The sequence below is a fragment of the Telmatherina bonti genome (assembly GCF_933228915.1).
Source record: "Telmatherina bonti genome assembly, chromosome: 18".
Lineage (NCBI taxonomy): Eukaryota > Metazoa > Chordata > Actinopteri > Atheriniformes > Telmatherinidae > Telmatherina > Telmatherina bonti.
Genome location: NC_136616.1, coordinates 12,939,515 through 13,083,693, shown reverse-complemented (window position 1 = coordinate 13,083,693; position 144,179 = coordinate 12,939,515). Strand labels below are relative to the sequence as shown.

Here is a 144,179-nt window from a genome sequence, read left to right as displayed (position 1 = left end):
TGCTGACTGAAAAAGAGGGCATACTCCATATACCCGCGTATACCCTGGACTACACCACTGGATACACATGGTAATATGTCACCAAGCAGAGGAGCCTGGTAAGGAAACACCATCACAGGAGCATGTTGCCATGGTTCAGCTCTTTTAAATGTCATCTAGTCGTCCTCAAATGTTTTCACACCCTTTCCTTATAGAAAAAGATGATTTTCCAACAGTCACAGAATAACTGCAAACTTGTTAGATTACAATTTGGTGATATAAGACATTGTTTTGTTATTTAATTGAGTTGAAGGAAACAAACAAACAAATCGGTCCTGGACAAATTAGAGCATTTATCTGATGAACAAAGGAACAAAAGGCCTGTCAACAGGTGTAGAAGTCTGACTGGGAGGAACAGAAAACACCTGACTGATATAACATTCATTCATTGTCCAAACCACTTAATCCAATTCAGGGTCGCAGGGAAGCTGGAGCCTATCCCAGCAGTCTTAGGCCGAATAGCGGGCTACATCCTGGACAGCTTGCCAGTCCATCGCAGGGCCACACAGAGAAAAACAACCACTCTGATATAACATATATTGTCATATTTGTTTGCTTTTAAAAAAGTATTTCTATTAAACCAGAATTTTTTCTTCTTCTTCAATGGGAAGGTATGAATACATTTGAGTATGAGTGTAGCAGTTAGAGACGCCGTAAAGTGGATACAACCATGCTGATCCTCCCACTGCCACCAGTCACTCAAGTCATCCTACAACTTTGCTGTAAATGTTCTAAATATGCAACAGGTACGATGACTTTTCTGGTGACCAGAAGCAGCCATGAGAAAATGATCCAGGAGATGCTGAGCTGGTCAAAATATAAAAGGTTATTTGTGATTAAAACCAAGTGAAAATGGTGTTTAACATGATGACACGAGCAATTTTCCCACAGGAGAGTTTAACTGGAGCAAAAATGACTTTCCTCAGACTCGACCTGATGACACAAAAATCAATTTCCACACCTTTACTCATCCCTTACTGCAGGCTGTCACTTAGCCACCTAAAGTCTCTGCAGAATGAGGCAATGTAGCCAGGTTTCGTTTTTTTCCCCCCCGATCCCAGCAGTCAACCTATCGATCTGTTCAAATCTCTGCAGATAAGATCAACCTGCGCTGATGATCACTGTCTGAAGACTTGGACGCAAAGCCTAGAGGTTGTCCAATTACAAATGGAATTTAAGAGATCACTAAGTCTGGTTACAAGACAGCGCTTCAAGCTCAGTATCAATAACTACAATGTAAATGGTGTCCATCAAACTGAACAGATTCTCTTCAAGTCTTAACCTTTAATCAGGAGCCGGACCAGGAGATTAAATATGTAGCTGCTCGCAAGGCAGCTTCAGCAGCTACAAGGAGCATAAAACACTTCAGTTTGTAGCAAATATCACCTTAACTTTTTACATAATTCCTAACAAAAGATACATCTATAAACTGCCATTAGATATAGTGTATTTTCTTGTTTTTCCCCCCAACATCAGAATCAAAATAGAATTTTATGTGTGAGTGTGTGTATATATATTTTATTTGCTTTGGGAAAAATAAAACACATAAAAATAAATGAAACTCCTGCTGAAAACAACCAGCAGTGTTTGCAACACACTGGCTTTTTTTTTTTTTTTTTTTTTTTAAAAGGACGTTTCTGGCAAAGAGGACCACATGGTTCAATACTGACATCTAGTGGCAGAAGATGCAACTGCACGCTGCACCAATTTCACTGAGACTGCATTTTACAAGACCTTGAATGCAACCCACCCTTCAAATGAAATAAGCCGTTCATTCAAACATAAAAAGAGACTTTTATTATTTTAAGAGCACGCATGACGGTCATGAGCGCAGCATCATAACGCCATCTTTTATACAAATAGTTACTTGATATTAACATGATAAAAACTGTACAACTTGTGAAAATACACACATGCATAGTTGCAAACTTTAATGATGTATGAAAAGCTAGAAAACTTGTGGGCTGGCTCATAATCCATCAGTAAAAGTAAGCATTTACCACCTAAAATATTTTCCTTTCTGTGCTGAGCTTACAAAATACTAATGAATTAAGATTTTTCTTCTTATAAAAACATAAAAACAATAAAAGCCAACGCTTCTGCAACACTAAAAAGATTAAATGCCCATGTTAAAGAGGTCTTACGAACATGAATTTATTTCCATTTTACTTGTAAAACAAACTAAACTACACATAAATATTAAACATATTTACAAGCTAAGTATTTACAAACTTTGTTGGATGGAAGACGCCATTTTACCATTTTCAGCGCTGATGTCTTCACTGAGAGGCTAAAGCTTTTTCCAAAATGTCCTCGTCTACCAACGGCACCGACGTCACTTCAAAAAACACCCTGGAAAATATTTAACGTTGCATTAACACCCAACAGCTTTGAACCGCGAGTGTGTTTCATTTGCAGACATCCCGACTGGTTTGACACTGGACTTACTTATGACAGTATTTGTTTCTCACGGCCTTCAGCTTGTCTTCGGCGGGAGCTAAAAGCATCTGATAGAGGCGTCTGACGGCGGGCGCCAAGTCTGATGTCTGATAGCCGGTGTGGAACTGCAGGATGGGAGTCTGCAGAGGAAACAAGGGACAAAAATGGGAATTAGCTGCTCATATGGAGACCTTCAGAAATGCAACAAAAATACAGAACTTGGGATTTATAAATTTGCAGGAGTAGGAAATGGAATAAAAAAAAATTTTTTTAAAGTTGAATATTGGTATTTTTTGCTTCACAATTTTGAAATAATTTTTTTTCTTCAAAAATTGATTTATTTTTTAAATAAAATAAAAGTAATCCATTATAAAATTTGTCATTTTTATTGATTTTATTGAACTTTTTACTCATCTTCTTGGGCATCATAGCAGCAGAATGATGGTCTGGCTACTGTGTTGTTTCTTAATTTAATTCAAGGAAAATGACGAGAAAAAAAAAGAAGTTTTGTACATTTTTTTTTTTTATTAATCTACAAAAATCTGCAAGATCGAAGAATAGTGAGAATCACAATTTAAATCGAATCGGCACCCAAAAATAATCTGAATCAAATCGGGACAAATGCCAATCGTCACAGAACTAATTTACAACGCCCACAAAACCTGATGGTTAAGCAGCAACAAACATCTCCAGAAGCTGCCTGATCAATCACACGAGGAGCTTTGACAAGCTGTGTAAACAGGATTTTTAAACCACATCTGCAGAAATGTTTACAAACATCAGCAGGTGTTTCAGGATTCTTCTACCAGAGTTTTAGGGCACATTCACGTCAGCCTTTGTGATTTGAATCCGAGTCCGTTTGCTCGGAAAGTCGGCTTCATTTGGGGAAATGTGAACGCACCAAACGAATTCTGATTCGGATCAAAGAAGTGGACTCAGTCCGCCTACAAACGCAGGTTTTGGTCTGTTTTAAGCGGACCAAATACAGGGCGTGGACTACAAAAGAAAGTAGCTTCCTGCATTTAGGGAAGCATTGCACTGTGGGTAAATACATAGCGACGTCGTTAAGAGTCCTCTGCATCGTCTGTTGTTCATACTGCTTCTATTGTTGCAGTGTATTTCTGCAGGATACTTGCATAAGACAATAAAAACCCAAAACAGCGAGAGTTTCATCTCCATGTTTAGCTTGCAACAGTTTTCTTCTTCATGCAGGTCTTGTCCTCTATTTTTGCTAGAGGTTATTATATTATTGTAAAGGTATGGCTTGATTGACCAAAGTGGAGCATGAACATGATCTTGGTCCACATGGATACACCCCCCTACAACTGACCCAAGTCCCCTATCGTTCCGTGTCTAGCGGACTATCCTGACGTCAATGCACTTTTAATATTATGCTTACAATGTGTAAAAACTGCTTCTGTGACCTTCATGAAGGTTCTTTGTTTTGCAACACATGTCAGGGTTGCCAACAGCATTCAGAGTTATTTAAAGCAGCATTTTCTAAGTAGACCGAAACTACAGATCAATACCTGAATATCAGTCATAAAAGGGATGTTTCAAACATGTTTAAGAGATGTTTTTGTGTAAAATACATGGATCTCTATTGTGGTTCTTAACCCTTTAAAACTGCTGGTGCCAGAAAATGACTTAACTCTAAGTAATTACACTAATGAATGTAATTCCAACACTTTCTGAAAGCTTAGAAATGCAGCTTCGCACTATTTAGCACATAAAGTATCTTAATGACCCGAATTAAACTATATAGACTTGTACTGGAATGACAGTCGGTGACAGACTTGTTTAAATCTATCTTGTAAGATATTAATCTAAACAGGTATTGGTACGTAAGTGCCACTTCTCCATCTGCCAGTTCATGGACAGGACCAGACACTTTGAATCAGTTTGAACTGGTACATGAGCTACCTGGTGGACCCATTCTTTACACTGGAGACACACTTTCAACATGGCAACGGCCAAAAGAAACTTGATCGCTGTTTGGACTTTGAAGCGGCGCTTCACCTGAGATGCACGTTGACGCAACACCAAACAGAACCGTGTTATCCATGGAAGTGGACCAGCGTTAGAATAAAGCGGACCAAACCAACACTCCCAATCATATGTGGAGTAACACAAGATGAGTCAAGTTCAAGTTTCCATTCAAACCATAGACTGTATATAAATATGGGCGGAGCCTCCGTGACGTCACCCGTAGGTTTCTGAAGAGCTGAATTGAAGCTTGGTGGGTGGTTCCTACCATCGCCATATTGGCAGGGGGATGCGTGTCGTCTCGCCTGGAAAATACAAATATGGGCAAAGAGGTGGAGCTGAGAGGGGGGCTGTGAGCCTCATGGTGGATGATTGACATCGAGCGAGCTCCGAGCTGCCGATAGCTCAGCGCTAACCTGGAGATAACAGGAGTTAACCAAGTAACGGATGTAAGCGGGCTAAAGCTAAGTCACGTTGTTAACCGGCTAAAAACCGCGGTTTTTCTACGTTCTTCTGACTTGAAGCAGGAGATTGGTGCCTGTCAATCAAAAAGGACACACCCCTAAATGTGCTGAATTTTGAGATTAAATTACTTTTAAACCTATGAGTTGGAAAAAAATTCACTCCCCCCACAGTTGTCATGAAGGTAAACCTGACCTATTAAACCTAAAATGGATTTTTGAACCAGGCTGTAAACATGTTTATTTCTGCTGTGAAGTTGGTCTTTTTAACATGGGAGTCTATGGGGATTTGCTCTGTTCTGCAGCCCCTAGTGGATGAAGGGGGAACTGCAGTTTTATGCACTTCTGCATAGGCTTCACTTTTAACCGCTTGAGGCCCCGTCCATCCTTCATATACTGTCTATGGTTCAAACAAGATGAATTTAGTTTTTACTGTCCAACATGGTCGAATTCGTAACCGTGTGTCTGGTGGTGTCTTCGGAAAAGCGAAAGGCAACCATGGTTAAAACTGCATTTATTTTATTTTTGTAGAGGAAACACGGAGAACACGGACCACTTCGCCAAAAAGTTTGAAGGTTCTGACATTCCAGGCTGTGACTCTAAAAGCACCATAAGAGCACCAAACGTTTGATTTGATGAGCGATAAACGGCCCCATTGTGTTTTCAGCTTCAGTTTTAAGCCTGCTGCCCGACACTTGAACAGCCTTTGTTGTAGAGGTGACAGAAGGCTACAGCACAGCTGACATCATTGTCACACTTGAGTTCCCTCATGTCTTCTTGATGGAGGGGCTGAGAGCACTCCCACCAGGATAGAAATAGCTCATCTCTAAGGGTCAGAACTCAGAAAAGAGTCACTGCACATCAGTAAAGCTGTTCTAAGGGGAGAAGTGACAGTAAAATGACCCGTACGGAGCACAAACTTTCCATAGAAATCATTTGGTAGAGTCGGTGGAGACTAGCGACAGCAGCACAGTGAGGAAGTCTCCTTATCCGTCTAGCAGCAGAGCTCTGTGTGGCGAGGTAACCTACCCATCCTCCCAGGTCTTTGGTGACCAGAGCAAGTAGCAGACAGGCGGAGGCCAACAGCGAGCCTCTTACAGGCATCAGATCCATCTCCATGAGACTCAGCTCGCAGTAGTAACGAGCCAGAGTCAGCGTGTCCATACTGGCACTCACACACTGCAGAGACAACCAAAGGAAATACTGGAATGAGCAGTCTTCACACACACTGCTGCTGAAGAGGTGCAATTAGCTGTAAACCGTCTATGTCACACACACACACACACACACACACCTTGGCATAGCGTCTGAGGAACCGATAGGGGATGGGGATGTTGATGTCAAAAGACAGCGTCTGCAGGATGCTGGCCTCCATGGAGATGAGCTCCTCTCGCGTGTACGCATCGTCGCAAATATAAAGGAAATCTTCAACACAAGGAGGGCTGCGCTCCTGGGGGGGGGGCGACCACACAAAGAGAGAAATATTAGAGAAAGATCGGAACTGTGTGTCTAAAAGCAGAGTGTAGTTTAGTCCTTAAGGTTGCTCATCCTCACCTCAAATTTGGAGGCAATGAGCATGGTGGTGGATCCGACAAGCTGCAGCATCTCCCGGTGGATGGGCGCTTTTGACAGGTAGTGATCCGTCATCTTCACAGCCAGGTAGAGGGTCTCGTGGTACAGCTCAAAGTTCTCCTACACAAACAGGCAATCGTGTGGGGCGTAAACACAGACGGCGCTCAGAAATTCTGAGCAGAAACAAGCAGAACTTCGCCTCGTTTGCAGGCGAGCAGCCAAATCCCCAGGAGGTTTAATTAGCCGATGTTCTTAAAAAATAAACCACCTGAAATGTTATGACGGCACTCACCTGCACCTCCACCAGCCAGTCCACCAGGATCGCCCTCATCTCTGGGTTCAGGCTGGGCTGCTGGGGCATGTAGTCGGAAAGGAGGAACTTTTCCTGCAGGAAACGGAGGCCAGATTACATCACACCACCTTCACATCCTGCATTCGTCAGCGAGGTAGGGCTGGACGATTAGTCGGATTATAATCTCAACTACAATCTGGGTTTTCAACGATCATAAAAATAAAAGGGTGTGATTATTTTTCTTTCTGCAGTTTCCTCTCCTGCTGTCTTCAGTTGCTAATCGAGCGTCTCTGGAATTGCAGCGTTGTACTGTAAACTCCTCCCACAGCCGCTTTGCTTTCATTCAGACACTGTTGCCAACATGGCGACTTTCTCGCTAAATCTGGAGACTTTTTTTGTTTTTTAAAAGCAACAAATCTTGCAACTTTTACTGGAGTTATTGGAGACTTTTCTGGTGTTCTGGCGACTGACTTGAAGGCACATATTGTTCTGCAGTTACTGTAAGGAAGGAGCAGTGGGAGCCTCTCCCGTCCTAAAGCACTCCCAGGCGGCCAGTCTCAGTCGGCTCCGGCTGCAGGTCAATGTAGAATAACTGCAGTAGGTTGTGGAAGTTCACCTAAACATAGTTTATACCATTGTCAGTGAGAACTGACTGCATTATTTTCATATACATAGTTCGGCGAGTTAAATCACTGTAATATCCCTCCGTTACCGGGTGTTACCATAGCAACGAGTTAATCAGCTGGTTCAGATCTTAACAAGTAAATGAGAGAAATGCGCTGCAGCCTGACAGCAGTTCTTTGGCATAAAACATAAAATAGTTCCTATACAAGCAGTAAAAGCGGATTAAACGACTGAACCGTGCATTAGACGGTTATAACACGCGACACGGAGTCTAGAACACCACGACGTGCAGCGTTGTTTAAAAATACTGGATCATTGTGTTAAATAATCGAGATCTCAATTTCAGTCAGAATAATCGTGAATATAATTTTTGTCATAATCAAGCAGCCCTACAGCGAGGTGCTGAAAGCTACAGAAGCCGTTAAACGACAGTTCGATGATGAGAACTTCTCAGTTCGACTCACCTCTCTCTGTTTGAGATAGTCAAAGATCTCCTTCGCATACTCTGGACACATGTAAAGGTCCTCAGAGTTTGCAGCGTCGATGTCAAACTCCTTTGGGATCTACGAGGACGAGGCGGGGGAGTGAAAAGAGAAATTACTCCTCACTCTTTCCAACATTTACAGTTTTTATTTGTCTTTATTCCTCACTGGTTGTCTCCGAAGATGTGCTGGCAGTTCCCGTCCAGCAGGGGGCGACGCATCCTCCAGCTTTCCCACTGGAGCTGCAACATCCTCCTGCGGCTCCTCTTCCTTCACCTCCTCCTCTGAATCGCTCCTTTCCTTCTCAGTCGCCGTCCCCTCTGAGCTCACAGACGACGACCTGCAGGAGGAGAGTCAGCGAGTTAAGACCACACAAAATCTGAGGATATGAAAGTGTCTGAAGTGATTTACTTTTTCAGGTTGGCTTGATTCTTTGCCGGCACCGAGGTGGAGGTAGTTTTCCTCACAGTCTTCGTCCCTGATTTCTTCTTCCTCCCTGGAAGGCTGAGCTGAACCTTATGAGCCTAAGAAGATTTTTAAAAGACATTGTGCTGATAAAATGTGTTGTAATATCTCCCAGGCTGCATGTGGAAAAACCCCACTCATCCTTATCTTCCTGTTTACAGAGACTAAGGGCTTAACCTGATCAGATTTACTGTTTCAGAGTTCAAGACTGGTCGAAAACTCTGAGCTCCTTGATGAAGCGCTGCTTAAGCACACTGGTTGTTAAAGGTGAGCAGAAGCTGCCATCTAGCTGTGTGATCACAGCGATGCAAACTCCCAGGATGCCAGAAATGACCCGTCACAGTCCTGCATGCAGCCGCAGAGTCACGGCTACACCAAGGTTTCAGGATAAACGCATTCAGAGGTGGATTCATTTTGTGAAGAAGAAGAGCTGAGGATCCCCACCAGTGTCATTTTCACCAGCTAGTTTTAAGACTGTTTTTTTTTTTTTTTTTTTAAAAGTTTGTGGGTCCTTCCCAAGCAAAATGGGCGTCAGACGAAAAATCGGAGCCGTATCCGTCACAAGAGCTTGTTAAATTCTCCGTATGGTTTTAAAAAAAAAAAAAAAAAAAAAAAGGAGCTTAAAATACTTTTTGATCCAGATTAGTGCTACTCAAGCAGCAACCTCAGGTGGTTAAAAGTGAAGCCTATGAGGAAGTGCATAAAACTGCAGTTCCCCCTTCATCCACTAGGTGCTGCAAAACAGAGCGAATCTCCATAGACTCCCATGTTAAAAAGACCAACTTCACAGCAGAAATAAACATGTTTACAGCCTGGTTCAAAATTCTCTTTTAGGTTTAATATGTCAGGTTTACCTTCATGACAAATGTTGGGGAGTGAATTTTTTTCAAACTCGCCTGTTTACAAGTAATTTTATCTCAAAATTCAGCATATTTAGGGGCGTGTCCTTTAGATTGACAGGTACCTGATCTCCCGCTTAAAAGTCAGAAGAACGAAGAACAGCCGCATTTTTTTAGCCGGTTACCAACGTGACTTAGCTTTAGCACGCTTACATCTGTTAGCTGGTTAACTCCTGTTATCTCCGAGTTAGCTCGGTTAGCTCTTAGCTACAGAAAGCTCGGAGCTCGCTCGATGTCAATCACCCACCATGACGCCCCTCTCAGCTCCACCTCTTTGCCCATATTTGTAGTTCCCGGGCGAGACGACACGCATACCTCTGCCAAGATGGCGATGGTAGGAACCGCCCACCGAGCTTCAATTCAGCTCTTCAGAAACCTACGGGTCACGTCACGGAGGCTACGTCCATCCCTTTATATACTGTCTATGGTGCCATATCATTTCTATTCTACAATCTCTTAACAGACACGTTTCTGCAAAATGACTTCCATTTGGGACTCAGTGTCTTGCCCAAGGACACTTTAGCATGTAGTCAGGGGATGCCTGGAATCAAACCACGAACCTCTAGGTTGGGATACAACTGCTCTTGATCCTGAGCCACAAAGAGGTCATTGAGATGTTAGCATGCGTGACATACACACAGCATCGACTGCCAACGCTGACGGATCGAGCAGACTCCTGCTGTCCTGGACGGCTGCTCCATGCGGTCGTTGCAACTGTCGACGGTGTCCGCCCAGGTTTTCTTGATATCATAAAGACCCACTGCGGAGTATTTAAAACAAAAGCTTTACAGCTGGTTGAACAGCCAATGAAAATACAGAGACCACAGCTGCTCGACGCAGCCAACGCGGGTGCGAGTACCAGTCTGCGGGTGTTGCTGCAGGTCCCCCCACCACCTTTCATCACCCCATCATGACATATTCAACAAGGCCGAAGGAGAAGAGCTGAGGAAAAGACAATACTAGGCCCTTTTTGTTGACCTGTTCCCAGAAAGAACACCAGCAGCGTTGTGACTGCTGGACCGATTTACTTTTCTGTGCTGAGAAAGAGCCACGGCACTTTGAGTTGCACAATGTAACAATGTCGATAATGTAGTCCAACAGCCTTAAAATCTCCAGGGTGGGACTTTAAATTTACGGAATTTGGCTTGGTTATGACAAGCTGCTCTGTTTCCTCACAGCGCTGATCGTTTCAGTTGATCTGAGATCAGTTATCAGCAGGTCATCAGCAGACACAGCGTTTCAGAGCAGAGCAGGGTTCATCTTTCCAAATCCATTAAATTTACTTGCCTTTTTCTCTTCTTTTCATAACTATTTATGTTTGGCAGCGGCTCAATGAAACATTTTAGTCATATTAGACGCGTTCTGGCGATACATGAAGCCGGTGGATCAATGAGAGGCGGTGGCATCAGTTTCTAAACACCACTGCAGCATAAACATCACGATTTGACTTCATCAGTGATCGAACTTGGCTATTTTCAATCCAAGGCAGATCAGAGCCATGAAGCAGCATACACACCCAAAGAGCCGGATTTCAGGAACACTGCCAGAGAAAACTGAGTGTGTATTCACAGCAGGATAGTCCGGGGGACTCGGTTCATCTGGACGGGAAGTTCAGACAAATTCTGCACTTGTCACAAAAAAAGACACACACCGCTGAGCGTTTGAGGACAGTCTTACAGCATCATGTTGCAGTTTCTCTTCCAAGGTTACTGCACAACTTCATCGAGAAGCACCAGAAATCCAGAAACACGGTCACAAAAATCAACCAATCACACGGGAGTACTTCCACGTAGCTGAGCTGCAAGCAGGAGGTGCACATCCGGTAAGGAAGATAACTTCAGATCTGAACTTTCGGCTGAAGTTGACAGCAGCTCTAAAGGTGATCCGGTGTTTATTAAAGCACTTAGAGAAGGTCAACAACTGCTGAAAGCTGGCGATTTTGTCAGAACGTGCTGCAAAAAAAATATCTGTGTCATACATCAATCAAAAAAGTTGTCTGTTATTTTCCTAAAACCTTAAATCTATTTTTAATATATAGAAGAAAAAAATCCTTGTAAAGTCCGGTAATTGCAGCACTTATTCAAGTAGCAAAGATAGTAAAGGGAAACAGATTCATGCTAATGATGATGAATATTGATCAATTAGTAGGTTTAGCAACACAAATCCTAATAATTTCCTTTCCTGTTAGAGAAATTAACTTAAGAAATAAAAGTCAGCTTCTTGGTTTAATTGCAGTCCAACTCTCAGTCAGACTCAGACAAGAACTTTAATTCATTTCCAACAACCAAAGCAAGTCAGAATTATCCGACCTCATGGTGATTTAGAAAAGCTGGTTTTTACCACAGCAGTGTATTTATTACTGCTTTGCTTCATTTTTTTCCGACAAAACTGAAGTGCATGAATACAAATGCTGCCTCTCTTTATTAAACTGATGTGAGAAAAAGCTTTTTTTTTTTTTTTGCCTTGGACACTAAAAGATTAAAGTAAACAGAACTGAGGCCAAATCATTAACATGGATACCAATTTAATTTCTGGGTAAAGTACTCTCAGACTCAACTATACCTAGTATCTACTGCGTACATGAAACCAGTCACATGTTAAAATCAATGGCTGCAAAACAATCTGAGAATGAAGTTGGTTTTATGATAACAATGATTCTCACATTGCAGATTAACAGCTTCCTAAATAAGAAAGTCTGGCTTAACATACCTGATAAAGTATCATTAACCATTATAAAAAGGTTTATTTTCTATTTTATTTTCCCAAAAATGACCAATGTGAAACGGCATCTGTAATAATCATATCTAAAAGTCCCCAACTTGAGACAACTGAGGCTCAAAGTGTCCAGCAAATAGATGTCATCTTGCTTTTTGCAAATAAAGGTTTTGTTCATGTGGATGTGATCCTGGGTTTTAAAGCTGTTCCCAACAGGACTTACATTGGTGATGTCAATAAAAGCAGTCCTCTTCTTTGGAGCTCCACGAGGAGGAGAAGAGGACCTTTTCACCTGCAAGCCTTCCTCCTAAAAAACACACATAAACATGAAAAAGGACACTAAAAACAAGCGGCCACAAACCACGTGCTTATGTTGTGTAAGTGCAGGGAAAAAAAGCTGATTGCATTGATGTAAAGTAACATTAAGTTTAGGTGCAATCATCTCTGCTGCAACCTTTAGAAACATTTTATAGTTTGTTACCTGGTTTTCCGTGGCTGCTGCATTCAGTTTGGGTATTTTGCTGCCGGTGGATGCTGTTGGTTTCTTTCCCCTCGTTAAAGGCATGTCTGTCTGTCTCCCTGCACAAAACAAGTCAAGCCGCTGCAACGCGCCCTGTTTCAAATAAAAAATTAAACAAAATCACAAACGCACACAAAAGATGGCGCAAAATGTTTAGGAAATGAAACTGCGGGAAAGGCTTGCCGGGGTTTTAATAAACGCAACTGCTTGTGGAAAAACTGAACCAGAGTCGCTGCAGTTAACGTTGCACCGGGTGGGGTTTCCTCTCGTTAATCCGTGCACGAAATACAACCTGCAAATGACCTTTTATCTTACCTTGGCGTACGTGTGCGTCGTATAGTGTGCAGTTTTTTGATTTAGAGAAAGAAAAAGGCGCCGGTTTCCAACGTAAACACTCCTGCTTTGATGATCCGGCTTTATGGAAAAGACCGCAGACAAAAGTGTTTCAGCTGAGGATCTGAATCTCCTGCTCCTATTTCCTATTGGCTACAATTTGAGCCCCGCGGACCAATCAAAAAGTCGCACAGGATGCCGTTTGCTGAGGGAGCGTTCGTTTTATTCCGTAACATCGCCCGGATTGTTGTGAGAAATAATCACATAGGAAAGCAAAAACATTAATGTTTAGATTAATATTTAGAAAATGTCATATATTTCATTTTGGTTTTTCAGCTGGGAATACAAGTTGGCACCATTTCAAAGTTTGGATGCGTTTCATGAAATCTGACCGGCAGCTCATTTATGTTGTAAATCCAACGAACCCTGACGGAGGAGCAACAGTTAAGATTTTCAAATTCCCTGGCAACCAATAGAAACGTAAGGATTGGAAAACGCATTGGCGTCTTCCTCTGATGTTATGTTGTGAGACACGTGCAAGCTTGTGTACCTCTGCATACACATTTAACTAGACTCACATGCAGTGGGGCACCACTGAGTCTCAGAAATTAAAACTAATAATATTAATATTAGTCTGTGTGTGTCAGTCTGAGACAGATTGACAGTAAAGGTTATGCATCCAAGCACTGACCATTGTAACCAGCAACCATCACAAAACCAAATGAATACAAATAACTTCTTTAAAATGCATCAATGGTATTAATTATTATAATTTCTTAGTAATAATTATATTATTGGTTAATATTGTTTACTGAATCAAACCATCATCTACATACCAGTGGCCTTTACTTTTTTCACACGGCTAATTTATTAATTATTTTATCGGGTAACATCTTTAGACAAGCTCAGGGCCAGATTAAAAGTACACAGGCCCTCGGGCCCAGAGTATTCCAGGGGGCCCCTTCCTCACCACAACATTGTGAAAATTGTGAATGATACTCTGTGAAATGACATTTCTAATATCTCTCAGCCAATGGTACCAATAGCAACACTAGACACTGTGGTGTAACTATCTGGCTTTTATGTACATTTTGTTTAATGTCCAAACTGCTGGTATTTGCTCTACCTGGGCCCCCCATGAGCCCCAAGTGGGCATGGGCCCTTGGGCCTGTGCCCATAATGTGCATTGGATATTCTGGCCTCGGACAAGCTCCAGGATGAATTTATCTCGAGTGGAAAGTGACATTAGAGCAGAGGTGTATCCAGGTACCATAAACTAAAAGTTCTGCCATGTTTTTGCATCTACCTGTGCATTTAGAACAGGTGTTTTCACTAACAGGCAAATTTACATAAAGTGGAGCTGAGCTAATTCAATTTTGCTGGTTTAGTGACTGGTTGGAGCAGCGGCCATACAGAACTTTTACTTTATGGCACCTGGATTGTACACCTCTGCATTAGAGTGAAAACCAACAAGAAACTGATAAAGTGTGTGACGAAGTATTTTTGAGGTTGTTTGATTTCCACATTGAGGAAGACAACTTTAGTGGTGCTGTATTACAGTGCTGTATTATTTTCACTGTTTGGTAATCAAAAGTTAAATAAAAACACCTCTGTGTAAATATCCTATGTTAAAACATGGACACCTGCAGCTCATCTTGCAACGCATCTGTGAACAAAATGTTTTTATTTAGAAATTCAGTGGATGCTGCTTATATTCAGATGTGCTTATAGTAGTCACTCCAAGTCAACCACATTTCTGTGAAATCGAACTGTCCACTTAGGAAGCAACACTGACTGACAATCAATTTCACATGCTGTTGTGCAAATGGAAGAGGTGGAAATTATAGAAAATTGGCAAGACACACCCAATAAAGGAGTGGTTCTGCAGGTGGTGACCACAGTTCTGATGCTTTCTGGCTGATGTTTTGGTCACTTTGGAATGCTGGTGGTACTTTCACTCTAGTGGTAGCATGAGACGGAGTCTACAACCCACACAAGTAGCTCAGGTAGTGCAGCTCATCCAGGATGACACATCAATGCGAGCTGTGGCAAGAAGGTTTGCTGTGTTTGTCAGCGTAGTGTCCAGAGCATGGAGGTGCTACCAGGAGACAGACCAGTACATCAGACCTGGAGGAGGCCGTGGCAGGATAACAACCCACCAGCAGGACCTCTATCTCCTTCTTTGTGCAAGGAGGAACAGGAGGAGCACTGCCAGAGCCCTGCAAAATGAGCTCCAGCAGGCCACAAATGTGCATGTGTCTGCTCAAACAGTCAGAAACAGACTCCATGAGGGTGATATGAGGACCCGATGTTCACAGGTGGGGGTTGTGCTGACACAATGTTAGGATGTTAGGCATTTGCCAGAGAACACCAAGATTGGCAAATTTGCCACTGGCACCCTGTGCTCTTCACAGATGAAAGCAAGTTCACACTAAGCACATGTGACAGAGTCTGGAGACGCCGTGGAGAACGTTCTGCCTGCAACATCCTCCAGCATGACTGGTTTGGCAGTGGGTCAGTAATGGTGTGGGGTGGCAGAACTTTGGAGGGCCACACATGTGTCCATGTGCTCGCCAGAGGTAGCCTGACTGCCAATAGGTACCAAGATGAGATCCTTAGACCCCTTGTGGGACCAAATGCTGGTGCGGTTGGCCCTGTTTTCCTGTGTCAGCAGTTCCTGCAACACGAAGGCATTGGTGTTATGGACTGACCCTTCCGTTCCCCAGACCTGAATCCAATTGCGCACATCTGGAACATCATGTCTTGCTCCATCCATCAGTGCCAAGTAGCACCACAGACTGTCCAGGAGTTGGCAGATGCTATAGTCCATGTATGGGAGGAGATCCCTCAGGAGACGATCCGTCGCCTCATCAGGAGCATGCCCAGGCATTGTAGGGAGGTCATACAGGCATGTAACTCAGGCATAATGCAAATGCTCACAAGAATAGTAAAAAAATGAAATGCTTACTTATCCTTTTTTTTTCAAGAAGAAAAAAAAAATCAACTGAATGTTTTGTAAAATGTACCTGTAAACATCTAGTGAGGTGCAAAGTTGTGACTCACTACCTTAAAGTGAAAAAAAAATGTTCAAGTTAAGTTTCTTTATTGTCACCATTTGTAGAGAACATACAGAGGCCTACTGGATTACTGATATACAGGGTAAACAAACAGCTTTATCATGTGTAATAAAAACAATCAAATGAGACATAGTAACAAAGTTTAAAAAATGAATAAAAAATGAAGTGATAAGTAAGACAACCAAACAAAGTTAAGGGTGATGGTAGACACATAACGCTGTGTGGAAGACACAGGCAATGTCACAAAGGCATCAAGTCTCAGGTCAGTCTAAGGTCAGTCTCAAGCGCAGATCTTGTTGGGTGTGTGTGGCGGACGGGCAGTGTGTGCAGGCACAGGGGGGCCCCATCTAAAACAGTCATATCTCATTTTCTTCATGCAAATGTGGTATTGTGGATTTTTAGGTCACACTATGATCATGGGCCATCTTGCAACACTGCTGTTCTTCGATGTGGAAAGTTGTATATAAACTGTTTTCTGATAGAAAACAACAAATTTCTTTGGCTCTGAGTTGTTTCATTCAACAAACGCCCCCCCCCCCCCCCCCCCCCCCTCCTCCTCTGTTGGCCTCATTCTGAGTAGCTGCCCATCAGGAATCTCCCCTGAAACTGAGAGCTGTGAGCTCTGTCTACTGCGGGTAAGTCAATGATCCCTTTAAATCATCAGGAAAGCAGTCTGATTTCGGCTCTATGTAAGAGCGTCAGCCACGTTTGGCAGATATGAAATTTCATGAAGCTATGTTGAGCAATTAGCCAACTGACAACAAGATAAGTATTTCCTGTACTGGACAGGAAAGAGCACAAGCGGGCCCACTGGGGGTTGCAAAAATGAGTAACTGCAGCAACAGTTTGGCAAATAGATGACCATAAAACTCTTGATGACATATGTGCACCCAAGGGCAGGGTAGGGATGGACATTAGGAGAAGCTGGTAGCTAAAGTCCACCCAACTGCCAGGTGTTTGTGTTGTGATTCTTGTCAGGAATTGAGGCCATAAAGTGTTTCTTGATCCTATTAAGAGTGTGGTCCTGTGGACTAGGGTCCTTTCCAAGGTCTACCCTGCGTCTAAACCTTATATTGGATGGAATAGGCTCCAAACAAGCATGACAAACTTATATTATCACCACGTCCACCCTCTTAAATGCATAATTTTCTCTTAGTGGGCACATTAAAATGACTAAACATTCTTTGTTTTTTTCTTCATCCCAGTGCATCACACACAACGAAACACATTTAAAAGAATATCAAAGTGAAATCTAAGCATTTGCCTGGCATGTACTTTATTTCAACGGGATGTTCTAAAGCAGCTTCATGTCCTGCAGTTCACACAGTGCACTCTGGCATCACATAAAGTCTACAGAGAGATATCATCGCACATCAATCCTTTTCTTTTATCTCCCCTCCCTGTAGGGCTCATCCAAGCCAAAAAGCTTTCATATAAAAAGAGCCTTTTCCAGATTCTTTGTGTCTCTATCAGAGCTTTGGGAGAAATACTTTCAGCGTTTTTTCAGATTGGTTGAAGCTGAAAAAAAATCCAAACGGGTGGAGTTTAGATTTACATTTGAGGTCACGAAGGTCGTATTTAATGGAGATTTACCCAAAAGGATCAAATGTCATGATTGCCTAAATAACCAGTTCTGGAATGTAAAAATTGATCATCTAAACCTGTCAGAGGATTGTTTTCTTTCATGCGTTTTTCATCTCATTGCTACAGTCTAAAGGGAATTATTGTGCCGTTTACTTACCTACCTTACCTACTTCACTGTTAATGAGTTTCTGTTATCTGTGACTTTTGTATAGAAAACCTAATTTATAATGTTGACCATTTCAGGAATCTTAAGATTTCCACAGGTCCAGCTTGCTAAATGTAAGAGAGTAAGCACAAAGGGATAATCCTTGAGTTCTTAGTAAACCAAGCCAGAATGTAAAGCTGAATTTTATGAGACTGTGAAGTATTATCATTGGAAGACCTAGTTAAATATCTTCAAAACTGGGATGAAATGGGGAAAGGATATGGCTTTTGGTGGAATTTCTAAACACCACATCAATTGTTTTTCGGCTCAGAAGATACACATCTTTTTAGATTAAAAAAAGTGTTGTCAAATTAATACCCTAAGTACTGAGAGATAACGCAGAGACGAAACAACTCCTGCAGGTAACTAAAAGGCTTTGCTTTGCTTTTCCTCCGGTTCACTATAGTGTAACTTCTAAATACACTGTATCTGCATGATGTCTGTTTATTTGCTAGTTTAACACAACTGAAGGTAATTGTCATAAAAGCCTATTCTATTGCGTAGCAGTTTTATCACCGGAGCTCTGTAGGTTACAACTTAGGGCATATTCACATCAACCTTTTTGATTTGCATCCCATTCCACTTGCTCAGAAAGTCCACTTTGTTTGGGGAAACGTGAATATGCCAAATGAATTCTGATTTGGATTAAAGAAGTGGACTCAGTCCGCTTTATGTGGACCAAATACGTAAAGACGCGGACTACAAAGTCACAAAAAGTCACTTCCTGCATTTGATGTAGTATTGCATTGCAGGTAAATAGCGATTGCGTTAAGAGTCCTCTGCCTTGTCTGTTTTTCATACTGCGGCCATTATTGCAGTGTATTTCTGCATTATACATGCATAAGACAAAAAAAAAAAAAAAAAAAAAAAAGAAAACAGCGATAGTTTCGTCTCTATGTTAAGCTTGCAAGTGGAGGAAACAGAGTTTTCCTCTTCACACATGTCTTGTCCTCTCTTTAGCTAAATACTAGTGCAGCGCCACCTTTAGTGGGAATGAGGATATATTATTCTAATGGTTTGGCTTGTATGACCAAAGTGCAGTGTGAATCTCAGTTCGCATGAATTAACCCCCTTACAACAGAGCCGAGTCCCCAATCAGACAGAGTCGAGCGGACTATCCTGATGTGAATGCATTTTTACAGTCAGCATCAGTCGCCAAGTGAGAAATTAAAGTAGCTCTACGTAACCAACTGAGCTAAAAACAAATGTGGTTCTGATTTGTTTTGATGGCACATTGACATATATCTCGTACATTAGGCCATTGTTGTCCTTCAGCATCGTGAGGCTGAAAAACCACTTTATAACTTTTGCTTTAGGAGACATTCACATCAACGTTTTTGATTCAAATCCGAGTTAAAAAGGCTCGAAAAGTCCACTTTGTTTGGGGAAATGTGAATGTGGCAAACAAATTCTGATTCAGACCAAAGAATCAGACTCGGTCCGCCTACAAACGCAGGTCTCCGCCCGTTTTAATACAGGAAGCGGTCTAAAAAAAAGAGTCACTTCCTCGATTTGATGTAGCATTGCATATGTGGATAAATACATAGTGATTGCGTTGAGTCCTCGGCCTCGTCTGTTGTTCATACTGCGGTCCATTGCTGCACTGTATTTCTGCAGTATACTTACATAGGACAACACAAAAAACCTAAGACAGTCATAGTTTTGTCTCCATGTTTAACTCGTAATTAAACATGGAGACATCGTTTTCTTCTTCATGTGGGTCTTGTTCTCTCTTTTGCAAAATATTAGTGCAGCTCCACCTTTGGTGAGAATGGGGGTATAATATTGCAAAGGTTTGGAGCATTTAATCAAATTGCAGCTTGAACAAGATCGATCTCGGTCTGAATGGGTACACCCAACTACAACTGAGTCGAGTTCCCAATCGGACTGAGTCTAGCGGACTATTCTGATTTGAATACATCCATAAGGCCGAGCTAACTACACTGTGAAAAACAGCTCTGTCGTAAGTTTAATTGTTTATATACTTACATGTGTATTAGACTAGAGGATTCCAGCAGGGGGCGCACTAGAGAATTCTGACTGGATAGAGTTGCCGAATTTGTAGAGTGTAAACAAAATGATAAACATGGCAACAATACAGGAGAATGAACTTTTAGTTTATGAGATCTCAGTCGGTCACAGCTGTATCGTAGGTGGATGGAAGACTCTTAAGTCACGCACAGCATGTCTTGTCTTTAAAGAGGCAAAAAGCAAAATCGTTTCATCCCAAGGTTTGCTGTTTTTCAGTGCCTGTAGACCAAAACAAAGTATGTTATTCAATTCAATTCAATTCAATTCAATTCAATTCAATTCAATATAGCATATTTAACACAACCCCAGTTGACCAAAGTGCTGAAAAAAGTTAAAATAAATGTTAAAAAATGCTAATAATATGAATAAGTACAGTCTTTGGTAACCTGTGAGATAAAATGCTATTATGGCACACATCTCCTTCGACCTCCTCCCTGATTCGCTTTGTCTGTAATAAACGTGCAAACACACTGAGAAACAACACATCAAGCTGCAGCCTCCTTAGTACTGGCAAAGTTCTCCACTTTGGAAATAAAGGGCCAATGCTATTTCAGTTCTGTCCATTTCTTTTCCAACAACTTCTTTGCCGTTGATTATTGTTTGTTTTGAGGTAATGTCAAATCCTGGTGTCCCGAAGGTCAACATTTCATTTGGATTTAGAGATCAACACGGAGACATGTGTGATGTGTGATGTGTGACGCCATACTATACTCCAGATAAAATTACACCCCCAGAACTTCACATAACCATTTTTTTTCATTCCTGCAATCCAGAAATGACCAATTTCTGCTTATTCTCTCTTGTAAACTTCCTATCAATCTCACCATTGCTGCCTTACATCAACTCAAACTGTTTCTACACTGCCCCCTACTGTTCACATATGTAATGTGGAACTCGTTGCGCTAATTCCTCCGGACGTACACTAATGTTGCTTCAAGCAAACGAACACAAAATATGTGTGGCTTTAAAGGTAAAACTAGGTTTTCCAGCTGCATAAATTACAAGAAAAATATTCTTATAGGACACATCTTATATCTGATCTTAAACAGAAAAATATTAAACTTTTGATAGCGTAATAGGCTCATAAGTCTCTTAAAGAGGTAGTGCTATGTTGTTGTTCATGATGTACATTTTTTGACTAAAGTAAATCTTCGATTACTTTCTCCGATGGTGTTTAACTCAACAGGTTGAACAGCCTTCTTGTGTATACAGGGTACACACCCAGCTTCAAAACCCAGCCTGGCGTCACATCCATCAATCAGGCATATATTATCGCTATTGCTTTACATTAAAGTATAAAAACAAGTGTTTAAAAAATGGAGAACTCCATGGAATTGTGTGCCGATCAGCATTTTCAAAGGTTTACATTGTATTCCTGGGAACTTTAAAATCAAGAAAATCCAGTTGTAAGAATCAGGTTAGGCCTGTACAACTTCCTCTTTTTGTCAGTGACGTAGATTCTACATTCCCACACACACATGTACACACCCCCACACACTCTCAAATGCAGGAAGTGAGTAATACTTGTGCTTGTATGTCAAGCCTTTTCCATGTTACTGCTTTGCACTGGGGACCTTAAAGCTGTCGTTTCGGTGAGTTGGTCTACATGTCGGCTGTTTTCGGCCAAATTTAGCTTCCTATGCTTGCTTTCATATTTTGTGGTGCATTTATATAACGTTTAGTTTTAATCTCTTCCAACTGGTCCTAAAATTTCATATGCAGCTTGCCAGCTGTGGTTGTAAATCAGAAGTTGGCCTTTTGATCTGCCATACTGCATAAATCATGCATCGCAAGGTTATCTGCCTCCTTGGCTGGAAGAGCTTTATATTTTTTTCATCTTAACTATTTTTGTAAAGCTATCATGTCTCTTTTTGAGAAAATAAAGGTTTGTGATTTTGTTTTAAAATAAAATCCCCAGCAGAAGCAGAAGCCTTCATCTTTGGATCTCTGTACATCCTCACATAGAGCGCCTGGAAATGGGAGAAACCAAGCACCCATAAAAGGTCAAATAAGACGTCTGTATATCAAAATTGCAGTATTAGCTTGCCTTTTTACAGACAACAGATGCAGAATATTTGTGTGCTTGTGGAAGTTTTGGGTCAGCTGCGTCAGTGTGATTAAATTGGCAACTGCATTCGATATCAGCACGCTTTTTTTGGGGTTGTGTAAAGTAACAAGAAGCATCCTCGCCTCTCAAAACGCTCCTCGGCCTCTTGGTCTTTCCAAGTCATATCGCCAAGAGAAAACATTCTTTGTTTTAGCTACAATTTGTTCCACATCTGTGCTTCATTCTTTATCTTGTCCTCTCTGAGCCCTGTCCATTTTTAGTGCAGGCTGAGATGGATCGAATGCGTAATGGAATATTTGTGTGGCGCACCACTGAAATGAAACATAAGTACACTTAATTCACTGAATATTTCTGAGATTAAAGAGTTCGTTAGTTTACATGATGACGAGAAGAGGACGATAAAGGTCATCTTTTCATCCACATATAACTGTATAAACAGGCTAAATGTTGAATGCTAGCGGCAGGAAGCAAAGATAAGGAAGCTGTTATCTGTTTTTTTTTCATATTTTGTTCAATTTCATCTAACCTGCTGGTCTGTCATATCAAATGTTATATTTATGTTCAGATTTGAGGGCTTTTGCGGGTGTCTCTTCATTGATGTGCAAGGTGATCTAAAAAAAATTTAAGAGGGACGGTTTATCAAATTTTGGAAATGTGCTTTTTTCCCCAAACATTAGATGCAGAAATCAATACTTCATGTTTTTGCAGCCAAGAAATACACTTTATAAGTGATCCATCAGACATCTTGGTCTGCGCCGACTATGAAGGACCCAGGAGAGCAATGAGTTTCCATGTTGTTTTACATCTGATAAAGGCTCAGTGTTTCATTAAATATAAAAACCTACAATCTTGTTTGGATTTAGGTACTTTGTGGAAGTAAAAGTGCTGATAAAACTCTGTTATAGTATGTTTTACCCAAGTATCACACATAATTAAGTAAAAGTTGAAGTCCTCAGTGGAGGAAAATGGCCCTTTATCATTCTACAGTTTCTACTTCTAAGGACTGGTATCCATTTGTCAAACTCCCCTGTAGCTGTCCACGGTTTTCCTTTGTACTGAAATGGATTCAGATTTTCATGTAATATTAGCTTTAATCCATTTCTGTTTTGCCAACTCAACATTAAAATGTTCATAGAAAATTCCACCAGCATCACAGATGATGAGACTTAGCAAGGCGGCAGGTTGTTGTCGCTGAAGACAGCTCGGTTGTTTGAGCTGATCTGATACTGGCTTGAACTTCCTGACTGCCTCACAGCTCATTTGTTGACAGGCTGCGGTTTAGGCCTCCATCTTACTTTCCATCTTCAGCTGCAGAGGGGAAGTTTCTGCTCGGTTTCCTCTCTGTACTGCTGTTCTTTCTACACTCTAGCAAGAACAGTGAATGCACTTCACTTCTTTTTGGAGTTTCTTACAGTATTCTTTTAATTTGTCGCTTATCAGCCACTGGTCTAATCAGAAACAGGCCAGGAATGTAGAAGTATTTATAGAGCGGATACTGAAGAGGAATGCTGCACCATTTAAGGAGAATATCTGTAACCTGTCTGGTTTTAACCGAACTTTTGGCAAACGATATTCTAATAAAAACAACTAAGCGAGCTAATTATCGGAGAAAACATAACCTTTCTGCAAAAAATGGGAAAAGGCAGCAGACGGGGCAATATCTTTCACTTAAACCTTGCTTATTGCTTCTATCCTCACAGGTTTCAACACAGACTGCAAGTGCAGATCCAAGGATGCCAGAGCCTGTTCTACAAAACCTCGGAAAGAGAAGCCCCCTAAACACAAAGGTTGTGGAGAAATTTGCCCAAAATATGGGAGAGGACATAATCCAGTCGCTCCTAAACCAAATGGAGGAAGGTGACTCTGAGATGCCCGTTTCTGATCAAGACATATTAGCTGAGGAGTTAGCATCAGCGGTAATTGAAAATGCGCTGAGAGAAGCTTGCATGGCTCGAAACATGAAAAATGGCGTGAAGACTGGTCATGAATGGGCTGAAAAGGTGTCTTTTGTGGATAAATCTGGAGAGGAAAACTTGTTGGACACAGACATGGATCAAACTAAGGACAGCCAGACTTCCTATCATCCACCACTTTCCCAGTCAGGGCTTCCTGTTGTGGGATCCCTCGACTACCCCGACGCTCCTCCGACCACCCCTCTCCTCCCTGAGCTTGAGAGAAGCAGACACAGCTTTGCCCGAAAGCTAAAGGGTGGACTGGCAAAGGTTTTCCTGCCCTCCCCTCCTCCACCAACTCCAAAAGACAAAGACGACGACTCAGACGGCGCCATTACTGATCCTCAGACGGAACTGATGGAGCATCTGATGCATTCACTGTCCGTAAATGATTTGGCAAGAGACTCTTCAGATGCAGATCCTCTGCATGGGGCCAGCATGGAGATGTTTGCAGAGGCTTTGTCGTGTGACATAATGAACTGGGTCTTAATGGTTAAAAACAGAGAGCAGACAGCAGATGAAACTGATGTTCATCAGCTCGCCCACCAACTGGCTGAAACCATCATCATCTCTTCCCTGGATAAAGCTAAAATGCTGGTCTGAAATGTGGAACCATATGTGATGATTTCCAGCATGATATTTTTCCATAAATGCTCATAAAATTTCTTCTTTATAAACTTTTTCCACAATAAAGCCCACAGATAAAGAGATGAGTTGTGGAATTTAGGATATCTTGTCCATTTTTTATGTTATTTGGAACTGTTTTGGTCTTGGAAGCAGTTGATGTTAAATGATTTATCAGTTAATGGTTTCCATCCAGTGTGGATGTTCCTGTTGCTGTCATCCTGGAATCCTGCATCAGTAGAGGCAGATATCCTATAGATGGCAGCACAGGAGAAATGTTGCTTGTTTGATTTCCTTCTGGGAAATGTGACCACAGTTTGAGTTATTTAATTTTCCCCTTCAAGTAAAAAAAAAACAAAAACAAAAAAAAAACCAACTTTATTTGCAATTATCATATATAAATAATTAATATTATTATTAGTAAGTTATTACATGGATCACACTTAACTCTTTGTTAGTAATAAAATCCTACTTTGGATAATTCAAGCAACTTGAAATGAATTGTAAAACAAACTTGAATGAATTGCTTCTATTTGCAATAAGTAATGAAATTAAGCCGATCAAAGTTATTTTATTCATTTAATACCGCTCCTCAGTCAGACCAACTTCAATCATTTAGTGCCAATTGTGCAGATTTTAAATGTATATTAAGGAGGATTAAAATCCTTTGCTATCTTATTAATCTGAGTGATGTGATTTACTGCCTTTGTTATGTTCACATTTATACAAGGCTGTTTGGATATTTTGTTCTCTCTGAATGATAACAAAGCTCAGATGCATTCTTAACTAAAGGTGGTATTTGTTTTATTCCACATGCAAAATAAAACAACTGACTGTATGTTTGTTATTAGTCTCAATATTTCAAATCAAAGTTTATTTGTACAGCACCTTTCATACAAGAAGCAGTTCAAAGTGCTTTACATATATCAAAACAACAAGTAAAACAAATAGACTCATCATCATTCATCATGATCATTCATTCATCATGTTGTCTGAGAAAGCTTCTAAAATAGTATTCTGTCTCTTTATTTCTTACTGCATTTAAATACATTCATTCTAGAAACAAAAACATAATTTGAAACTGTACAAACGAAATACTTTGTTTCATGCTGGTATCATTCATGTAAGTAAAAGGTCAATATTGGGTTATTTTTGGATACATCAATGGTTTAGCTTAAAGCTATGGTTGGTAATCTTGCTCCGAGACATTTTTAAAAAAAATCTGTGTTAAGTGGTTCCTCGTCTTGATAGTAGTCTAAACATTTTGTAATCATGAACATTAAGAAATATAGTTTGACCCCTCGGTCTACTGTAAATCTGTAAAAACTCTGACCAATCGAAACATTTGGACCGAATTGAAGTTGTTCATTTCTTATATTTTGTAAGCTCCTTCTCCCGACTCCCCTCATCCCCCTCCAGCAGTGCATACCTGATAGCCACACCCTGCATATAAACAGCGTGTTTGGATGAAAATGCAAAGTAGTGAAGAAGAAACTCGGAAGGCAAACATGACTGAGAAAATGCAGGAAGGATTTCCCCGACCTGGCTCAGTTTATTTGCCTTGGATCATGCAAGGAGCAAAACCAGAGGAGGACCCAAGACAGGTTCCTCTTTTCATATCTTGCTAGCTCCCCAACATTACCTACCCCAGGTTTAAAACCATTTAAATAAAAATGAAATTTCGATTTCATTTGACTTCCACTGCAGTTCGCCCAAAGTGATTCAGATTCTTTGCTTGAAACAAACTAAATTATTTGAATAATTCTGGCTCAAAACTTGAAACTAAGCCAACCTGATGAAGGAAGTTATGAACTTATTTCTATTACTTGTTACCAAAGGAAATAATTAATTTGTTTTGGTTCAACTGTTCCGTTTTTATAGTGAACAGCTGCAACAGATGATGAAAGTGTATCAAACATTATGTTTTTGGAAAGCTGGTTGGTTTGCTTACAATCAGACATATAATCTTAATAGAGTATGATTCATTCATCCTCTTGGCCGGCTGAGTACTGCCAGGTTGGATGAACTTGTGCTCAGCCTCAAAGACAACTCATTTAAACACACACTTGCATGTTGAAGTCAGACTTGGAGGAAGAGGGAGCCACAAGTCTCCACCAAAACATGATCCTGTGATCCTGAAAATAAGCAAAAACCACTAAATGCATATAGAAGCCAAACTTACTGAAAGAAAATCTTTGCTGAGCTCTCAGAAAGTGGTTTTATGTAGAGTTATTCTTGTTTTGATTTTTCATCTTTTGGTCTGTCACTCATCTGAGAGGACCTGTTCAAGTATGCATTTAAGAAATTTGGCATTCTGAGCACAGACCTTTCTTTGTCCTTTTCTTTTTGCATTTGTTCTTCAATGTACAAAAACAGATGTGCAAATAATAAAAAGTACTTATTCCACCCTAATGCAGATGGATTGGGTGGGTGACAAAACAAGTGTGTGTACAAATAGGAGTGTGTCTTGCCACAGGCAGCTTAAGGTGGGTGGGACAGAAGCAAATTAACAAGGAGTTTGAACACAAACGAACTGCAACATTATGTTTAGAAACTTCCAAAGAACTGAGCAATGATTTGGCTGGTTGGAATGAAACATGTTCCAGAAAAACAGAATTAAAGTGTAAATACCCTCTAGGTTTTGCATTACTATACCAACTTCCAAACTTTGGGGAAAAAAAAAAAGCCAGAAACTGCAGGTTTGGGTCATAGACTGTATATAAAAAGATGGACGGAGGCTTTGTGATGTCACCCATTCTGAAGAGCTGAATTGAAGCTCGGTGGGCAGTTCCTACCATCGCCATCTTGGCAGGGGTGTGTGTGTCATTTTGCCCGGAAAATACAAATATGGGCAAAGAAGTAGAAGTAGAGCTGAGAGGGGGGCTGTGAGCGTAATGGTGGATGATTGACCTCTAGCGAACTCCGACCTGCCTGTAGCTAAGAGCTATTTGAGCTAATCCTAAGTATACAGGAGCTAACAGGAGCTAACTAGCTATCGGAGGTGAGCAGACTAAAGCTAAGTCACGTTGTTAATTGGCTAAAAACCATGGCTTTACTACTTCCTCCTTCTTGCATTGGGTACCTGTCAATCAAAAGGACACGCCCCTATATATACTGAATTTTGAGATGAAATTACTTCTGAACAGAGGTGTTAAAAAAAATTAATTTACCCCACAGTGGTCAAGAAGTTAAACCTGACCTATTAAACCTAAAATGGATTTTTGAACCAGGCTGTAAACATGTTTATTTCTGCTGTGAAGTTGGTCTTTTTAACATGGGAGTCTATGGGGATTTGCGCTGTTTTGGAGCCCCTAGTGGATGAAGGGGGAACTGCAGTTTTATGCACGTCTGCATAGGCTTCACTTTTATCTCCTGGAGTTTGCCGCTTGCGTCTGTAGCATTCACAGTGTGGATGGTGTACAAAGCATGCAGACAGGCTAGCTTACTTCCACTAGGTGACTGACAGGAAACTAACTTATTGACTCCTGTCAAAATAACACGTCTGCTCATCAAAATAAAAGTCCAACAGATATCATGTCTTGAGAAACAACACAGTATCAGACTGAGCTTTTAGCACTTTTACGCTGGCTGGTGGTAGCTTCCAGCTGCTAGAAGTGTTACCTCTACATCATGAAAAACAAAACCAGCTTTACCTGTAGACGGCGTTTTGAGTAAGTTTTGATCTAGCTGCTACCTCCTTTGTACAAACAACTGTTTGTTTGCATTCTTAACGTCTCTGGTTTCGATGCCGATGGCTACAGCCGCCACACATTTGCAACATCTTAACACATAATAACTTTGGCTGCCTTAAAAAGAGAAACCTGCTTTTGTGCCTCCTATTAGACAGACTCAGTGTTGCATTTCCAGGCCACTATGTTCCTTAAAATGACCATGAAACTTTACAACCACATTTATGGCCCCAAGAGGATGAAAACAACTGATGCTGGTGATCCCTGTCTCATTCTCTGGCACCCCATCTGGTTTTAAGAGATTTGTCTCAACAACTGTTAGGAGGCGCAGCTATAAAATGCCAGACTGGCTCTGATGGTGGCATTTTGCTTCTGGAAACCAATAAACAAAGAAAGTCTATATTGATGGACATAATCCAAAAACATAAGGCCTCTGGAGGGTGTCAGCACTGCACAATACTGTCCTATAACCTTTGGTAGGCACAGTGTACGGCGAGCTGTTGTTCAGTCAACATTTGCATACGGCGCTGCAGTAAGGATGGCTATGATAATTGCTAATTGGTGAACATATTTAAATATGTAACTTCACTGAGGTTTTTTTGGGTTATTTGCTCATTGTTTGCAGATGTTATTACATACTGTTTAGTCGAAGTCAAGAGATTTGCTGTCATGCTCACTTGTAAACAAGTAAAATAGACATGAAATGGTTTTGATGTATCTGTGGCAGTCATTATTTTCATTAAACATGATCAAATTATTGTGATGGACGTGCAACCTGTCCAGGATGTACCATGCCTCTCGCCTGATGACTGTTGCGATAGGCTCCAGCTTCCCAGCTACCCTTAACTGGACTAAGTGGTATAAAAAAAAATGAATGAATGGATGAATGATCAAATCACAAGTTTATTTATAGGAAAAAAAAATTTACTTGAGGGGGAAATCGAAACCTGATGTCATGGTATGGTTTTAATCAAAGCATTTCTATAAATGCTGTTAATGTTAATCATCACAATTGATGCTGTTGGGTGGGTTTGGAGCATTGATATAGGAATAGCCATTGTATCAAGTCATTTAGCCTTTTCAATGCCGTATCCATGGTGTTTGCCTTCATAGCTGCTGGAGAAAGATAACACACAGGGGTGTATTCCATGAAATTCGCTCAAGTAAGTAAGATTCACAAGGAAAATGTCCGACTGACACCAGGTCCATTTCCTACGTAACCCTGAAACAGATTCAAGAAAAACTTCCATATTCTCACTTACTTTTGGGTCCACCTTAATCATTTTGTTATCAAGCAAAAAGCCTTTGTTTTTCTTAAAATAACAACACAAATCATCCTGTTATAACAAGAAAACAGTCCACATTGTCTGTCAAGTTGTTATCTAGAGATAACAATTAAAAAGCAATTGTAGTTATACATGGCAATTCTGAAGAACATGTTACCATGTTACCATTACTCTTCTATTTGTGTTCCATTAAGGTCTAAATTACATGCAACACGTTAAAATGGAAAAAGGAAGGTGAACACAAACTCTCAAACACTCATATGACAACATATTAGCCAAGACTAATGTGGAAAAATGAACATAATATTTCTTGTAAAGAATTCCTTCATTTTACATATAGCCCACATGTGGTTATATGACCATGGTATTATGATAGTTTTTCATACAGTGTTGCCTGATGTCTCAAGCATCAAGTACTGGTTTCTAGCTTTGGACTTTAGGAACTGATATTTCCCTAGACTCTCTGCGTAATTTAGCAATTTGACTCACCATAAATGCTGAAACCCTTTTCTTTTGAATCTTTCACTGAGAAAGATATTTCTTAACTGATTGCTTTTCTGAAAAAGGTTTGTCACTACCTGTCCTTGTCTGAAAAAAAAACTCAATTTTGGTTGAGGTTCCTTATATACCACATCCTGACACCCTCACCTTTCTCCATTCAGTCCACTGATTGTGCAGTTTTCAACAATGAATTACTTGTGTATTTTTTAAAAAGTTTCTGACTCTATCTCTACTTTTTTATTAGACTGCTGGCATGAAATTCTAGCTGTGTTTAAAGCTTGTCAGTGGAAACACTGAAAATAATTTCTTTGGACTGGAATTTCTTAAACAAAGGTTTAAAAAGAACAAATTGCATATTAGGTTTTCATTGGATTTCAGATCACTGTTCTGGAGGTGAGGTTTGTATGTGTCCAAACATGTCAACATGACTCTTTTCACACCCACGTACAGCTGGCAAACAAATCCATCATCTCACACTTTTAGCTTCAGACAGTTTGGATATATCACAAGACCCCCTTCATGTGACATTGGAGCGGTAGGTGGGAGGAGATCTCTGAAGTTAAATCTAGCAGCTACACTTTTTACTAAGAATTACATTTTCAGGATTTCAGAGGGTCTTATATTTACCATTGCATTGCAGATTTAACTCTAAGTTTCTAAAATATTCTGACAGCAGACGTTAAAGAATTTGGGTATAAATGTTAATTTGAGCCACATGCACGCAAACAGAGCACAACACATAACGCAGCGACTGGGCCGCAGGATGCGATAGTCCCTCAGCTCCGATACATAATATGTCATGGAATGCTCATTCTGAACTTTCAGCTCCCAGTGCTGATCATCATCATGCTTTCTTACCACGAGACGCTGACTGACTGACATTGCAAGAAGCTTACACACTGACGAGGCACATTGATAGGCTGCAGGGCCGGTTGGACATCTGTGGTGTCAGAGGAGACACATCTGGAGAAAAGCTTGTTGTGTTGTCAGGAGGCTGCAGCAAGGGGAGCGGAGGGAGGAGATGGAAAAAGAGCAAAGCAGCATGAAGATGCAGAAGATGGATAACAGGAGGGTTGTCACACATTAAAGCAAAAAGTACAGGGTCCATGATGGCATACAAGTAAGATTATATTTATATATAGATACATATATATATATATATAACACTGATATATCATTTACTTGAAATCAAACAGTACTTTTTGCTACAAAGGGCTTGTATGAAAGGCACAAAGTGATCCTTGGATGTTCAATTTCTCAATACTCAGTCAGGATAAAAATATTCTCTGCATCATTGAGGTTTTGACAGGTTGCCTTCTCACTTTACTCTTAATGGCCACTGCAGGCTGGAGGCCAGTTTTCACCAGCCATCCACTCAATCTTGTCTGACTGCTTTTTAATCTCCCGCCAGCATCACGCAGCTAAGGGATGGGAATGCAAAGCTTTTTGTGTGTGTTTGAATACACTCCTCTCAGAAGGTCTTGGGTGAAAACGTGGAACCGAACCTGGATCATTTTTATGATACACATTTCATATAGTGTTGGGTCACGCAATAACTGAGGTTTAAACTTATTTTTCTGAAGTATTCTGATCTCATGGTAGCATTTATCCATAACAAACCATGATTCCAGCACTCAGCAGGACATTATTACTCGACATTTTAACATTTCACATAAATATTTTGGGAGAAACCTTTCACTGTAAACTTGAAATGAGCTTTTGCCAGACAGGAACATGCACTTGTTCCCATATGATGAATTAACCAAAGCAAATAGCTGTAAAAGGAATATATCTAGAAATAGCATCTACACTTATTATGATTGCTAAGTTCAGAGCCAGTTCAGGTAGAAGAGAAGTGTTTCAAGACTGCTGAGAACAGCAGTCACTCTATTTTATGAGTGTATCCATTGGCTACTGGCTCTAAGTGTGTAAATCAGAGCGCAGCCGGATCAGCACACCCATGGTGAGGAGAATGCAGGCTCAACTTTATTTTTGACACTGTTTAAGCTATGAAGCACATTGGTTTCAGCCGGTTACTGATAGTAACAGTGATTAAATGTAGCTTTCTTTTAAAAGAATCTAGAGAAGTCAGTTTGGCTTGTAGATGTGTAATAAGTGCCAGTAAAATGCCACCATTCCATTGTCAAGCCTGTTTATATTCTCTTCAGTCCATCTGGATTTTTAAAATATTTTGCCCATTTGCATGAACTTAACACAGCAACTGTAGAAACAGATGTATCAATTTAAAGAGATTATAACATGGTGACTATGATAAAAAAAGATAACCTTATGGTTGACCAGATCATCTGTGCCTAAATCTAACTAAGTGGTTTAAGTGCCTAAACCAACCAAACAGCATTTAAAATCATCCAAACGTAGGTTTTGCTTGCAATTTATCCAACCAGAACAATGAGTTGCACTAACTATATACATATTTACAACATTATGCAGCCATGACACACTGGGTCCCTCCTTTTCATCTCTCTGCTCCTTTTCCTCTCTGCTCCCTTTCCTCCATGAAAAACTATATGAAAAGTGTTGACATCATTAACATATATACGCGCTCTTGGTCCACATGGATAAACCCCCTTACAACATCCATCCATCTGTCCATCCACCCATCTTTCCATCCGTCCATCCATTCATCTATCCACCCATCTGTCCATCCATCCATCCATCCATCCATCTGTCCATCCACCTATCTCTCCATCCGTCCATCCATCCATCCATTCATCTATCCACCCATCTGTCCATCCATCCATCCATCCGTCCATCCATCTGTCCATCCACCTATCTGTCCATCCGTCCATCCATCCATCCATTCATCTATCCACCCATCTGTCCATCCATCCATCCATCCATCCATCTGTCCATCCACCCATCTGTCCATCCGTCCATCCATCCATCCATTCATCTATCCACCTATCTGTCCATCCATCCATCCATCAGTCCATCCATCAATCCATCTGTCCATCCACCCATCTGTCCATCCATCCATCCATTCATCTATCCACCCATCTGTCCATCCATCCATCCGTTCATCCATCTGTCCATCCACCCATCTGTCCATCTGTCCATCCATCCATCCACCCATCTGTCCATCCATCCATCCATCTGTCTATCCATCCGTCCATCATCTGTCCATCCATCCATCCATCCTTCTGTCCATCCATCCATCTATCCATCCATCCGTCCATCCATCTGTCTATCCATCCATCCATCTGTCCATCCATCCACCAATCTGTTCATCCATCCATCCATCCATTTTCTTGACCTCTTAGTCCTATTCCGCCTCATGGGGAAACTGGAGCCTTTCCCAGCAACCATTTCATAAGAGGCACATTAGCAACATATTTACTGAAAATTTACAGACTTAACAAATCTAACCAGTGTTCCCATTATAAGTTGTCACATAGACTTTGTATTTGCAGAGATACTTGTTCAATCATGGGTGTAATTTTCTAAAAGAGGCCTGAAAAGAGGCATGGCGCGCTAAAGGACAAAGGATTTTATGCAAAATGTTGCTGCAATTCATCAAACAGGAATGAAGACGTTGCTAAAAATGTCAAGAGATTTCAGAGAACTGCCAAAATCCTTCTGTGATTATCTGGAAAAAGATCAACATTGAACTGTGAACAATATCTATTTTCTCAAAGTCCACTGCTACGGTTTGACCTTTATGTTTAAAGTAACCTGATGGTCATTTCCTTAACTTTAAACTTGAGAAGTGAAAATTGACTCCGTGCAGATCTTGGCACCATGCAAGCAGTTTTCCACTGTTCACCCGTACCGTTATGGGTAACCTTTTCCAGCTGTGAAACTTTCCAGTTCTCGAATCCATTGTAACCTGTTTGAATCCAAATGGCCAGCAGGCTTTGCTTCGAGTTTGCAAGATATATTTTACACAGGGTATCAAACAAATCCACAGGACGTCCCATCTGGAACTGCCGTTGACTTGGAGGGTGTTCCCGGATGATGCTGTCTGTGGTGAACTTCTTTCTGGCAGCACATTTGTTCTGGCAGCGTTCACCCAGGCCTGGAAAAACACTTGAAGTGATCTAACAATGACCTGGAACATTTTTTATTAAAAACAAATTTCTAAATCATCTCATCAATGGTATCAGCAACATGCATCATTTGACTTTCACGTCACTGTGGGACACTTGCAGAGATTCGAGTGCAGGTGCTGTATATTTGCCCCTCCTGTAAAGCTTGTAAGACATTTGGCTCTTTGTAGCCTTGAATTACAACCCAGCCAAAGACCGGTCCCACAGCAGAGGCAGAACAGACCCTCAAGGAGTCCCACCTAAAACAACATGACTGCCATTATAATGGAAAGTTGTTGACTCTTCTTCCACCTCTCTTTTGGAATGCCAATGCTCTGGTTTTACTTGTCTTTGTTTTTCTCTATTCCTTCCAGTCCCTCCTTGCCACAAAGATTTGCAAAGCTCACCGGGACATCAATGGTTCCCAGTAGGAGTGGATAGCTTTCACATCAGGTGATAAAACCTGTGGACCTTGATTTGGGACCATTTTTTTTCTTGATCACTTCCATAAAAGCCTTCACAAATCAAAATAACATTTAAGTTTGTAGACTCGCCCTCAAGCTCAGCAAATGGTCACAAATTGTTGTGCTGCAGTTTTACAAACATAAATGTGCCATCTACCTCCACAACAGAGTGATGAAGTTCCACCGTGTGGTTAAACTGGGGGAAGGGACGTTAAAGACCATGAAAGACATGTGAAAAAGCTCTTTTTTATGCTGATTTAAGAAGGGTGGAGACTATGGGTTATATGCGTGTTTCCTGTTTCTGGCTGCGGGTGCACTCATGACTACATTGTCTTCTGAGACCTGAGTAAAGCTTTGTCATGCTTTTGTAAGCTGAAGTTCAAATATTAGATTGTTGCTGTGGTGATAAACTGAAGGGCGTTGGGTAAACGTTTGCTTTCAAACATTGTGAAGCTCTGTAATCATCCAAAGACATCATCCCAAACACTGGAGGTGGGTGCTCAGAGAGGCACAAACTCTAGCAAAGCTTCTGCTTGCTGTGGCAAATATTTGTTCTAATTTCAAATGAATGTATCTAAATGTTTTTTAAGTTTGATCTAAAATTACAGAAAACTGTAGAGAAAAAAATGAGGAGGACAGGGGGTTTCAGGGGTTATGAAAGTGGCTTGGTTGTTGGTGCCACTGCAGGATCAGACAGAGCAACCAAACCTGTCAAACTAATAAATCAAGTAATATATGCATCAATTGACTGATCAGATTATGGAAAAATACAATCTCTCCACATCGGTGGGACGAGGCTGAATGTTTTGAAAGGTCTATAACCGGGGGTGCTCAAAGTTGGTCCTCAAAGGCCGCTGTCCTGCAGGTTTTTGATGTGTCCCTGCTCCAACACACTTGGCTTCTATTAAATATATCCAACAGCCAATGAAGTTCTGCACAATGACTGATTAGTTTGAGTCAGGTGTGTTGGAGCAGGGATACATGGGAAACCTGTAGGACAGTGGCCCTTGAGGACCAAAGCTGGACACTGCTGATATAAACTGTTTCCTCGACATGTGGCCTGACGGGTGGTGTTAAAAAGTGAGAAAGTATTGATGTGGTTGCAGGTTTTATTTTGTGTTTACTTTATTTAATCCTAAATTTGTCATTATTTTTTAAAATATACACATATTGCAGAGCAAACATGCAACAAAATAATAAAGGCAAAATAATAATGCGTTAAGTTAAATAAAATAGAAATGAAATGAAGAACAAATATTTATCTCCTGAGATTGATACACAACCGTCTCAGTGAATGGTCCCAATAGTCTGAAAAAGAGGAAATATTCAGTGAGCCGCAATTATCTGGACAAAAATGTCATGTTGATGTCAGACAAGGATGAACTGACTGGATACAGAAAGGTAACAGTAACCCACGTAACCACCTGGTGTGGACTGATGATCTACAGCAGCAGAAGACCACCCCAAGCACCACTTCTGTCAGTAAGAACAGGAAATTCACACACACACACACACACACCAGAACTGGACAATAAAAGATGGAAAAATGTTGTTGGTGTAATGAGTCTCCAGTTCAGCTGCAACATTCAGATGGCTGAAGCAACATGAAAGCATGAATCCATCCTGCCTTGCAACACTTCAGCCTGCTGGTGACATTATGCTGGTAGAGGATTTTTTTTCTTGTCCCATTTTGGACCCCCAACATGACATCATTTACCCACCACCTAAGTATTGTTACTGACCATGTCCATCCCATTATGATCCCAGAGTAGCCTCTTCTGACAGACACTTCAAGCAGAATAACCCATCATGTCACCAAGCTCACATCATCTCCACCATGACGATGAGTTCACTGCACTCCAACGGCCTCCAGTAAACAGATCCCAGTTCAGTAGAGCTGGGATCTGGTGGGATGTGGTGGAACGGGAATTCTCATCATGATGTGCAGCAACTGTGTGATGCTTCATGTCAACATGGAGCAAATCTCTGAGGAATGTTTCCATTACCTTGCAGTGTCCACCCCAGTTCTTATTGGTTGCTCATCAACTTTACTCAGACAGGAACCAAGATAAACACCTGCTTTTTTGCTTATCATTATTATAATTATTTGTTTTAACTATCACATTTTAAAAAAAAATTATTGTTGTTTTAGTTGAAATATTTTAGTTGCGAAGTTTTCTGCGAAGCACTTGAAGTTGCTCTAAAGAGGAAAATTCAATAAAATACAAATGTGTGTTTTCTGAATTAATAACAGATGGTGACGAGAAATAACAGGAATAAGAGCAATGGGGTTTGAAACTAAACCTTTACTGCCATAAAAACAGAATCCCTCTTCAGTCGGTAGATTCCAGCAACATGAACAAGTGCTGCTTTTTTGCTGTTTATTCTGCATTATGAGAACATTTAATGCCTCTTTACTCTGCCAGGAAGGACGGTGTCTTTGTAATACCAGTCAGTTCTTTCTTAAAGTTTGCATCTTGTTCTTCACACTGCAGAAGGGATGGAAGCCATTATTTAAAGGTTTCCAGACTCCCTATAAATACCTGCATTTCACACTGGTTAATCACCCGTCTCTTATTAATAATATCCTTTTTTTGCCACCCTACAAACTTTTGTCTCATCTTGGCTCCCTTTTTTAAAAAAAAAAAATCTCTTTAACGCGTCATAGACGGAGTTTTTTCTGGAGGCAAACGAGTGAAAGTGGCGGGAAAATGATGCCGGGAGACAGCGCCCTCTGCCGGACCAGTCTGAGGCGCAGCGAGGCGCACATGACTCCAACATAAAGACAAGAAACACTTCATGCTTAAGTAAAAAAAAAAAAAAAAAAAGAAAGAAAAACTTTAAAAAGCACCTGAAAACACAGATTAATCTGGAATCTGACAGATCTCCAGACGTGTTTGATGAATGTTCCTGGACGTGATAAAAAAAAAACAAAAAAAAAAAAACGAGACACTCGCCTGTTTCCTGACTGTAAATATGGAAACTTTAGCTCCAACTTCAATAAAAACTTTATTCTCTTGTTGTTTATCTGCTCTGGCAGTGTGTGGCATGAGCGTCCCGCGCTGAAAACAGAGGCGAAGCGTGTGTATGCGCGCGCACGTGAAGGCGCATTCCTCCACACAGCTCCAGGGTGATGAAGAGGTTAAGCCTGCCCCCTCTTCTGCTGCGCTCTCCCGGTTTCCAGCCCACCAGTCCAGCTGCCTCCTCCAGTCCCACTTCACACAGCAGCTGAGCTCTGAGCAGACATGGACGCATCCGAACTTTAAAACCTTTTCGGCTGGTCTCCTCCTCTCCTCCCCCCTTTCGCCTCGCCTCTCCTGCCGCATGTGAAAGCTCACCTCGCAGACAGACGCATGGAAATCTAACTTCTTTTTTTTTTTTTTAAATCTTGTTTAGTTCAGTTGTTCAAATCTGCGGGCGTTGTTGTTGTTGTTTTTCTGCTTGTTTCCCAGCCCCCCTATTTTTTTTTAAATCCTCTACTCATGCGCCGGGAATGCCATGGCCACTCCGAGCGCACAGCAGCCGCAGCAGCACCAGGATTATTTCAGATCGGTGAGCAGCGAGTCCACCGCCTACATGATGGTTCCAGCTGGGGGTCCCAGCAGGTCGGGGCGCAAGGAAGCGCCCTCCAAGATGTGGCTGGCGATGGTGGTGATTGTGGTGGTGGTGCTGCAGATTGCTTCCACCACTGGCCTCTTTGTCTACCTGAACATGTCCATATCCCAGGTAGGAGCTGCTTCCCATTACTTTTATTCAAGTAGCGCGCGTGTTTGTTTGAGGGACTTGTGATGCACAGAGAGATGCAGAATAAAAGAGAATAGAAGTACTTTAGTTCAGAACTTATCAAACGCGTCATTATTATAGTTTGTCTCTGATTCTGCTATTGCGCCACAGAAACAACCACAAATTCGCCAAATTGTGCGCAATATAAGACTTCCCGTTTAAGCAAATCCCTCTAAAGTATCCCTTTTAATGAAGCAAGTCACAAAAGTGTGACTGAAGTCTTGTGGAGTGTGTTTTATTACTGGGAGGAGGTTTGGAAACGTTCCCTCTCAGCGGTTTGGCTGCAGGCGCTAGGAAGACGCGTTTTTGCCTGACTGGACTTGTCAAAAATAACAAAAAGAAAAGGAAGAGAAGGAAATCACGAGGAGAACTTGTTAACTTGTCCTCCCAGCCGCGTTTCTTTAACAAGAGGAGCCAAACTGTGTGCGTAAAACGGAGCACGTTGCAGAGGCTGCGGCGCAGTACGATCCAGATGTGCACAAGTGACATATGCAGGTTATTACCCAAGCTGGACTGTCCTTCTGGGGTTAAATGCATTCTGTTTACGTTTGGATGAAACATCTTTGGTTCATATGTCCGCAGTGCGTGTGTGGCTCTCAGCTGGACTAATTATACCCACTTTGGGAATTTAAAAAAAAGAAAAAAAATGTTTTCGTTCAGATATTTATATGCAGGTCAAGGTTGCAGCAGGATTTTTACAGGTCATGTCTGATGCTTGCTCTGGAAGTCCTAACAGCTTTGCCTTTTGCCTTTGCTGGAGTCAGATGTGAGATTCACTGAGTCCCAGCAGGACAAAGTTACTCCTGAAGCCCCCTGCGGGGTGTTCCTGCAGACTGCCTGCAGACAGAAAGTAGGAGTGATAAGCTCAGCAGGCGTTCTGACAGGCCTTCTCAGCTCCATCATCTGAAAAAGAAAGTATAGTAAGTATAGTATAGTAAAATATAGTATCTTTATTCATTTAACAGACATTGAGCCATGAAGCAGAAGCAGTGGGTAAAAACTGACTTTCTGTTCATTATTCAGCTCATTAAGTCACATTTGCAGCAGTTTAATCTTTTTCAGCCTGACATTATCAGTCTCACATCACAGCGGAGGAATTTAGGCTTCCTTCAAATGTTGCTTCGTTTCATTTTCTACGTTTATATGGAAGTTTTAATTCCTGTTTAATTCCGAATAAAAGTTAATTCTGCTTTAAACTGATGAAAAACGACCATGTAAACACTTAATTCCCAATGCTATTTTTTTATTCGGAATTAAACTTAATTCCGATGTAAGTGTCTGGTTTATTCGCACTTTAATTCCAAACTATTTAATTCCTCTGACATGTAAACCTTCATTCCGCTCTAAGTTCATTCCGGTCGTTCTGAGCATGCTCGTTACCTCGTCCTGTCCCGATGACGTGCGTTGTTTTACCTCCCGTGTTCGCTGGTCTATCTTTCTTCTCCTTCTCTGCAGAAAGTGAAGTAGTATGCTGGTGTTGAGCTGCTACTTCACATTTATAATAAAAATAGCAATGAAACTGGTTTTATTATGTAGTTTTTACAAGTTATGACTGAAAAGACGAGAAGCAGGGAGCCAACTTTGTTTATTTATGATATGTCATACGTCACTGTCCAATAAGAACCCTTCCCAACACGATTCCAATTCCTCTAAAGAGGAATAAACTGAGGACGTGTTTCATGTAAACCTACATTCGGAATGATTATTTTCATGTAAACCTGTTGATTCCGAATTAATTCCAAATGAAAAAACATCATGTAACCGCAGTGATTGAGACGTGCAGGACTCGTTTCTGCACAACCCGGAGTTCCCACTGCTGCTCCTCAGTCGGGTTCACATCTGGATCATTGCAACACCTTGTTGCCTTCTCTGCTGCTGCGTTTGGGACGGTTTTCTGTTGCACCCTTCCAGCTCCAGCTGAGCTTTTGCTCATTTGGATGCAACTTTCTGAAAGGTTGCAGGAGGAAGCAAAAACAACCAACAACATGGCAACATGGCTGAAGTTTGCAAACAAGCCCTCCTTGTTCAGCCTGGACTGTCACGAACCTTCACATTGAACATGCTTAAACAAGGCCTGTGGAGTCGGAGACACAGCTTTTCGGCTTTTTGCAGCGTCTTCTGAGCGCTGCGTGTCTCACTTTGGATTCAGCTTGTCTTCTTCTGGGAAACTCGGCAGCAGGAATGTCACCATTACAGATCTTCTAGGAAAAAACAGCAAATCATGACTTCGCGGTGATTATGCGAGAATTAATTTCACACCTATGACGGTGTAAAATCCCACTCTGTGCAGGTCTTTAGGTTTTCTTTCTTTCTCTTGATGCGAACAGAAATGACCCAAACTGTCCCATTGCAGCAAAATCCTCTCTGCTTCGTAAACAGAAAATAAATCCTACTTATTAGCTCTGGATTTCCCTCAGACGTAAAAGGCTGCAGGACCTCTACCTGGACCTGAGAGGGTTCTTTCTCTAAACTACACATAAAAAAATGTTTCTGAAAAATCCTTCTAACCTGAGTAGAGAATTCAGAAACACACGAAGACGCTGCATCACACTGTAGGTCCGACCCGAGTCGCAGACTGTTGTATAAGACCACCTCATGTCATTTCAGTGTTACGTTGGATTAACGTTAATGACGCTTAACCCCGTTCAAAGCAGGTGATTCTCCTGCAGGTGCTGAAATATGTTTGTGTTTCTTCTATTCTCTGCAACTTTTACTGCCGTGGTTTACAGGCTGGTGAGCCGTCCTCCACTGCAACGCGCTTGTAATCTTTTCCAGACAAGTCAAAGATGACTAAACCTGTTTGTTTTGTCACCCCTGGGCCTGTCGCAGTTAGCAATAAGGCAATTAATCACAAGATAAGAAAAAATGCACCAATAAGTTTGCCGGATGCAATAATTTTCATTTGTCTTTCTTTTCTCTCTCGCTCACTGTCCCCCAAAGGCCAGATTTGTTTTATGACAATATTAACTAAACACGACAACACAACAAAGCACTAAAAACACAATCATCAACTGTTTTTCCAAGTAGGAAAGAAAAGACCGTAACAAAGAGGCTAGCTCCATCTTCTCGACAGTCCCGACACTGGGGTGTCTAACCGATAGATTAAACACCAACAGGACAGTGCAACATGGTGCGCACTCAGACAGTGTGGTTGGTATAGCCATACCGCCCTTTAACAATAATCGCTTCAATAATCAATCATTTCTCTGCGGGGGGGGGGGGGGGGGGGGGGGGGTCTCGAGGCGTTTCCATGCCAGCCGAGAGATATAATCCCTCCAGCGTGTCCTGGGTCTTCCCCGGGGTCTCCTCCCAGAGGGACGTGCCTGGAACACCTCACCAGGGAGGTCCAGGAGGCATCCTGACCAGATGCCCGAGCCACCTCAGCTGGTTCCTCTCCATGCGGAGGAGCAGCGGCTCTACTCTGATCTCCTCCTGGATGACTGAGCTCCTCACCCTATCTCTAAGGGAGAGTCCGGCCACCCTGCGGAGGAAACTCATTTCAGCCGCCTGTATACAAGATCTCGTTCTTTCGGTCACGACCCACAGCTCATGACCATAGGTGAGGGTAGGAACGTAGATCGACTGGTAAATTGAGAGCTTTGCCTTCTGGCTCAGCTCCTTCTTCACCACGACAGACCGGCGTAGAGTCCGCATTACTGCAGACGCCGCACCGATCCTGTCGATGTCTGTCGATCTCGCGCTCCATCCTTCCCTCACTCGTGAACAAGACTCCGAGATATTTAAACTCCTCCACTTGAGGCAGAACCTCACTCCCGACCCGGAGAGGGCAATACACCCTATTCCGGCTACGAGAACCATGGACCCCCCCGAAGAGTTGGCAGATGTGGCTGGGGAGAGGGAAGTCTTGGCTTCCCTGCTTAGGCTGCTGCCCCCGCAACCTGACCCCGGATAAGCGGTATGAAGATGAAGATGAATCAATAATTTCTTAGACAATTAATCGCATGGTAAAATTTCTTACCATAACAGGCCTAGCCTCGTCTCCAGCAGGAGGTGCCATACATGCTTTCTGACACTCTTCATGGGAGGTGTGTATAAATCAGGGATCACCAAACCTGGATTTGGTATAAATCAACAGGGATAAAAGAAGTGAAGCACAATCCCGATTTTGCATGAATTCCAGCGAGAGGCCCGTTAACAGCGTGACGGCGCTCCGTGTACCTGCAAGAGAGTAAACGGCTGACAAATGTGTCACGCTTTAGAGAAGTGGCTTCACACCTGCGCTGCAGCTCGAAACTTTTCTCCGAATTATCGGGACAGGCTGGATGAGAAATATCGCTTGTTGTCAAATAAAACAGACTTTGTGTGTGTGTGAAGGCTGAAAATAGTCCAGATTAGGGCCATGTGTGGGAAAGCAGAATGTCCAGCGAGGAAGTGTTAATGCTGCTTTGTTCTCCTCTCTTTGCCGTTTCGGTCGTTACTGCAAATTGGAAACTGATATCAAGGCGAAATCAGCCATCACAAGGCAGAACTTCGCTGTTTTTATAAGTATATCCATTTCTGACACCGTTCATCTGCTGTGGGTTGTGTTTTATTTTAGACGTTTTATGTCCATCAAATTGTTATCTTTGGCTTCATGTAGACGCTGCTAAAGAAATGCGAACAAATGGGTTTTATGTAACAAAATCCCTAAAGACACAATCCAGGATCAGTTCTGTGGCTTCTTGGAAGAAAATACAGGGAAATGAGGGTTGCGCAGTGCATGTATGGAAACGTTGCAGTGGATAGTTAAACTTTCCAAACAAACACAAACTTTTCATCCACCTTTACTGGTAGCGTTCATTGAGAACGTGTGAAACAACTGCCGCTTTAAGCATCACGGGTTCGGGGTGGCAGGCAGAAATCTTCGTGTCTTAACAGGATTAAAACTGGGACTTTTTGGTAAGACAACTTCGAAAAGCACATGGAAACACCAGTTATAATATCTTTTATTTTTTTCCATCACTTCAAATCTCCTTTATGGTGGAAACTTTGACATTTATATCTGTTTGTGTCAAAGTTCAGACATACAGCTGTGAATGATAAAAACTTAAAGGTTTGTCTGTTAAGTTTGTAAAAAGGTCCAAACAGAAAGACAGTAAAACATGTAAACCTAAAGAACCCTGGAGTAGTTATCACCGTTATTTTATGTCCGTTAATATGCATTGTTTCTTTTTTTAAATAAATAAGATAACGGCAGGAATAAGGAGGATATGTTCATTTTTATTTAATTGACCATCCAATGCATTTGAAAGAAAAAAGTTCCCACAGGTGCAAAACTTGCTAATTTCAGACGTGTCACAATCTGAGAAGAGAAGTTGCACCAACATGATGAAGGAACTAAATATACCCCAGCAAAAACAAAACTGACAAGAACTCAAGAATGACGACCTGAAACTGGCAGGATGAGCCGAAACAAGCAACACAACAGCGATCCAGAGCACAAATACTGAGGCATGAATGATAGGCAGGTGTGACAACAGAGCAGGAAATGAAAGCTAACAGAAGGGACGGCCTGAGGAAAAACAAAACCACAATCAAGAAACTCATCAAAAAACAGTTCAATTACGGCCCAAAGATCATGACTACATGTGACGTTTTCCTTGTTCTGTGTGGTCGAGGGTTTTAAGACAAAGGTGAGGATGGCGTGGCGAGTTGTGGCTTCAATGCTGGCAGGTAGAGTATAAAATAAAGAGTTTTTTCCCTTTATAACAGCAGTGTTTAAGTGTCACCGTGGCATGGATCCATGCTGCTTGGCTTCTGACGGTTTAATATCTAAACAGGAGGACAGGAAAACATGTAAAAAAACATGGCTTCCAAACTCCTTTTAACTCTTAAAGACCTAACCCATGAAAATTTATTTATTCATTTATGCATTTTCTTAACCGCTTAGTCAAGGCCGGATTATCCAATGGACATTATGGGCATGGGCCCAGGGGCCCACACCCTCTCGGGGCCAATGTGAGGTTTATGTAAGGCATCCACCAGCAGTTTGGACATGAAAAAAATGTACATAAAAGCCAGGTAGTTACACCACAGTGTCTAGTGTATTGTTATTGGTACCACTGGCTGAGAGATGTCAGAAATGTCGTTTCACAATTCACAATTTCCACAATATTATAGTGTGGAACGGGGCCCCTGGAACACTCTGAGCCCAGAGGCCTGTGCAATTTTAATCCGGCCCTGCACTTAGTCCACAGGAAGTTGGAGTCTGTCCCAGCAAACATTTGGCGACAGGCAGGGTCCACCCTGGACAGGGTGCCAGTCCATCACAGTGATAAAATGTTAAGAAAAGTCCAATTCTTTCAATATTAGGTATTTATTTGTCCCTTTATCAAAATGTTTAAAAAGGGACATTTATTATGTATTGATCTTCTGCTTTCTGGTGTCCATTAAGGGACAGAAGACAAGAATCTAACCGAGTTTCACAGGAGTTTTTACCCCAAAGTTATGCCAAATGTCTCAGGAACTATTTGTATGGGTTCGGGTTGAGCGTTTTGGATTCAGAATTACTCATTAATACAACAGTGTATATTATGTTATATGTGTTGAGGATTAAAGTCAGTCATTTAATGACAGTAACCTTGTGCAAGTAGCAGGTCAAAGTGTGTTTTATATGAGGCTTCAACATATTGACTCTTATCATAAGTAGCTTTTAAATGTAGTATTGAAACGTACCAAGAGTTTAAATGCTTCTGATGGTTGGCTTTGTCTGCTCTGTCTTTTCTCATTCAGGGATGTTGAACAGATGGTCAAACTGTGCCAAAATGGCCATTTCAGAGACTTCCCCTAAACTGTTTGCGTTAAAGCTCTTTTAACATGGTATTTGGCTTTTGCAGAGATTGCGTTCATATATCATGATATAATTTGCGATTAGAGGAACAGCTGCATTATTCCAAAAGGATGCATTTTTATCCTGTACGTTTGTTTAGGCAAGCCTTAAACCTTTTTCTTTTATGCTTTGTGCCATTTTAATTTATTCCTCACCAGTATCACATTTACTGATATTTCCACATCTTAAATCAGCTTAAATCATAAAAGTGTTTGCTTAACTATGAATCCAAAAGTGTGCAAATAGACTTTGTGATAGCAGAGATGTACTCATTTTATTATTGGTATGTCATTTTTTTAAAAGGGGCCTAAAAAGCAAGAACAAGGCTCGAATAATGAGACTAAATACCAGTGAAATATGGGACCGTGTCGAACATTTACGCATTTAAATAAATAATAATGCGAGTTTTACGTTTCATTGAGGGTGCGATAGCAAGGAAGTGTCTCAATAATGTAACTAATGACTTTATTTCAGTGTCTCTGAGGTGGCAGAGAACTGCAAGGGCAGTGCAGAGAGGACACTGGACAGAGACTTAATGAAAAACACAAGGCTATCTACAGCGTGTGTGTGTGTGTGGGGAATCCCCCGGTTCTCGTGTGAAGGCCGATTATTTTTAATCTGGAAACAGGCCCGTCTTTTCGCTTGCGGTGCAGCAACACATCATGCCAGCCTGGCCAAGACAAAAGATATTCTGAACAATAAACATTGTACAGAGGAATTTTCTGGTGGGACCTGCGAGCTACCGCATTCACATAAAAACAAACACACAGAAGCTCTCCTGTGTGTGTGTGTTACCAGATGAAGCTAGATTTTTTTTTTTTATTATTATTATTATTCATGTACAGATATTTCACAGAACACACAAGTTACATCTCAGGTTTTAATAGTTTTCCAGTTCAGATACTCCAGAACCACATAAATATGCCTCTCAGTTGGTTCCCAGATTGACAACTCCAGGAAGTTGGAGTGGTTATTTTTCTCCTTTTCCCAACATTTTATTAAAGGAGCTGGAGAATCCCACATAATTTATTAACAATGTTAGAGATCATACCGTGTGATTCTGCACACCTGGCGACAGTTTTCTGGTCCGCAAAACCTCATCATAACTATAAATTACGGTAAGAAATCAGGAGGGGATTCATTTCATTTCAAGTGATTTAACACATTGCTCTTTGGGTCAAAATAATTCTTTTTCTTTTTAGGAAGTTTCTATGAAGGTTATGATGAAATATATGCGAGTTAAAATAAAATACGTATGGGCCACGGGAGTGATATTATACCGTATATTTAGAGTTCACAGGTTAGTGAAAGTGCACTCAGCCTTCAAATGTTAGTCAATGTTATCAAAATATAGTGATTATATATTAAATGCTTCAAAGTTTTTATTTATTCTTTCTCCCTTAAATTTGAGTTATAACCATCTTGCTGCTTCTGTGGGTCAGAAACCTGAAATATAAAATTAGTCTAGTATGCAACATAAGAATACACACACACATATATATATATATATATATATATATATATATATATATATATATATATATATATAGTAGATCATATTTTGCTTGCATGTTGTAAGCACTTGTATTAGGAAAACACTTTCACATATTTATATAAGAACTATGTAGGACTTTGTGAATTATGTTAAATTTACGTCATATGGACACAGCAACATTGCAGAGGATTTTGAAATACTTACACTGGATTGATATGTTTCATGTGCCACAGTGCGTAGTAGTGGTATTGCTAAAAAAAAATCCAGTCCATTGGTTTACTTGCGTGAGTTTTCTAGCCAGTGAAGGAAGTAGCTTGCTAGCTAGGGAAGTTAGCGTAACTTAGCTTAGCTTGCACTGAAAAGTTTAGATAATTTAATGTTGAGCTGAGCTGCAGGCCACGCCCTCTCTGCCTGAGTGCATCAGGTCTGGGTGTGTCTCCCAGCCTGGAGGCAGCAGTTGAGTGCACCAGGTGGAAGCGATCGGGAAATTAGTTGGAGTTTGGAGGCACTCACTCAGACAGTGAGGAGCAAACAGTGTGTGAAAGAATGGTTGAAAACTCTGGACTTGGAAAAAGAAGACTGCAGGTTTAAAGCTTGACTCAAAGAAGGAAGAAGGAGCCGGTGAGCTTTTAAATGTGCTATGTGTTTTGCAGCTTGAACTATGGGTAATTATGTGATTAGATTAGGGTTAAAATGTAATGTATTTAAAAAAAGTCACGTGATTAAAAAGCAAGTTAAAATATCACATATTTAATATCACATGGGTAAAAGTACAGTTAAAAATGTGGTGTATTTTAAAAAGGTTAAGCTAAAAGTAATTTGGTCATTGTGATTTTTGTGCATGTATGGGAGTTAAAAGCTGCTTAGGTTTGTAGGGTTAAAATTGAGCAATGCTTTAAACTGTATTTAATTTATTTTGGGTGCTTTAAATATGGATTTTCTTTACTTATTTTCAAGTTTAATTTTTGATAATTTAAAAATTAAAAATTAAATATTTGATTTTGATTGGATTTTGATGCTGGTTGATTATGGTTTCTTTGGGTATATTTTTTGAACTGTTTGTGTTTGTATTTTAAGGTTTTTCACCTGGTTTGGCCTCGATGGCTTTCAAAATAAAAAGAAAAGAAAGAAAGCTGGTCTTGGTCATTGAGTGGATTCCAGTTATATTCTTCTGAAGCAAGCTGCCTTTCAAGTGGGGAAGCTGCAGGGTAAACCTCGCAAGAGTGAGGGGCACTTGACAGTGAAAAACCGCCAGTGAAGACTGGAACAGAGAATCCTGAACGGCAACCAGCCAGGCTTGGAAGTCCAAGCCTGGCTGGACTTCCAAGCCTGGAAGTCCAGGCTTGGACACACTGAGCATCACCTTACCCAATCCCGCTGGACAAGAGGATGGCTGACTCAAAGTCATTGGAGCAGCTTAAAGCCAATAGGACGTCTGCAAAGCGGCAATTCTCCCGGCTGGCCAACAACATTGCCCGGATGCATGCCATAATGCCAGAAGAGGAACTCAGAGACTGCTTCAAAAAGCTCATAATTGAGGCCAACAAAGTCATGGAAGCCAATGATGATGTGGAGGCCCAGTACCTTGCAGAGGCGGAGCTGGATGCGGATCCTGAAGAAGTTACTGGGTTGAGCGAGCAGCAAAAGGCCGATATTGGGAAAACTGCAAATGAGTGTGAGATGAAACTGAAAGAGCTGAAAGACCTCATCCAGAAGACACTCTGGGCCAGCTTCGGAGAAGAGGAACTGACAATGGCGGTAAAGGCTGCAGAGGAGAAAGTAGAGAGTGTGATGTCCTTTGAACCTGGTGGAAATAAAGAGGCCTTTGACTTCATGTTCAACTACATGGAAAGATTGGTTAAGAGGGCAAAAGAGCTGCACACACAGTGGAAGTGTTGGGCCCCGCCTGCTGAGCAGAAAGACTTGCAGCTACGCGTGCGAGGGCTTGAGCAGATCATTCCCAAGTTAATGTCCAGAAAAGCAGAGTTCATTGAAGCAAAAGCTAAAGAAGACACTGAAAGAGCTGTGAGTGCAGCTTCCATCAGCTACCCAGCATCAGCCATTAGACTGAAGCCAACCTCCCTCCCCAAGTTTACTGGCATAAGGCGAGACTTTCATCGCTGGAAAAGAGACTGGGAGGCCCTTCAGAGGCAAGGAGAACCCACTGGATCAAAAGAAGTCAAAAAGTTCCAGCTTCTAGACAGTTTGGATGAGAAAATAATGAGGGATGTTCGATTAATGACCTACAATACATCAGACGACATCTTTCGTGTCCTGGAGAATAGGTTTGGAAACCAAACTGCAATTGCCATTGAGATTGTTGAGGAGCTCCAGAGACTTCCAGCTGTCAAAAGTCACCAGCCCAAGAAAATTGTTGAGCTCATCCAAGCTGTTGAGAAAGCCCTTGAAGACCTGAGTGACCTTGGTGACACTGGCGCTTTAAAGAACCCTCTGGTGACAAAGTCAATTGAAAGCAAGCTTCCTGATGCGTTGAAGAAAGAGTGGCTTCTCTATTCAGCTGGGAAGATCAGTGCTGAACCAGAGAAGCGCTTTGACAGTCTTCTGGCCTTCCTCAAGAGTCAAGAGAGCATCTATGAACAGCTGGACCAATTGAGGGATGAAGAGCTGCCAAGGAAAGAAATCCGACCTGAGCAAAGGCAAGCCAGAACCAGAGCCTTAAACCAGTCGAGTAGCTATCTCTCAGGGTGTGTCGTCTGTGGGGACATCAAGCATAAGAAAAAGCTGTACTTCTGCAAAAAGTTCCGTGTGCTCAAGCTCACAGAGAAGAAGGATGCAGTACGGAAACTGGGAGCCTGCTGGAAATGTCTGGAGGTCCACGGTGATGATAATTACTGCAAAACTTCATTCCTCTGCAAAGATCCTGAGTGTGAGGACAAGAGAGCCACAGACCACCATTACTATCTGTGTCCCAATGCTGAAGCATCCAGAGGCAGCACGACCCAGAGAAGGAGCAAAGGCAGCTTAGTGGGAGGTGGCAACAAGAGGAGTTACACCGAGGCCCAGGAAGAATTCTTCAGAAAACTCTCACCTGAATTAGCCCAACAATGCCGGGACGCATTCTCCAACACAGCAGCGAGCACCTCCCACGTTGCAAAGAGTCACTCAAGTCTTCTGGCAGAGAGCGGCCTAGCGGAGTGGCCTGTCATCATGATGCTTTTGGAGGTAACAGCTAATGCTGGACAAAAGATTGGGACCCTGATCGACCTAGCTTCTGACACCAATTATATCACTCATGAGGCAGCAGGTCAGCTCAATCTCAGAAGTGAAGACATCACGCTTGTGGTCCATGGTGTAGGAGGCATGAAAGTCTTCATCAAAACAAAGCGGTACCTCCTGAAAATCCGTGTCAGCACCTCAAGAGGCACTTTCAGGTCCCACCAGCTGGTTTGCTATGGCCTAGACAACATCGCAGACATCCACAGACATGTCGCCCAAAAAACTGCAAGAGTTCTTCCCAGGCGTCCCACTCAGTGACCTAGTAAGGCCAAGAGAGATCCACCTCCTTGTAAGTCACAAGGAGGGTCAGCTGGCTCCACAGAAGATCCGCACAGTGGGGGATCTTGTGCTGTGGGATGGACCAATGGGAAAGACAGTTGCTGGCACCCATCCTGAGTTGTTTGAGGAGGTCACTGTATCAGCCCACACATCGAGAACACACTTTGCAAGGTCTATGAGAACTGCTGCTGTGAAGTATGAAGAACACACCTGTGTAGTCCCCATTCATCCGCCACAAAGCCAACAAGCCCCAGTTGCCATCCAACCTCAGCAATCCAGTTGTGCAGCTACTGCATCCGACTTCCTCAAGTGGTGGAAATGGGACAGTATTGGTGCTGGCTGTGTCCCGAGATGTGGGGGCTGTCGTTGCGGAAACTGTCAGCCAGGCGGCAAAGAGATGACCCTCGCTGAAGAAAGGGAGCTGGAGGTGGTAAAGAGTGGCCTTACATACGTAGGTGCTGATGACCATAGTGAAAAGGCTCACTGGCACGCCAAGTACCCCTGGGTAGAAGATCCAGCCACATTACCAAGCAACAGGAGTGCAGTTGAGGCCACATTCCTGAGGACGGAGAGGCAGCTGGCCAGGGAGCCCGAGTGGAAGGCCGCCTATGCTGCTCAAGTTCACGAGATGGTCGAGCGCAGGGCCGCAATGAAGTTGTCTCAAGACGTCCTCCATGCATGGACTGGTCCAGTGTGGTACATCAGCCACCTCATCGCGCCCAACCCACACTCTGTCACAACTCCAGTGAGACTGGTCTGGAACAGTAGTCAAAAGTACAGAGGGGTGAGTCTCAATGATCTCCTGCTAAAGGGCCCTGACGTCCTCAACTCCATTCGTGCTGTGCTTCTCAAATTCCGTAGAGGAGGTTTTGCTGCATTAGGAGACATAAAAAAAATGTACAATTCAGTGTGGCTCGAAGACCAAGAGGTGCATTTGCACAGGTTCCTGTGGCGTGACTCTGAAGAGGAGGAGCTGGGTGAATATGCAGTCACAAGAGTTAACATTGGAGACAAGCCAGCAGGCTGTATCGCTCAACTCGCCATGAGAGAGACGGCTAATCTTCCCCACTTCAGCCATCTCACGGAAGAGCGTCGAGTGCTACAGGAAGACAGTTACGTCGATGACCTCTTGACCTCTCATGACAACTTGGACCAGCTTAAAGTCATCACAGAGAATGTGGAGCAGATCCTGAAAGCAGGAGGGTTCGAGTTGAAGCCATGGGTCTTCTCTGGTCAAAGTAGGAGGGAGTCTGTCGGAAAAGAGGAACAGGTGGCTACTCCGAAGACTGTGATCCTGCCGAATCAGCTCAAAGAGGAGGACAACAAAGCTCTTGGCCTCGGCTACACCCTGGAGGATGACAAGCTTCATGTCATGGTTGGGATAAACTTCTCAAAGAGGAAGAGGAAAATGAGACTCGGCCAGGACCTTCAACTGGAGCAGGTGAGAGCTCAGACACCAAACCCGCTGACACGACGAGAGTTACTCAGCCAAGTTTCTGGACTGTATGACCCAATTGGTCTGACAGTGCCTGTAAAGCAGAAAGGGGCCATTTTGGTTCGGAGAGCATTCCAGGAGGCCAAACCCAAGTGTAGCACCATCAAAGACACGTGGGACCTTGCACTATCAGGAAAGCTCAGAGAAGATGCCATCAGCCTTTTTGAAGAATACGCTCAGCTGAGTAAGGTCAAGTTTCATAGAGCCCTGACACAAGGAGGCACACCGGCTGAACCTGATGCAATTACCTTCTCAGATGGCAGCGAGCACGCTTATGGTGCCGTCCTGTATTTGCGATGGGCCTGTGACCAAGGTCCTGTGGTGAGGCTGGTGGAGTCTAAAGCTAAACTGACTCCCCTAGACCACAAGGGGGAAGCAGTCAAGGCAGAGCTGTGTGGAGCAGTATTCGCCGCCCGCTTGAAGAAGTACTTTGAGCAACATGGCCGAATTCAAGTCAAGCAGTGGTATCATTTTGTCGACAGCCAAACAGTCCTTGGTGCAATTCAGCGTGAGAGCTATGGCTTCCAGACCTTTTTCGCCAACAGAGTTGGAGAAATCCAAAGCAGCACACATCTTCAAGATTGGTGGTGGATCCCTGGACCACTGAACATCGCTGACATCATCACTCGTGGGGCTGGCCCAAAAGATTTGGATGAAAATTCACCATGGCAACAAGGACCAAAGTTCCTGAGTCTACCAGCTGGTGAGTGGCCAATCAAGTCTGCAAAGGATGTATCAGCAATCGCCAGAGAGAGTGTTGGAAAGATGCAGAAGAAATCATTTGCTGCCGCACTCACAAGAGCTCAGGTGAAAGAGCCACCAGATCTGGAGCTTCGGAGGCCACCTGCTGGCGCTGCTGTCCAAAACCTAGTGGATGAAGAACGGTTCAGCAACCTGACTCACCTGGTTAAGACGATCGCCCAGGTTTGGAGGGCAGCAAAATGCTTTGCAGGTCAAGATAGGATCCTAGGAACTCCAAAGTGGGAGGCAGTTTCGTCAGCTGGGGTCATCACTGTAACAGAGCGCCAAGATGCTTTAAGAGACCTTTTTCTTGCTGCACAAGAGGGTGTGACCTTTCCAACTACCACAATAGACCGGCTGGTAGTCTGCAAAGAGGAAGAAACCGGGCTACTAGTTTGTAGTGGGAGAGTCCAAGCTTTTAATGAAGACAGAGTTGGTGTTCCCCTCTTACCTTACAGCGCCTGGGTCTCAACATTGTTGGTTCGGGAAGCTCACAACAAAGGTCATGAGGGAGTGGCTGCAACTCTACTGAAGGTGAGAAAGAGAGCATGGGTCATCAAGGGACGAAGAATTGCTCAAAAAGTCATTGAAAACTGTGTGATCTGCAAGAAAGCCAGAGCTAGAAGATGTCAGCAAGTGATGGGTGATCTGCCTCAAGAGAGAACTAGGCCAGCAGCCCCATTTGAGTTCACAGCAGTTGACCTGTTTGGACCATACCAGGTCAAAGATGATGTGAGGAAGAGAGTCACGATGAAGGTTTGGGGAGTTGTATTCTGCTGCATGGCCAGTAGGGCAATCCACACAGAGCTGGCCAACACCATGTCGACTGAAAGCTTTCTGATGGCTTATCAGAGGTTCACAGCAATTCGAGGGCATCCTAAGAAGATTTGGTCTGATCCAGGGACCAATTTTGTCGGTGCCAAACCGGTTCTGGAGGAGTTGTATCGGTTTCTGGATGGCCTGAACAGGTCTGCTGTGGAGGAGACTTCAGCTCAAAATGGAACCGACTGGCAGTGGAAAATCCAGCCAGCTGATTCACCTCATCGGAATGGCTCTGCTGAAGCAGCTGTCCGAATTGTGAAGAAGGCGTTCCAGAGTCTGGGGAGAGAATCAGGGCTCAGCTACAGCGAACTTCAGACGACACTTCAGCTCGCCGCTAATCTTTCTAATGAGCGCCCCATTAATGCCAGGGTGCAGAGCCATGAAGACACCGTGCAGTACATCACACCCAATACACTCCTGCTGGGACGGGCATCATCAAGTGGTGACTGGAAAACATTTGACTTCACGAGCTATCCCTATAAGAGACTCCAGGAAATGCAGCACCAGGTCAACAAATTCTGGAGGTTCTGGAGCCAACTTGCTGGTCCTAATCTCTATGTGAGGAGTAAATGGCACACCACACAGAGGAATGTTCAAGTTGGAGATGTTGTTTGGCTGTGCGACCAGAATGCATTGAGGGGCCACTTTAAGCTTGGGAGAGTCATCAGTGTCAACCCAGACTCCAGAGGTATTGTACGAGATGTGAATGTCAGAGTTGTGGCAAGCTCCTGTATCCCTGAGGTGAGACCTCCAACATCAGCATCCAAGCATCCTGCCTCCAAGCAGCCTGCACCCAAGCATCCTGTCTCCAGCATCCGGAGGGACCTTAAGTCCACAATCCTTCACCGAGACGTCCGAAGGTTGGTGGTCCTGCTGCCAGTGGAGGAGCAGGCAGGACGCCCAGGAGGGAATCTCTGACCACAAGTTCACTGTGTGCGATCTTTCCAGCGGTTCCCGTGGGAAGATCGAGTGGGAGGTGTTGAGCTGAGCTGCAGGCCACGCCCTCTCTGCCTGAGTGCATCAGGTCTGGGTGTGTCTCCCAGCCTGGAGGCAGCAGTTGAGTGCACCAGGTGGAAGCGATCGGGAAATTAGTTGGAGTTTGGAGGCACTCACTCAGACAGTGAGGAGCAAACAGTGTGTGAAAGAATGGTTGAAAACTCTGGACTTGGAAAAAGAAGACTGCAGGTTTAAAGCTTGACTCAAAGAAGGAAGAAGGAGCCGGTGAGCTTTTAAATGTGCTATGTGTTTTGCAGCTTGAACTATGGGTAATTATGTGATTAGATTAGGGTTAAAATGTAATGTATTTAAAAAAAGTCACGTGATTAAAAAGCAAGTTAAAATATCACATATTTAATATCACATGGGTAAAAGTACAGTTAAAAATGTGGTGTATTTTAAAAAGGTTAAGCTAAAAGTAATTTGGTCATTGTGATTTTTGTGCATGTATGGGAGTTAAAAGCTGCTTAGGTTTGTAGGGTTAAAATTGAGCAATGCTTTAAACTGTATTTAATTTATTTTGGGTGCTTTAAATATGGATTTTCTTTACTTATTTTCAAGTTTAATTTTTGATAATTTAAAAATTAAAAATTAAATATTTGATTTTGATTGGATTTTGATGCTGGTTGATTATGGTTTCTTTGGGTATATTTTTTGAACTGTTTGTGTTTGTATTTTAAGGTTTTTCACCTGGTTTGGCCTCGATGGCTTTCAAAATAAAAGAAAGAAAAGAAAGAAAGCTGGTCTTGGTCATTGAGTGGATTCCAGTTATATTCTTCTGAAGCAAGCTGCCTTTCAAGTGGGGAAGCTGCAGGGTAAACCTCGCAAGAGTGAGGGGCACTTGACATTTAAATTATTTTAAGTGGCTGTGAAAGCTCCAGCAAATTAAATTGCCTTTATTTATTACTTATCTGATGATTATATGTATAATTCTTCTGACTGATTGTTGCTACATCTTTTATCATCAGACCTGCATCATCATCCAGTATTAGCGCATCATGTTCATATCAATCCTCCTTAAAGTACAGGACCAATGTAACACATATATAAACCTTTGTTGTGCGGTTAAATGGTTAATAATATAGTCACAATGAAGCTCAAGTCTGTGTGATAAATTGATATGTAATGTTTTACAGCATTGTAGGATTCCTTTACTAGCCAAATCATCCCCTTTTAGAAAGTGGCATTGTGACAAATTTGATTATGCGCTCCGTCAGGAAGTTGGCAGGAATTGAGAAATGTGTCCAGATGGAGGTGGATGAAATGATCAGCCATTAACCATTTCATACTCCACATCTCAGAGGAAAAATCAAAGGTTTCACTTGTTGTGGAAAGTGTACCAAGCTCAGGATGGTGAATAAACAAATCCGTTTGAGCCACGTTTCGGTGTCAAGTGTCAGTAAACTGCTTATCAGGAAGTTTTATGTATCATCTTGTGGCTGCAGTAAAACTACTTTAATGGCCTTTTACATTTTGATCATGTGACCTCTTATCTTTTACTTGGGGCTCTTCTTGACGCCATCAACAGTAGCACATGTTTAGAAGTACAAATGTGATGTTTTTGACAACTTCTTTTCTTACAAGTGCGACTCTCAGAAATGTTTTTTTATATATATATTTGTGTTAATTTGCCTAAAATGTGATACTTAGAGGTTATATTGTGTATAGCTGTGTGTGTGTGTGTGATTGGCATTCCATTCCTTTCACATCACTGGTCCACTTTGTTATTGTTTAAGTTCACAGATAGGCTTTGACGCACCCTTACAAGCAACAATACACTTTGTGTGTGTGTGTGCTTGTGTGGTCTGATATTTGTGAAGGCGTGCGCATATGTGTGGTATTTTGATCCCATAAAGACCTGCTAATTAGTCATTTTTCTCTCTGTTTGCCTGATTTAAGGGTATGTTTGTGTTGAGATCTCAGGATTCGGCTTTTGTTTTTGACCCGATGATTTCCAAACGTAGCGAAATGGGGAAAATCCTTCAAGATATTGAAAACATTTTGGCATACGGGATCGTGCACAGTAGCTTATTGTTCAGGTTTAGGATTACATCAGGTTATTGGGTGGATTGTGTGTGAGCTCAGTGTTAGCACCCCAAGCTAAGTGTTAAGGTTCCAGGCCTTAAACGTGGATCGGGAAATCACACAGCTCACCTTTTATCTGTCATATCAAACGATTTTGCCTTGTTCATATCCTGTTTAGATTCTCACATGGAGGATGATGGATTTAGAAGCAGTCAGCTGATTTTGGTTACTTAACAGTGTTATAGCATTGATAACTCTTAAAAACTGTGAGCAGTAACTGTTTTGACATATTGTAGAGTCAGTTCAAAGCTAAAATGGCAGCTTCCTCAACATAAACATTATGTTTTTCTAGGCTTTAAGAGATAGTATTGGCCTCCTTCTGGTCGCAGTCTTAGACCTGTTTAAAAGCCATTTTTCAGAGGTTTCCAAGCTTGATTCAACACAAGAATGGCTTAAACTGGACCATTTGTAAGAGATGCTGAGTTGTGAACCACTGAGTCTTTTTCTCTTGAGCTCGTCATATTTGAAAGATGGTTAAAAACATTAGCATGTGAGCGGAAGTTCACACACAAATCGTCTGGCCTCTGTGTGCAGCTCGCCAATATCTGATGCAACATCTGAGCGCAGGATGGAGCGTTCTAGGGTACATTAATAAGAACATAAATCTGCTGGAAATGGATCCCAGACTTTCACACCAGACTGGGTTTTATTGGTGAAGGCAACGTTAAAGTTATCATCAAAGACAGAGTGGTGGACCCAACAGAAATATGTGGTGCATGTGCTAGAAGCGTGGGTGTCTGTTTGTGGCAAATACGCTTCTATATTCAAAATTAGTAAACAATTAATAATAAAAATCAAATCTGTCACTGCAAATATTTACATTTAATTTAAAGCTAGCATTTGCAAAAGCCCCCTCCCCACCAGACCCCATTGCCAAAATACACAGCCCCCCCCTTCGCTCTTGTCTTTTCACCTACAGCCCCCCCGTAGTCTCTGTGTGTTATGCTTGAGGGTCCACATCGCAGAATCGAGTTACAGTCAGTTTTAGGACTCAAGGGTGGGACGCATTTTTCAAGTGTGACACAAGCAGTTTTTGTCTTTTTACGAGCCAGGAGTTTAGAAATTAAGTGATTCTCTGGCAATTCAAGCATCCAAACAGGCTCTTGGCATTTTTCCGACGTTATGTAAGGTAGTTATATGACTGTAAAACACCAAAAGAACAAGGGAATAAAAAGCAAGAGGCTTAATCACTGTGAAGAGGTGAATATTTGGCTCTTTATTTTGCCTCATGTTTTTGTGTCTTAATTTAAAAAGACAAGGCCAAAGGGATGTCAGTTGTCGACGGCACACAAACAATTATGTTTTTTCATTCAGAAATTTTTTGGTTTTTGTTTTTGGCACACTTAGATAGTACATTCATACGACACGAGTCATTTTAACGCCAAAAAGAGCAGCTTTCTATCAAGAATAATTCTCCTTTTCCTTCTCTACCAGTGCTGTGATCACCAGCTTGCAGGCAGTGAGGCTTGTGAAGACACATCCCTGAGAAACAGTGTGGTGTCCACACACAGACCTGCATGCATGCTCACTGTTTTCATGGCCAGGTCATTTGGATGAGGATGAAACGGAAAGCAAGGATCAGAAGGAAAAAGAGAGTAGAGAAGAGAAACAGAACCTGAGAGTTGAAAGGGTCGGAGTGGTGACGGAGAAAGAAGATGGCTGGGTTCGAGTGTTTAAAGTTTTAACCTTTTTTAACCCACTGTGGAAAAGTATGCTGCAGAAAGGAAAGGAGAGCCACATGTCTAATACCAGTTATCAGCTAAAAGTAGGGGATATCTAAGGATTACTGTGTTCAGAGAATATTTTCCCAGCATCAGCACTTTGGGTTTTCATATTCAAAGTGAAAAGATCATCTAAACAGATACAGGTCATGTTTTTTAGGAGTTTTATGTGTTCCCAAAAGTTTGTTTATTTTTTCTTTTTTCTTTTTTGTTCTTCTAGAAGAAAACTGTTCCAGCTGTCTCAACCCTTCTTGTTTTTAAGCCAGGCTAAGCTAACACGTTAGTCTAAAGTTCCTGCATACTTGAACAAGTGTTCAATTAAAAATCATTTGTCGTGTAGTTGCTAAAAGTTTTTTTTTAGGGTCTGCCTAAACAACTTTATTCGAATAAAAGCAAAATGTTGTCAGTGAACTGAAACTGAAATGTTTAGCTTGACTTCATGCTCGCGTGCTGAATAGCATATCTCTGTTCTGATTGGTTAAAATGGTGATTTTTATATAATATTGCATTATATTAAATTCAGGAACGTTGCATTATCATATAAAAAAAGAAGTTGATCTTGGTTTGATTTAATCCAGTTGGGCACAGGTTTTGGCATTTTTATTTAACATTCATTTATTTGTTTGTTCATTATCTTAACAGCTTAGTCAAATTCAGGGTTGCGGGGAGCCTAGCCCAGCAATTAGGAGGCGAGAGGCAGGGTACACCCCGGACAGGTCGCCATCCATCACAGAACGTGAATGAAAGAAGAATAGTTTTCCATGTAAACAAGAAATTTACATGTCATTGTTTAGCTAACTCCAGAGAGTTATATTATACACAAGTATGGTAGCGATTTAACAGTAACCTTTCCAACAGTTTTAGGATATATACACTTATAGTAATGTTGCCAAAGCTGTCACTCTTACTTACATCAAAAATGTTCGAAAATCTTTACATTCGGGTTGAAAAAAGTCTCTAACGTCGTCTTTATCCTCTGTGTTGTTGTCATGCTAGCTTGTGCTAGCTTGTATTAGCGTCCACTGATTCACCATGACATCCAGCTAGATGAGTGCTACCGCTGTGCTAAAACCACGCTGTAGACTTTTATCAAGTTTTCCTTTCTTCTTCTAAAACCTAAATAAAACCCTTCTGTGGGAGAGGATACACTTCCTGTGTAGCTTTGCGGACTTTTTTGGGAGACTGAAGAACCAAAGCAGAATGTCACGCAATAAGACAACACAACTATTCTTCTTTTCTTGCACCCATATAGATTTATATTGAATGTGTGTGTGAACTGTGAAACTTGTGAGTAGACGCTGCAATCTCCTTCATTTTGATTTATACCATTATGACAAAAATGCCTTTAAAGATTAACTGAATGCAAAACCTTTATGTACTTGTGGTCTTTAAACATATTTTACAATGTTACTGTCATCATGTTGACTTTTTCTCTCGAGTGATAAGTAAAACCACTCAATGAAAGCTTTAAATATTTAATTTCACTGCAACTGCCTGTGAATTTAAAAGCCCATAGAGGGCAAGATTTTAAAGCTAGAACAACAAAGGAGGTAAAGGCAGTTAAAGTAGTGTGTTTGTATAAAACATGTAACATTTCCTCACCACAGTATATCCCATAAATCTTGAAATAGTGGAGCAGAGATTGAGGAATGAGTGAAGCTGAAAGAGACGAATGATGGAGAGGGTAGAATAACAACAGTCAGGAGTATCGTTGAGTTCAAACAGAACCGCAGATGAGTGTGCTGCTATGCATTGTGTCACGTGACTGAGCACAGATATATAGCCTTACCACACACAGACTCACATGCAAGACCTTGATTTAACAGCTTGACAAAACAGGATATTTGTGTTCTCATGTTGGAATGCTCATTAGCATGTAGCCACAGCTGTGTGCGCATGCCAGCAGCTGGGGCTGCGGGTTATCACCGTGTTTGCTAGGTCAACATTGCTATTAAGTGCTGATAGACGCTTTTCATAGCATCCGAAAGAGCTCAAGTTCCTAACAGACTACATCATGTAGCTGTTGTCTGTGGTGCTCATGGTTTCATTTAACTGGCAGTCATAGTATGATATTGTGTCATTGGACAATGTGTTAACAGGAGTCAACCAGGACGGTTGTGCTATTTGCTAATGTAACAGAATGCATGTGCATGCAACATGCATGCTCGGTACACTTCTAATCATACAGCTTATTTTCAAGCATGCGTGTCTGTGGGAACTAGCATAGGGACCAACAGGAGAGCTGCAGGATGAACATTTTGATATATTGCATGTTTTAGACACATTTCTCCTCCAAAGCAACTGAGTCAGATTATTGAACTTCCTCATCAAGTTTTTTGCAGCCCGTTAACCAGCCTTTTATTTCCTTCAGGTGTGTTAAAGTAGGGTTGCCTATTAAACATGCAGTGGGGGTCCTGAGGATTGGAACTGAGACACTGTGTTATAGTTCCGACATGGAAATTGACCATACTGAGGAATCTTTAGGAATAATGGCGTTTAATACAGCAATTGATTGTGAAGTGAAGTTATTGTGACAACCAAGGTCTCAGTATTTCAGAAACTGCTGATCTATCGGGATTTTTACACACAACCATTGCTAGGGTTTCTAAACAATGATCTGGAAATGAGAAAATATCCAGTAGACAGCAGCTGTTGAGAGGAAAAGGCCTTGTTGAGGTCAGAGGAGAGGTTAGAAGATCACTTCAGTTCGCATGGTAAAAAATATTATTTTTATAACCCCAATAATCATCTAAAAGCAATTTACAAAATACATGAAAAATCAGGCTGAAAGAAGAGGTTAAGATAACTGAACTATAATCAAATAACCCACTGTAAAGATAACTAATGTAAATAAATTAAACAAACTGACCGCCCAAATGAGACACAATGGTAAACTTAAATAACAACCATCATCCCTGTTTGTTAATGAGTTACGGTGTGGTCCAGTTATGTGGCTTTGCCCCTTGGCTGCGTGCCGGTTCATAGGCCAGGTGTCTGGAGCCACAGGAACTCGAAGGAAACAAAAAATCCAATTAATAAATCAGAATCCCAAAATATAAATTAAAATACAACCTCTGAATAAACATGATGTTAAATGAATGAATGACCAATATTCATTCATTCATTCATTTTGCGAACCGCTTATTCCAATTCAGGGTTGCGGGGAAGCTGGAGCCTATCCCAGCCGGCCCCGGGCGACAGGCAGGGTACACCCCGGACAGCTCGCCAGTCCATCGCAGGGCCACACAGAGAGACGAACAACCACACTCACACTCACTCCTAGGGGCAATTAGAGTGACCAATTAACCTATCATACATGTCTTTGGATGGTGGGAGGAAGCTGGAGTACCCGGAGAGAACCCACGCATACACGGGGAGAACATGCAAACTCCACACAGAAAGGCCACTGACCAAACCAGCCAAGGATCAAACCAGTGACCTTCTTGCTGTGAGGCCACAGTGCTAACCACTGCGCCACCGTGCAGCCCATGACCAATATTGATCTGTTAATTTAATCTTAGTTGAAAGTTTAAAAAGTATGATTTATAAATATAAGTGTATTTTATTGCTAGTTACCACCCCTGTGTGGCTGTAGACAACTGTCCCCAGTGGGAAATATTTTCTTAGTGGCCATTTAAACACCATTTAAACTTCCTACCCGAGTACTGCTGCTAGCCATGTCCATCCTCTGCCCGGCAGGATAACTCACCATGTCATCAAGCTCAAATCATCTCCAACTGGGTTTTTGGAGCGACTTTGGGGTTGCAGCCTGCTGATTTACCTGCAGCATGCCTCAAACCATTTCTGAACCAAAACGTAATGGAAAAGTAGTGGTTGGACTTTTAAAGAGCAGTGAAGCGGCTCAGTAATCTCCCAGTGCTCGGGGTCTTTTGTTTAAGCAAAACTGTCTATGAGGTGTTATAACTCAATGACTTATTAAAGTATTGAGTACCTTACCAAACCCTTACTTAAAGCCATTATGATTTTATTCTGCTGAAGCTGTGAAAGGTAGTAATAAAATAATAATCTTTCTTAAAATACGTAAGAACGATGATCTGCTGTTCATTAAAACATTCCTGATAACAGAAAGTCTAACTGGGGGCGCCCAAACTAAACATCTCAGATGAACGTTAATGTAATATACATTAGATGTAGAATGACGATGACTCTGCAGTGACCTCCCACAGACAGATTCCTCTCTTTATTTCCAGTCTCTCCCCTACAGCTCCACATGACCTGCATTATGCGGTTACCAAATCTTTTCCATATACTTACTGTGCACATATCATATCAAAGAGGACATAGAAAACCCAGAGGTTTCCTGCCGTGTTGGAAACGCTACAACTGAACCACAATTGGACCTTGACTTTGATGGAGTTGGTTGGCAAAAGACAAGGAAAGGCAAAGGAAACTGTATCGGACAGCTGCTGGTTATACTTCAATGGTTTTCAGGGCTAAAAGTAACAGAATATTTTCAAATAAGAACATTTACTCACATTAAACATATAGTCAGTGTTTTTCATCTTGTTTGCATTAAATTTAGACAGTTTTCACCTACTTCTCCTACTTTCATGGCTTTCATTTTATACTTTGGGTACATCAGAGATGGCTTTTATGGAACATTTTTATCTAGTTTAACTTGATCCCAACCAGAGAATGGGCAGTCATTTCTGATCCTTGTTAGTTTCAGCCAGAATTAGTCTGCTCGGTAATGTTTTTCTTCTTACTTATGTGCTCTTGTTACAATTCTGATGTCAGCATTTCAACTCTGAGCTCAGTAATAAGACCTTCCTGTCCTCTTGTCAGATCTCGTTTTTCCTCCAATTAAACAACCAGTGATTTTTTTTCCTGTTCTTTCCTCTAATCTTTTATAAATCTTTCCACTCGCTCATGTCCAACATCCACAGCAGCCGTCTCCTTAGCTGTCCCTTTGTCTTTTTCTCATGTCTCATTGACCGTGAAGAACACGCGGTTCTGTTTTATAAAAGCCCATTGTAAACTATTACCAAGGGTTTTGGGGTTTGGGGGAAAAAAAGAACAACAAAAAAACATAATCAATAATGTTCCACTTCCTCTGAGACTTAATTGAAGCCTTTTTCTGGCATCTTGTTTCATAAAATAACACTACATCATCAGAGACTTGTGAGGTTCTTGGACACGTGAGAACACAAGTCATCCATGAATCAATGAATCAACCTCTGAGTACACATTTGGCTTTGTTTGCAGCTGCTAAACGGAAAACTGGAATACAAAACTGGGAAAGAAAAGGCAGCTGGTCAAAGCTTCCTTTTGGGCTTTGACCTAAAAGTAATGTTGTCATTTTAGTTACGTTTTTCTCTCTGAGTTGTTACAATCAATAAAAGGCATAGAAAAAAAGCAGTTATTGGCTCAATGTGCGATTACTGCATCATTACCCTGACGTGTCGACTTGAGTTCAGTAGATGTGGGGTACATATGGATGGAGAATTTAGTTTAGTTTAGCGGATCTCAGGCTAATTTGACTCTATTTTCCAGAGCTAAATCAAACAGAACAATTATTTCCAGACTTTCCAGAGGCAGAAAAGGAAGAACCATACTTGCCCAGACAGACAGACAAGACAGAAATCATGTTTCCAGAAACAGATACACAGATATCTTGGCCTCTTATAGAGATAGAAATCTTGCATGAATATTATGAAAACAGGCTTCCAATATTGGATTGGTCTTTCCAAAATATTATGAAAAGGGGGTACGACCAAGAAACCTCTAGACTTTTAACCTTTAACAAAAAGCAAAAGTTCTACGTGTTTTAAAACATAGTTTACACATATTTGTCATGAGGACATCGGGATGAAAGAACCTCTGATATTTCTTGAACAAGTTAATAGAGAAGTGTTGATCTGAAAGTAAAATACTGGATAAGTGTTCTTGGCCAAGGTGCTGAGCCGCTTTCATCGGTGTTAGAGTAGTTTTATGGTGATGTATGTTAAATGTGTAAAGTTTTTTTGTGTAAAAGCGTACATGTAGCTTGGATTTAAAGGCGCTTAAAGGCGATTTAAAGGCGGGAATGAAATCTTGTGGATGGCTTGAAATAACCAGGGGTCTTGTTTACAATTGTGAAAGGTTCAGATCTTTTTTCTATGGTAAACAGGATAAATTTCTTAGTTTATTTGCTGATCTATGTTCGTACCTTCGCCTCTGGTCACCAGCTGTAGGAAACTAATGGAGAGAACAAGGTCACCGATACAAACAAACAGTATGGCTTTCTTCTGCATGGTATCTGGCGTAGGGTTAGAGTGAGAAGCTCAGTCAGTAGAAACGCTGCCCCTCTGCATCCAGAGGAGCCAAACGAGGCGTCTTTGGCATCTGGCTGGATGAGCATACCTCCTAAGCTCCTCTCTAAAGCGTCTCCATTACAATTTATTGCAAAATAAAAGTGATATTGAAAAATTTCGACAAATGCCAGTGGCAATTTGCAGGTATCCACTTTGTTGGTGGAACCACTGCAGAGGTTTAACCTGTAAGACAGATGGTACTCTTATTAACTCATCATTCAGACCTTAAAGGTTTAGTGTGTAACTAATTTGGCTTTTTGTAAGCATCATTCAATTATTCATAAATACGTATTTTAGCTAATTCTAATCACAATCGTATCCAAATGAAAGCGCTGTTGTAGGTTAGAATAAGTTATTTATAAATACATAGGTGGCAGCGCACCAAACAGAAAGCTACCATGTTGCATCGCCATCTTTGCTGAGAGAGTACTAACCTTACATGTGTGGTCGAGGGAGGAGGAGAAACAAGCAAAGATGACCGTGGATCATTCATCTTACACTTTTCTGTTGAAACGAAGGACCATATATACCAAACATTACCAAGAAAAGAAAAAGAAATGGTAACCATGAGAGTCTACATCAGTGTATCGTTTACCAGATGGAGATAATTCCGTTGTCTTCAGATACGTCAGTCTTTACCAAAAGTGGTCATTCTAGTCTTTCACTGTGTGCCGTCTCGGAGGATACAGAGCAAATAAAAAAGGCTTCAAAAATATATTTTAAAGAATTAATCAATAATAAAACATTATCTGTTTTTTTAAACCATGAACTCAAATACCAGCTTTGACCTTCTCGTACAGAGGAAGGTGTTTAGTTTTCTGTTACAACAGGATCAACTTCACCATCTTCATTGTTGGAAAAGTGAATCAAAAACAACAGAATAGTTTTAGGTCCCATCAGATCTCAAGCATGTCCTGTTGTCTTTGTTAAATGTGCATGTTGGCAACTTTAGTGGCATTCAACACCCTGCAAAAAATGTTCAAGATGTTACATAACACACTGCACAAGCGCACCATTGTAGATTCAGTTGCATGGTGAAATTATACCACACCAGGAAATAACAACAACTGCAGAGGACGCTGGTATGGCTTAGAAATGGACTCTGTGCAAAAAAATCTGCTTCTGATGCACTTTAGGTAGAGTTTTTCTAGCTCTGAGAGTGTCTGCAATCTTCTTATGAACCATCTGGAAATCTTACACCATCTACATGCATACAGCATTTAGTCATTCATTCACTAACTTTAGTTCTACATAAACTGAACAAAAACAAATCAAATCCTCTGAGATTTATAATAACATAATGAAAAGTTTTACATTTTTAATAATCTGAGCCTTTAATCTGCTTTCATTTCAGATTTGCAGACTAATGATCTGTCTTTGTGGTAATGACATTTTTGTGATAACCTTTGACCTTACATGGAAGCAAATAAAGCAGAAAAGCTCACGTGCACTTTACTGCAATGTAAATATATTCACTCTTGGCTGAAGGGGAGGCGCTTACTGAAATTTATCTATTAATGTTAAAGTTTAGTCATTCTCTGTCAGTTTGACCTAGAAAAATAGTTTTCTAGGTCAAACTGTGTGACCTAGAAATATATATATATATATATATATATATATATATATATATATATATATATATATATATATATATATATATATATATATATAGATAGATAGATATATAAGAAAAAGCCATTCCCATATCTATCTATCTATCTATCTATCTATCTATCTATCTATCTATCTATCTATCTATCTATCTATCTATCCCCCTATATATATATATATATATATATATATATATATATATATATATATATATATAATATATATATATATATATATATATATATATATATATATGTAAAATGCAGATGAGAATATCCCGATATCCCGTAGATTTTTTTTGTTTAAACAATGTTTGGATTTAGTTTTGTTTATGAGAGCATTCTGGTATCTTTTACAGATTATATTCAACCTAATATCACATCTAATCTGTCAAGCGATAACCTATTACATGCCAAACATATCAGTTTTAGCTTTTGTTCCTATTAGGTCCAACAAGCAACAATCAAAAGACAAAATGTGACTAAATCAATAATACACCGATAATGACACAAAAAATCCAAAATATTTCCAAAAACAGGGTTTGTTTCACCTAAAAGATGCATTAAAAATATTGTGTATTCTGTAACATACACACACACACACACACACACACACACACACACACACACACACACACACACACTGTTTGTTAAATGTTTTGTTTACTGAATTTGTTTCACTGGATTTTTGCTTTCTTTTTCCAAACCTAATAAAAAATAAACTTATTTTTACTCTGTGTTGTGTTTTCTAAAATATTTAGTTATAAAAAATCTAACTTTGGTTTTGCTTTCTTTCTCCAATGTGCTTTGAAAAAAACAGTCCAGATAAAAGAAAATGTTTCTTTTTCTTTCGTTTTCTTTAAAAGTTTTGGCCGTGTTGCGGTATTTTGCAAGTTTTCTGTCAGAAACATTCTCAGCTGTTTAACACAACACTATGAGAGGAATCAGAATCCGACGTACTTTAATGGTCCCAGACTGGGAAATGGTGGCGTTCCGGCGTTAAAAGGAGAGAATAGAAAAGAAGAATGATGTGCTAAAACAAATTAAATACACAGACAGAACCAAACCTAGACTCATATGTGATGCATTCTCCAGATAAAACTAGAATTACTGGCACAAAACTAACTTCAACCCCCCCCCCACTTCATCATAACCTGAAACTAAAGGGAGTTCCTTGTAAAGTTGGCAAAAATTAACTATAGATATATTTCCCTACAATGTGGGAAATCAAGGTTGTTTAAACACAAACTATGATGAATCTGTGTAGTGTGAGGACTTGTGTGGGTTGTGTGATGATGCAGACTGCAAATTCCCCAGAGTCAAAAGTGTGTTTATTGTGGTTAACACTGACATTTCCTCTTGCGAGGAAAGAAGCTGAGCAGTTTGAGCGGCAGGCTCAACACACAAAGTGATGCTGCTGTAGTTTTACCAGAGCGTCATTTCAGCAGAAAATACATCTAAAATAGGTCTGAAACTGATGTGATATAAAACTTTGGATTCTTTTCATACAAAAAAAGAAACTACAGAGGTTCCATCTCGTCTGGGATAAATATGTCTAAAGTAACTCTAAGTTTATCTTTAAAAATAACTCTTCCAGGAATTAAAATGTTCTCTTTTCCTTTATGTTTCCTTCTTGTGGGACCGTCCAGATGCAGCAGAGTAAAACAGATAAGCTACAATTATAAAAACACGTCCATGGGTTCCTCTTGAGTCATCATTGCCCACCATGTCCACACAAAAGCACATTTACATAACACTTTTGCCCACCCATGCTGGACTGCCCACCCACAGACTTCTAAAGGACCCCACAGTGCACATGCTGACTCACTTGGTTGTCATATTACCAAACTCACAGTGCATCCTTTGGTCTGCTTTTAACTGACCTAAATGTTTTTATCATCTAGTCATGAAAAATATAATGGTCATTTCTGTGTTCACAGCTAAGGTTCGACATGCCACATGGTTCTTAAGATGAGGCTTAAATCACTTTTGCCATTTGGAGCTACAACTAAATAATCAAATGTTCCTTAAATATACACCTGGAATACATGTGTTCTCCAGCTGTTTCCTTGATTGAGATTAAATGTCACTTTAAACCCATTAGGCTTATTTTCAGTTTGTGGTTTTTCCTAATTTAAGGAGTGATGTAGAGGTTTAAACATCCTGGCCTAATTTAGTCAATGTGAAAGTGCCAAATTCAGGAAACAAAGTTTTTTCAACATAAATGGAATACATTTGTAACTCTCTATGCCCTGTTATATACCACCAAAAAATAATATATCTAGTTATGGGTATGCACAACTAATTGGTGAGTTGAAATAGCAAAGTTAATGACATTTATCTCAGAAAAGTTGACTTTTTGTTTGGAGAGAACTACATCTCAGTGTGCAGAGGTTTGGTGGTTGCTGCACTGTGGTGAAAGAAAAGCCCCTTTAAGGTCAAGCTAAAGAGGAGAGACATACATGTCAGCTGGATACTCAGCACAAGTCTGAGTCAGAGTAAGTCAGATGCAGTGGAGAAAGTTGGCTAACTTTGTGGTGTGTATTGCTAAATATAAATACCACACAGCTTTTGTAATAGAGTCCTCTGTCTACTTTACCACTGCTTGCTAACGTGAAGGCAGCTAGCCCTGACGCTACCTGCTGCTTCATGCAGGAGGAATCACCTTGTCTCTGCCTGCTAACCTCAGTTTATAGAAGTTAACAAGAACATTTAACAACTCTTTCAGTTGGAGTTTTCAACAATAAAAAGAGGAAACAGACCAAAGCAGCATGGTTAGCAAACCCTCAGATATGTTGAGCTTCAGGAAGAAAAAGCTCAGACACAAGACGATAGCTGGTTTTGTTGTTGCTGAACGCTGATGTGGGTGGGCTGTTTAGCCTAATTAACATAGCAGCTGCCCCCATTAATGCAGACACCTCAGGTTCTCCAAAAGTACAACACACAAACAACATATCACACAGAAAGTACTTTTGATTTTATGTGATGGGCTGCATTGTGGTGTAGTGGTTAGCACTCACTGTAAGAAGGTTGCTGGTTCCAACCTTGGCTTTGGGAGGTTTGAAAAGTGGCCTTTCTATGTGGAGTTTGAATGTTCTTCCTGTATGTTCTTGGGTTCTTGCTGGTAACGTTGGCCTCCTCCCACCATCCAAAGACAGTCACATTAAGTTAAGTGGTTACTCTAAATTGTCCTTAGTGTGGATGGTTGTTTGTCTGTGTTGGCCCTGTGATGGACTGGCATCCTGTCTAAGGTGGACCTTGCTTGTTGTCAAATGATTGCTGGGAAAGGCTCCAGCTTTCTTGTGACTCTGAATTGAACTAAGCAGTTAAGTAAATGGATACATGATTAGACGCTATGATGACATCATGATTAATTAATTTTGTTTGGCCTGACGAGTCGACTAAAATGATCACTTTAAATGCTCACCTCTACAAGTTCCACCTTCCTTAACATCTAGATGTTCATTTTTTTTAATTGGTCCAGGTAAATAAAGTGGATCAATAAAAGTATTCATAAGAGCGTTTGTAGGGGAAACCAGATATACAAGCTGCTTTTTGATCTTTTTAAAGCCTGGGTATTAAGTAAAGAAGCTTCTAACAATGTGTTGTAATGATTTCCACATAGACCTGTAAAAAAACAGGGGTTTAGTGTGGGTGTTAAAACCACAAGCCAAGGCATTTTTGTTATCTTAACATGTAAAACGATCACTGTGAGAAGCCACATAATGTCTCAAATTTGTCCTGCACCTCATTGTCAGGTGCTGCACTCTGTGCTGCTTACAGGTTACGATAGACAGCCCAGACTGTGGTCAAATGAGTCATGATAAAAATTTGTTTTTGATTCACACTCTGACCTCAGGACAAGGTCTCGCTGTACCTTCAGTGAGGAAGCAAGACATTGTTTTTGCGGAGTATTTCCCTCAAAATCCTGTTCCAGAGAAAAAAGCCAAAGCATTTCTACGAATGACTGAAGAATTCCTTGTTTTCCAGTTTCTGACATAGTCTCATGACTATTTCCAGGGCTAACATTACCAGTGTAACCAGATCTATAAAAGTGCAATCCCATCATCTTCATGAGTGGTACATCACATCACATTCAGTAGCTTCCAACACCTAATGAAAGGGTAGCACCCACAAAACTTCAGGAAAATTTTTAATTTAATTTCACAAATGTATTCTAGCCACCCTCAAAATGTGCCAACATTTTAGGCCTGGCAAATTTTGTCAGAGGGTTGCTGGTGTCACTTTGTTCGTTTTATTTTGTTTGAGCCTGTAAACTGGTCCTGCTTTGTTAATAACTCACTAATATGGTATATGTAGCAATGAACTACTTCCTGATTGGTTGTGTGATTGATGAGCAGAGGCGTGGTGAATTACTGGAATTAGTTAGCATAGAACTGTCAGCTGTTGTTTTGCTTTCGGCTTATCCCCCTGAAGGGGTCGCCCCAGCGAATCATCACACAGCTGAGACAAGAACCGTCAGTGGGTGTCCAAATATACCTGGCTGAGTTAAATCACTTTCATGAGTATCTAGGTCCCAATGTATGTTGAAATGACTTATTTTAGTTGCCATGCAAACTTTGTCCCAAGCTTTCCAGATTCTTTTGACATTTTAGGAACCATTTATGTTCAACCTGTTGAACTTGTGGACTGATCGTGCTCAGATTTGTTCTTTTTAAGATGTGCTCCTCTATATTTGTATATTTGTACAAATAAATAACGTTTAAATAAAGTCAGCCCTGAGCACAGCCTTTATCGCACACTCTGCTTTTGTCTCAATCACATCAAACCGCAGTCGCCTCAAGCGTTTCCATTGTCACGTGTGCACAGGTGACAGAGAGAAACTGGAAAGTCCTGACCTCCTCTCACTCTTTTCTTTACCTCTGTCATCCTTCTCTTCTTTCCTTTCTCTTTCTGTCCTTCTTATTCTCTGAACGTCAGGAACCAGAAACCCTACTATAAATGGCCAACTTAGATAACGCAGCTCGCAGGCTCGTAAACTTACAGTTACCATAAAACTCCAATCCACCCAAACAGTCAGTATCTTTATCGTGACCAGTCTTAACAGCTCTTTTTAAACTAAACATTAACATGTTCAATTGTTCTAAGGAAGAAGGAAGTTAAAAAGAAAGAAAGACATAGCATGCAGGTCCACCCTGCTTTTGTATGTCTTTAAACTTTATTTAAACTGGAAGGAATCCAAAGCAGCAAACTCACAAAGAAAGGTCAAAGTTCCACACGCACAAGCTGGGAGTGGTGTTCTGCTGTCGCTCTGTGGGGCTGTGTACACCGTTATGTCTCGTGCAATACTGCATGCATAAACAACAGAAAACCCCACGCATACATTTGCATCATGGCTGACAGGTAAAACAGATATCTTCATGCACACCAAAGGCTTCAAATGCACATACCTAAGCAGTTACATACTCCATTCCTCACGACAACCTAAAGCTACTCATCGCAAACACAGGGAACACACACTAGATGTACGGACGCAAAGGAAGTAACTTACACAGGTAATGTCATTAATGCCTCTTAACCGCGGAGAGCTGTCGTCTCGGATGGATTTTGAGAGAACAGAACATGTGCAGACCATATGAAAAGTCTTAATGTCTATTTTGTTAAATAAATCACTACCTGAAGCTGCCGTCAAATCCCTACAGGATGATTTAAAACTTCAAAAGGGAACCTTGAGATAGTAGTGGAAGTGGTAATTCATCACCGTGGCTGCAAAGTTTTAAAACAACTATTCTAATAAGAGCTTAAACTGGTGCTTAAACAGCTGCTTTGATGTCCAATAAGGTAGGGAAGGTGGGGGGGAAGGGATCTTTTATTTGCATCGCTGTCTGTTCTGCTTGAGGCTGTAAAATTCATGATAAGCATCTATGTGAACTTTAAATTAGTTTTTGATCATTTTCTTATAATTGCGGCTCAGTGATGGACTGGGGACCTTTTCCAGGGTGTACCCTGCCTCTTGCTTCATGATTCCTTGGACAGGCTCCAGCTTCCCTGCCACCCATAATTAGACTAAGTAGTATTGATAATGAATGAATGATTGGACTTGATGATTAACCTAGAAATTTCCAAAGAAACCCCCCCTCACCACTATGAAACGACCCTGAAGCTGCAATCAGCAGCCTTTTATTTTGAAGCAATTAGCTTAAAGTAATGCCTGATCTCTTGAGTTGAAAAAAACTAAAGCAAATTAACTTTCAAATAGACTACAATTACATCATGGTGAAGTTGAAGGTCTTCGGAATCAGCAACAAACATCTAAATGCAGCAGCAAGTGTCCCATTGTGGATTTTATTAGCTAAGCTAATCTGATCTTATACAAATATAAATGTCCATTTTAACACCAATTTGTCCAAATATGACACGCCATCATCGGGCAGCACGAATGGTCTTCGGCTGACAAAATAGTGACACTATTTTAAAGTTTGGTTTGTTTAAGATTAATGTGTTTGGCTCCTCTTTATGATTGCCTGTTTGCCTACTTCCCCCAATCTGAATTCCTGTTTAATTTCCCAAATTGAGAGTGCTCTGCTATTTACTGAAGCTGATATTTAATGGTCATAAGTGTTTCATGCAATCCTTTCAAAAACCTATTTAAATGTAAAGTTTAAATGCTTTATTTAAGAAAAGACTCCAGTTTTATCTGAATGAACTATTTATACCAAGTGTTTAGTCTTACAGATTTTGTGCTCATGATAAAACGTCTTTCCGACATGCACTGAGGACAACAATGTTTTGTAAACTTGAAATATTTTCCTGTGACATTGCATGAGTCGGGATGTTGTTATCTGAACTGTTTCACTTTTTGTTTATGTAATCAGAACACAGTGAAGTCTTTCCCCTGACAAAGCCCACTCATTTCAGCATTTTAAGTCACGCGCTGCTGCTATCGTGGGAAATTTACAAAGCCCAAACACAGATAGGTGACTTGCATCTCCAGAGAAACAAGCCAGCCATTGAGAGTGGGCATTCGGAAGTTGAGGGTCGGTTTTGGACCATTTTAATCACCTTTAGGCTGGGGTTGGGGCTTCCTCATGTTTCCTGATGAACAGGGATTTGAGTGTAACTTTCCAAATCCTTGTTATTCAGTCTAATTTTCTACATACAACCTGAAACTGTAGAACTGCAGACTTTGCTCACAAAATTTTTATCCTAACTCGTGAGTCACCGCTTATTAGGACTATAAAGCACTTTTTTTTGTTTTATATCCTCAATAAAAATATCGGTCTTTGTTCCCTACTCTTCAGGCTTTTGCTTCTCAAGCAAACTGGTGTTGGCATGAGGTACAGCCAGAGCCCATTTGGTTGCATGAACCCATGTTAGAAACAGTGGTTTCTGTTCCCCAATTGTCTAATGATTGTGTTTTTGGCTAAGATTTTAAAAACACTCCCCTGGAAGCCGTTATGTATGTGTGCAGGGCTTTGGCAGGCATCCCATTGGGGAGTTTCTGTCTTTTCACTGCAGACAAGAACTTGGCTTGCACCCTGGAGTGAGGTAGGATCTCACAATTTATCCGGTGCTCATAATCAAAATGAAAATTAACCCTATTGTGAATGTGTATGATTGGAAACCAAAGGCTCCTGAGTATAAAATACCCAGTCTGATTGCTCTTTAACATGATGGATTACTCAGAAAGCTGTTGGTTATTAAACACATAACGGGGATGAATCAAACAGCTCTGACAAATAAATCAGCTACAGCACCAACTTGGCTGCCTGCCATATACACCCAAAGCCCTGAAGGGATGATAAAGCCGGAAAAACAGACACACAAAGGTTGCACACCATGTTGCACACACACATGCACATGCATATACTCAACATAATAGGAAAAATTGGATATAAACCTTGAAGATGAAGTAAATCCCAGGTGTCTGCAGTTAAAAACAAAATGACTGTTACTGATAATTATCAGGGACTTGCATGTGCATGCAGTGCATTGAAACTCACCTGATTGACAGAAATGAAAAATAACTGCGAAGTGCAGGATTAGGCAGATGAAGAGCCACACTCATTCATCAAAGTTTTGTCCTAGCAGCTAGCTGTTGCTCTTAGTGGTTCATATAACATGTAAGCAGAAGGCCTACTGAACAATCTACAAATGTGGCTCCTAAAGTCTCATTATTACCAGTAATATCATACTACGGGCACTGGATGGATCCAACAACTTCTGGTCAACTTCTTCAGAATGTTTGGTGAACTGGTGCAGCGAAACATTAAAAACCTGCTGGGAGCGGCCCCCAAGGACCACAGTTCAACACCATCGTGATGCATTTATTCATTCACTTTCTGTATCGCTTAGTTCAGTTAAGGGTCACAGGGAAGCCGGAGCCTATCCCTGCAGTCATTAGATGAAAGGTAGAGCACACCTTGGACAGGTTGCTAGTCCATCATATTTGATGCATGTGCCAATTCAATCAGAATTTACAAATGAGGTAACAGAATCGCAGCTTCAAAGTGAGGCAGGACGCTGAAAGTCTCTTTGGGAAGACAGAATATAGGTTGTTCCTTTAAAATGTACGGCCAGAAAACCATAAAGACCAGAGAAAGCAGGAAGCTAGCAGCTAGCCTTGCAGTCTCTAGTAACGATTGGAAGGTTTATTCATCAGATTTGAGACTAGTGTTTGGAAACGTTTTGGTTTTTATGGGCATGAAAACAGACAAGCCCAGCACAGGACTTACTCCACATAGAAGTTGTTTAAAACCTTAATAAAATCTAATAGTAATACTACAAACATGTGACAGCAGCTCTGTTCTAGCCCAAGTTGGAGGAACCTGTTCCTAACTTTTGCTAACACACTTTTACTGAAGATTACATGGCAAAATTTAAAGACAATATGAAAAATTCTATTTATATGTGTAGGATTTATTTATGGTTCCGTATAGATAAAAGGTAGTGGAGATAAGTTTGTTTGGTTACTTGGTTTAATGGAGATGAATGGAGTATAAAGTAGCAAAAAGCTAGCCACGATGTGAGGAAAAAAATCTTTAAAAGGGAAAAAAAAGATGCATTAAAAAACAGGATAATCATTTCGCAATAGAATCATAGCACCCTCAATCATAAGTGAACTGAATTTTGAGGTACCTAAGATAGCACACCTCTAATTTATAGATGTCTAACTGCTACCACTGATTTGGTTCTGCATGCTCATTAGTAGACCAAGCTGCTTTACTTGACTTTTCTATTGTGTGTGGTGATCTCATGTTTAAGGACTTCTGCTGTATATATATATATGTATAAACAGAAATATGTAAGTATGCTGGTGTTTATGGCAATTTCCAACATGTGATTACATAATATTGTTTGAAGATAAAACCCTGAAACATATCCCAGTCAGAAGCACCGTAGACCTCCTCCACCCCATCCACCCGAGTGGAAACATTCATCAACACCAGAACCTCAAGTTCCTGAACAAATCAGGACATGTGGTCATCACACGGAGCCAGAACCAGACATCAAAGAGATGTAAAAGTATCCGAACACAATGCAAACCTGAACCATTTTTTTTGGGAAAGTTTTCAGTTTCAGGACAGCTCGTGTTAGATGGATGGTCTCTGAGTGTGCAACACACATTCGTGCAGGGAGCTGCAATCAGTGGAGCTCCAGAGATGTTATTCACTTTGGCAACAAATAAAAGGCAAGCAGCTAGATTTTTATTTAGCAAGACTGGTGATGTGATTGTGTGACAGCGAGGATAACGTCCCAGTCAACCTTCTAAAACTTGAGGCCTCCCAACTGGGCTAAAGTGTAAAAGAATAACTATTTCAGAGACCCAGTCGGCATTTTCAGTACAAAAACCTTCTCATTTTGTTCTTCTTCACTTTATTAGAGTTGGTCTTTGCAGCAATGATGTTCTTGTATCGTACTATGATTTAAGCTTCGAGATATTTATATTTTTCCCAAAATTTTGGGCAATTTTGACGAGACTAAACTTTCACTTTGTACCGTGTTACATCTTCATTAGCATACATTTTTAGCCTCGTAGCATAACTACCTAAGAAATATTCTGTCTAAATTGTAATATTTGTCTAACTTATCTCCTAATATTACTGATTGGATATGCATCATTGGCCATAAGACCTTAAAGGGGCTCTATGATGCTTTTTCTAGTATTTTGAGCTTTCTACTGTGTTAATGTGTTGAATACTCATCAGATATATGAAAGGCGCCATTTTTTTAATTACCTAAATGCAAGTTTGAGTTTCACAATGCCTCTTCCCATTCAGTTTCCATGGCAACAGAAACAATTGGTTTTAGAGAGTTTTTTCTACTTCAAAATTTCAGTGACGTTCCGGGTGGAGGGATTGGTCATCTTCCCTAGGTTGTGCATATTCACGATAAGAAAGCCCCGCCCACCTCCACTGCTCAGTATAACTACTCCTAGCAGTTGACCAATCAGACCCAGCCGTCAGGACTGCGGACTTTGGGCGGAGCCATCTCTGTTCACTTGTCGGACTTGCATTTTAAAATAAATTAGATGGAAATGTGCATTTTAGTGCCACTTTAAACATACCTTGGAAAGAAAGTGTTCAATTCAACAATCGCCAGTCCATCACAGGGCCATTATTTTCATTAATCTGTACAATACATATCATGCCATGCCATGCCATGCCATGCCATCTATGTCATGTCGTGTCGTGTCGTGTCATGTCTTGTCAATACAAATACAATCAGATTTTCTTTAAATGGATGATGAGTGAACATTTGATTTTCAGATACATTCATTTAGCTGTAACCTCAAAATAATAAAACAGATGTCAATGTGAGCGGACACTATGACTTTACAAGCTGTTGATTGTAAAGTCACAGCTTGACACCGCCATAAAAATGACTTGTGGATCAAACTTGTAAGCTTGTTGCTGCATCAGTGTTTTACACAGGTTTGTTTTAACTAAACTATGATTGCTGCAGTGCAGGGTGGTGAATGATACAGAGTAGAAGGGGCCGACTGGATCCTGACAGCTGCTGTAATATTCTCACACTGTCATTATAAAGATCGACAACGTATGATCTGAACTGTGGATGAACTCCTAATATCCTAAACGGTACATCTGTCCTCACTCTGGAAACAGATTGATCACTGCTTATGTTAAAGATGTTTTTGGGGCAAACGGTAATTAACCAGGATTTCAGTGTTTCCAACAAAATGAATTCTTTGCAAATAAATGAGTCTTGATGTTTACTCATCTGGACCGCATAATTGTGGAAATAAATCAGGGTGTCAGAGAGCTGCTTCAGGCTCAGCAGGAGTCCAAGAGGAACTTGGGTTTGTTTTAAAAAGAGCCTGATGGTGAGCAGACTCTGTTACCATGGCAACTGTTGGGATAAGATGCCCAAACGAGGCAACATGAGGTGTTTATAACCTAGCTCTTCGCTCTATCCAAACGTCTTGCTCAGTTGCACCTTTGAAACCCTAAACCATGTTGCCTGTCCTTTTTAGAGAAAACCTTTGCAAGCAAGTCACATTTGTTCAGTCTTTATCTTATTATTATGTCATGAACGTTTAACTGTCCTTGCATTTTTTCAGTGTCTCTGAGCACTGTAGGCTCTGACGTTGGTGTAAACTTGCTGTAATTCAAGCTGTTTTCTACCGATATGTAATCTTTCTGTCTGTATAAAGATGCCAGATCATGAGAAAATTACTTTATAACCCTTCTCAGATTAATGGGCAGCGACTGGAGATTGTAGCTGATGTCTTTCCTCCTTGGCACTTATCACACATTTAAATGTTGCATATCAACAAACTGCCAAAACATCTGTTTACTGAAGTACTCACATGGACGAGGATTAACTGATCAAACACAATGATTACCTTACTGCTACCTTAATTCTATACAAGTGTTTTTTTTCACTTATTGTTTATTTTTATATACAATGTATAAAATTTTACAACTAACATTTCTCTCGTACACGATTGTAGACTGTTGGTCAGAGGTTGGTCAAAGTTGGTCCTCGAGGGCCGCAGTCCTGCAGGGTTTTCATGTATCCCTGTTTCAACACACCTGACTTCCACCAACTGGATCCAACAGCCAATGAAGCTTTGCACCATGACGGAATAGTTTGAGTCAGGTGTGTCGGAACAGGGATACATGGAAAGTCTGCAGGTGGCCATCGAGGGCCGGAGCTGGACACCCCTGCTGTAGGTAAAGGTCTTCTTCATGCAACAAGCTCAAGTTTGCACAAGCAAAGAAATGGAGACTTGTTCGAACTGGGTAGCAATCCATCCATCTGTTATTCCGAGGTCAGGTTGTGGGGTGAGCACCTCATGCAGAAAAGCTCAGCCTTCCCTTCCCGGCCTCTTCCTCCTGCACTTTCAGGGGTATCCGGCGGTATTCCCAAGCCACCTGAGAGACATAGTGTCTCACATTGTATCCAGCCTTCTTGGTCCCAAAAGAAGGGAGACTCACTCAAACAGGTGCCATGAGGGTCAGACCTACCTCCAGGTCCAAGATCCACGGGGTGACTTGGTGATCCATATCTGGGCAAAGGAAAGTCTAATCCAGCAGTTTTAGTCATCATTTGGGGTCTTATTGAACCCCTTTTGGTCACCTTTATCCCTCTGGTGACTGGATAAAGCCCCGACATCTGATCTTATATGGTCACTCTGACACACAAACTCTTCAGGTAGTAATACTTATTTATTATTTTCACACTTACCTTATGGAATGTACTACAGTACAACTATAGCAAAGAAAATCCTCTATTTACCCTAAAATAGCTCCCAATAATTCGATTACCTTTTTTTTTTTTTTTTTTACAGACTATTTAATACCTTTTTTCTTTTCAGAATATCACTACCTCTCTTCTTCTGTGGTTGATTCCACAGCCTGCAGACAAACCCCAATAGTTTAAAATAGTTTTTGATAATACTCTTTGGATCCTTATTCCACTCGTCCCAGTCTACCTAAACCCCGAGTGCTTCACTCCTTTAGACATTTAAGCTACAGGCTGTAAGTTACTCAACACGGAAAGGCTGGTCCCACCGTCTTGCACCGTCAGTGGGTTTTATTTTCATGTCTTTGCTTGTGTGTAGCTCTGCAGCTGTGTTTGCATGAAGTGATTTACGAGCAGAAGGGCTGCTAGCGAAGTTTCAGCTGTTGTTTCGGCCCGCTCTCCGTCTTGTCTGTTTCATCACGGAGCAGACAAAGTCTTGTCATATACAGCAAGCTCTCTTTTTCTAAGAACTAGCTGTTCATTTTCCAAACGAAAGTCACACATACACAAACACACCAACACGCACACAAACACACACAGGCTAGGTCCAGAAATCTGCCCTGCTGGATTTGAGTTACGTTGCTGCCTTCTCCTCTTCCTAATCCCCTCAAATGAGAGTTCTGGACTGCCAAGGAACTCCCAGACCCTCACCCACACACACACACACACACACACACACACACACACACACACACACACACACACACACTGAAACACAAAATTGTTGCTGGGTTTCCAAGTGGCCCTCTGAGATATTCTTTTCAGGGTTTGGTGTCTGGCAAGAGCCAAACGAGCACACACAGATACACTGCTGAGCAAACACACTAATGGCAGGCCACACACACAGATATACATGCACATGTGGTGCATGTACATGCACACACACTCACAGAAATACACACACCGGAGAGGGAACAGTGCATCATTGTTTGTAGCTTCCTGAGAGAGTGAGCATCAGGATCACAGGAGCTCTCCCTCTCTCTCCCGGGTCCAGTCATCCAGGCCGGCATGGACGACTGCGAGACCACATGTCTGCTGGCAAGAGGGGATTAAAAAATGCAGAGATCACTTAAATGTGTGTGTGTGTGTGTGTTTCCTTTTGTTGCTTCAGTGGTGATTTACAGAAGCAAACCATCGCAGTGGAGCTCAGCATCTACGAAGCAGCAGTTACATGTAAAGTATTTCAGTATTTGGAGGCATAAAATAAAGAGAAATAATGTACTCAAGCTTCCACTTCATCAGTTTTGTCAGCTGGCAACGGAAATAATCAGCTTGTAATATCATGTTTATAAGAGGAAATGAGCAGAATGAGTCGAAATGCAGGAGAATCCAGATGTTTTGCGGAAGTATTTTAAACAATGTCAAATAATTATGGTAATTAGTCAGATGTGATCAAAGTAAATGAGACAAAAAAAAAGTAGTCAGACTTCACAAGGAGAAGAATTCATGCAGGGAGCTTGAAGAAGAGACAGGAGGGAGGCAAGTCTCTCTGCTTAGGCTTCTGTCCCGAGACCCAGTGCTGCATAACGCTAATTATTTTCATCTGAACAATAATATTAAACAGTATGAGCCAGTATACCACTCAGCATAAATGTCACTGTAAGGAAGTAGAAAGTAAACATCGTCTTGCTTATGCTCTATGACATCAACATAATTAGAAATAACATTTTTAAAAAGTACGTTTTACCACATAAACATATTTTCCATCCTGATCGATCGATAAGGAAAGCAATATTGTAATTTTACCTGCTGTCATGTCGGCATGTTAGATCCGGTTTCAGTCATTCTGAAGGCTGAGTCCTGTCACTGACTGGTTGTTTCAGAAGCGCTGTGTTGCGTCTGCTGCTCTGCAGCGTCTTGTACCATGTGGACAAGTACTTGGTATTGCCGCCAGGAGAATTAGTGCATATTTATTAATACTGTCGCTTGCTTTGGATTCTTGGACTTGGCTTGGGTGACTTGTAAGTTTCTAATCTGTTGGAGAGCAGCTAATTTCTGACATGTTAGTTCTGCTTCATTGATGTTTTAATGGCTGGTTGATTGGCTGAGTAAATGTCATGGTTTTTCAGAGTCATGTGATGTGTACCGATGGTGCACTGAGGCAGCATCCTGCCAAGACATAAAGAGATACAATCGTTGTCACATACTCCTTTGTTTTTCCAATTAGTCCACTGTAACTATCCAGGATATATCACTTCCACTTGACAAAAGGTTACTGTCGTTGTTAAAATATGACATTTATGTGAATTAGCTGGAGTTACAATTTAATTACTGAAAGGTAGGAATACTGAAACTAAACAGTGAACAGAGAGAAAACAGTGAATATTTCAGTGTTAATGGATCAGATTTGGGCAGCGAAATGAAAATGGAGCTACAGAATGATTTTTTCTATAAAGAAGAAGCCTCCCTTTGTTTCGTGTGTGAGCATGAGACTGAGTCTGGAAATCGGGGTTTTATATCAAAGTTAGGATCCCTGCTGTCAGTCCCTGAAACATAACATTTGCAGACAGAACCACATAATCCTCATTCTGACATTTCACTAGTCGTATTTAATCTCGTTAAACAGAACAGAAGAGAGCTGCATCATATCTCGTGTGTAGCTAGTGGCGTGTTTTGAGTTTGTTAGCATCTCTCTGGCTGAACCTTGGATCCTTTGCCTGCGAACTCAACGCGATTGATCAAATCTCTGTCAGTCGTCATTTCACCTCTAAATGCCAATGCTGGACTTTTGACAACATGTTGATTTGTTGATGTTGACTCAGTGGGGTGTAACCTCTTCAGAAAGTAATACCTAAAGGAGCCAGTTTTGTAATGTCAGGGTTTGGCAGAGGGGAGTCGGGATTGGCAGGACTGTTGTCAGAGGAGAGGGGGAGGTATTGACTGAACCTGTGGAGCGCTTTCAGATACCCCTAGGGTATGGCAATGCTGTAGAGGCTCAGTCCTCCTTCTCTGGAGGGCTGCATGTCTAAACTGGTCTGACGAGCACTGAAATGTTCCTCTCTGTTTCCCAGCAGCTCTACTCATCCAGTTACTCAGCAAGTACTGAACATGAATAACACAATCACCATGATGAAGACCAGTCAACAGCCTGGTTTCTGTAAATGTTCCTAATGTGCAAGTGGATTATCTTACTGATTGTTAAGGGCTTCAGTTTATTTTACTTGTTAAAGATACTTATTGTGCATGTTGGTGAAAGAAAACACATTTTGCAACAGTAAAAATGTAGAGGTCTTAAGGATTTACCAGCCTCTGGTGCCATTGTTGCCGATTACAATAAAATAAATCATCGATAGCTTCATTTATGTTTTACGTTAAACATGCATGCAGACCGAGTATTATGTCCACCACATGTGTATTTCAATACGTTTTCAGAGAGCTTGCAGTTGCACGGTATTGTTCACATGCAACCTACGAAAGGAAACAAAGATAAAACGGAAAGCTACGATGTATCTAATGGCTGTATTTTAATGAGAATGTGCTTCATCTCGTTTATTTATGTCCTTTTGACGTCTGAACTTAGGCGTAAACTCTAAACTCTGCACTGCCCTGTAGTGGCTCTATTGACCAACAATTATGCCAATATGAATAATGCATGATTGTATAGGCAGTGATGTTTGACGAAGATTGAAACAAATATTATGATTAACGTACATGAAGGTTGCACAAATGAGGCCCTTTACTAGCATATAGAAAATGTCTTATTAGCTTGATTGCTTAAAAGTCAAATCAGTGGTTCAAGTTGGTCCAGTCTGTGCCATTATGTAAAACCTTTAGGTTTTATATTCTAGCCTGGTTAGACACAAACTAAAGCTATGAATATTAGATTGCCTTTCCTCTAGATGGTTGTTATCGCCATGTTCAACCAAGTTTCTACTGTCTAACAACGCATATCCACCAAATGTTTTTAAATGCACAGATATGTCAGCACTAGGGGGTGGGAAAATCAAATCGAAAAATCAAAAATCTGGATTTTTTTGCTTCACAATATTAAAATAAACTTTTTTTTTTTTTTTTTTTTTAAATCGATTTTTTTTCCAAAGAAATATATATACATTTTAAAAATTTTTTTGGTCATTTTTATTGTTTTTATTGATCTTTAAACTTGTGTTCTTGGGCATTATAGCAGCAGAATGATGGTCTGGCTACTGTGATGTTTTTCCCAATTGAAATGAAGAAAAATGACGAGCAAAAAAATAAGTTTTATACATTTTTTTTTTTTTTTTTTTTTTTTTGCTTTTAATCTACAAAAATTAGCAATATCGAAGAATTGTGAGAATCACAATTTAAATCGAATTGGCACCCAACAAAATTGGAATTGAATCGAATCAAGTTGGGACAAAAGCATATCACAGCCCTAGTCAGCTCTAATTGTTGTGTATCTCTTTGTAGTGTTGTAGTGCACTTCACAGGGTACAGGGGTTTTACTGTTTTAGTATGAAATATTGAACTTTTGTATTTTTCTGCATGGTTTTGTGTTTAATTCATGTTTGTGTCTTGTTAGTCCAGGGACTACAGATGGAAATTAGTTCTGAGAGCTATAATCTGGTACTAGGCACCTTTTCTTTGTGATTAATGCGGATATACATTGTCCCTGTCACATAAACTAAATAACAATATTTAAAAAAAAAAAAAAAAAAAACCTCCTCGCAGACCTTTCTAACACACACCAACAAAAATAACCGCTTCAAGTTTCCATTCCTAGTTATGTTAGAATCATAAGTACAAGACTGGATGAATACTCTGTATCCGAACATGTGAAAAACTCAAATCATGACCAAAAACAAACCCTAGATTTCAGCCATCTGCATACGGAGGATTTCACCCAGAGCAAGTCATCAATATGGATGAGAAACTGAGGAAATAATCTGGTTGTGAAAATAAACCAGCCTTGACCGTAAAGTCCTCCATTTCAATTTTCATCCAAATTATGGACTGATTGTAAAGAGAAGCCTCTGGATTTAAATAAAACACAGACTTAACCACGACAGGAGCAAACTCTGTGGATTCTGAATGAGCATGAATCAGTTCTGACATAAAATGAGTCTCTGTCACTTCCTTTCACATGACCCTGAAAGTTGCGTTAGCTTTCGCAGACTTGGCTGCCTCTCTCCAACCTTAACAAGAAAAGCCGAATATTGAATTTTAGATTTTAGCAAAACACCAAACATTAACCGCTTCATCCAAAGAAAACTGAACTATTGACAGCTGAATTAAGTTGTGGGAATTTCCTGACAATATTTTGCACGATGACTGACATCGAGGGCTGTAGTTTCAGCGGTTAAATCACCTCTCTGGCTGTTCTTGAGCCTCCTCATGATGATTAAATCCTGAGAACAGTAAGATAATGTTTCTCTGCATAGCTGGGTTTAGCCTCTGGCCACACACTAATGGAACAGACAGTTTACTTCTAATCTCGTCTGTAGCTGTGGGCAGCGGTGTGTATAGACCTTATCTCCTCAATAAAATGGGCAACAGTGTTTCCCATAATAGATCAAACACTCCCTACCACCACTGTCAAAACCTAATGGACACACACTCTGGCATTTACACATGTAAGTGCATGGTCTGCAAAAGACAGCTCTTTCATTCTCATATACAAAGACACTCTTCAATAACAATAGGTCAAGCACATCCGCTGAAACGGGGAGTGTGTTTTTCCAGACGCGGCAGAAAGAAACGAAGCTGATTTTCTCTCCTTTGTTATTTCGGAGAAAACCCTGATCCACTCATGCATGTCTGAAGCTCCCCATCGCTTCTGTCATCACACTCCTCCTCACAATATACACACTGTCTCTGCTCAGACTTCCACGGTCAGCAGTTTTTTTGTTTGGAATGCGTCCCGGTTGTTCGCTAATGATCGAGGATGACCTGCCGTACTTCTTATTATTTTATCACAATGATGAAAGACAATGAAAGGTTTGTGGATGAGACAGTTACAGTGATCGAGGTTTTTTAGGTCCACCTCAGCTGTAGTGTTGGAGCACTTTTACCTACAAGGTGCCATACAAGGTGTTGGAAACATTCCTTGGAGATTTTGCTCCATGTTGACATGAAATCATCACAGGGTTAAAGCAGATTTGTCAGCTGTTCATCCATAAGGAGAATCTCCCCTTCCACTGCATCCCTTGGACTGAATTCTGGAGATTGCCAAATTCTGACCCCATGATCTAAATGTTGGAGCAATATTACTCGGGTGGTGATCAAGACTTTGCATTTTAAGCTTAAGGCCCCCTTTCTGCCTCATGCTGATGCTCAATTTATCTTCAGCAAGTCGTCTTGACCATGTCTACAAGCCTAAATGTTCCAAGTTGCTTTTATATGATTGGCTGGTTACATATTTTAACAACCAGTTGGAAAGGTGTACCTAATAAAGTGAATGTATAGTAGGTGTTGAATTTCACTTTATTTCTCTTTAAAATATCCTGAAGGTGTCCTCATAGATTCAATGAAAGCAACAAGTGTGACAGCAGGTCACAGGTTTCTCCTTTTCCTTCTTCAGAAATGCTTGTGTGATTTTGCGCTTTAGATCATTGTCATGCAGTAATATTATGTCTCGTCAATGACCTCCAGACTGGAACCAGACTGTCAGCCGACCTATTTGTGACACCACATGCATTCATGAGACATCTATACATGCTTTTTTTCCCTTCTTACATCTGTCCTGATGTTACCCCGTATCATCACACTGCCACCTCCGAGCTTCACTGTTACGTCTTTGTTCTTGTGGATGTCCATGTTGAACCCAATCCGAGCCTAATAAATGTATCTTGGTCATCATCTGACCAAAGAATTTGCTCCAAAACACATCATGGTGTCTGAAATTATTTTTCAGGAAAGTTTATGTCCTTTGTGTGCCAAAGGGCAAGCAAGGGGTTTTTCCTGATTGTCATGCACATAGATCAATGGTACATGGTGTCTTTCACACTGTTGTGCTGTCAGACTTCCCCTCTTACAAAATTGTAAAAGTTAACAATTTCTGCTGATCTGGTTAGTTGCTCTGTTCTCTGTTTACCCTCATTAATACTTCACCCGTATTGTTTTCAACCTGAGAAAATGGAAGGATTCACAGTCATTTTATGTTCAGTTTTTCACTTGTACTGTATTTTATTTGATATTCTTTGGTTTTATCTCCAAGTTTTGTCTTTATACACTTCTTTTCAATGTAGCTTTTTATTATAAAATAATAGCTTTCATGTAATAAAAAAAAGACTGTACCTGAAATATGTTATAATTGTAGTGATACAACCAGATTATTTGACACATAAGTAGACCGGAAAAAAAAAAAACCCTAACATTAGATTAACCCTACTTAACATTCTGTTCTACCAGTGTTATATTATCCTAACCAAGTTGATGTTTAGTGTCTTAATTTAATCATGATGATTAGTTTTACTCTGGTTTTTCTGGTCAACAAAATCAAGTATTTATTAAATCTACAGTAAATTTAGTTGACCATAATATGTATTATGTGAGTGTAGTGCATAATTTTTTATGCTTGTCTTGAATTTGTTTCATTATTCACACTTAAGTAAATTGATAAACTCTTATCTTTTTAAGGACTGAACTCAGTGCTTTCAGTTCCTTTTCACTGATTCCTAATTGTGTTATTTATTGATTTTCCTTCTCTTATATTAACTTTGAAATGACAGCGATGGCCTCTTAAAGCACATGTACCTTGTGATATAACATTAGCACTAGCATGCTGTGCTTAGCATGGCTATTAGGATGGCTAGTCTCAAATGTCACTTCAAGTTTATGAAGTTTTCAACTATCATAGTTGCTCCACACAGTTCATCAAGCTTGTTATTCTTCAGATCTCAGCTGTTTTCTTTCTTTAAGTTTACAACCTTGCAATATCACATGCAGATAAAGATTTAACTTTAAGTTATATCATAATGCTAGCGTTAGCATGCTAAAGTTAGCATAGATTTCATGATGATTAGCCTTTAAATATTGTTCAAAAGTTTTCACCTCATACTCACCACGCAGTTTAAAAAGTTTGTTTTACTTTTTACCCATATTTTAGCTCTTCTTCTTTTTTTGTTATGTTAGCTTCACAAGAGTATATTAAAGCTACAGTCTTCAAATGTTTGTGCCTCCCTCCTTTCCACACGCAGTAATTATATCTTACATCGCTTCCTAACATGTCAAATTTTTCCACACAATTAAGTTGGGTCTAATTGGATTTCAGCTGTCTGGAGTATTTTTTCACCTTTTTATTTGATGATGAAAGCAGCATTACATTTGATCAGTTTTTTTTTTAAAATACCAATACTCTGCTGATTGAGGAAATGCTACACTCAATTAAATGTTGAAAAGAAATTCCTGCACAAGAGGCCATAAAAGAAAAGTTTGTTTTCATAATTTACATTGTTTGACTTTGTTAATTTATTTTCACAAGTGTACATTTTTTTTCTCAGTAAAGGAGAAGAAATACTTAAGTAAAAAAAATCTCCCGCAGAAACATTTTAACTAAATGCCAGTTTTTAGTCCTCCACTTATTTTTTTTTTTGTCTCAACTCGGAATGATTTTGACCAGTGTTTTGACATACTGAGACTCCATCTGGCCCAAACTTGTTACTGGGTAAATGCTATGACTAAAAAAAGTGACATATGGCTCAAATTAAACTCATTGTGGTTCATTCATGAACTGAATTGTGAAGCCATTAAAGCCATGAGTCATCTTTTCAGGTGGGGGCTGAAATATAGCCTTTTCTTTCAAAAAGAGCCCTTCTTTCCAGTAAGTGCCCTGTCGTACCCCCTTGGTTTTAACAAATATACAAATGCGGATATCAATCATGACCCATGTCGCTGCAGAAAATAATGAGACGGGATGAAGTAGAACAAGAAAGTGTGTTAAAAGAAAGAAAGATGCAAGGTGGAAACCAACAACAAAGAACACAAAAGAGGTAGAAATTCATTATTTTTCCTAACAGTGCCCAGTGGAAAGAAATTAATGTAAATAAAAGGAGTTGAAGGACTGCAGCAGTGTAATCTCCTTCCTCCCATCAGCGCTTGTTACAGTCATCAGCAAAGCTTTCAGACCGTGAAAAACCTTCCTGAAGGATAAACACTTTTTATCGCACGCACACAAATATATATGGATGTAGCCCCAAAGCCAGGCAGCGGTGTGCTCATTTCAGTCCTTAACTATTTCTTATTGCCTAAATTTACCAAAAAAAAAAAAAAGATTTCACATGAAAATTTGCTTCTTTTCAGGCGGTGATGCATCTAGGGAAAGAATCTTAAAAACGTCCTGTTTGCCAAGAGAGAAGTTATTGAAATGGTCTTTGGTTAGAAGCCTTGATTTATCTGAACTTTAACTGTGTGCATGGCTTTGGGTTCACTCCAGAAGAAGCTTTCACTGAGACCCATCCTGGGTTGTTACCTGATAAGTTGGGTTTCAGGCGTCTGCTCGAGTGCGCCAAAATGTTTCGGCTATGTTTGGGCTCGGGTTGTTTCAGTACCAGTGTTTCACTCAAAGCGCCAACACAGCTGTCTGTTCTGTCTTTGGCCTTTCTTGTCTCACAAGTTTCTCTAAAAACAAAACAAGAAACTGCATGAAAATGAGAAACACATGCAAGAAGAAACTGACAGCAAAGTGAGATAATTTTCTGGATGTACTTTGAGTAATGACACGCCCGAGGATGAGCATCCCAAATGGCAGAAAAACACAAAATTATGATCTTCCTACCACCTGATATGAGCCATTTGAGATGATTAAAGAGAAAGGTTTATATCCTAAAGGATGTCTGCACATTTTTGGACAGAAGTTGTTTCCATAGTATATTCTGAGTTTGACATTGTGAAGTTGGTTTTGTTTGACTTCTGCTTCTCATGAGGAGCAGCTGCAAGTGCAGGAGTTTTATTCTTATTTGTGATTTATACCTTTGAAACAAATCACTCTAACTTACTTCCTGCGATGCAGACTGCACATTATTTGTGTAATTATGTGCCCAATCTTACTTTTTCCACTTTTGCCTTACAGGTGCGTAGCCAAGGAGTGACAGAGGAGTTAAAGTGCCTGAGTTTACTGAATGCTCTGGATAAGGACCAGGACATCCCAGACCAGCTGGCTCAGCTCTTTGGAGAGCCCTGCATCAAACTGGCTGAAGGCATTAAAGCCTACATCTCAAAGGTAAAAGGGGAGGAAAACACACACACAAAATTACATAAATAATGTTTTCTACAACTTCTGCTGCTGCATGGAACGGATCCACTCTTCTAAATGTCATGAAAGCCTTTACTTTGCCTGGGCTAAAATCTGGGAAAGTGCCTTGAAATGGAGTTTTTAATCCTTGATCAGGAATTCTGGTCCTGGTTTGTTAACAGAACCTAAAACCAGAACCAGTGACGTATGGGGTTGTTTTAGACGTGTATAAAGCACGTCATGCCTTTTTTTTTTTTTTTTTCTTCTCGAGATTTTGTTGACATCACATAAATTTTTTTTAACAGGTGGAAAACAAAAGTGTTGTGTTAAAGATCAGATTTTTTGGCATTTCAAATCATGTCATCGTACTTTTTTAATTAAACTGAGAATTTAAATGGTTGTAAAATCATTGCATGCTGCTTTTATACATTTTTGGCACAGTTTCTTAAAAAACAATGTATGTTCATAGATTTTAAATTATAACCTCACAGTCAGGCTTTTTTTTTCTTATTGAGAGCCTGCGTTTAGGACCACATCGAGGCTGGTTTGGTTTCAGCATGAAGGAATTTGGTGAACACACACAGACATCTGCAGGGACTAATGCAGAACTAGACCTCTGGGTTCAAGTTATTGCTCGTAATGGAGAAACCATCAGCTATGAAGGATTATCACTCATAAAATAAATATCTATATTGGCTCCATGTGTCGAATTAAAAGTCAGATGGCTAGTTTGAGAAGAGAGGGTCCAAAGATTTAGTCATCAAGTGGCACCAGGTCTTGACAAAAATGTTTAATGGCGTGACCCAGAGCCAGGCTCCCTGCAGTAAATGGATAAAATAACTCAATCACTACTTTCAAATATCTGATGTCTGTTCTAAAAGAGATGATGTAGATTAACCCAATATGATGGGAGTTTTTGGCAATGGTTGAATGTGAACTCACTGGCAACTACAATTGCTCTGTATTTAAGATAGCAAATCCACTGTCTCTAATCGTGGAAGGACACTGCTGTTTTAAGTCTTACTTCATGGCCAAGTTTATCTCTTCAGTGCATCCTAAAAGCAGTAAAATGTAGATATCAAGATGGTAAGAATAAATCATACTTACCATTGTACATTTCTTGCCTGCAGAGTTATTGGGGATTGAATTGGACCGTGTGCTCCTTAGAGGTTTTCTACATACGTCTTACTGAGATGAGACTTCATGGCTTACTTTTTAAGTACCCAGCTGTACCTTTAGGGGTTCCTAGAATTGTTCCTGAGGTGGTACCTTCATAAGTAGTGCTATCAGATCCTCAGAAGTGAGCAGCTACTTGTACTTTCGCAGTTTGTGCCTTATCAAGACTAGTATTGTTAATTTGGGGTATAAAATAGGTACCCTATAGGTATAATACTGGCCTTTATGAGGTAAAAACTGCAGGACTATAAATAAGTACCCATTGTTAAGGCTACAACAGCAGGACCTTGGAGGGGTACCATCCCAGTGACAGTTCTATGTACCCCTGAAGGTATAACTATGATCTTCATTTTCTCAGAGTGTAGACTAACCGTTGGTTGCAGGGATTGTATATTTTGTGACCTGGGAATTCCTCTGGATCCCTTCGGACAGGAGCAGGCAACTCCCTGCTCTAATACACCTAATTCAAATCAAATTATGCATGTTGAAACTGGGAAATTATCTAAAACTTGCAGGATTATCGCTGTCGGGGACCACAATTGCCTCCCATTGCCCTGGTAGAGTTTAAAGTGGGAAAAGGGTAGCCAGGTCTTTAACCTGTTGCCTTTGCAGTCAAACTTTAGGCAACAGACATGGATGGATGGATGGATAATACTTTATAGGGCTGTTTACCTTTGGAGCTGTTCTTCTTTTTATTGGTGTATAAACACCTCTCTTGTCTATGGTTTATATTTATATGTTATCAGTTGTTTTTAACGAAAGGGCTTCATAGAGTTTTATACATCCGGGTTTTAGACACATGTCAGAACAAAGGCAGTTTTGTACCCACACACACACTTCTAGCTGCATGTGTTTGCATGCAATGTGTGGATTAAACCTGCTTGATCTTCACCAAATACCTGTACAACTTAAGATTTACTGTAAATGCTCCACACTTCAGTCAACCTCTTATGCAACACTAAATCACAAAAGACTTGGCACAAACTCCCGTCACGGTTCTGTGCAAGTCCCGTCCTCATCGAACATTATTACTTCCGTTTACTGGGTTACCATTAAGCTCTACGCCACCACTGCATGCATGTTGTTTTCCGAATGAGCTAAATGATTGAAGGATCAGATAAAGTGATATTTTTGTTTTGCTTCCTGCTTTCAGCCCTCATGTAACACGTCATAAGGATCGGTTTTTCAGCAGCTGACTGTGATAAATATGTTAAATGTTTAATCCATTGTGTTGCACAAGCAGCAATCAATCTGTAAAACTGAATCCAAATGTTTTTATTAAGACGAGAGACTCAGAATAGCATTACTAGGACCCCACAATACTGAATCAACTAGTTCAGTTTGACTTTTTTTAAGTAATCTACAAAGCCAGTGACCCCCAATAAGCAGCTAAAAACAAACTACATGCTCCTGGGGGGACAAAAAATTTAAGCTGCTCTGGTTGAAAGTCCCCAATGAATGTAAAGTTGTGTAAAACAATTTAGCCTCAGGTACCCTCCTCCATCTGTTGCAGTTGAGTTTGGCTTGATAAGCACCTGGTTTTACTTCGCAACTTCTGACGAGATGTGTTCAGACAGGTGGCGATTTTACAGCCTTTGTTTTTCACACAGACAGGAATTCACATCTTTTTCTCTCAAACAAAGAGCTTTTTCCCGTGAAAAGTTGCCGTTTTCCAATGCTCATGCATACATGATGTGGGACTTTAAAAGTCTGAAGTTGGCAGTCACATGGCTCATGAACAGTTCATACACAGATACCAACATACACAGATAAAAACAAATAAGTCACTGTAAACAGGCTGCAATTGATACAGATTAATCAGACTCGCCTTGGTGCACACGCTGAATCAGCATTAAAATACCAGCGACTAAAAAAAAAGCTGCCTCAAGAGTCCTTTAGTTGCTTTCTCAGGCACCCACCCACTCAAACACACACACACACACACACACACACACACACAGTCTCAATCTAGAGATATAAGTCATCCACATGCAGACATAGCCATAAGGACTTTTTCCACTCAGGCTCAGTGTCTGGACACTCACAGCCATATTTCTTCAGCACACTCATTTCCTTCTTCCTTTCACACACGTGCACGCGTGCACAGGCACGACAGCTACTCTCTTTACATTTTGTCTTAAACCTTTTTAAAGTTGAAGTGCCTTACGTGATTGTGGTCGAACTGTTCCAGTATGACCATTTTTGAGCACTTACCTGAACTTTCTGGACAAAAACTCTTTAATATGGTTCTGCATCACTTTGTCAGATCTGGTCTTTGCAGAGATAATCTTCACATAGTCAGTCAGTCAATTTCTGAACCGCTTAGACCAATTAAGGGAAGCTGGAGTCTATCCCAGTAATCATTGGGCGCACCCTGGACAGGTCACCAGTCCATCACTGGTCCAACACACAGAGACAAACAAACATTTACACTCACTCCTAGGGACACTTTATAGTAACTTAACATGCAAGTCTTTGGATGGTAAGAGGAAGCCGGCGTACACAGAGAGAATCCAAACAAAACATGCAAACTCCACACAGAAAGGCAGAAAGGCCACCATTCGAACCTTCCCGCAGCCGAGGCACGAAGCAACGACTGTCTTACTGTGAGAACCACAGTGCTAACCACTAAGCCACATGTACCCTTAATCTTCACATATTTGACTTGAATTTAACAAAGGTTCAGAGTAGCGTTTCTGAACATGGGCAGTACTAACCCTAGGATGCGTATAAAGAAGGTTAGAGGCTACTGCTTCCTTATTCCCTAGAGATACTCATATCAATCCAGATCTTTGTTTGAGTTTCAGAGCCTGAATCCTTTTTCATTTATGCTATGTGCATTTGAATTTATTATTCACCTGTTATGCAAGTACTTTTACGTACATATCTTAATAAATCTACAATGTCCCCTTTACTGTGACCCTAATAGTATTTAATTAGACCTTTTGCTTGCAGAGATACACCCATCGGCCAATGGCAACATGCAAGAGTTTTGGCACCAGTGTTTGTTGTTAGTGATCATGTAAAAACTGAGTAATTGTAATTTTATTTATAACACACTTTAAAAACAACAGCATTGAACAAAGTGCCACATTGTGGGGGTTAAAACTGAAAACAGAATAAATAGCATAAAAGTGGACAATTAAAATGTAAAATACAACTAAAAGTAAAACAATTACAATCAACTAAAAGACAATCAAAATAAAATCAGATGAAAATGTCAACTTATCATTGCATATAAAAAGTCGCCGTAGATGTAAAAACAGTTTTAAACAGGCCTGTCTAATATATAAAGGCAGCTCATTCCATAGTTTAGGTGCTGCCACCGTAAAAGGCCCGGTCCCCTCTGAGCTTCCGTTGCGAGTAAATGTCAACCGAGTGCCTGATCAAAAATGTAAAATCTTTAGTTCTCATTTTAAACAAGACCTATTTTCAGTTTGTAATAGTAAAAAATAAATCAATTAAATGAGAAACAGGTCTTCCAAGGAAAATCCCAGTAATAGACCTGCTGATGCCTTCTGCAGTCAGTTCAGGCAGAAACAGCTTAGACTCTTAAAATGGTTTCGATATCTGCTTTTGATTTGCTTTAAGAAGATGATATGAACAGATGAATGGAAACAGTGCAGATAAAAACAAAAACTCCTAGTGATGAACAAAATGCTTGCCTGAGGTGTTTTCTGTCTGACTGGAGGCTTACGACAGAGGTGTGGAAACACTTTTCTTGAGGTTAATTTCTGGTGAAACCAACTAGCTTTTCTACTGACTTACAATCACAGTGACTTTGCTAATATCATCAACACTACCGAGCTAGTTTAGACACTTTAAACAGAATTTATAGTTACTTATTTATTTCTCCTTCCTCTCTTTTTCAGCTGGTTGCTTCAGATTTGCTTTGCTTGAGAGCAGAAACCCAATTAAAGGGTGTTTTGCATGCTCTGATCTTGTTAAGTTTATGTATGATTGATGGTTCAGGACTTTCACATCATCCATGTTTAGGTTGTGTATGTCGAGGATGAACTCTTTCTGTCTTTACCTTTGTTACAAATTGTGTTTCTTCTTCTGCTTTTTGGATATTCACTATTTAAATTTGTTTAGTGCTGAGAATGAATACTTGGGAACAAGCCGCTGCTTTTACTACTAAACCTCAGACCTCAGGTGTAGTGATGCAAGACTCTTTAAGTTCCCAGACTTGTGCATGGTGGCCCTTTGCCAGGTTTCACTTAATAATTGTAAAAGACAAAAATGGAATACAAAGATTGCTAAAACCAATGGTTGAAAATGGTTTTAACTGTTTACTTTTCATAGATTATTGCTTGCTTACATCATGGTAATGGAAATCTTCACCAAATGTCCAAACCTTTGCTCACCTCCTCACATTTTCTCCCAATCTTCTCCTTCATCGTTTTTCCTTTTTTGTTTTTCTTACTCCTCCTTGACCTCTTGCCCCCTTGCCTCTGTGCTCTACTTGTATGATACAATCGGAGTGCGCTGCTCCATGTGGTCTTCAATGGACGGTAACAGGAATGTTTAGTTTTCTTCCAGAACAAACGGAGAACACAGAGAATGCAGGCATTTGCTGTTGAGAAACATCCAAACACATGTCCCTCCAATTACTCTCCTGTAAACATTCACATATTCCGATGCAGACACATGAATTAGCTAATCCAAATCCCCAAAGTTTCCCTTTCAGCCGTTTGGAATTTATTTTCTGTCATGTAAGAACAAAAGCAAATAAAAAAAAAACCTTTTGGGGTTTAAACCTTTCGTTGTGTAAAAACATCTGGGGTTTGTGATATCTACGAGTTCATTTTGAAAAAGAAAAACAACAAACAGTGCTCTCTTCGTCATCAGATTAAGGTTTTAAAACAGAAATTGTTGGGTATAAAAGCCAGGACGGTGGTTTCGGTGAAGCTGGCAGACCGAATCGGCGCCGTCTCTTTTCTTATAAAATGCTCCAGTGAAAAGACTTGTGATCCAGTTTTTCAACTGTAGCAAAAATCTCTGTATGTTATCTGACATTTAACTGATGCTGGATAGAAAACACACCGTTTTACAATGATGATTATATTATGTAGCAATCCCAGTTTTAACAAATGGCCTTTTAAGAAGCAGAGTCCACACCCAGAGTGCCTGTTTCTTTCATGCATCAGGCAACTTTAAAGGCATGTCTGACACTTTTTCTGAAATAGATCTGTTGCCTTTAGCACGGCTGAAAGTTTTGCAATCGGTACAGAACGCAGTAGATCCGCAGTACGATTTGCGTGGCGCTGGGCGACACGTCTGAAGTACTTAAAAAGCAGACCAAGAGTCTGTTGGGGCCTTCAGTCCTGTCTGTCTTTATTTAAGCCTGGAACTGATTTAGCTATGGGCAAGCTTGCTCCCACTAATACATAAGAGCTGGTGGAAGTTCTTCATTATTTTTCTCAAAGGCAGTTTTGTTTTTCATGCAAGAAATCATCCACGAATCAGCATTTTCACTGCAAGAAAAAGTACTGATTTGTTAAGTTTTGGTATCCACATGGTTGGGTTTGCTGGATTGTCTAATGACTTGATGATTGAGCAGTGTTCCCCAGCTAGTTCCTTCCTTCTGTCTGTGTATTTTAGGAGGGAATAAAGTTTAGTTTGTTGGTTTTTGTTAGACGGACACAGAGCTCACACGAGTGGCCTACAGCAGTGACAGCAGTTAATGCTGTACATTGTCATCCAAATACACAGAAACGGTTGACGATGGATTGGAGATGGCATTTTTCTCTTTCACAAAGGCATTTGGCTTTCTGGTTCCACGGTGAAATTACATTTAAGTAAAGCAATATGTTGTTCAAATATAGCATACCACAGTTAAGGGATTTGCTCATAGAGGGAGAGTCTTTATGGCTTTGGGTAGCAGGTCTGTGTTTGGAGCAGCGCTTTAATTCTGATTCATATTACTTTTGGTTTGGTTTGTGTTTGTTTTGACAGCGTCTTACTTTAAAAACCAAATGTAAACAAGTCATTTCTACATTTTTGTGTGTTTATTTGCGAGTCAACCAGCAGGTTTTTCATTCCTTGTGAAAAGTCCGTTATCTCTGGTGAAATGTTTATTTTTCTTATTACTCATGAATTTAGGAAAGGCAAGTTTAATTATATAACATGTTTCATGTAACAACTCAGTGTTTTATATAAAGACATCAAAAGTTACTGTGCAGATTTAATGTATGAGCCATGAGAAAAAAAAAAAAAACACTTTAAACTGGATTTAAAAGTGTCAACATTTGAAAGTTTAACGCCCATCAGCAGTTTGTTCCACTTGTTTGCAGCGTAACAGCTAAATGCTGCTTCTTCATGTTTGGTCTGGACTCTGGTCTGGACTCTGGCCTAGACTCTGGCCTGGACTAGTTGATCAGTCTTTGGATCTAGGAGCTCTGCTTAGCTTATTCTCTGAACATATCGGATGTATTTTGGGACTAAACCGTTCTGGCATTTATAAACAATCAGCAGGGTTTGAAAATCTGTCTTGTGTCGGACTGGAAGCCAATGGGAAAACTGGTGTGATGTCTTCAGATTAGGGCTGTGACGATATGCTTTTGTCCCAATTCGATTCGATTCCGATTTCTTGGGTGCCGATTCGATTTAAATTGCGATTCTCAAAATTCTTCAATATTGATGATTTTTGTAATTAAAAACAACAATTTTTTTTTTTTTAATTTTTTTTTTTTTTCTATTTTTTTTTTTTTGATAAAACTTCTTTTTGCTAGTAATTTTTCTTGATTTCAGTTAGGAAAAAACAACACAGTAGCCGGATCATTATTCTGCTGCTATAATGCCCAAGAAGACAAGTAAAAAGATCAATAAAACCAATGAAAATGACAAAAATTTTATAGTGGATTAATTTTATTTATTTGAAAAAAAAACAAAACGATTTTTTTTTAACAAAAAAAATCGATTTTAAAATTGTGAAGAAAAAAAATCCTGATTTCCGATTTTTCAATTCGATTTTCCCACCCCTACTTCAGATCCCTTAATTAAACATCTTGCAGCGCCGTTTTGCATGAGCTGCAGATGTTTAGCTTAAATATGCTTTCAAAAGATTGGCTTTTATTATATATATATATATACATCATGTTTTGTCAGAAAAGATGGATAAACGAAGCAGAAAACAAGCTAGCACGCTACTAGCTTAGCAAACTGCAATGCTAAGCTATAAACAACGTTCGGTTGGTTCCAGTAATGTTAGAAAATGTCTTTCAAAATATTTAAACACATTTTATCACAAGTGTCCTGATTTAACTGTATGTAATGCTTATTAATCACAGGTTTATCTGTTATTTATAGTTTTCTTAACATACCAATACAGGATATTGATAATTATTGTAATAAGCAGTCGTGTTCCTGTCATAGAAACATGGACTTTAGTTGCTTGTTATGTTTACTAACCTGAGAATGAATGACTTTACATACATACACACACATAACCCCCCTTTCCACACACACTCTCATACTACTTCTGACACCTTCATCTGTAAAGAAAATTAATATTAAGGGGTACATCCCTTGCAGTGTTCCAGCACTTTTTCCGGCTTCGTGACTTCATCCTTATCCGTTTATCTGTAGATTTATCAGAATAAAACGCAGCGTACTTTTAATTACATTTTCACAGTAAATAAAAAAGGACCGTCTTGCAGACCAAACAGTCCGTTTAAAAGGCCCAGTGTGTGTCCATTTCTGCTTCAGAACCACATTATTTCTACATCACTTCCTGAAACTACACGTGTTAGTCATGTGTTAAAAAGAAATAGTGGCATGAAAAGAACTTTATGTTAATGCGTAATTAATGCGTTAGCTTTAACAGCTCCATGCAACACAAATCAAGCGAGCGAGCGCCTAAACTGTGGCTCTGTTTTTGGAAACGTCTCTGCTGATGGTTACCCGCCAAAGTCAAGCTGACATTGTGTAAAATCTGTGAAAAACAGTGTTGAATGGAAGCGATCTTCAGGCCCTCAGGCAGCACTGCATTAAAACCAGACATGCTTCTGTAGTGGGAATCGCTGCGTGAGCCCTGGAACACTTCTGGCAAACACTAAACATTAGAACATCCACTGCTTAAAGTTTGAACTTTACGATGCAGACACTTAGAGACTTTATCCACAAGGCTTCCTGAGTGTTTGTCCATTTACTGTGGACTGAGGCGAAATGGAAAAGTGTGCGATCGTCTCATTATTTAACCTTAAAATACTTTCAGGAAATAATGGACCAAGAGGGACCATCAATCTTGTTATCAACGCAGGTACTATAAACACTGTAATGAGGTGCCAGAATGCTCAACAATTTCTCACCTTCAGTATTTTATAAGCTGTTTTTTTCTTTGTTATGAATTAAATATAAGGTTGAAATGATCTGGAAAGCATTAAATTCTGATCTTATTAACATTTTGTGTTGCAACATTTTTTGGAAACTGGTTTGTCTCCTGGGGGTTGTTGTAATAAAGCTAAAGGTCAATGCTAAACAACAAGCACTTATCCAGATTACTGATGTAGATCAGATTCAGACCAGATCCTCGTACAGTCCTTCTGGTATCCACAAGTCATCCCAGCTGTCAGCAGCTTCCAGGTGCCAGGAGAGATTTACCAGATCTTCTTACAGCTGCTTGGAAACATGTGATTATTTTAGACCAAAATGAAACATTTTGGACATTTAGTTTAGGTGAAAAAAATAAATGCTAACAATGATCAAGTTTTTCAAAAAGACATTTGCACATGACTTGTTGCCATATGACTTATTTCAGATGAAGCTGTGGCATATCTGAGGAATCTAAACTAGGAGATAAAATCCAACTCTCCACATAAATGCTATAAACCTATCTACTCCTATACTAATATGTTTCGGAATTCACTTACTGAAGCTTGAAAACAGTGTCTCTTTGTCTCCCAGTTCTGGCACAAAAGCTCAAACAAAACAGATGCACAGATTTGGTCCCACACGGACACTCAGCTTCGCTGCTTCTAACGGTTATAAAACAGACAAGAAGGACGGAGTTGGAAAAAGAGGTGCAGAAAAAACTAATGCTAAGTGCTAAAACACTTCCAGTAAATTGTGTTTTTGCATCAGTTTAAGACAAACACACCTAAAACCGTCTCACAAGCTGAATGTAACGAGCGAGCAGCGATGATACTGATGTGCCAGACGACAGCTGAAAGCAGGGCGGTGACGGGGATGCTGGCATGGAGTTAATTTGATCATTTCTCCAGGCAGAGAACCAAACCCTAGAAGAGCACAGAGAGGGGGTGTCAGCACTTCTGGATCTTGTTTATATCAGACAGAAATATGACAAAACTGTTCCAACCTTTTGTTGCCTTTATTACAGGATTGTTTTATTTTTTTAAAACGGAGCTGTGAGAAATTAATTTTCTGTTATTGTTTCCTCTTCTCAGCTCTGCAAGAGACAATAAAGTTAGAAACAAACAACTTAATTTGCACCAGAATGTCGTCTCGAGATTTTGGCTCCACTTAATGTGCCTCAGCTAGAGTAAAAGTCGAAACTTTTATATAGTTTCTGAAACATTTTGCATCACTTTATGGTAGAAACTTTACTCCAAACTAGGGCTGCACGATTATGACCAAAATAATAATCACGATTATTTTGAGCAATATTGTAATCATGATTATTAATCACGATCATTTATTGTGTCTGGAAATATATGTATTTTTACTGCACCACTTGTAAACAACCTTTTCATACAGCGCATGCAATGCCCCTTTGGAGAAATAATTACGTGAAGGGATCTGATATTTCTTATCCAGTGTTTTGATGCAGCTGTATTTTCCGTCCTTGACATGACTTGGTCTCAACAGTCTAAAGCTCGTTACATCCTCCAGGAGAAGCTTCGTTTTGGTGCAATGAAGCTGCTTATTTCATATTTAACGAGCAACTTCGTCCAGGTTGTGCACGCGGCGGGGTTCGTGAATTTTAATGCCACGTGTTGTTAAAATGTTCGTATTTTTGACCATCTTGATCAGCTGTTTGATGAAAAAAATCCGTTTTACCCGCAACAGGAAAAATACAGACCTAAAATGTCCAACCAATCCAATGATACGATACGATGGCTGCTGGTAAAAGATGTGTGCGCTTGGTATTTAGGCAGCTTACTGAAGCCTTAACCACACGTTCGCCCCCTGGTGGTCGGCAGACCAATGGTTGAGAATCGTGTGATCAAAGACGCATGCAGCAGAGCTCGCGTTTTGAATGTAAATATCGTTGACGATCAGGTTTGTTTAATTGTGGCCACCAAAATCGTGATCACGATCAAAATCCGATTAATTGTGCAGCCCTACTCCAAACCCTGTTGTGCACCATATGATACTGGTCTCCTGTCCCCCGGTGCGGAAGACTTGTTCCCCTTTCGGCTTTTATCCCCAAAGGCATCCCCACAGCGAATCATTGGCTTCCAACATCCGAGCCGGTATGGAAATGATGCAAAGGATCACGCTACAAACATTTTAAACTATCACGTGGTATTAAATGGAAAAAATATATATAAAAAAGGACTTTTCTCCAGTTGATCTTTAAAGAGCTAAAACATAAAATGATGAAGCGGTGCAGAGATGCTTCACTCTTTTCAAATGAAATAGATAAATAGTGAACTGTAGAGGAAGCTGTGTGAAGGTTATGTTACCTCCAGAGCTTCTAAGTTACGTGAACATGAGTTTGTCTGGAATATGTCACATGCATGAGATTAAATTCATGACTTCCTTGAGGGTGAAAATCAGTTTAGAAACATAATTCATCGATAATGCGGACATAAAGTGTTTTAAGGGACTTTAAACAAGATGTAGTGTGCCCTTCGTCACTCGCTGATACAATTTCCTGAGGGGTAAATGAAACATGATGCATTTTGATTAAATCACCACTGAGATGAAGAACCTCAGCCCCCTTTTGCACCATGAATTCACAGCACTTTTCATAGCAGATGATTTTAGGAAGGGAGCGACCAGAATCCACCCATCTCTTTCGCAAGATGCACGACACTAAACTGCTGTTGGGTTCCTGGTATACCTCTGGCTAGCTAGCTTACTGGCAGTTTGCAGTGGATCTCTCAACATTTTGACAGTCAGGTTGTTCAGGTTTGCATGTTTCTGGTGTTTATGAAGCATCTAGGCTAGAGACATTTTACCAGTTTGGTAGTTGTAAGAAGCTTTTCTGCATTTGTTTCAAGGCAGTTGGTGAACAGTTTTGTGCGATAGATAGCGCTGTGGTGGGAAACTAATGCACCAACATGCTGGTTAAAACAAGTTGCATGATCACTTGAGAGGGAGAGTGTAGTTGTACGTGTTGTTCTGTCTTTCCTGTCCTCTCCACCCCAACCAGTCGAGGCAGATGGCAGCCCTCCCTGAGCCGGGTTCTGCCGGAGGTTTTCTTCCTGTTAAAGGGGAGTTTTTTCCTTCCCACTGTCGCCGTGTGCATGCTCAGGATGGGGGATTGGATCGATGCAATCAGTTGGTTTCTATTATAGGATATGTATGAATTGGCTTGAAATGATGTGTATGTTGATTCGTGTATGTAAAGTGCCCTGTGACAACATTGTTGTGAAGTGGCGCTATAAAAATAAAGTTGAATTGAAATTGAATTGAACTGAATCATTATTTCACTTGTCTAGAATCCACCAAACTGAGAAATTTATCTAAAGTTGGGCTATAGACACTGGTGCCAATTTGTTGTGTTAAAGCATCATAAAACCCGACTCCTTACCTACACTGAACTGGACCCCCGCTTTCGGAGCTTAATGGTCCAGTCAAGTTGGTTGGCTTCACTGTTGGTCATTTAACTGTGTTTGGTTGTTCTTCTAAGGTTATTAAAAGTGGGCCACTGTCAGCCAAAGGTTGTTTATTGGAATTAGGAGCCGAAATTTCCAGATTTCAAGTGGAAATTTAGAAAAAACAAAAATTAGAAGTTGGATTATTTTGGTGGAAATATCACTGCTGACCTTACGGGCACCAAGCAAGGTGCTAAGGTTTTCTTTCGTCCTGTCTCGTGTTTTAAAACACAAAACATTTAAATGGTCATGTTACATCTCCTAATATTCACTCTGTTGTTTCATGTTTTAACTTTGTGATACTGCAGTGAAACCTGGGAAAAAAGGTTATTTGACATCTGTTTTGTGGATGAGTCAGAAATAATGTGAGCTATAAGGGTTTTTAAGACAGATGACCCAGCTGTGCTAAGAAGTTTCTTTGTGTTTCAGTCTCAACATCTGGAGAACACAGCTCTATCTGGCTTTATCTTCACCTGCTGTGTTTGTGACATAGCTGATCTGAACAAGGGGTACCTCCTCCAACATGTGCAGCTTTTGGACTGCACTACATATGTCATGTGAAAGATTAAGACAGAAGATCTCAACATCAAGACACGAAGCTGCTGTTGGGGTAACTGCGGTTCCCCCGGCAGTAAGGCATGGCATTCAGAGGCGAACGTAATGTAGACAGGAACGTGTCTCAACATATGTCTTCTCATTTACAGCGTGAGCAGCTCCCCACAACATTTCCTTTTCATACCACAGCTCATCAGTGGCTGTGTAAAGATGCCAGTCTGCCATGGTGGCTGCGCCGCAGTTATTTTATTAGAGGAAGAATGCTGCCTCCCCTGCTTTCTGTCAGAAGGGTCACGGCCTCCTCGCTTGCGCTCATTCACTTTCAGCAGAGTAAAAAGGAAGGAATTTACCTTTCACATGAGGGAGGACCGGGTTAGATCAGGGTTGGAGGTCTGAAAGTCCATCCAAGCGTGCTTTTGGATGTGTGGATTTATTTAGTCTCATCTGGCCTGTAGCAAAACGACATAATCTTATATTTTGGATATATTCATATAGCACCAAATCCCAGTTTAAGTCATCTCACATTATTACATTAATATTTACCTACAGGGTACTGGGATTTTTGTCTTTATTTAATTATGATGGACAGGAACACTGGTGTGGTGTCCCTTACCAGCCACTCACACAAGTTCAACCTGTTTTTACCAACCTCCGTTGCTTGAACAAGGATAAATTTGTTTAAGAATTATTTTAAATGGAATTGTTGTGTGGAGACATCTTGAGCAACCTTTCATTTAGTCGTTTTTTGCCTGGGGGGAGGGGGGCCTCAATGTAAGCTGTTAAAGTGTGCTTGAGCCACTGTGTAAACAATAACGGTCTGAGAATCATTCAGATGTTAAAAAACAAAAAGGCACATGACAACAGGATGAAGTCAGTGTGAAAGAAATTTACTTAGATAATGTTTAATTGTTTCCATGTTTTAGATGCACCTAAAAAAACACACAAAAACACCCTGCTGACACACAGCTGTTTAAAATCAATGGTAAATAGCAGAGTTTGATGCGAAGCTCTGCACAAGTCTGCTAGTAAAGTCTGATGTGTGTTGCAGCAGGGAAACTTCTAACACGAGCAAGACTGCGGCTCTGGAGGTCCAGAGTTGGCCACCGCTGCCCTAAAGATTACACATCTAGACAGATGAGTAATGGTTTTATACCAACGGCCTGATTCCCAACAAGTTTAGCTAAAAACTGCAGGACTCAACGTGGTGTCCCAAAAAACTCCTACAATCTACAGCAGCTGAAGAGTTTCTTAAAGTTTCTGAAGTCTATTTTATGTTCCATAGTGGCTGTTTCCACCCACCTAGACCATAACCATAGCTTTAGGTAACACTTTTTTTTTTCTTTTTTTCCTTATATGATTTTTTTTTTTTTTTTAAAGTTTAAAAAAAAAAAAAGATAAATTAATTTTTTTAAAAATTAAAAAATAGGAAACACTTTTTTCTGACGAATTGTAAATACGATCCATCTTTGAGCCAAACTGTACTCTAGTGGCAGCATACCTCAACCTGTTCCATCAGCATGTGTCCAGTAAAATACTTGGTCCATAGCAAGTCTTTTATCCATACGAAACAGTGTTAGGTGAAAATTGAAGAATTTTAAAGCGTTAAATATGTCTAAAAGCTGAAAACTGTGTTTAATAATTGTAGAGTTGGACAGATAACTGTTTTTCATTGATTTTTCTGTTCAGGGTAGTTTAGGAAGGTCAAGGCAATTTTATTTGTATCACACCTTTCGTGTACAAACCTATTCAAAGTGCTCTACGTGACACATTAAAAGCATCACAGTTGGTGTGAAAAATCATAAAAGACAACACAAATAGCCATATCACCATAAAATCATAGGTTATATTAAAATAATGAAAAGCAGGATTAATTAAAAGTTACTGTGCAGATGTCATGCATCGACACATGGCGAGAAGAAATGAGTACAGAAAGCACAACGAAAGACAGAAATCATAGAAACGCACTCCCTGACGTTCGGAAAAACTGACCAGCTATGAAGCGTTAGCATTAGTAATTAGCTTGATGCTGAAGTCCTTGTATACTATATTTCTATTCCTAATAGCTTATGTCAAACAAATCAGTGCACCTCGTTCTTGTTTCCGTGGCTGTATACAGTATGGAGACATAAAGACTGTGTTGGGACTTTTAAATCACCAGTAGGGAAAAATAATGATGTAGAAGGTGTATTATTTCCTCGTGTCCCTTCTCTTTTTGCACTAAAAAGTGATTGGTCAGTAATATTCAGACTGCAGTTTGAAACCAGGTAACTTCAGGTGTCTTATGCATATCGTGTGGACCAACATGCCTAAATAAAATGCATTTTTCTTCAGTTGCAGTGCTCAATGTTTCACCCTTTATAGGGCACTCAATAAAATACCTTGAAACTAGACATTTTACCCTAAAATTTTCCTTCTGGTATGAACTAAAACCTCTATTCTGTTGTTACATATTTTTTTTCAAATTTGTTAAAAAATTATGCTGAAAATTAAAGAAAACACAGTGGTCCAAAATAGTCACTAGCCTGATAAATGGTTAGCAGTCACTGAAAAGGCCTTAAACCGAGACTAAACATCATGAGATCCGGTTCAGAAGTAATCTAATTTCTTATCAGCTGGTCCTTCATGGACACTGACAAGTTGCTGAAAGCTCTCACACCAGGAGAAGAATTAGCTTTCAAAAGCTCCATTTATTTAAATTCAACATGGCTCCACCTTATAAGACTTTCCTGATGAGGAACATGGAGTTTCCGTGACCAGCCGTCTCCTGTGTGTTATTTCTTATCAAGAACTGGAAACGTTGCAGAAGCAAAGTGTCTCTTTGTGTGAGCACTGTTCAGACTGTATCTCTACATCTACTCCATCCCACTGCAGTGATGTCACAGCAAATATTTGGCTTTTGACCACTGATGTAAAACAGCTGTTATGACATCACAAGTCTGGGTGTGGACAGACGAGCTGCAGGACCCAAAGTTTTCATCTTAAAAAAGCAGTGTGCCACGCTGCGCTCTGTTACATTACTCTCCAGAGACCCATCAGGCACTTCTTCTGTAACCACTGGAAGGACTTTGATGTGCAAAGATCCACTGGAGATCCTGTTCTTGCTCTGTAATTTTGAATCGAACGGCAGATACGTCTCATCCTCTCTGAGTCCGAGTCGGCTCTAATATAATTTTGACTTCGCTCAGCAAGAATATGACTGGATTCTCCTTTTGCTTGTCTTGGTGTTCCACATGGTGGAGGTTTTAAATTGGTTCTGAAAGGCTTCTTTTATTAACTTCTGCCCCCTGAAGCCTCTCCTGGATGTTGTTAGCAGAGCAGGTTTAACATATTTTGGGGGGGGGAGTGCAGCCTGTATAAACTCAACGGATTTACATATCAGGCCAAAAAACAAGTTTTTTTCCGGGCTTTTTATTTGAAATATTGTTAAGGGGCCTAATAAAGACCTTAGTTTAAAAAAAGTTAATCCTAGGTCAGGTTAAATGTACCAATACATGTTACTGGTAAAGAATAAATGAACATGGTATACTGCATAGATAGATAAAGATCCAGGCTTGTCTAACAACACAAAATGGGATAAATATGAATATTTCTTTGCAATAAAGCAGCTGCAAATCTGGACCTCTAGCATATCATTATATAATATACAAGTATGTCACCAATTAGGAGCCTTTAGGTATTAAAATGTCCAAGTTGCATCTAAAGAAACAATAAGACTTGTGCAACAATGTCCTTTACGCATAGCCAAAGTGGTGTCTTCATAATGCACTGCACCATGTCTGGTGAAAACTAAACATACACATCAGCAAAAGAACCTCAAACCAATTGACACCATGATGACACCATGATGACAACATGATGACACCATGATGACACCATGATGACACCATGATGACAACATGATGACACCATGATGACAACATGATGACAACATGATGACACCATGATGACACCATGATGCATGATGACACAATGATGACACCATGATGACACCATGATGACACAATGATGTCACCATGATGACACCATGATGACACCATGCGGACACCATGATGACACCATGATGACACCATGCATACATCATGATGACACCATGATGACACAATGATGACACCATGCATACATCATGATGACACCATGATGACACCATGATGACACAATGATGACACCATGCATACATCATGATGACACCATGATGACAACATGATGACACCATGATGACACAATGATGATATCATGATGACACCATGATGGCACCATGATGACACCATGATGACACAATGATGACATCATGATGACACCATGATGACACAATGACACCATGCATACATCATGATGACACCATGATGACACCATGATGACACCATGATGACACAATGATGACACCATGATGACACCATGATGACACAATGATGACACCATGATGACACCATGATGACACAATGATGACACCATGATGACACCATGATGACACCATGATGCATGATGACACAATGATGACACCATGATGACACCATGCTGACAACATGATGACACCATGATGACACCATGCTGACAACATGATGACACCATGATGACACCATGATGTCACCATGATGACAACATGATGACACCATGCATACATCATGATGACACCATGATGTCACCATGATGACAACATGATGACACCATGATGTCACCATGATGACAACATGATGACACCATGCATACATCATGATGACACCATGATGACACCATGATGTCACCATGATGACAACATGATGACACCATGCATACATCATGATGACACAATGATGACACCATGATGACATCATGATGCATGATGACACAATGATGACACCATGCTGACAACATGATGACACCATGATGACACAATGATGCATGATGACACAATGATGACACAATGATGACACCATGATGACAACATGATGACAACATGATGACACCATGATGACAACATGATGACAATTCTAGGTGTAATGGAAATGCACCTAGTGAGTCCTTTGCCTTTCTAAGATAACCTGAATTCAGATGTGAGGATGTATGACTGACAGCTGAGGCTGGGATGAAACTGGCCCATGCATCCCGTTCACAGCAGCTAATTTAAACCAGAATGGTCGGACAAAGACGTTAGCTTCCCTCTCCATACATTCTTTCTTTAAACATGAGTTAGCGTTTAACATCCACTGAAACTGATTAATTAGGGCTGAGTGGTTTGACAAAGTTTTCATGTCACGGTTTTATTAAAAATCATAACAGTTTTACGGAATTTGATGGTATTCTTTTTTCATACAAGAGTGTTCTGACCCTCATTATCATCCATTATGAAAATAATTACTGTGTTTGATTATCATCAGGGATGGTAGCCAGCTTGGTCTGTAATTTTCCCCTGTGTTCCGAGTGCATGGCGGGGTATGGCGGTGTTTCAGAAATATCTGCGGTGTGGCAGGACATAACTGGGATCCAGTTTTCACCATTGTCTTAAAGCCGTCTTTCTGTACTGTATTTAAAGGAGTCATATCAACATGAGGCGGAATGTGACTGCGTTGGTAGCCTCGACCCACCACTTGCTGTTTTTTCATATGAAGCCACTTTAGCAAATGTGTTTTGAATGGATGTCTGACTGCTACTTGCAGGTTTAGCTGTAGATGTGGATGGTGCAGATCTTAGCTTAAGACATTCTTGGTACTCTAAAACATGTTTTCGGCTAAGGTGGTGAAGCAAGTAGCTGGTGTTACCACTTTTGCTCGACAGCAAAAGATCGTTGTTTGGTCCACGACAGACCTTTTAAAGTCGAAAAACTTTTTAACCATAGATGTGGCTCATCTTTTTGGAATTAGCTCCTCTGTGTTAGCAATGTTTGCTTCGTCTTGAGAGCTCTCGCCAGCGGGTATTCTGTCCTGTTCAAAACTTTCCTTTTCACACGCTAAAGTGTTTTTGTCCGGCAATTAAACTGGTCCCCGCTGAAACCTTTTCTCACTGCACACGTTCCGGATGTTGTTTGAGCCGGTAGAGCAGTACTTCAAAAATTTATATCATAACAAAAATAAACACCTGGTGTCTGGTACGCACCGGTATACCGGCCTATGATTAATTACTGGTGTATGCCGTCATACCACAAGATGGAGAGAAAAAAAACCTTTGCTTTGTTTTCAAGATGTATTTTTATCTTGTCAGGCTTAAACTGGTGCTCTTTAACCATCTCCTTTGTGTTTTTAAATACCTCACATGTCATCAAAAGCTTCTCTCATGCTGTGATAAAGGCTAAAAGATGTTTGCGTGACGTAACTGAACAACGCATTTTCTATTTTTAAAATGGTTTTGTTTCATGCCAAACAAGTCGGCCTCTGAGCAACACTTTCTTATCTCACGCTGGTGCAGTCGACTATTGAAAAGCAAATGCCAGTCACTGACACGCTGTTTATGCACACATGCACACACATTCAGGGTGGGGTGGTGGGCTGCGGTGTTGTTAGTGATTTCCAGCTGGTAGACAAACACAAAAGACTTCTGTGTCTGGCGTCGACCACCCTCCTTACCCCCCTCCCCATTCATCCCTCAAGCCAAGTTCCTGTCCAGCAACCCCCTGAAATTTCTGTTTTTTACTTCCCGACCTCTTCGCTCTGTTGCTCCACTTATGTTGTGTTTTTTTTAGCATTGAAACCAAGAGACAAGAGACTTCTGTGCTGTCATGACACACGTATTATATGCTCCGTTCCAGACCCAACGTTGGGGAATTTCCACGAAACACATGTATTTCCACAGAAGAGCGACTGTTTAACGTCACATATGTGCAGCACATTCTTGAGATGTTTCAATTCGCCTAATGAAGCTTACAGTCTGAGTTCCTACGGCGCGTGTTCAGCTTTCCTTTGGCCTGCGTTAACTCCTGCTTGGATCGGACCGCCACGCCATTTTCAAACCGGGACTTTTCTGGCCAAATGTTTTAAAAGTGAGCAGTTTCTGTTTTTCTTGTTGCCTTGGCGACCCATCGTGTTTCTGCACCATCTCAAGTCATTTGGATTTAGACTCTTAGGTCTTCATCTTGCTGATCAGAAGTGTTTCCACAAAATTACAAAAGTGGCATAAAACAGGTGTGACTTTCTTGATTGGTATTATTTTTTACTAATAATGCCGTGTAAGGATGTAAAACCTCTGGAAAGCACTGCGCAAGCCGCCTGCATGTACACATATTTGTGCATGGAACGATTACAGTCCAAACATCTGTTCGGCTGGTCCATTTTCTTTCTTAGCCTCCTGACGTCAGTTAAACGCTCAGCAGCATGTTTGCTGGTACAAGCCAGCCCAAGCTTGTATAAATGTATTTTAAAACATACTGCAGGCTTTGTTTCGGGCTTAAAAATGTGGCATTTTGGTGGCTGCTGAGGGCGTCGTGCTTTTATTGCCGTAATCAACGGCGTTTTTGTTGATAAGGTTTATTAGGTTTCCTCTGGGGGAAAGATAAAGTCCCTACAGTCCGCTTCCAGCCACAGGAGGAGCCTCTGTGTGTCCTTAAATTCATACCTAATTTTATCACTGGACACCACTGATTAGTGATTTTTTTTCTTTTCATAATCTTTTTATAGAAGCTCCCCAGATGCATTGAGACTTCCCCTCTCACAGACGGGATTTTTCTGCAGTCAGCATGAAAACTAAAATGGAAAAATTGGCTTAAACAGGCTGTGAGATAGAAGACAGATGAAGTCATCACAATGTAAGCAGGAATTGCTCCGTACGTTTGAGTAATGGGGATGTTTTGACAGGCTAAACAGGGTGAGTTTGAGGCTCGCCACCTTGCAACCTTGAAAAGGCTCAGCAAATGTGCTTCTAAATATTTTTCACGTTTTTCCCCTCCAGTATTTTCAGAGAAATCTGCGGTTTTTGGAGGGCTTGTTATGACCTGCCATATGCAGCAGATGTGTTTGAGCCACTGGATAACACTCATCTGGTGCATCTGTGGGCGTTTCTTTTGAGTATTATGTCGTACATTTGCCAAATAACGACTTGAGCTGTTGTTGTGTTACAACAAAACGTAGCCAAAGAGATCTCTCATCAATGTGCAGACAAATGATAAAACCAAAGATCTTCAAGATGCAAGGTAAGTTACGCCTAACAAGCGGATGTTTATTAAAACACTTAAACGACAAAGGAAATAAAAGGTTTGGTCTTGTTTGCTCCATGAAGAGTGCAGCTCTGCCTCCATCCAAATATTCAGTCAATAAAGTTTTTGATGGAACAACTTGGCCCATGACACGTTCATAGAAGTCAGGCTACACTTAGATCTGAATCCCTCATTCTGTCAGTGTTTTCAACTTAAGTCTGGAGCTCACAGCTGCTTCTGCAGAGTTTTATCTATTGGATCTTTTACTAAAGGTGCTTGTGATTTGGCCCAGTGGGCTACTTGTCATTGAATATCAGGATAAAGCTGCCAACACGTCTCAAGGTGATCGTTGTTACATGTCTGCTGTTCTGCTAAAATGACTTTAATGCTGAGACAAAAATGTTCCTAGAATAAAAAAAAAGGATGCAAAGAAGTATGTAGTTAATTTGATGGTCAAAAGGCTTCTTAGTTTGACTCCATTAAAGCTCATGCATGGAACATGTTCGGGCATCACGATGGAGACGTAGAGTCTGTTAGGTAAAAGTTGGCACATGATACAAAACTGATACAAACGATCCAATCAACACACAGCAGGAGTGATATTTTCTTTTTGTTAACTAACTTTGTGTTTGCAGTGTGGAGTTGTTAGCGTTTTTCACACTTCATGAAAAGCTAAAGAAAACCTGCTGAAAACAATGACATTGTGTACAGTTACATGGTGTTTTTTAATTTGGAATTAATAATTCAGTATTAAATAATTCAGAATCAATGTATTCTCCTACAAGTTTACATGAAATAATAATTCTGAATGAAGGTTTACGTGAAACACGTCCTCACTTAATTCCTCTTTAGAGCGGCGGGTTGGGAAGGGTTCTGATTGGACAGAGGATGTATGACGTATAACGGAAATAAACAAAGTTTATTTGCTTCTCATCTTTTCAATCATAACTTTTAAAAACTACATAATAAGTACCAGTTTGGCCGCTATTTTTATTATAATATTTACACGAGAGGCAATAAAAAGCGCGTCATCGGGACAGGACAAGGTAATGAGCATGCCCAGACTGGAATTAACTTAGAGAGGAATTAAGGTTTACACTACAGAGGAATTAAATAGTTCGGAATAAAAATGCGACTAAACCAGACACTTACATCGGAATTAAGTTTAATTCCGAATGCATTAGGAATTAAGTGTTTACATGGTTGTTTTTCATCAGTTTAAAGCGGAATTAACTTTTATTCGGAATTAAACAGTAATTAAAATGTAAACACACGGAGTGTTCAGCTAAAAAAAAAGTGGGAAAAAGTGACTCGGCTAAGTGTGGGTTTGTTCTCTAACTAATCCACTTGGGATAACATACTGAACACATCAATAAGACGAATAACCAGGCCTTAATTACAGATACAGTTACACATTATATGCAGCAAGAGCTTATCATTCTGCAGGTAGAATTTTGTCATTTTAAAGCATCTAAAGCCTGAACCTTTTCACTATCTAAACCCAAGCAGATCAAATTACAGCATGTGGAGTCCTTCTTAGAGCAAACTATTAACTTTTTAAGGTCAATGACAATTATGTGGGCAAAAAATAACAAAAAAAAGAAAAAGGAATAAAATTAAACTCAATTTAATATTACATATATTGATCAGAATAAATAAGTAAAAAATAAATTTTATAAAAATAGATTAATAAACAATAGCTAATAAACATTTGCTGCCTGGCCAAAACAAAAAGTCCCCACCTGGATTTAACTAAGCGAATAGGTACAAGCCTCCTTTTGGATCATTACTGTAGACTTAAGACAACATGTTGTTTAACCCCAACTGAGTCTTTCTTTAGAGGACCGTGGAAAAATACTTTGTTTAGTTGGAAATGCTGTTAGTCTGTTTCAGAAGTGTCAAATCATCCTGCATCAAGCAGACAAAACATCATGGAGATGCAGAAACTGTCGGCCACATTATTAAACACTGGAAGGAGGGTGGGAAATTATCCTGATCAGAGATCCCTTTGTGGAAGTCAGATGTTAAAACATCAGGCGACTCCGTCATTGGGTTTTTCTTCCCTGTTGGTGCAGAAATACTCCCGGATCCCAGGTTCAGGTTTTTACACATGGACTGGCCGCCACAGAGTCCAGATCTGAACCCAGTTTAGAAGTTTTCCTAAATGGTCCGACTCCCATCATCAATACAAGATCCCAGCTACAAATTAACACTGGATGGAAATAAATTTTGTCACCATCCAAACCTCTTTTTTTCTTTTGTGTTGACTCGTTTTACCAGGCAGTGTATGAAATATTTACAATTAATACTAAAGAAAATCTAATTTAATTTGTTGCAAAGTTGTATCAACAGGCATTGTGGGGTTAATGCAACGTCCCACAAACTGCAAAGCTGATTTCACAGCACTTTGTGAGTGAAACTGTGATAATTAAGGTGTTATTATCGTTTATATCCCTGTGCTGTGCACATACACAAACTATGATACAGATACAGATGACAGAATCCTAAAGTTATTAGTTTTTATTTTGGCATTAATGGTCAGGGGAAGGGTTGGGTTGTGTGTGTGTGTGTAGGTAACGTGTGTATGTGTTTTTAAATGTGAAAGTGCTTTTAATTTTGTAATGTTAAGCACTTTGATATGCTTTCATATAAAAAATGTTATACAAATAAAGTTTGATTTGATTTGATGATCTGATCGCTAGAAAACATTGACGTGGGTCATATTGGAACATATACAACCTGTTTACCAGCCAGTGTGATGCGCATACGAGCTGGTACAGTCTGTTTTTCTGCACTGGTGAAAGGTTTTGTTTTGTCTCAGACGTCGCTCCCAACGTAATGACCAACCAACAAGGTCGGAGTCCTGCTGGAAACAATAAAAGATGGCTGATATCACAGTTTTGTGGAGGGCAGTTATCGTGTTGACATGCTCAGAGTACTGCTGAGGCAGCCGTCTTACACGCAGTCTGCTTTGCTTTTTGGGCTTATCGAGTCCCGGTCATAAATATTTCCATTTATGAACATTTCCAGCAACACAACTTGATCGAAAAAAAAGATAAGAACCATTAACTCATGCTGTGGAGATAGCGTGGGCCATTAGATTCGGAGGGAAAGTAAAACAAAACAAAAACATCTGAAATTGAAAGTAACTTTTGAACCGCACCTGGCATCAAACACGTCACAAAACACACAAAACACTGCTGTCATACAGGTGTTTGTTTATCTAAAACCAAACTTTATTTAACACTGAGGTTTAGCGACAGAAGACTGAAGTGTCCATCCCCGCCCGTGGCCTAGTTTAAAGCTGTTTGTGTCTTTAGGAGCGAAGCAGTGTTGTGACCGAGATTAAGACTGACAAACAGGAGGAGAGAAAAGGGGAGGGAGAAAGAGAGAAACTGGCTTTGCTTTGTTGGAAAACACAAAAGCAAAAAGATCCAGTTGACAGTAAAGAGCAGTGATAACCTGTGATAACCTGCACGTGAACTACGACATTGTGCCAGGTTAACAACCCGACAAACCTGAAATAAAAAAGCCAAGCGGGGCAACGCTAGTCTCTGTTTTTATCTGTGTAAGTTCAACTGCTTCCTTAAGAGCACACAGCAGGAAACTCTGGCGGTAAACAGGTCAGTTATCAGCGGTCGGTATCCCGCGCGCCACTGGGGCATTACCTGCCTAAAGATCTGGGTGTCCTGCTTTACAGCGATAAGCGAGTCCTGTTTGGATGGAGAGATGGTAAATCACAGTCAGATGACTGAACACACACATGCACACACCGTTACGTGGGCTATATGAAGTCCACAATGAAGTACCATCTTGTATTTTACATACAATTTCTGAGTCACTTTAAAGGAAGAGAGAACAGCAAGATGTACGTGAGTGGTGGAGGTTTTATAATCCTCCTCCCAGCCAGAAGTTTGCATTCCTTCCTTTTGCTCAAGCTGAATGTTGAAGCTTTATGTTTCATTAACTCTTTATCAGCCAAGTGACTATTATTGATCACTTTGTTTTCTTTCATTTTCAACATAAAACTCATTTTTAAAAAAATGTAACAACAGAATGGAGGTCTTGGTACAAACCAGAAGATCAAGTTTAAGTTAAAATGTCTAATTTCAAGGTATTTCATTGAGTGCCCTGTAAAGGATAACATGTACGTATGTATTAATACTCATTTAAGTGTACCATAATGGTCTTATGGTCTGATAAGACCATTTCTTATAAGACCATTTCTTATGGTCTTATGGACCATATTTGGTCCATTATGGACCATAAATGGTCCCATCCATCCATCCAGCCCTAACTCTAACCCTAACCCATAAGACCAGAAATGGACCATAAGACCATAAGAAATTATCCATAAGACCATTTCTTATGGTCTTATGGACCATATTTGGTCCATTATGGACCATAAATGGTCCCATCCATCCATCCAACCCTAACTCTAACCCTAACCCATAAGACCAGAAATGGACCATAAGACCATAAGAAATTATCCATAAGACCATTTCTGGTCTTATGGACCACAAGACCATTTCTCATGGTCTTATGGACATGGACTACGTGAAAATCTACATGAAAATCAGCAGTTAAACTGATAAAAAATAATTTTAAGGCAGGAAGAAATTATTTGTTCTGCAATGGAAAATGTCTTTCTTAGTGACTTTACTTGTCCTCAGCAGTCATGTCTGCTTTACATGAGTGTTTTTAATGTCTGCTTCATGGCGGACGGGGGCCTTTAACACTCTAAACTCTGCGATATCATCAGTGGCGTTGAGTTAGATCACATGTCAACAGTTTCTCGGCAGTGGTAATGTGGAACTGTGGGGTGAATTGCGAGTGATCGCTTACCCTTTCTGTGACCTATGGAAGTTTTATTTTTTTAATTTACATCCCATCCACGAGGTTTGACAATCCAGCTGTAAAAAGTTGTTTATTCAATATGGTAAATCTACAATGAGTGATCCTCAATAACATGATTATTTGTCACATTTTTGTAAATAAGAAAAAGGTCATTGTCACTGCTGTGTTGTTAATAGACCTCTACTGACCAGGAAATTATGATGAAACCATTTCTTGTCAAAGTTTTAACCAATCAGAGAGCTTAAATTTAAAGCGCCCTCCAATCAGGAGCAGCCAGACATCAACAAACTAAAAATCAGTCTGTGTGAAAAGAGCAAAATGTAATGGTCCTTTATGGCTGGAACAAAGCACTGAAGATGGTTTTGATGCAAAAACCTAGTAGATAAATCTTTTATATTATTGCAGGGATACATTAAAAACCTGTCTTGCAGGTTTTCGACGTACCCCTGTTCCAACACACCTGGTTTCTATTAAATCGATCCAATGGCCAATGAAGTTCTGATCAGTGTGAGTCAGGGATCCATGGAAACCTGCAGGACTGTGGCCCTCGAGGACCAGAGCTGGGCATACTTGTATTTTTGTCATTTAGAATACACATATTGGGAGAACACATGGACAAAATTTAGTTGCAAATGATTTTAGAAGTATTCATGTAAATAGAGGCATAAAGCTGTGAAAACCTGAAGAAAGCTTCTGCTGGAAGCCAAGACTTGATGGAATTAAATGCAGATGGTCCCTGTTGGTCTGTGTGTTTTTTTCTTCCAAGTATGGTTAGTGATTTATTTTGTTTTGTTTTTCAGCTGTCAGTGATGATGCTGTATCTGTTGACTCTTTCATTACACATCATTTAGTTGTCATTTTGATTTCCTGAAAGAAAAACGTCTGTATTTTGACTGTTCCTCATCAAGGTTTAGGTTGTACATGCATTTTTACGTTAAAGAAAAAAACATTTTAAGGGTTTGTAACACGTCAAAAGGCAAGAACATTGACAGTGATGGGTTTTTAGCAGTCAGTAATTTATGAACACGTGAATCCTACGTCCGATACTGAAAGATAAAAGGGACTTTTGGTTTATTGAGATGCTGATCAATCCCACCCTGACATGGACTCCTGCAGCTTCATACAGGAAGTTGTCGACAAATGTCTTGACAGATAACCAGTAGCTCAAAGTGTTTGCTGAAACAGAGTTTTTTATCTTTACTGAAGCGTTTATAGCGCATTAGATGACAATCCATCATTATTTTCATTTATTAAGATCCCCACTAGCGTCTGAAACATCAGTAGCTATTCCTCCCGGGATCTTTAAGGTCTGGGGTTCAAGCATTAATTGAGATTTAATTGTCAAACGTTTGAGTAACAAGACAAGTTTATTTGTTTATTTTTTTGATTATTTGATTAAATTGTGTCATTATTATTTTTTTTTTGTCTGAAATAAAGAAATATCAATCAATTTATACAGCACCTTTCATGCACCCGACTATTTAAAATGCTTTACATGACACATTGAAAGCATTACAGATGGTTTTTAAAAAAGCATAAAAGACAACAAAAATAGCAAAATCACAATAAAATCATCAATTATAATAAAATAATAAAATCAAAATTAAATAAAAGTTGCTGTGCAACCTCTTCTTTAGTGGAAAGTGACACTAAAAAACTATTTTTCTCTGATTTTGTTGAAACATCAACTATTTATCCAATCCACCAGGCATCTGCTGCTTTCCCATTATTCCACATACTGGGTGTGTATGGGCATGCACAGCTGCTCGGAGCAACAGACCTGCAAGCACAGCAGTGGCGCTGGGTCACTGACACTGTACAAACTAGACGACTAATTGATTACTTGAAAAATCCTCAGTAGCATTAGGTGGAGCCCAACTTTGCACATGGATTATTAAGCAGCAGATTAATAGGAAAGCAACCCGAAAGCCAAAATAGACAACATGCTCTTAATTCAACACAAGCAACTTTATCAGCGCACATGTGTGCGCGGCCAGATTTTCAACGGGTATTACCCTGTCGAAAATAAATTTTTGCTCCAGCTCGAGGGAGATTTAAGAAAGGAAAGAGGCTGCGGAGAAGAAAAACAAGACATTGCAGAAGTAGACAGACTTTCCATGCAGATGTGTTTGGTTTAAATTAAAGCAAATATGCAAGGAAGCCTTCAAAACGCCCATCGGTAAATTTCTGATTTACGGCCGTATTGGACGTTGGAGTTGTATCTGAGAATGATGAATGTCTTAAGATGAAATACTTAGTTTTAGCTAACAAAGCTGCTTTTTTTTTTTTAAAAAAAAAGAAGCTAATTTAACTTCCTTATCAGCACATCTACAAAACCATCTGGCTGGCATGTTTTTGTTGTACTTATTTGCAGCCTTTTTTCTGCTGCTGGACTGGACAACAGACACTGAGACATTGAGGAATGAGTAGCCTCTTAGACCAGATTATGGCCGATAAGAGTTTGTCACTGTTGCTCAAAGAGCTACACACTGCTGATACACACTCAAACACACACTTCCAGTCCAGACCTGTCGGGGTCGAGCAGCATATTAAAGTATTGGGTTGCAGCTACTGCTAATCTGCAGAAGAAACGCTTCTTCATGTGCATACTTGTCCATCTTTCATTCCCTTCCTTTTCCTGTCTCAATCCTCTCTTTCAGGCCCTCCTCTGTTCTTTTTTGCCATACTCGTCCACTCCGACTTCTCTGTATTTTCCCAACTTTTTCCCCCCTCATTCCTCATCTCTTATTTCCCGTAATTGCTCATCATCTTTTGCCCTTTGCTTTTCGCCCTTTTCCCACCAGCTTCTGATCTTTGCCTCTGCAGTTTTTATCCTACTGTACCAAGCTGTGATTTTTCTGCTATGTATTCTACATTTTTGTCTTTAAAAATATAAATTTGACATCTATAAGTCTGGAAAATGGCATTGTTTGAAACTTTAAACCAATCTAAAAGTCTAAACCTTCTTGATTTAGGTGAAGTTGCTAGTTTTATATTAGGGGTTGACTTGGATCCCAGAGTTGCAACACCTTTTGACATGATTCCTGCATGGTCCTGCAGGAACAGATAAACCTGTTCATGCAAACTTTTCCTGTGGGAGATGTCATGGAATATCACAAAGCCGATTTGAAACAGATGGTTTCACATCATCTATTAAGTGCTTTAAGGTTGACAATCATGCCAGTTCCCATGGAAAGCTAAGGGTTTCCTTATATTGTTTAATTTATTGACCAGTTTTAGGTTTAAGACATTTCGTAAAGGTTCATTTAAATGAGACTAATGATGCTTTCCCACCAGGATAGTCCAGGGTACTTGACGCAGTTGGATGGGGGATCACTGCATAGTTAGCACCTTGGCTTTAGTTTGCTTCCACACTGCAGTTTACTCAAAAAAGACTAGACCTCCTGCAGATACAACTGCTTGCTGGGGGTGATACTCCCCAAAACAACTACTTCTCAAGAAGAAAGAAGAAGAATATCTGGCTCATTGACTGGCCAGAACCTGTTGGCTTTCACACGGTAACTGAAATGCACCAGGGTTCACGTGAAAATCTACGTTCACACTGCTCCAAATGAACCGTACTAGCAGCAGAAGCAGACCAGGGTTCATTTAAAGCAGATTGGTGTGCTCTTAGCTACCGATTCCAACCCAAACCCAGCCTGTCCGTCCACAACCAGACAAACATTTGGACACACTTTCCTATTAGATTGAAGCCAGATTATCCAATGGACATTATGGTCACAGGCCCAGGGGCCCATAATGTCCATGTGGGGCCCATGTGGGGCCTATGAAGGGCAAACACCAGCATTTTGGACATGAAACAAAATGTACATAAAAGCCAGATAGTTACACTACTGTGTCTAGTGTATTGCTACTGGTACCATTGGCTGAGAGATGTTAGAAATGTTGTTTCACAGTGTATCATTCCCACTTTTCACAATGTTGCGGTGGAAAAGGGGGCCCCTGTAATATTCTGGGCCCAGGGGCTTGTGCACTTTTAATCCGGCCCTGGATTTAAGGGGAAAATGTGTCCAAACCTTTGACTGAATGTACATCTAGTCAGAGTCCTTTATGGACAAACTGATACAAGCTGTGCATTCACATGGTGTGTGTGAATGGGAAGGGGAGTCAGCATTCTTGATCAGAGCCACATCCAGTAGAGAGCGATGCTGATGTGAGTGCACTGGTCGTACAGCTTCCTTAGAGGAGTATGAACTCATTCTCACACTCAACTTGTCACCTTTATGCTTAATAAGGATCCTTAAGTGAATATATACAGGATGTCTTTGTCATCAGAGTATCACTATAAACCTCAACAGGTCCATGAAGAGTAGAAACAGATGGGAATCAGACCGCAGGCATTCAATGAGAGGTCATTTAATTAAATGTTGAAGGAAGAAAAGTTCTTTACTCTTACATTTGTTCGTTCTGCTTGATTGGCGTTTTTCATAAAGATGTCTTTATATGATCCAGCAGATTGACTGGCTTGTTATTATTTAAGGACATTCGTGATTCCCACTCTCACGTAGAACCGCAGAGGTTTGAAATATTGTTCCTGTGGTTGGATTGATTGCCAGTCCACGGTTTAAGGTTACTCCCAAGATAAACGGGAATGACCACCTGCAGGTTGGGATTTAACTTTTGGCTGGAGACAAAAACTTTTGCAGGCATTTTCATCAGCTTCAGCGATACTTTGCAACAGTGCTAACAGGTAATTACTAGCATACTAACTGACTTGACACAGATGGTGAACTTGGAAACTGATTCGCTTTGGCATCGGTCTTTTCCAGACGTTAATGACTCATGAGTCACTTGTGTGTTAATGTCCCTCGTGTTTCTCCACAGTAACAGAGAAGCATGTGGCATTTTTTAAAGTTTGGACTGCAAACTCTAGACCAAAGTAAATCACTTAAAACCTCACCGAGCCAAAGTTTTTACAGCAACATGACAAATTACCATTCAGTGCATGTGATGGTTGTGTTAAACTTTGACAGAAAAAGACGAAAGTACCACTATTCTACATGTACTACTTTAAAAGGGTTAAACGTTTAAACTTTTTAAAATCATATCAAACTTTATTTATATAGGACTTTTCTAAGGATGCATTTTAAAGTGCTTTACAACATGAAAACAATTTCACACGGGAAAACAATGACCACAGGAGATGCAGTCACAGGAAATGCCCAGGCCGGGGTGGGCGAGGGCCCACTCCACAGCCAAAAGGCTGCAGTGCAGAACCCCTACAGACAACCCCCGCTACAAACGGCCCCCAACACGGAGGATCACCACGAGGATAACACTGGAGTTTAAAAAGTTAAACAGATAAATTAAAAAAGAAACACAAGATCAAATAACTAAATAAAAACAAACCTGTTATTCTGTAAAACAATAATTAGAACAATAAGATTAAACCTAAGTAATATATAAATACATGAAAAGTACCAATGATATGTCATAAAATTATGTGACAATGATATATAAGACATAAAAAATAAAACAAATAAATCAAGAACAATTCAATTAAAAGCCAAACTAAAGAGGTATTGAGCCTCTATTTCGAGAAACATCTAGTCTCTGCAGTCCTGACGTCCTCCGGCAGGATGTTCCGAAGGCCATAAAACTGGAACGAGGTCTCACCGCACGTTTCACTTCTAACTTTTGCTATGTTTTAAAAGCAGGTACCAGAAGACCTCAGCAAGGGCTCATAATTTAAAACAAGTTCAAATAAATAAGAGGACCAGAGACCATTTAGGCATTTGTAAGACTAAAAGAACCTTAAAATCAATCCTGAAATGCACTGGGAACCAGCGCACCGATTTTAAAACTGGTTTAATGTGTTCCCGCCATTGACTGTATAAAAAGAGATGGACTTAGCCGCCGTGACGTCACCCATAGGTTTCTGAAGAGCTGAATTGAAGCCCGTTCCTGCCATCGCCATCTTGGCAGAGGCATGCGCGTCGTCTCACCTGGAAAATACAAATATGGGCAAAGAGGTGGAGCTGAGAGGGGGGCTGTGAGCGTCATGGTGGATGATTGACATCGAGTGAACTCCGAGCTTTCTGTAGCTGAGAGCTAACTAAACTAACCCGGAGATAACAGGAGCTAACCAGCTAATTGAGGTAAACGGGCTAAAGCTAAGTCACGTTGTTAACCGGCTAAAAGCCGCGGTTGTTCTACGTTCTTCTTACTTGAAACAGGAGATTGGGTACCTGTCAGTCAGAAGGACACGCCCCTAAACATGCCGGACTTCAAGAACTTCAACCCCACAGTTGTCATGAAGGTAAACCTGACCTATTAAACCTAAAATGGAGTTTTGAACCAGGCTGTAAACATGTTTATTTCTGCTGTGAAGTTGGTCTTTTTAACATGGGAGTCTATGGGGATTTGCTCTGTTTTGCAGCCCCTAGTGGATGAAGGGGGAACTGCAGTTTTATGTACTTGCGCGTGGGCTTCACTTTTAACCGCCAGAGGTTGCCGCTTGGTTCCCACCCTCCTTGTCAGAACTTGTGCCATCAAGTACTGAAGTACCTGCAAACTGGAAGTTTTCTTCCTGGGAAGACCAGAAAGCAGGGACTTAAAGTAATCTATTCTACTAGAAACAAAAGCATCAGCAGCTCCATCCTGGCAAGAGAGAGAAATAGGCGGACTCAGCTCAGAGTCAAATAAAACACCCCGATAACTCACACAGAAGGATTAAAGTTCTGCATTTTGCATGAAATGATCTCTCTCTTGTCATCAGGACAGATAATTAAAAGATCACTTTTGTCCTGATTGAGCTGTAAGAAATTTTCTGCCATCCATGACTTAATATTTACAATACTGAATATCTAAAATTTTTGGTGAAACTTGGAGAAAAATCAGAGTTTTGCATTGTGAGTGATGTAGTTAATGGTTCTACATTAACAGGACGGGATACTATTTTCACCATCACAGCATTTTGTTGTACATTTATATGTTTAAAAAAATTACTGGTAAATTTTGCTCAGATGAAAGAAAACTTCAGCTGTTTCTTTTCTGTAAAAGATTAAAGTTTGGAGGTCTTACTGATCTGTTTCTTCTGAATATCATATTTCGGGTGAACCCACCTCGACTGCACCCGCCTGCAGCGGTTCAGACTTGTGTAGAAAGTAAGATACATGTGTCATCATGTCCCGTTTCATTAGAAGTGTAGCACTTTGTAATCCACTTCTGATGCAGGGCTGTTGCCATCTGCTGTTTCCACAACTACCGCAGCAGCTGCTGCATTTCATGGCATGGAATCCACTGGTAACTCAGTTTTTACAGAGTTGGATAAAAATTAAGGTATTTTCCAGTTTTTTTCTTTTGCATGCTAGAGATTGCATGCACATATTTGCCTCGTCGGTCCATTTTGTAGTCAAAAGTTTCAAACACAGCCTTGTTTTATCTATATTTAAAATAAATTAATGAATGAAATTTACTTTACTATTCATTTGGTAATGTTGCATTGATAAAGGTGTACAATTTGGTATTTTTATCAACTCATACTAGAGGATAAAAGTCAAGATATCTGGGGCTTTGCTGCCTTGAAGTGTCTTTAATGCAACTTTGGGGTGTGATCATGCAGTAACAGCAGCAGGAAGCATTTAGTAAAGGTGAGTTTGACCTAGCAAGAATGATTTTTTAATGATTCACTCACAATTTCATTTTATTCCGTCTCTTCTTACATGCGACCCACCTGATGACAAGAAGGCCACATGTAATCAGACTATTTTTATCTTTCTGTTGTTCAAAACAGGGGTAAAGAGCAGAGTTCATGGCTATTTTGTTGTTGTTATTGCAGCTGGAAAACATCTTTTCAGACTTTTCAGACTGCTCTGAAACCTACAGAAACATGCAAAAAACAACAGCTTTGTGTGAACCTACTCGAAGCTCGTATAAAGGTCACGTAATGGCCGAACTTTAACTACGAGGGGAGTCACATCAGAGGCATCATGTTGATTTACTGAACACGAAAGTGGTGTCCTTAACAAGAGCAGGAGTGTAGTCTTTCACAGAGCAAAAGGCAGCGAGCAGAAAAGCAGCCCATTAGCCTTTGCTCCACATTGGCCAAGAGGTTGTGATTAACTCTCTGGCAAGGTCACATGTTCATGATTTATGGCTGAAAATCTCATCAAAGCATTTCGTTGAACCCTAAAGCTCTGGCTGTAATTTGGTATGATGTCAGAAATTCATTTATTCAGATTTCTTTTACTTTTTTCTAAAGCAAATTGCTGTTTGGTTTTTTTTTTTAGACTTGGTGTGTTCTGCGTTCATCACACCCCATATTATCCTTTTTAATATCTGAACCAATGGAAACAAGATGTCCATCAACTCTACCGAGTGAAAAGTGTTTTATTCTTTGCTCAGTGGTTTTCAGTGGAACAAACTGTACCACACAGGAACACGTGGATGCTGTTTCAACCCCCTGGATGGTCCCAGAGGCCACTGGACAGAGAATTTCTAGAAGTTTCCTGCAGCAAAGCTCTTCTTACAGCTTCGTCTCTGTTTTTACCGTCACATGTAAGATTTAATGCCTTTTTCTAGCTGCTCCTCTTTTACTGTTTTATACATTTCCCGCATGGCATTGACAAACAGACAAGAAAACCAGATGGACGACAAGGAGGCTTTGTGAAGGGGGAAGAGATAGTGAGACAGCTGATTCCAGTAAAACACCTATGATCAGGAGTTTGTTTCCTTTATCACAAGATTACTTGAAGATGAATTACAGAACTTTTGCAGTTTTCTCAGTGATGTGCCTCCTATTGACGGCTAATTCGGCCTCTATCTTGCATCCTACCTGTACTGTGAGCTCTCGCCAGCCAGTGAAAGACTTATTGGAGTGGCGTAACACTCCAACTCCCTTTCCTGTCTCTAGCTACTTTCAAATAAAGGCAACTAAAGGCCTGAGATCTTTTAAAAAAAAGATAAACGTCGTCTTTTTGTGCATTCCCATCAGGATAGTCCGCTAGACTCGGTCCGATTGGGGACTTGGCGCAGTTGTTAGGGTGGTGTATCCATGGGGGCCAAGATCGTGTTCACGCTGCACTTTGGTCAAACAAGCCAAACCAGCAGACTAATATATCCTCATTACCACCAAATGTGGTGCTGTACTGGTATGTAGCGTTAAGAAGATAACTCCACCTGCGAGTTAAACATGAAGACAAAACTATCGCTGTTTTGGGTTTTTTATTATGTTTTATGCAAGTATACTGCAAGAACTGCGTCCTTCCTCGTTAGTATAGTATCTAGGCCAGGCGCGAAGGACCAGGGTTCAATTCCCTGAGGGGAAGAGCCAATTGTTTGGGCGGCTATAGCTCAGGGTGAAAAACAGTTCGCTTGCAACTGGAAAGTTTGGAGTTCAATTCCAGGCTTCCCCTGACTATGTGCCAAAGTGTCCTTGGACAAGACACTGTGCCCTAAGTTGTCCCTTGATGTGGGCTATGAGTGTGTAAGTTGTTTTGGATAAAAGTATGTGCTAAATGACTGCAGAAATACACTGAAACAATGGACACAGTATGAACAACAGATGAAGTAGAGGACTCTTAATGTGATCACTATGTATTTACCCACAATGCAACACTACGCCAAATGCAGGAAGTGACCTGCTTTGTGTTCTGCTTGAAACGAACCAAGACCTGCTTTTGTTGGCGGACCAAGTCTGCTTCTTTGATCCATATCAGAATTCATTCACATTTCCCCAAATGAATCGGACTTTCCGAGCAAACGGACTCGGATTCGAATCAAACAGGCTGACGTAAATGTTCCCTTTCTCTTGTGCTGTCTCATTTTTCCAATCTTCCTTCGATAATGTGCGTTGAGATGTGTTGAATCAGCCAAGGTGTACGCTCAGAACGGTGGGTGTGTTGATATCCATTTGCTAGATGTGACGCATCTGTAAAGCAAAATTTGGATGCAACTCCCCAGGGAGCAACTGCACACAAGACATATCATCGCACCGCCAAACGAGTCAGAAGTGGCGCGTTTTAAGGTCGGAAAGTGACTTAATGTGTCTTTTAAGGAATCCTGTGGCCTGCATTGGTTAAAATAAACCAGCATTACTGCATCATAGCTCCTTCAGTCAACTCCAACACTGCAGATTTGAATATCTACCAGCTTTTTGTTGACATTGATAGAAAATGTAAAACTGGAAGGATGACAGCTCGGGATAAAAAGGTCATTGTGTAAAAGGGGGGCATCGTATTTCTTATATCTGTAATTTTCATTGTTGAATTAGGACAGATTAAATTATTTTTGTCTGTATTTTTGGGCTCAGTATTTTACCCATAAAGACCCAACCCATTTAAAATGATTAAATATGAAAATACAAGGTCTTTAAGAAAATGTAGAATAAAAAAGGACAGGATTTTTTTTTTTAATTTTTTTTTTTTTATTTACCAATTATTACCATGTGATTTGCCAAAACTTTTTATAGTGTAATCTTCTGCTTTCTGGTGTCCATTAAGGGATAGAAGACAAAAATCAGATTGTTTTTTCCATAGGATTTTCAGCAAAGTTTGTACCATAAAGTGATGCCAAAAGTCTCAGAAACTGTATGTATCAGATCTGTTATGCTGGGTTCTTATGGGTTAAAAAAAAAGAAAAAAAATTGTCAGATCAAGTTTCATATGGTATATAAAAGCAAAATTTAAAGCATTTGATGGCTACAATATGCTCAGACTCCTGAGGCTTAAGGCTAGTGGAAATATTTAAGTGGGACATGATTCGACAATAGTTTGACTGGTCCCGACCTCCGACATGTATTAACAATATCCAGGTTTCAGGCTGGTGATTGTTGAAATTAATCTGAGAGGACTTCCACATGTGTTTTAGATTTTATTTCTGCCTTTAAAACCTGCTGTGTGTCGTTCTTTGGTTGCTGCATTAACCTCTGACCTTTTCTCCATTTTCCTGATTTGGTGTGAGATATGTCGAGTCCAAATCGAGTCAACTTGGACCAGGATCCTCAGCGCCAAATTTAGTGAGTCGGTTTTGTAGCAGAATGCATTTGGACCCTTTTCTACTTGTGAGTCATATCTTTACCATGTCTCAGAGAATTCACTTGGGGAGTTTTTGTGTTTTATTTGAATAGAGACAAAGGTATCAGTATCACAGCCAGGCAGGTGGTACATGTTAAAGTAAGCTGACTGTGGTTTTAAAGGTTTAGCTCACCAGTTTAAATCCTTCACACACAGCCAGTCATTGTTATATTTGTTATCATAAAATCCACCTTCTAATAACTATGTTTTATTTAAACAATATGCTAAAGGGGGCCTAAGAGTGCAAATGCAATATATAACATCAGTATTACAACATTAGGAAGCAAATGAATTATGCAGCAGCTGTGCTTGCTCAACCCCCCCACCCCAACCCCTGTGGTTCTAAGGACAGGATGACATTTGGTGCAACCTGCAAGTAAACCAAATAACACAGCTCTGATTTGGAGTTTATGGAGCAAAACAGTACAAACAACGCTTCATGATGAAGTCAGTTTTGTTATTGAGAAGTGAGTTTTTTCACTGCATGCTGCAGTTTGCAGACTGCCTGTTTTATTAGCTGGAAAGATCCTTTAAATGGGCCAAATAACCCTTTTAAAAGTACTTATTTTTAGGCCTCTGCATACCCATGATGAAATAAAAATATCTCTGCAACTGCAAAGTCTTCTTTGAGTACTTTTTACAAGGGGGGAGCCATCGTGAGACGTGTGAGTAGAGAAGAAGAAGCAACTGTAAATCAAAATCTTCATCATATTGTAGTACAATATATGAACATTATCTTTGCAATGGCAGTTTCTGGGACGCAGAATAAAATTAGAAGTAGGAAAGTTGGTTCGATTCACCAGTTTTATCCAACTCTTGATTTCCGATGCCAATATCAAGCGATACTGATATTTATGGAGATAGCTGTGCCCAAACAAAAATATTTGAAAAACTATAGATGGCATCTCTTATTTTGTGTCATTTTGAGTTAGAGGCGACGTAGCTGAAGAGTTTGATACATAACATGTGCGCTTTGTGAAAAGTTGTTACATTAAAAAAGAAAAAAGCGATACCGATCATTTCCGACGTTGCGTTTAAATGCCGATATCAGCCGATTATATCGAACATCACGAATTAGAAGGTTTTTATTTGAGACGGTTTGGGCGACGTCTCTTAAATTGCCGTTTTGAAAGATCGCCCACCTCAGATTTTATAGGACGACGACTTCAAACTGCAATCATCTGAACAAGAGAAAAGTAAAGAAGAAACGCTTCAAGGTCCTTTTTATGAGACATTTATCGTAAAGATGAGGCTCAACAGGTTCTACAGTTATGTGGGTTTCGTCATTATTCACACTTTTAAGCTATCGGAGCTCATTTCCTCCCTTCAGAGAATGTTCTGCAGCCATTTGTATCTCAATGAGGAGCCCTTACAAAGTGAGAAAATTCATCATACTTAACAAAAACAACTTGACTTCAAAGACCCTGTTGATTCCACATTTCACTGCAGTGGCTTTGGGTTATTTCTCTTCCATCTAGATGGAAAGCTCCTGCAGGAAACCATTCTTCCAAAGCAGACCGCATCTCTTCACCAACTGTCTTTTTAAATTTGTGCCTGCAATTAATCTAGAGCATGTTTGACACTTAACACTAAATCTTATAAAATCTAACTGCACACAGTTCATCCGAAATGCGAACCAGATGCAAGCGGTAAGAAGGCAAATGGACGGATCATAACTCTGCATGACACTGCAGCTCACCTCGAAACGCGCAGCTGGTCAGAAGTCTCTCAGGACGCCTCAGAGCGCTTCCACCGTTTCAAGGAAAGAAATTACGCAAAGCGGGGGGCTACAGCTGATTTTACACCTTGGCCGCCTAGTCGCTTCCTATGTGAGCTTTTAAGCCTTAAACACAGCAGACATGTTGAACTTATATATTGAAAACATGCCGTTCTAGGGGTCACCTGCACGGGCCTCAAAGCTTCCAGTGGGTCCCTGCTTCTGAAAGATTTCTTGTTGCTTCACTCAACTGCAGCCACATGCTGGGCACTAAAATCTGGTGGCAATTTTCTTGTGTTTAAGTGTGTGTGTGTGTGTAGGGAGTAATTTTCTGCTTTGAGGGCATGAGGAACGTGAAGCTGACACAGGCACGCTAAGTGTAGCGAGATGAGCTGAGTGTTTGAGCTCTACTGTGTTGCGTTCTCGCCAGACTATTCAGCACATGCACATGATGGTGGGGGGGGGTTGCCCTCTTATACCAACCAACCCCCTCAGAGGGATCATGTCCCATTGAGTATTGCAGGGGAAACTGACCCGTTACCGAGAATAACACGACCCTGTTCAAAACTCAAGTGAAGTCGAACATATTGAGGATTTTGTGGTTTCTTTGCAAATTAATTGGGGTGGGGGGGTTATACGAAGGGCGGTTCAGGACCACCAGAAAGGATGAGGAGGACAAAAATAAATAAAAACAGTGAAGAAATAAAAGACATAATGAAAAGGATTTAAATTCTAGGGGTAAAATGAGTAAAACTTGAAAGCAAGGCATCGCGTACACGAGCGGCAACAACATGGGAGACGCAGGACAAGCAGCAGTAGTCGCAGCCACAAACAGCATTACAGCACGAGTGTGTGAGAAACCACGTCTGTCTCTACTTATACAGATGTTTCTGTGTTCTGATAAAGGAAGGAAATAAATTGGTGCGGAGGAAAGGTGTGATGCAGGAGGCAGCGTTGAGAGTAAATAACTGCTGTAATACAGCAGAAAACGTGATTTTTATTAGTCTGTTTTTTCACTAGAATGGCATAAAACCTAAAACATTTGTGTACAACAGCAGAATGGAAAGAAAAACTGTCTCTGTCTGGCAGATGCGGATGTGCTAGTTGTAGGTATATATTAGGGGTAAGAAAGTCAAATCGAAAAATTGAAAATAGGGATTTTTTGCTTCGCAATTTTAAAATTGAATTTTTTTTTTTTTGTTGTTAAAAAAAAACACAATTTTTTAAAAAAATAAATAAAAAGTAATCCATTGTGAAATTTTTGTCATTTTCATTACTTTTATTATTGATATTTTTACTTCTTTTTTTTTTATTATTTAATAGAATTATGATCTGGCTACTGTGTTGTTTTTTCCTAAAATAAAATCAAGACTAATAATGAGGTGAAAAAAATGTTTTATACAAACAACACAACAAATGTTTTTCTAAAATCAGCAATATCGAAGACAAAAGCCTTTTGTCACAGCCCTAGTATAGTATAGTGTATATATATATATATATATATACACTATACTATAATAGTATATACACTATACTATACTAGGGCTATATATATATATATATATATATATATATATATATATATATATATATATATATATGTATATATACATACACATCTATATAATTAAGTAAGTAAGTAACTATATATCATTATATATAACCAATTTTATTTGACACAGTTATGAAAACGTGTACAGTTTAATTAAGTTAGAGTTTTTTCATTGGAATTATATTATTCACAGATACTAACAGGCTGCTGTTTCTCAAATTGTGTGTTGAGTTTCTGTCGATATTTTGTTGCATTTTGTTGTACAAAGATATGAAAATGTTTATTTACTAAAAGCTACTTTTAGTGTGTGTTTCTGGTACATGGTTACGTTTTAGCTTTTTTATCTCTGGTGCTCCTGACAGTTGTTGACTTTGTCCACCTGCAGGGATTTGTTGTGATTTATGTGATCTTTGTTGTGTTTCTTTGCAGGTGTAGCTCGGCTCCTGATACCTTTCTTTTTTTTTATGTCTAATTTCCTTTTCTTTTCTGTTTTCTTTGTATCTTTATTTTGTTCCCTCCGGTCAGCTCCCTCAATAATATGTAAATTCTCCAAAAAACAATTATTGAAAATAAACAAAAGAATTCAGATTATCAATACAAATTATATATTCATAAATCTGCTGTTTCTCAGAACAACAGCAGACCGTCATTCTGCTGCTTTACAGCTAGACAAGTTAAAAGAAATAAAAAGATACAAAATGCTAAAATTTGTGCGACATTTGTTATGATTTAATATTTTTAGTTCTTTTTTATCTATACATTAATTAATTATCTGATTAGCATTACATTCATTTAGACTTCCTTTCCTTGCAGCTGATCCTGAGATTCTTCAGTTATGATTAATTATAAGTATCATGTTAACATGTTGCTTTTTATAATACAATTTCAGCTGATAAAAATCAAAACTCCCAATTTTTTTACTCCCAATTTATTAAAGTTATTAAGTATACAAATGAAAATCTTACCAAAAAAGGGAAATTTGTCAAATAAAAATTTAATTTCTTTAAGTTGTTTAGTTGAAACTGTTGCATATTTGTTCATTTGCAGATCAGACAGGCTTCAGAAATCCCTTCTTAAGATCCACCATTTTCTCTGGCATTTCACCCAGAGCCAGTTTGGTTTTATTGCTTTTATTGTTTTTACATGTTTTATTGTTTTATATTTTATGGTTTTATATTCTACTGTTTTATTGTTTACTGTTTTAATATATTAATTATTTTATGCTTCACACATTGTTCAGCAATAACTGTCGGAAAGTGATTTATAAATAAAGTTGGCTCGGCTTTGCATTTATTTTGGCCACAGTAACTAAATGTCCTTCAATATGAGTGCATATTTCTAAACATTATGATATTTTCAGATTAAAAAAATTTTATTTATCCCATTTGAGCTTTTTTCAGTTTAATTTGGAGATTTTATCTTTAGCTTTCCGGTTGATTTTAGGTAGTTTTTACATATTTGTTTTATTCTATTTTGTCTATTTGTTCATTTAACAGCCCATTGGGTCACTTTTCTGTCTTTACTCTTAATGCATGATGCTAAAGAAACCTGCAGTGACGACTTCTGACTGATTCAGGGTTTTATTTTTGACCCGCGTCTTCTCGTCTTTCAGGTGACAGAGAACATCATCTCCAGACAAACCTTCATCGGTGAGCATCTTTTTTCTCTCCGTCTCCTACATGTGCAAATTCATCTGTATCATTGATTTGGACATTTTCTGATTCCCGCTGTCCTCTAGAGGCGAGAACGATGCCTCGTTCGTTCAACAACTCGAAGTTTGTGGGCTCCGTGTCCCAGAGGCCATCAGCCCACCTGACTCTCAGAGACTCCAGCCCTCAAGGTGAGGCATCGTGTCATCCACTCGCTTGTTGGGGGGGTCACAGCGAAACAGTGTCATGGCTGGATGTCAACTTTCACCATGAAACAGCTGGAATGATACAGATGTTCCGCATCTGCTCAGCGATGATGCCATAAATTAGATTAATAACAACAAAGCGGTTGAATCGTATTTGGTGCCAACCTGTCGGTGCAAACGGCACCTTCATGTGATGTGCGGGCAGAACTCGCTGCTTTACTTTCCAAGAGGATCAATGACAGATATCAAAGCTGAGCAGAGGAAAACAATATGTCACAAAGTATAAATCATCGTATTCATAATGGTGAAAAACAGACTAGCAGGCTCTGACAAACAGGAGCAGCTGTTGCTCATGTGAAGACACCCAGGCCTCTTTAAATATTCCGTAAATGGTTTTTATCTTGTTTTTCTCAGAACCCCTTTGATGCAACTTTAGGCTTTCTTTAATACCAAATGCTGTTTCTTCTCAGCAAAAATAAACAAATAAAGCAGCATTAAAAACACCAGGTGTAGGCAACTGCCGTCCCCGAGTGCCGCGGTCCTGCAAACGTTGGGAGTTTCCCTGCTGCAACACACCTGGCACACATCAGACCCAATCATCAGACTTGTGACTAGTCTAGACTAGACTAGTCTGCTAATTAGTCATTGATTTGAATCAGGTGTGTTGCAGCAGGGAAACTCCTAACATTTGCAGGACTGTGGGACTCAACGACGAGAGTCGGACACGTTACTATCTACGTCTAATCCTGCATCCATCTTTCATCTTACCCGACCTATTAGCTCTCTCCAGCCAGCAGAAGATGATCTTATGATGACTCTTGTTTTGTCTCTTTCTCTCTTTTAATCTTTTTGCACTTTTTATTTTACCTTGAATTGAAACGTCCCGTCCTGGATGTAAAAGCAGGACGCTGCTGGGGAGCAGAACTGCACATTGTAGATGTCACTCAGAAAATAAGTCAGAAACGCAAAGATTTTAGGTCAAAAACTTACATAATGCATCTTTAATACACCTTAGATTTAATGTACATTAAAGATTTTAAAGTCCAAGTGACAGTTTTTGTCTGTAGTAGTTTTTTTTTTTTTTCGTTTTTTTTTTTATTCGAAGCGCCACATCCTCCAAGACACATGGTTGAGAGAACATGGTGGACTGTCGGCCAACATCTGGTAACATGTGGGAAGCGGTGGGGAGTCTGACAGCTCGGCTGACCGCTTGTTTCACGGTCAGAATCTGATCAGAGGGACATAAAATGAACCAGGAAAAAGAACTGATTTTCTCCACACTTTCTGTGTTTAGATTTTCATATTTTGATGATCACTCAGGAAAAATCTTCTGCGTCTCTACGCAACCCTTACCACAAATAACTCTTCCCATATGTGCAGCTAAAAGCGTAATCAGTGCATGTACATGGCAGTAAAGCAAATATTTATGACACAAACAGCTTATGTGTGCTGTAAAACAAGGAATTTAAAGTTGTAAGGCGTTTTTCGTGAGTGTAATCCAGACTTTTGCATTGTTTCATCTGAAACTGGCGTGCGAGTCGAAGGGTGTCGACAATCTGGAAAGAGGCCGTCTGATGTTATTTCCACTGAGTTGACAAAGGTCATGTATGGTATCCGTGTGTGTGTGTGTGAACGCTTGTGAGAGAAGAAGGAAGAGAAAGGGTGAGGTTCACACATTCAGTCTGGATTTCTCATAAGGAAGTGCAGCAGCGAGAGCCTCTATGACCTCCGATGATTTTCGAAGAAGCTGTTATCTCGCAAATGTAATGAGAACAATAGCGCGTTAGCTTAGCTGCTGCTCTGCCCCACACAAACATGCAGGAAACAGGCATGACACATTCAAGACGCGGCACAAAAGGAATTATAAGAAGCTCCAAAAAATCCTCATAGCGACGCTCTCAATGGTGATTTTTAATGGTATGGTCCGACTTTACCTCCATAATGTGCAGATGTGCTTGTATGCTAGTGGAAAATGAAGAATGAATAAGTATCAATGATCCTCATAAAAAATGAAAAACTTTGTGAATGCGTTTTTCCATAAATGCTGATCGGCTGAATATGTATAGAACAGTTTTTAGAGTGGAAACGACCCTCGTCGCTACAAGGATCTTTAGCAGGCCCCAAATTATGGAATGATCGCCCTCTTCCTGTGAAATCTGCTACGACTATAAGTTGTTTTAAGTCTCTTTTAAAAACTCATCTCTTTAAATTGGCTTTTAACTCCGGAGAGCAGGACTACTAGACCCTCCTTCTTTCTTTTTGTCATATTTAGTCTTTTTAACTGCTTTTATTCAAGCTTTTAATGTTGATTTATTTTAATTGAATTATTGTACAGCACTTTGGATACCTTGTGGTTTATGAAGGTGCTCTACAAATAAAGTTTTGATTGATTGATTGACTAATGGCCCTTTTCCATTAGGACCAGCTTGTATCAACTTAACTCGCCTTGGCTCGGTTTGTAGGGTTTTCCACTCGGCTTTTGGACCCGTTTACCGGTACTTTTTTTGTTACTCCTTAGCCGAAGTTCTCAGCAAGCTGAGTCAGGTTGTGTGTGACGTCGCCAGACTGCATGCCGCTATTGGTTAGGGGCACGTCCAATTAGGGGTCAGGGTCAGGGAATGACATCACTGGAAGAGCGACTCCAACTCGCAAGTTTTTTCATTACGTGACAAGCAATGATGCAATAAAAGTCTGTTCCGTGGTCCAGCACTGAGGTGGAGACATTTCTTTGCTTGGTTGCTGAGGAAAGGATACAGAGGAAACTAGATGGAGCGACACAAAATGAAAAATCTATCAAGAGCTTTCCGACTCAATGGCGACGGCTAGCAACGGAGTTTTCAGCAGTGTCGATAGAAGCTGAAAAAGCTCCGAAGTGACTATCGGCAGGTCAAGGACCACAATGGCCAGAGTGGATCAAGCAGACGAGACTGAAAGTGATTCCAGCAAATGGATACAATTTATGGTCAGCGACCGGCGAGACACAGAGCAAGTAACAGATTGCCTCTAGGTCCTGTGTTGTTATAGAGCTTGCCGTGCACAATACTGACATCACAGCAATTTTACACAAACCCCGCCCATTTTTGGTCCTGGCACTAAATCGTAATGGAAAAGAAACAGGACCAATCTGGGACGAGTTGAGGCGAGTTGAGACAAGCTGATACGAATGGAAAGGAGGCATAAGAACAAGTGGAGCTATGAGTCCCTCATGAGGAGTCAATAGCGTGTAAAAGTTTCCCATAAATCCAGCCAGTCTGCATTCTCCGAAGTTTCTCATCATTTACAGAACGTCGGGGAATAACGCATCTCGTTGCTCAAGTCTGGCGGCTCTCAAACTTGTATAAGAGCCGAGCTACTCTGGGGTCAAAGACTATTTCATCACTGCTTCTGTATCTTGTTCAGCACTTATCGGTACGATGCATGTCTCTCTTGTTTTGGCTCGGTCTGTGTTGTTGTTCATCGTATTCCTTTTTCTTCCTCATTTTCACCTGCAGGGTACCCCCCCTACCAGGTCTTCACAGAGGGTCTCCACCAGTCTTGTCGTCATGTGGTCCACTCGTGGGCCAATCAGAGCTTTGGAGCTCACCTTCACAACATGACCCTGACTAACGGGAGGCTGCGAGTGCCTCAGGATGGGCGGTACTACCTGTACTCACAGGTGATCAAACTGGCAGATTGAGCTGAAAGTACACACATGCCGTAGAGGATGCGGACGTCAGAAATTGATTCTCACACAATTACAATTCCAAAAACAGTCGAGATGCTGTAAAATGTTAATAAAAATCTTTTGAGCGATATTTAAGTTAGTTGGCGACTGATCAGTAACACAGTAGATCAGGGGTTTCCAGCTCCGGTTTTTGAGGACCATAATCGTGCAGGTTTTCCATGTATCCCTGCTCCAACACACCTGACTCAAACTAACCAGTCATTGTTCAGACCTTCATTGGCTGTTGGATCTATTTAATGAAGGCCATGTGTGTTGGAACAGGGATACAAGGAAAACATGCAGGACATCGGCTGTCCTGGACAGACTCTGCACACCCCTGCAATAGAAATAAATAAGCTTTACAGAGAAGCAGAGCCTCTCAGATGTAAACATGGGTGAGGTTGACCAATCTCAGACAAATTACATCCAAAAATTGTGGAATAGTTTCAGAATAATATTTCCTAACATAAAATGAGGACCTTTAAAAATCCCATCACCTACAGTTTATCATCAAATAATTCAGAGAATCAGGAGGAATCTCTGTGCACATTGGACAATTGAACACTCTTGATTTTTAGGTTTTTGGACCTAAAGATAATAAAAATGACAAAAAAAACCAGCAAAAACAGACATGAGTCTCTACTGGAAAGCAGGCAAACTTCCAAAAATCCCTTTCATAGAATCCACACATTCAGGTTAACGCTCTATCATAGAAATAGCACCATCTTCTCCAGATCAAAGCTTGTTTAAAATGGTCAAAATGGAAAACTTTTCTGTGGGCAGATGGATCAGACTTTCACATTTCTGGGGGGGAAACAATGGACACTATGTCCTGCAGACTAAAGTAGAGATATGAAAGCACAAGGAGGTCACAAAGCAACCTGTGCTGCCATCCAGACAACATCTCCTTCATGGAAGATTTCCATTTATTGTCCTACATAAGCTTTTAGTTAATTTTTTAATTTACTTATTTTCTATTATTCTTAACTCAAATATTTATTTCTAATTTCTTATTTACAGGTCATGTGGGAAAACACAAAAAATGAAAAATTTGTCATTCTTCCTTCCAAAACACATATAAGTGGAAAAAAAAATAAAGTCACAAAAACCAGCAAATTTCCTGCATATGGTGTCCTACATTCACCATAATTCCATAATTCTTCCTCCTCATTCCCTCCACCTGTCTTCCAGGTGTATTTTCGGTATCCATCCCCAGCAGCAAGTGATGGGGACCAACGCAGCATTAGCCACCAGCTGGTGCAGTGTGTCTACAAGAAAACCTTCTACCGAAGTCCAATACAGGTAGAACATTCTTCTTATCCAGTCTGATGCCATTAAATGACTCCCTCGCCTTAATTTGAACTTTTGTCACGTTCTTCCAGCTCCTGAAGGGGGTGGGAACCAAGTGCTGGGCTCCAGATGCCGAGTACGCCCTCCACTCGGTCTACCAGGGTGGACTGTTTGAACTGAGGGCCGGCGACGAGCTCTTTGTCTCCGTCTCTTCTCCCACCATGGTGAACACAGACGACTCGTCCAGCTACTTCGGCGCCTTCCGTTTGGACCTCTGAGAGAGATGGGATGGGAGAAGATGCAACAAAGAGGACTAAGCATGAATAAACAGATGGGTTGGAGGTCTTTTGAATATCCATTGTGGGCCCGGACATTGGAGCTCTTGGATAGATGCGTTTGAGGCTTTCTGGGTTTCTAAAGAGTGGCTTTTACCATGAACGCTGCAAGAGAATGGGGTGAAAGGGAAAAGAAAAGAGGGGATTTGTCTTTTCTATTTTCCATAAAGACAAGAACGAGATTATAGAGATTCATGTGCAATCATTAATGTGAGAACTTTGATTTACAGTTTGGGTTTTTCTTCGTATTTTTTATAAAGTATGCCACGGAGACGCAATCAGGATCCTCCATTAGATGAGATCATCCCTCTTCTCAAAACCAGGAAAGATTGAGCACCAACCCATCCAAGTCTTCGTCCTAAATCAATTTTTCAATCTCAAAGTTTCTCCTTTTTAACCTTTTTTTTGTGTGTGAGAAACAATCGAACTTGTGGATTTTCGAGCTAAAGAATGTACACATTGATCCTCTGCATCGAAGATGTGAGGAAGGACTGTTGAACGGCTGCTGGAGAAAATCTCATGATCAAACCAAAGCAAAAGAAAAAAAAAAGAAGTGGAGTGTAACTTTTCTAAGCGTGCCATGACAGTACTGTGCATATGAATGGCTGAGAGTGACACTTAGAAAATGACAACCTTTTAAACTTATTCATATGTATTTTTACCTTGACTGGACTAAAAACCTTAAAACGGGCTCGCTGACTGTGGATTTTATTCAAACGCTTTTTAGTGGCGGATAAGGAATGCCTCTTTTGTAACAAACACTGTAACAAAGCGGGAAGAGGCGAGAGCTTTCTGAACATGACTCTGCAAGAAGAGGAGGAGTGAAAACAAGATGGAGGGAGAGGGAGAAGTCTTGTAAAGGCCTATGAGAATGAGCCCAGTAAAGGAAGATAAACAACGAAAAGAATGACAGTGAGGCTGTGGATGGCATGCAGCTTGACCGGTTGTTTTCTATAACTGCACACTATTCTTTCTCCCTTCCTCACATACGCAGTTTTATCTGTTGTTTTTCTCGTCTAACCTGTGAAGCTGCATTTGTGTTTAATTCTGAGGATCAACTATGCAACCGACTGCAAAACAGCGACATACGAGAACCTGATGACAGATCTAGTTCTTGTAAAAAAAAATTGTTTCGCAATCACAAACATTCACATTGTTTGATGGCCTATTAACTCGTTCACCCTACGTTAACATGTATATTGCAACCTATCAGTAGGATTTCCACATTAGACACCAACTTAAGCTCTCTTTCTATCCACTACAAAACCATTTGAGTCTCAAGTAAACAAAATGTGGTATTTTAAAGGTTCACTGCAGTTTTGGGGCTACAAAAAACAACAAAATGCTTAGTTGAAATCCACAGCTCCACCGTTTGACCAATGTTTTGGTGCTGCTACATGCTAAATAACTATCCAAACATTCATTCATTCATTCATTTTCTGAACCGCTTATTCCAATTCAGGGTCGCGGGGAAGCTGGAGCCTATCCCAGCCAGCTTTGGGCGACAGGCAGGGTACACCCTGGACAGCTCGCCAGTCCATCGCAGACTATCCAAACAGAACATTTTAAAATCAGACTCCTGCTACCATTTAGTTCCCTTCTGATTGTCCAGTACCCACTTGGAGGCACTTTAAAACCAGATTAAAGTAAATGGAAAACAGTTGGTTTGGGGTTTAGTTATCTCCTCCTTTAAATACTGTCGGTACATTCAGCAAAGTAATTTCAGGAACTGGTTTAATGTTTAGGGTCATACAAAAATTTGATTTATTGTCAGTAGATACATATATTTTTAATCTCTTTTTTATATACCAAACTAAAACCATGATCCACAGTTATGCTTAAAAACAGTGCAAACAGGGAGGAAGAAGTTAGCATTCAAGAGGAGTTTGTTACCTTTGGACAAGGATTTAGCTTGACAGGTTGTGAATAAATTACACTTTTTCTGCTAGCTTCACATGTGCTTGGCAGCCAAATTGGTATTTTAGATTTTATTAATGTCTGATTGAAGCTATGTTCAACCAACTTTGAGATACAAGCATGTCAACATCCAATTTGAGGTAAACTGGTTGCTAGTGCTAGCATTGCTAATGTTAGGCAAAACAGACTGTGGGTTTTTCCCAACAAACTGAAGGCCCTTAACTCACATATCTGTGCTCAGCTTTGACCATTTTTCTTCTAAACTACTATCAGGTAGTTATTATTGTCAAAAAACCTCTAAGCTGCACAAAGCCTGGTTTGCTACTTTTTTTCAGTAAAATTTGCCATTTAGATTTTGTGGTATTGTCAAAAATGGTTATTATCCTTCTCTAATGCCTATCTACTAATGCCTTTATTTATTACATTTTTAAAGTGGAAAGTGGGGCATATAGCATATAACCAAATCCATTGCTAGTGCTAGCAAGCTAATGTTGGGTACACTCATCAAATTTAGTGGAGATTTAGCCACATACTTGTGTGGCCTTAATCCAATATATTTTAATATGCTTGTGTTTGAATACTTTCTAATTTAGCATCAACTGGTTAATTATTTGATAAGAAAACTCGTAACCAAACAGAACCATGCTCGCTTTTTTCACAATTCTACTTGTAGCATAAAGCTAAACAGTAGCTTTTATATATGTAGCTTCATGTTTAACTATGAGGTTATGTTTTCCTTTCCTACTAATTGACAGAAGCAATTATAAAATTATCTTTCCAAACATGTCAAACTAGTCTTGGTTTTAGTTTTTGTACTAAATTAAGAACCAGTTTAAAGCAGGAATTTTGTCCTATGTAACCAGCATCCACTTCATTTCTTCTCAGTTTTGTTACAGTAAGTGACAGAGATAACTTAGTTGTGAGTTTATTCAGTCCATCAGGGAGACTGAGCAAAAACACCACAGCCATTGAACATGGCTACCAGCCATCTAGAAACACACCCACAAACATGCTAATGTTGAGGTTAGAAAAGACCATACGCTGCAATTTCAGTCCTTCAGTAGACGTCAAGCGAACACAGGAAAAAACTGCAGGTTTGGGAAAACACTGACCAGATAAAGAAAGAAGCTGCAGACACATAAAGAAAGATTTGGAAGCCACAAGATATTTGCAGACATAAGCCATGCACCACCTAGCACAGACTCAACCCCTACACACTTCGCCCTCTGGTATGTGCACATGTATGCATGTTAAAGACACACACATCACCTAACACTACATTCAGCCTAGTCTGTGAAACACAGACACACACATCATCCAGTGTCACATTCAGTATGGAGACACAAACAAACTCTGACATACACACTCATTAATCCATGCTGTCCAGCCTCCCTCTGCCGTCTGGATGTTGTCAGTGGTCAGGCAGTGTGAGTGTGTGGGTGTGTGTGTGTGTTTGCACTTACAGTATTTTTAAAGGCTTTGTTTCACAAGGATAATTAAGACAACAAGGTTAAACAAATTAAAACACACCTTTCTGAGCCTGTAGACTTGACCCACAATATGTTTTCCCAACAGAAAAAGATTAGTCTCTCTCTCTTTAACACACACACTCACACACACAGTATATATACACACTTTGGCATTGTTGCTCAGATATGGAGGTGTATGCGGTGTACTTTATTGAAAGTTAAGTTAAATTTATGCTCACTGGTGAAGGTCTTAAAGTGTTTATTGCTCTGTCTGAAACGCTAAATGAAAGTTAAATCCCATTTTAGCTTCTTCTTCATGTTGATACTCCATTGCATCCTCTACACAAACCCATGTGTGAATTATCACCACATCATGATGATAATTAACATCCCCAGTCATATTTTAACAGCATTACTTCCCAGCTGCAAAAACCAAAAAGAAAACACACACACAAAACGTTTGCATTGAGTGTTTAAGAGCTTTGTTTGTACTGGACAGTTTTATACGTAGCTGTGAACATGTGTAGCACAGTGTTGCTAAGAAAATAAACAACTTTCTCAACTTTCTCAGTGTATGTGAACATTTGCAATATGTTGTGGTACTGTACTGGTTTGATAAGCGATGAGGAATCATCCCTGTGATCTGATCTAATGTGAAGCAAACGCATCATGAGCAGCATTTTCACACAGTTCAGCTAAATACCATTATGAACAGAGCTTTACATCATACAGATTTCCTCTAAAAAACGTCTCGGACTGAAGTCAGCGAGTCGACTTTCAAACACTTCTCCACCTGCAGCAGGTTCTAGTTGGAGCAGCAGCAGACCTACAGTCTGCAAAGGTGGTGCAGCTGGAGCCTTTTCAAAGCGTAAAATACTCATACCGTACGTCGGAGATGCATATGAACGATACTGAAAATCACGACCTGGAAATACAGACATGGGAGGTTGCAACTTAACAATCCAAGCTAGAGTAGCCACAATTAACATGGAGGCTAATTTTATGTCATATTACATCAATAAATTATTCATGGGAAGGACTGAAATCTAGTGTTTGGTGGCTTTTAACCTTCCTTTAGTGTTTAAAACCAACCCATTACTGTTCTGGAATTGTGTAAAGATGTGTGTGTGTTGAAGCTGAACTCTTCTTTTAAAGTCATTAAATGGGGAAAAAAAACCACTTTGAACAAACCCAGAGTGATTAATCCTCCAAATGGTCCCAGTTTGTAGCCAGAGATGTAGGAGCTGAGCTACCAATTAAATAATATGTTACCAATAGTATGTTAGTATCCTTATATTTAACCAGACTCACCTCGTTTTATACATTTCATTTACATTTTGCACATGCTGTGGCTCAACCGCATGTCAAGTTGGGACTTGGTGTGAAATGTTTATAGAACTAATGATTCTCTAATCTCATAATGTCGCATTTTATTCCCAGAAGAGCTTAAACAGCCAGTCAGACATTAAAGTGGAACTATTATTTGCATTTCAGGCTAATTTATTTTTATTTCTGAGACCAGAAGGGCTGGGATTGATCGAGTTATTGTCACAAATCGCTTTATTTACTTCAGACCGACCCTCTCCGTAGGCTGTCAGATCAACCTGTGGGCAAAACGAGTGGATTGAGACTCTTCCGCATTAAGCCCCGCCTCCCGCCACTGCACTACATCGCGCTCCGCACCTGCTTTCGCCGTCATTGTAACATCTCATAAACAGAAGGATTAGGCTCATATGAACTCAATAAAAAAAACTAAATACAATGTCAACACATAGCATACAGCCCTACATGTGGGAACCTGAATCAGACCCTGAAAACGAAGTGGAAAACAGCAACCCACAGCAACGAATGCAGCAGGATGTCTCTCTTTGGTAAACTCACCAGCCATCGTTGGAAATAACTTTATCCCACGTTTTCCACCCGCCTGATGTATTTGTACATGCCCTTGTTAACCAGTAGAAGGTAACCAATCACCGAACCTTATCCCCCGGGACGTCACAAGGATTTCCAAGTAGAAAAAACTCTCTAAAACGACGGGGTTTTTGTTGCCATGGAAACCGAACATGCGTTTAGGTGATAAAAAAACAGTGCCGTTCACATGTCTGATGAGGATTCAACACTGTAACACTGTAGAAAGCTCAGAAAACTTGAAATACCATAATAACACCCCTTTAAAACAGACATTTTAATATATAAAAAAATGCCTGCTCATTTTTAATTTGATTGAAACATATAAGGCTAAAATGAATAAGTAAGGCTGTTAATCACTAGTTTGATCATGTATGGTATTATTTATTAGTAAAAATCTCAAATTCAGTCATGGTCCACTTTTGATTAGATTCCATTTAATTGATGAAAACTATTTCACGGGTAATTGAACACAATCATTTCTATTCATAACAAAACCACAAAGCGCAACCAGAATGTAGAATTTAACATCTTTATTCCTGAGTTTTTTAATTAATCAGTTCAAATTAAAAGAATCTGTTCTTTTGACAAAGACAGACAAGTAATCCATAGAAAACACTGTCCCAGGAGAAGTCAGCCAATAAAGAAATTGATGAACGGTTATTGTATTCATTGTTAAACATTTGCGTTAAGGATCGATGTCATCAGATCGTTGACTAAATGACTGATGGAGATGAATGTATTGTTACAATACAACGGGGTATGAATACAGCGTTTCAGGGAAGCAAAGCAGAAATTCACTAATCTGTGACAAATTGTCTGAAAACTGCAGAATAGTTTCAGAGAAATGTTCCTCGATGTAAAATTGTAAAGACTGTTACTGTGTATAATATCAAAAGGTCTGTTAAGGTTTGCAGGTAATAGGTTGGATCCAGGAAGCCAACAGCAGGTATAGTGGGAAAAAAAACCAATACAGCTTTATTATGAGAAGCCAAAGTCTTTGGCGAGTCGCCTAGAAAACAGAGGTGGTGGCAGAGAAGAATAGAAAATGTCAGCTTGTCAAAACTGACTGGGCTGGGACTCCTTCACAATGAAAAAGACATAAAACAAGTGAATTGCAGCCTGGCTCTTAAATAGGCTGAGCTTCAGTCAGCACCACCACTTTGCCAATAGGACCTCTGAACAGAAGAGAAAACAAACAACATAAATATCAGTAACATAATCCCAACAAGTATCAAGAGGAATCTCTGTGTGTATGGGATGAGGTCAAAACTGGATGCTCATGATCTTTCTAAAACCAGACAGGATCCTCTTCAGGAAATCACTGCATGGACTCAGGAAGCCTTCCAGGAATCACGGTTCACAGGTTAAAGCTGTGCAAAGAAGCAGACGTGTGTGAACACAATTTAAAATCACAGCTATCTACTCTGGAGCCAAAGTTTACCAAGGCTGAAGCTACAATGATGTGAGCCAAAGTGGAAAACTGTTCCTTGGCCAGACTGAAGAAGAGACTAATGAGCGTCCAGCTTGTTATCAGTGGAAAAACCTGCATCTCTGATGGGACGGGGTTGCATTAGTTCCTCCATCAATGCAGGTTTTAGAGCAAAGTTACTCATTATGGTCCCACTAGAGCCACAATCCAGCAGGTTTTCCATGTATCCCTGCTCCAACACACCTGACTAAAATGAATGAGTCATTGTGCAGAACTTGATAGGCTGATAGATCAATTTAATTAGATTCAGGTGTGTTAAACACACTGAAAACCTGCTGGATTGTGGTTCTTGTAGGACCAGAATGCGCAACCGCGTTTTAGTGCAACATGTGTCCGTCCAGACGTCTTGCAGATTTCAGCAAGACGATGCTGAGCCACATCCTGCATCCATCACAACAGCATAGCTTCAGAGTCCAGGTTCTGAACTGGCCTCCTCACTTCCCAGATGTACACAGCATCCAGACTTTGGTGGGTTTTTAGACTGCAGCGAAGCTTCATGAAACGTAATTAAACCAGTGAGATAGCAAATAATGAGATGCCGTTTGTCTAATTTCTTTCAAAAGACAAAAGTGGTCTGGTCTTAGACATGAAACTCTGTTTTCGTCTAGCTCCAGCCTTGTCTGTCTCTAATTAAGCTTGTTAGGCATGTTGATGCACATTTAGAGGCTTTATAAACACTGAGTCATCAGACTTTGGCCCAAAAATCAGATAACCCTTCTAATTTAAATTAACTTTAAAAAAAAAAAAAAAAAAATACTCACAAATACTCATCGGAAACATTCAGCAGCTTTTG

General features: G+C 40.3%; 2 protein-coding genes across 2 annotated transcripts; one reads left to right on the top strand and one right to left on the bottom strand.

Annotated features, from left to right (window-relative positions):
* Positions 1-2,274: 2,274 nt before the first annotated feature.
* ccnb3 (cyclin B3) lies at positions 2,275-12,539 on the bottom strand (the record flags this gene model as incomplete). Its single annotated transcript, XM_079258094.1, has 11 exons — positions 2,275-2,391; positions 2,488-2,618; positions 5,955-6,104; positions 6,220-6,375; positions 6,480-6,617; positions 6,790-6,882; positions 7,878-7,976; positions 8,064-8,235; positions 8,307-8,419; positions 12,198-12,281; positions 12,456-12,539. 11 exons carry the CDS (start codon positions 12,537-12,539, stop codon positions 2,319-2,321), a joined length of 1,293 nt encoding a protein of 430 aa, XP_079114220.1. The 3' UTR covers positions 2,275-2,318.
* A 25,048-nt stretch (positions 12,540-37,587) lies between these two features.
* On the top strand, positions 37,588-140,926 carry tnfsf10l (TNF superfamily member 10, like). The gene is made up of 7 exons (XM_079257350.1): positions 37,588-38,080; positions 88,479-88,628; positions 131,030-131,066; positions 131,156-131,257; positions 134,764-134,927; positions 136,167-136,277; positions 136,358-140,926. Exons 1-7 carry the CDS (start codon positions 37,853-37,855, stop codon positions 136,541-136,543), a joined length of 978 nt encoding a protein of 325 aa, XP_079113476.1. The 5' UTR covers positions 37,588-37,852; the 3' UTR covers positions 136,544-140,926.
* Positions 140,927-144,179: the final 3,253 nt, after the last annotated feature.

Excerpts from the sequence above, each read along its gene's own strand:
- tnfsf10l (XM_079257350.1), top strand. The coding sequence starts at position 37,853 with ATGGCCACTCCGAGCGCACAGCAGCCGCAGCAGCACCAGGATTATTTC. Across the intron at positions 88,629-131,029 it reads TTAAAGCCTACATCTCAAAG|GTGACAGAGAACATCATCTC; the intron begins GTAAAAGGGGAG and ends CTCGTCTTTCAG. Across the intron at positions 131,258-134,763 it reads CAGAGACTCCAGCCCTCAAG|GGTACCCCCCCTACCAGGTC; the intron begins GTGAGGCATCGT and ends TTTCACCTGCAG.